We start from the raw sequence: 111,006 nt of genomic DNA, 5'->3' as shown, positions 1-111,006 counted from the left end.
CCTGGGAAAGACAGAAGTGGGGAGAAAAATTGGACAAGAAATGTAAGGAGGGAAGAAAAAGGAAAGAAGGGCAGTATGAAAATACAGCTAAGAGGCCGAGGCGAGGTCCGAGTGCATGTAAGTAGGGCTTGAGCTAAAGCTGTATTGATTCTGTTGGTTTTGGTCCGTCACCGCCTCAGAGGACACAGTTGGCCTATGATGTATGGCTGCTTCATCCTACGCTGCTCCGGCGGGGGGCCATGAGTCAGGGAGTCAGGCACCACAGGGACAGCGTGTTACGCTGCAGGTACGGCAGGGTCAGGGCAACCCCTTTCCAAGCCCCGTACATCACAACTCCACAGAGACTCGGCTGGTGTGAACCAGAGAGAGGCGTTCACCCGGCTTGATGACCTGTGAGAACATGGCTTCCCCGCCGCACTGGATAAATCTCCAGCGCTCGCTGCCAGACAACAGACAGCATGAACTTGTCATCAATAAATGAAATCAATGCACAGATTTGTATTTCCCCTCGCGTAAACACGTATGACGTGTCCTGCCCGCTGCAAGGGATGAAGTGAGGCTATGTACACACACACACACAGAGATGCTCACACTTCAAAGCGGTGATGGCTCTCTCTCTGTGCAAGGTAATTTGCTCTCTGCAAGATCTCTCTCACCGACGGCATATAAATAAGCCTGGCACCAAGCGGACGGAGCGCACAGTAACAGCCTGTCAGGTTTGATGAGGACAATAAAGTTGTCTATCTGTCCTACACACCTGATGAGACGCACAATTAAGAGTATAGTAAAGTACGCATTACACACCCAGATGCCGGTGTTGTCACTAAGGCATGCGCGCACAACATACCAGGGTTATTGGTATTGATTTAATGTACCTCGCTCAACTCCGCTAAGCCACAGTTTGATGAAGCATTAATTCATCAACACACTCTCTTTGTTGAAGGTGTTGGGCACAGATCCAGGGCGAGCATTGTACAAACACGTACTAGTCTGGATCAACGGGAGTACATTTCCAGGATAAAGCCTGACATCTCACGCGCCGGATGTCAGGCTTTGCCTCCCACCTTCCTCTCTCTGTGTGTCGCCGTTTCTCAAATTCCCTTCATTACGAGAAACGACAACAAACTTCGAGCTAGCAAGCCACAACCTGGAAATGGCAACTTTTGAAGAAAATTTGGATCGTGCAACAAGGCGGGCCTGCTTGGTTCTTTCGGGGAATGATTGTAAAGATTTACGAAAAATATGTTAATGGTATTTCCTCTCTAGCTGGGACGTTTTGGGACCAATTGGTGGGGATTGCTGTGGACGAAGTACACATGGCAAGACCCTGGTAAGAGCAAATTACGATTAACCATGTATCCAGCTAGTTTAAATAGCTCACGTTACTGTATTGTGTTTACAATTAACTTCAGTTAATATTGTATGTGGCGTTTTCTTTTGCACACGTTCCACCAAAAAAAGTTCCTTCCCGAGGCCGTAATGCAGAGCCACCTTCGTTGCGCCCGGAGCTTAGCACCTCCCAAGACGAACGTGATTTTTTTATTTTATTTGATTTATTTAATTGTAAGAGAGTGCCTTACACATGATAAAAGGACATCAAATACAATCGAGGATGAAAACAGAATAAAGTCCAAGACTTATTTCCATTGTGGTCCTCAAATGTGATGGGTTTAAGGTAATGCAAAACAACCCAGAGAGTTTTTTTCTCCTATCCTGGGATTTAACCGTGGTATAAACACGTACATATCTGCTCATCAATATACATCTATTGACCCTTTGGCAGAGGTTAATGGTAGGACAGGGATGCCTCTGGTGCTCACTGAATCTCAGTTTGGAGCTTCCAGCCACTGTTCCACCCTCATTTTACCTATTCAGACTAGATTTGCACATAATCCTATTAATCTGTGGAGTTAGAAGAACTGTTTCTGATTTATTAAGTTTTTGATGCAGGGGCATATAGGGCAGGCAAAGTCACCCTGATCCAGCCGCTTTGGCCTCCAGGTGTTACGTGCATAATATAAATTTCACTAATTAAGTCATCCATCTCTCCCCGTGGTTAACATTTCACAGGCTAACATTAGTTAACTGCTTTCAGAAGTCTTAAGCATCTGCTAATAGGGATTATATGGGGTGTAACTAAGCTATAAATTGTAGCAAGGTGCACGGTTAGGTAGCGTGAACAGAATGGCAGAATACACTTAAACACCTCCTCCCTCCAAAATCAGTTTGCTTCATAGAGCACAGTCAGGCTATGTTGGCTCCAGATCTGATTGATTTTTGTAGTTCCTTCTAAAGATTGATGGTGTAATACATGTAAATTGAGATAATGGCTACCTATGGCTGACTTTTGGGCGTCATGCCAGCTCTCAACAAGTGTCTCTATTGAATCATGAAAAAAAGCGGTCTGTAAGCCAATAGTTATTACTTTACAAAGAGGCCAAGCTGGTGAAAAATGGCCTTCACTATCATATAATTAAGGCTCTGTGAACACTAGCACAGCACTATACGAATGTGTTGATACTTGCTACACTAATTAAAACTGGGGCCCCGCTGCACTAATGCACTTATACAAATTCTGCTGTAGACATAATACCAGCTTGTGATTGCACTTTATTCATACTGTTATCTTTTATTCTGTGCCACAAAGTGCTCATGAGCTGGTACCTTAAAATAACCCAACTTCACATAACCCCAGCCTCAGCCATTTTGTCAGTCCTGATCTTTCCTGATCACTTAATCCTTTTTAGCATGGCTAAAGTAACTAAGGTGTGTTGACAGTATGAGGCTGAACCGCACAAATCAGCTTCTTAATGTATGAGAGAAAAGAAAAATGTGGAGTCAAATCTTTAGCTGCACTGGGACTGAATGCAGAGCAGTTGCTTCTCGGCTTCACAAGGGGGCACTGTTGCCATTCACTTCATAAACCAAAGTCCCCTCACACATTTTTCATTTTCTCTTCCTTCTAGATGATATCATACATGAAATGAAATTATGTTATTCCTCATAAGCAAGAGGGGAGTATTAACAACAGCTTTACAGTTTCTCTCCCTGGTTAAAATTAGCTGATACAGGGGGCAGTCTCTCCATTGTGCTTGCAGCACACAGGGTCCTGTTTAATTTCCTAGCTAAGTGGCGAGGTAGTCATTATCTGAGGATGGGCATCTACAATGGATAATTATCCTGGGAAAAGGATTTCAAACTGTGGAGAAAATACTGCTTTCAGCAAAGGGGCCTGAATGCACAAAAACACTGGCTATCAGTTAGTCACAACTGGACGTCTGATAGATAGATGTAATGTCTTCCTATCAGACGCCCAGTTGTGATTTGGACCAACGCCTGACAAAACAATTTTAAAATCACTCCCATTTTCCCTCCCCCTCCCAACATGATTCTATATTTATTTGCTGTTTTAAATCTCATTTCCAAATGAGCTTGGTGGCTGGAGAGACCAGATAATATAGTGTGTAATTTGAGTGGACCACTAGGCAGAAAAGGAGAGTGGACACACACACACACACACACACACACACACACACACACACACACACACACACACACACACACACACATTATAATTATGTGTGCACACAAGTGAACACAGGTGCATACACATAAACACACACACATATACACTGACATAAAATATGATGTGAGGCTGTGCAGGAGTGTGACACAATGTTTCACTCACTGTTGAGTTGATATCAATAATTACTTTTTTTTCAAAGGCAGCTTTTTTTTGGGGGTGGATGGTTGTTTTTTCTTTTTTACTAATTGTGAGAAATGGTGAGAAAGCATACAACATCCAACATCAAACACGCTCTGAGAGAGTCCATTTATCAGCACAGACGCTCGCACTTTCACGCACTGACTTATAATTTTGATGAATGGGAAAGCTACCCGACCCCGATAACAATCCCCTTCTACTGTCAATCATTTTATCGAAAAGTCGAAAGATAAATTACTCAGCATAATGTCTTGTCAATGCTATCTCTACCTTTTACATGCAGATCAATACTGCGGTCATTTCCTTTGTGTTTGAGGGAACTCCATTGCAATGGGGGGGAGGGGGGGGGCGGTCAAAAGTTTAAACAGACCCTGGATCAGAAGCAGTGTGACCCCCGCAGTACTAAGATAAGTTCAGCTCCCTCGTATGCCCTATGAACTTAAAAAGTAGAAAGTACTACTTCATTCCACTGTAGACCTCCTATCTTGTTTGAAAAACCCTGTAGAGACTAAATTGATGCCCAGCTGTTCTGTGCGGTAAACTCAAATAAACTCAATCATATCAGACCTTAAGAACATAATTAATGACTTGGAGAAGCTTCACACACATACACACAGACATACACCCAGCACACTATTCCCTCTTCCCTGTTGCAGTGATGACTGACCCTAGCGGGCAAGTGAAGAAGAAGAAGAAGCCAGGTCTTGAAAAATACATTATATCCTAATAAGGTTATGCTCTGTAAGTAGATAAAGGTTAAATAAAATAACAGGAATTGTCTCCGCATCGGGAATACGCGGATGACCACGCAGTGCTCTGATTTGTTTCTGGTGTACTGGTTTAGCTCAATATAATTGGCCATACGGTCTGCAGAACACAGGTGATTCACAGATAATGACAAATAGGGTCTGCATGAGGCCTGGCTCAAGCTAATGCTCAGCCACTTACGTCGACAGTTGGTCTCCTTTTCGTTTCAACTCATTAGACCTAAGTGCTGCGGGGCGGACGGTGCTGAGAGCGAGTCTAGATCTATGATTTCTGAAAATGCAAACAGTTGAACTCCATGGCGGACTTCAGCTTTTGCTCCCGTGTTGTTGTAACTTGCAGACGTGGATTCTGGGAGAGTGAGAAATGAGATGAGACAGTGAGGGAGAATAAATATAATGAATTCAAGGCTCTGTCACGCTAAACCTGTCACTGTCACTTGAATACTGTAGTTTGTTGTGATCCCCCCAACCCCCCATCATTCAACTCCTCACAGTTTTCAATCCCAAAGACGCATCATTATTCCCGTAGCACTGGATTGAGAGTCCCAGGTGGAGGAAGATTAAAAGAAAAGATACCCACAAGAAAGACACTTCTCAATACTCAAAGCTTAGCCATCTGATTATGCATTGTATAGTTTGTAGCGTAAAATCTTCTTGTCCTCAAAATATCCACGCTGTAGCCTACCCTCAAAATGTAATGTATTCTAATGTATCCACACTTCTAGGGGCTATTTAGTCACTTAAATGAATCATTTAGATCAGAAGGCCAACAAGGAATATGAAAGGTTTTTTGAATGCCATGGCCTTGGATGATGTGTTCTGCAGTGTATTAGCTGTGAAAATATAAATGTTAAACAGAAGGAATCTTAGTGCTGCCGTCGCGCCAAAAATCTCCCTTTAAAATCAGAGCAAAACAGAAGCACAGCAGCACTTCTGTTGACAGGAAGCATTTGGAGGAACCATTTCTACGAGAGCAGATCGTCAGCTTTGTGTTTGTCCATTACTGTCTTATTATCTTCCCCCCCCATTAGCTGCGAGCATCAACAAGCAGCAATCTTCTCTTTCGGCGTACTTGACCACCTCAATTAATCATCCCTCCTCCCTACTTTTTCCATGAAATGTTTGCCGTCTTGCTCTCTGTCCAGCCATACCCTATCAATTCTTTCCATCTCACCAAGTCTCCAGTGATATCTCTGTAAAAGATGGAGCAGTCATCATGTCAGTGATTGAGAGCCAGCATTCATTTATGATGAAGGCATGTAGATTTCATGGAGGTACATGTATACCGCATTAATCCAACTCATTATGAATCTAGCCTCCCAGTTGTGCTGTTTTAACGAAAGGAATAGTTCAATATTTTGGGAAATACGCTTTATCCCTTTAGATAGTAAGATTAATACTTAATATCTCTAATATATGTCCTTTAATCATGAAGCTTAAGCCAACAGCATGTTACCGTAGCTTAGCACAAAACGGGGAAACTGCATCCCTGGCTTTGTCCAACGGTTATATAATCCGTCTACAAGCTCTTCTAATGCTCACTAATTAACATATTACATCTAGTTTGTTTAATCCATACAAATGCCGAAGTATAAAATACACAATTTTCCCATTTTTACATATAGAGTTATGCTTGATTTATCCTCAGTTAGGAGCAGTAACTTCCTGGGTGGGCGGATTATGTTACCCAATGGACGGAGCCAGGCTGGCTCCTGTTGCCAGGTTGTTGTGAAATATAGTGTGGCTCATTAATTGGGCACTGTTAGGAATAGTTTTTGGAAAATATGCGTGTTTGCTTTCTGGTGGAAAATTAGATGAGAAGGTCGATACCACTCATATATGTTTTGGTGAAACATTTGTACCCCGCAAAAGCAAAACGCCACATAAAATATTCCCTTGTACATGGTTAAAAGTACTTCCTCCACAGCAATCCCTGGCTATCGGTCCCAAAATGTGCAAGTTAGATGGTAAATGCCGTAAACGTATTCCTTCATGAAAAGAAGGCAGGCCTGCCATTTTCAGCATGTGTCTTGCTAGCTCAAAATGTTGGTGTTTCCCGTGGCGAAGGGATTTTCAGAACGGCAACACACAGAGAGCGAAAGGTGATGGGTAAAACCTGACATCCGGTGTTTGAGCCACGCGCCGGATGTCAGGCTCTATCCTGGAAATGTACTTCTGTTGATCCAGACTCCTGCTGGCTATATAACAAAGTTTATAAAAGTAACTGTGTGCGCATCCCACCTTCTGGCAGGTGCAGGACAAATGAAAGTACTTAAAACGAAAAGAATATAATGTCCGCAACACTGCTTTAAACTCCCATATTTAATATAAAATGCAATGTAAAAGGCACGTGTATAACAAAGTGCCTCTTCGGGATAATGAAGATAATTGACGAAGATTGATAGTAACTTACCCTAAGCGTAATGTACATCCCAAGGGGTGGGGGGTGGTGCACGTTCATGGAAGGCTTGTATCTTGTGGATGCGCCGACTGTTTTGTGCATTTTGTTGAGCATATACAGATTTATAGAATATAGTGTTTATTAAAGGTATTCTGTTCTTCCATCCGTCCCCCAGCATTGTTCCGAAAAATGGCGTAATTACAAGTTATTATTTAGCACCATCTTCAGAACGTTGTCAGTTGTAGCTACAAAGTGCAGCACTTGGTGAGTGTCTGTGTCAGTATTCAGCAAGAAACTGCTGTAGTGGGAGAAAGAGAGCACAAAAAAATCTCAGGTTTGTGATTTTTCACTTTTTTGCCTCTTTTTTTTCCCTTGGTCTCTGCTCCCCTCTCTATATCCATCCCTCTTTTGCTCCCTCTCTTGAATTCTCCACTTCATACACACATCCACACCACACATCCACACAGTGTATACAGGCCTCCCCCCTTCACATCTATACTATCTGTACTTGATCTATAAGACATAACCGCCCCCCTCCCCCTTTCATTTTCCCCCCATTTCCCCAACTCGCTCGTTATCTCACTGTCTACAGCTCTTCGTCCACCTTCCCTCCCTGCACTCCACCCTCCATTTCTCTCCTTTTTCACCCCCCCCCCTTTCGCTCGCTCTATCTCAGCCCTGCCTGATGTTTGGTTGTATGAGGAAGTGTTTTGACCTGACATTGGGTTTGTTCAGCACGTCGGTCCACAGCTGCTGGAGGCCCTGTGGGGTCCTCTGGGGTCGGGGGTGTGTTGGTTGTGGAGTGCGGTTCTCCAGCCAACACCCGTGTTCAGAATACAAACCTGGAGCTCACGGCTGAAAGGGGGGAGGGGGTGGGAGGGAGGGAGGGAGGGAGACAGGTACAGGGGTGAAGAGTGTGGGGGGGGGGGGGGGGATTCAACCCCACCTCCTCTTCTTCCCTCCATTCATCCCTCACACCTCTCCCTCTCATTCCCTCTCCTCTGTCTCTGTTCCCCACTCTCTTTATGCCTCAATGCATACATAAAGTACACAGACTCCGGGTAGTACATCGGCCCTGGGCAAAGACCTAAAAAATACAAGCATCAACACGCCCTTACGTGAGGCTACACACACACACACACACACACACACACACACACACACACACACACACACACACACTTGCAATTGCACTGAGATTCCCCGAGCTGCTCTCTACCTTTGCACTGAGCTTTGTATGATATTCACCTTCACTCAGACTTTCTCTCCACTGAATAAATCTCTGTCTGCACTTTTTGATCTGAACTTAACTCTACTGTGTTTTTAGCTGGACAACAAATCGTAAGATTAGGGCTGGGCGATAGGGAGAAAATCAGATATCACAATATTCTTGACCGAATACCTTGATATCGATATTGCGGCGATATTCTAGGTTTGATAATTGGTGCCTTAACAAAATATCTATACACTTAGATTTTAGATAAATAATCATCAGTAATGTGGACCTAGGGCCCTATTTTACGATCTGAAACGCAAGTAGCTTTGTGGGCGGATCTCGGGCGCTCCTCATTTATGTCATCAACACATCCATGATTCATGGAAATGTTGTTTAAAACACAACAAGCCACAAAGAATGCGGGGACTTTTTGAGGACTGTACTGTAAAGTGCCTCCTGATCTATCCAAACACCTGAAGCGCATTTTCAGTAATATTTTTTCCTTGTAATTATGTATGATTTGCAAAAATGGGAACTGCTGCGTCCGTGTAGATGAGAGAAGCAAAGTGTATGCGCGTTGCGCACACGCTACATTATGGCCAAGCATGCGCCCCTAAAATACCATCTGAATAACGCACCACTGACTTTAGACTAGCACCACTGACTTTAGACTAGCACCACTGACTTTAGACCAGGTTTTTCCTGGTCAGTGGTGGAATTGTTTTCTGAAACTGCAAAATAGCACCAGGGAATGTTTGCGCCTGAACACGCCTCCTCTTTTCACTGAACCGCCCCGGGAGCGCAAATACATTCCCTAATTTACCGACATGCATCTGTGGAGGGCCCATGATGTCTAAGTGGGGAAAAACCAAATAATAGAACAGCTAGAACAGTCTGGTAAGTTCAGAAAAGTACATCACTTTACTGTAATGCAGCCTTTAAAACCAGGAAAAAAACTTATGTCATATCACAATATTACGATATCCAAAATTGAAGACGATATCTAGTCTCATATCACGATATCGATATAATATCGATATATTGCCCAGCTCTACGTACAATGTCAAAATCTCTCCATCTTCCCCCCTTTTATTTTCTTTAAGTGAATTAGTACAATGTACAAACATTTCATCCTCATTAAGAGCTTATAATGTATCGGCTGCTGATACTGACAAATGTAATATTCATTACGATAATGCACTTTTATCAATACTGTTTGACATGTTGACGCGTCATCTCAGTGGTAAAGAGCAATCTAGGATAACGGCCACTTCATTCCAACAAGTCCAGACCCCTTAAGTTTCCCTCCTGGTATTTGGTTGTGCATCACACTCAAATATTTATAATTCATTAATATTATTTGCATTTGGTTATGATATGACTTTTAACACCAGGAAATAAATAAAAGCACCGCCACAGTTGCGGCAGATTTGCTGGCGCAGCGAAATATTCAGTTTTACGGTAATTGATGAAGCACTACAGTGTACAGTATTTCATATGCTGAGTCATTTTCTAATTGGTCGAGGGGTAGCAAGTTGTTGTGCAGCCCTGCAGCACCCTCATCAGCTAGAAAGAAAAGGGAGAAAGAAATGAATTTCTGAATTTTCAACGAAAATAATTCTTTTTCTGAATACACTGCCGGGCTGCTCGCGTTGGCCTTTTTTTATTGCTTTATAGTGATGTTGGCCCCTCGAAATCCTTCCCCAGTGATTGGGTCTCATACATCACTCCTGCTGGGATATGTACAGTTCATGTAAATATGATTACAAGTCTGGAAGACACTCGCATCAGGTTATATGCAGTGTATGCATGTCCACAGAGAGAATGCAATCCTATATCGCTCCCTTCAACTCAGAAGTATGGATAGAATATATTTGCATAATGGATTTCCACACCTCACAGTGTCTTGTAGGAATGTAGTCTGATGTTTAAGATGGTTGAAGTTGTGGAATTAGGTGGAGAATATGAAGGAAATGTTGGCAGAAGATACATTTCTATCACCAAAGGAGTGTAGACAATGTAATGAGTAGAGCAGAGGTGTCAAAAGTATTCACATTCATTACTCAAGTAAAAGTACAGATACTAGGGTTTGAAAAGACTTCTGTAGAAGTTGAAGTATCAACTCAAGCTTTTTACTCAAGTAAAAGTGTAAAAGCACTGGTTTCAAAACTACTTAAAGTATAAAAGTAAAAGTAATGTAAGTCCTATAGTGCACTACCCCACCTCCACAAAAAAAACATTTGTTCTAAAGGCCATAATGACTATAATAATGTTATATTAAAATCACACGTGCAAACTCAGAAGGGCTGAAAAAGGTGACACATCTCTGAGTCTGTGTTTTTCAGACAACGGCAGCTACAGTCTGGTGTTAGAATCCTCTCCAGTGAAATACAGACACACCTTTACACCGTTTAGCTGTCAGCATTTTAACTGTGGTTACTCCAGCTGCTAGCTAACGGTAGGTTAGGTAGATGTTTCAGTTCCCTCTAACGTCCGTTTTCGGAGCATCAGAGAGAAGCGCAGTCATTTCAGTGGCACCTAAATAAGGCACCGAAATCCGCGTTGCTATTGGGTCTGGTAGATAACGGTCATTAAGGCACCGGAGCCGTATTAGCACCGGGTCTGTGCAGGTTTGATGCATCGCGTACAAACCAATAGGGTGTCGGAATGGTATAGGTTTATACTTCTCATCCAACCACAAATTCACTCTCTCCGGATGGAGTGATTTATCTGGATACATTTTTTTGTGTGTTTTTTTGAACGATGACGAGCTGGAATGAAAACAAGCCGAACTGAAATAGGAGTAACGAGGCTATTTTTTTAAATGTAAGGAGTAGAAAGTACAGATAATTGTGTAAAAATGTAAGGAGTAGAAGTAAAAAGTCTGCTGTAAAATAATTACTCCAGTAAAGTATAAATACCCAAAATGTCTACTTAAGTAAGGTAACGAAGCATTTGTACTTCGTTACTTGACACCTCTGGAGTAGAGTCAGGGTTGCTGTCTAACAATTCCTTCCTTCCCACCTCCTTAAGGAAATACTTATTGTACGTGTCCACATGCCATTTCCACGCTTCCCATTCACTGTCTTTGTGAGCTGCCGGGCAATGCATTATGGTAGCGTCGCGGCGACATTTCGAGAAAAGGGGCGTCGATTTGCCTGTTCCTCATTTCCATAAAGTTGAGGTCCAGGCTACTTTATGCGAATCAGGGGCGTCCAGCTAGACTTGCTGCCTTTCTAGAACCCCACTAAATATTTTTAAACTGACCGTTGAAGACAGATTCAGCAACTGCATAGCTTATTTCTTGCATTTCAGAAACACATTTCAGTTAACTATTTTAGTAAAATAAGAGAAAAGTTTCCAAACGAGCCGCCATGTTGGTCTGTTTTGAGCAGACAGCCCCACGTGAAGCGTTTGTCCAATCAGGTGCAGCCATCGCGGTAGTAGGAGGGTGTAGCCTATTTTCTTTGCTTGTCAGTGGTCATTGAAGAGAAATTGATAACGGCTAGTGGCAAGCCCACCAAGTGCCCATTGTTGACAAGCGAGGCGATCCCTACTGTCAAAAAAACGCCACAATGGACACGTGCCATTGCATCCATCCATCGTTCTTCCATCGTCATCTGCTTATCGGGGGTCGGGTCGTGGGGGCAGTGGGTCCTGCAAGGGACCCCAAACTTCCCTTTCCTGAGCCACATTAGCCAGCTCTGACTGGGGGATCCCGAAGCATTACCAGGCCAGGGTGGAGATATAATCCCCCCGACTTAGTACTGTCTCTACCCCGAGGCCTCCTCCCTCCGTGCCTGAAACACCTCCCTAAGGAGGCACCCAGGGGCCATCCTTACTAGGTGCCCAAACCACCTCAACTAGTTCCTTTTGACGCAAAGGATCAGCGGCTCTACTCCGAGTCCCTCGACCTATGAACTTTTCACCCTCTCTCAAAGTGAGACCCCAGCCACCCTCCTGAGGAAACCCATTTTGGCCACTTGTTCCCTGGATCTCGTTCTTTCGTACTATTACAATGTAAATGTACAAATTCCAAAAAGGTTGATTGCAAAAACCAAGTCATCTGCTCTAAATTCAAATATGCCAGTAGTGAGAAAAACTAATGCTTTTTTTTTTTTTTGAGAGCTCCTAGCTCTTGTAATCCAAGAAAAAATCCACCCATACCATTTTTAAATCACCACATGCAGCAGGAATAATGAATCTTTGGCTTTGTGTACGTCATAAACATGTAAACTCGCTGGGCCGGGAGGTGCAAGAGTAATGAGAGGCAGTCTAAACAGTCTGTCATCATCTATGCCTTTAGAGTGGGTCCTTTACCCGGGCCTCTGCAAAGTATATTGCTAGCATTATAGCATAGTGGTCCTCAATTTATCAATAAAAGAACCAATGTGTCACTCCAGCAAACACACAGCCGGCATTTGCATTCAAGATAACGAGACCTGTCATGTGAATTTTATACTCTGTCTCCTTGCTCTGTTTGTGCTGTCCCTCTTCCTTGCTCTCTAGCCTTTTTTGCTTTTGCTCCCTTTGGAAATCCAGATGCATAAAAGCTCCTTCCGTGGCCATGATGGCTCTACATGGACCACTTTAACATTCAGATTCCATTCTAGTGCGTTACTGATACATTATTCATAAATTTCCTTTGCTTCATACCATGTCTTCTATTCTATTTTGTTCAATTCTATTGTATTTTCCTTAATTTATATTAAGCTACATTCCTCCCCCCCATACCTGCTTCTTGCAGAGCTCTTCCCAACAATCACTGCCGCCTGCAGCCACTGCTGATACCAACTCTTTTTCACTGCTTTTTTCTTCGGGAGCTTATGTCCATTATGTTTGCCTTCTTCCCTCTCCTGTTGCAAGAATATATTTTTAGAAAGTGCAAACAATTTAACTCCTGATTCGATTGCGAACGTTTTACTTTCTAGTACGTACTCCCACCACGGCCGATAACACTTTTTAACTCTTCATCACGGAGTGTTGGGTAAGACTCACGATATACATCACAATACTGCACTAATTGCAACTTGCACTAACAGGTTTTTAACTTACAGCTTTATAAATACTATTTAAGTAGTTGTACATTTTTATTCCCAACTTGTGTATACATTTGTACATTCTTTCCTTTGTATTTTTTTATTTATCTTTTTTGAAATGTTTTTCTTGTATTCTATCTTATTTGGTATTTCTTGTATATTCTGTATTTGTGCTGTGTGTCTGATAGTTTGATGCTGTAGCACTGACATTTCCCAATTTGGGATCAATAAAAGTCTATCTATCTATCTATCTATCTATCTATCTATCTATCTATCTATCTATCTATCTATCTATCTATCTATCTATCTATCTATCTATCTATCTATCAGAGAATGGAAAACAGCAAATAAATACAGTAAAAATGCAGTGCTGACAGACCAATCCAGAGAGCGTAAACAATAGCTACAGTGGTGAGAAGCAACATAATCCCTACGCGCAGGTCTCCACACACTGCTGTATAGCCTTCTGTGTGTGTATGTAGTATGTTCCCTCCAGAGGATGGCTGTGGCTGCAATAAAGGCCAGAGTACAGCTGTGAGAGAGAGACAGAGATCCCATCGCCAAATCCAATAAGACGAGTAGAATTTCATTACAGATGTTCAGCCTGGATATGACGGCTCCATCAATAACCACCCCACATGTGAGAGGCAGAGGGGTGAGCATGACACAGTCAAAGTCACACAGCCATGGCAGAATCTATATCGGATTGTTTCACAGCTCCACTAGCTTGAGTCTTCTTCTCCCTCCGTCCCGCATTCTCTCCAATGGCTCTTTGTTCCCGCTGATGCCTCTCTTTCATTCTCTCTCTGGCCCGCTCTCTTTCTTTCACCTTTCACTTTTTTTCTTTTTTTTTTTGGACTTGAAATGTAATAAATGAATAGAAATGTCCAGTCTTTCTTCATTGGAGCAAGGAATTACATCTCAAGTGGTCTGGTTCAATATTGCTTGTCCACTCTCCTTGGCAGACAACAAAGATGTTTGAAATATATGGCCCTTGCTTTGATTTCCAATTACAGTCTCTCTTTCTGTCTCTGTGTTTCTCTCTTCCCTCGCTGAAACAATTTTCACTTGTCAAACAACGTGCCATAAGTTACATTGTTTCATATGTTGCAAACACAGAGACGGTTTAACAGTTCATTAAAAGAACAACATAATTTAAATGGAAAAATAAAGCCTTTTTTGTTTTTTTCTGCAAAAAAAAAAATCCATATGCATGTGTTCTTCTCGTTAACTGTGTGTCAACATAAAAGGAGGTACAGCCCTTCTTGTCTCTTTCCCAATAATACAAGATTTTGCCAACTATCACTTCTAAAAACCAGTATCTCCTACATATTTTTATAATGGGCTCATTGAGGTGTTCAGGGGCGGACTGGGACAAAAATTCGGCCCTGGAAATTCCATCCCTTACCGGTCCAATTTCAGACGGGACGTTATTTGCTTTATATTTGCAAAAACCAGGCTCACTTGAGATTATGGCAGCAGCAGCATGAGGAGCTTTTACAGGCTTTCATAATTAAATAATACACAAAATTCATTAAACCTTCAAATAAACTATCTTAGAATTGAATGGAAATGCTTGCTTATTTAAAACACATTATTACATACTTAAACACCCAAAACACCAAAGTGTGACTACGTAAGCAATCTTTTATTTTGAAAAGTAGAAGCCCAACGGCACCAGACGGGAGCCTCCAGGCTGCAGCCGTACAGCCTTTCATATTTTAGTCAAACTAGTGTGAAACGCCAGTGTTGCCCCATTTTTAAAATCTTATTTCCAGCTGCTCAAATCGCCAGTCTATGGCCGTGTTGACGAACAACTGAGGCATTTTGTAAAAGCATTTCTCGGAAGCTCACAAATAAAAATGGGGAAAATAACACTTCAGTCCATCCGATACTCGAGCTCATGAGTGCAAATAAAAAGGAAGGCCAAACCAACGTCACTGGACAGTGAATAGACAGAAAGGACAGCCATGTCTGGAAGAGTTGTTTTCCTTCTTGATTTTCTGTATTCGTCTGCAGTCTCTCCTTAAAAGTCCAATGTGTAGGAATTTCTCCCATCTAGCGTTGAGGTCATATATCGCAATCAACTCTCTCGCGCCACGCAGTTCAAAGTACGTATTGCAGCTACGGTAGCCTTCACGCGTCAAAAAGCGAAGGTGTACGAAAGGCCATGTCTTTCTCTATCACTCTGCCGTCAATCAGCCGTGGTTGTTGGAGTGCATGTCGGAGGATAATTAACTAGTTGGGATTTGGTGTGTGCGTCCAAAGCAGCTCCAATGTTCACTCTTTTATTCTGATGACGCCGGTCTCTTTCTCTTTTCAATCTCCTTTTTCTTATTCTGGGCGAAGAAGAAGACTCCTGTTCCTGATATTTGGATTTTGAATACGTGTGGTCCTCCGTGTTTCCTTCTTCAAACTTGCCGTGGCCGGGACGCTACGATACCCATTAGCAGCAGCTGTGAGTCGAAAATGCAAAAGGCGTATTTCAAGATGGCGCATGAATATGGAGTGCCTACCCCAGTTCATGCATGCGCAAATGTCAAATTTCAAGCCAATATGAATGCTTGGAATTGATGGTAGTGGTCAATATTCATAAAAAAGGACAAGTTTGTGAATGGGCAACACAGATTTTGATAATGAACAACTACAAATGTTACACACTGGACCTTTAAAAACAACTGTAGCGTCAGAGTAGCAAAGTTAATCAAAAGAAAGCATCCCACGTTGCCTGTATTTGTTCTTTTTAATGTTTAGTGTCAGGTATTAATCTTCCTTATCCTAGAATAAATAATATGCTAAAAAATATGCAAACTTTTGAGTAAAGAAACCGTTGGCTTCACCGATACCATGTCAGTTTGATGTTTGGTTTAAACGCAACAGAGCCGCTTTCACATCCATCTTTTTTATGTTTCCCATCACTGTCTTCTCTGATTCATCTAAGAAAGGCTGAAAAAGCTGTCCATCCAGAGAAAGCTAGACTCTCTCTCTTCTCTAATCACTTTAATTCCCTACAACTGCCACTAACACCGTATTGCAAATCAATCAACCAGAAAGGATATCTCACATCATAGTAAAATATTAACTCCTTTAGTAGAACAAATGAAGGCAGCAAGAAAATAATTTGGCTTACTGCCTGTGACAAACATTTTTTGCTGGCATTTAAGTAATATTTTACCTCTCAAGGACACACACACACACATATATATATATATATATATATATATATATATATATATATATATATATACTACACACAAAAGTACGAGCACTCCATTGCTTTGAATTTATCTGTCTGCTGCTCTTTCTTTTCTCATTTTTTTACCCTGCGATTTATGTTCATAGTGCATTTGGATACATGCTGTGGCTGGATTTTTCTGCCCAGGCATTGAAATGACTATCATTCTCAGCTCGTATTGCACTGGTTTTGAGAGCCATTAGTGCATGCCATACATATTTATCAAGGATCATCACATCCAGGCTGCGTGTCAAACTTGATAAACAGGAGTTTATATCAAACATCCAGTTCTGTCATGCGTGAAAGTGATATATTTTCAAGCACATCTGTAACTATTACCAAAATATTTTACTGGAGGATCTTTTTCAGCTGTCAGCAGGCTGCCTACTATCCTTTTTTTCTTGCATGATGACATAAGCCACATTAACAACTTATTACGAGCGTTTACATCAGTTTGTGTGGTAATCTCCAAACAAAGACCCGGATACACACTGTGAACTGCACAGTAGCAGATGTATCACTCATTTTTCAGACAAAACTTCTAACACTGGGTAAAGGGTTCAATTGCATCAGCTACAGACTTCTGTGGAGAAGAGAAGAAGAGAGCCCAACAAAAACAGGTGGGTGAGCACAGAAAGGAATGATGGGATGGCAATGGGAGCCGTCTATGATTGGAGCATTCCTAGCCCCAGTAAACCTTTCTTCTCTAGCCGCCATGTGCAGAGTGTTGATAAGAGACATCATCCCACTGACTCATTAATCAACTGTGAAATGTACAGCTACCTGCCGCTTTCGTATTCCCGTGCCCCCAAAACCCCTCCGCTACCTGCTTCTTCCTTTTCTCCACTTCTACCCGCCTGCAAAGAGAAGAAACAAACTGGACTCCGCAAGGATTCCTTTTGAAAAAAAAGAAAAGAAAATTGCTCTCCTAGCAAATTTTCTGTTTCAAGATGTTTCACTCTTTCCCAATCATATCCACATGCACACAGGCTTGTGTACGCATGCATTCACACCCAGAGACAAGCGCTGTTTAAACCATAGACTGTAAAAAAAATAATGGACGTAGGGTCGGTGACGTCTCCCGTTAGTTTGTGGACTGCTGTTTTCAAGCCAGGAGTTTGCATTTGGGCGGTCGCCATCTTGGAATTTTAGAGCCAGAAGTGACCACAAAAGAGCGGAAGTGGCAAGGATGACGAGTCCCTTTTTTTCATTCCCCTAAGGTACCAGCTAACGGTAGTGCTCGCTAGCTAGCTTGGTTGGTTGGTTGGTTAGTTGGCAGAACGCCAAACAAGACATTTTTAGGCGACAAAAAAGTGTCAATTAACTGAAGAAGTGAAACCACACAGTGAGATGGTCAAAGTTGAAAACATTGACAACACCCCAAAACAAGTTCAGGTCTATTTTTAATGACCACAACGTTAGCATCATTAGCATTGCTAAGCCTCTGTCCTAATTGACAGGTTGGCGTGTAGCCACGCTACAAAGCATCCCCTGCTTTATCGTCAATTTTAAAATAAATGGGGCCATAATTTACAAAATGAACATCATGCTGTATTAAAAACAGACTTAAAACTAGTAATTAAGTTGTTATAATATATATATATATATATATATATATATATATATATATATATATATATATATATATATATATATATATAAAAAAGTCAAAAAGACACACAACTCTGCAACTAGTTTGCTCTTTAAAGTTGTACAGCTGAGCACTTTGTTGTATAGACTAACTAGTCGCACATTTCTGTCTCAGTAGCTTAAATTATGATCATGCAGACAGATAACCGTATCATAGGCTTAACATTTAACAGGCAAACCCAGCTGCCACCATTCACTTTTCTCCTCTATAATAGCACTTTATTCTGCCTCTTTTCAAGCTGTCCCATTGCTGCACTCCCGCACCAGTAATATCTGCCAAAAAAAAACAACTCTGATACATTTCTTAATTGTGGTTTGTGTGTTGTGTAGGTCTCCTGCATATACATTCTCTTAAGCTGTGTAGAAACTGCTGATCTGCTGCCTTTTTCACCCCAAACGCCGACCCACTCCAGGGAGGGGGAAATGAAGAGAGGGGAGGTTTGAATTTTGATCAGTTTATTTGCATTTTCTACATGTCAAAACCCCTAATTTATCTGCCAGTTTTGATTGGCTTTTTACAGGAAGCAGACTATATAATCACTCACAGCGAGTCATCAATTTTTCTGAAAAGTAAGCAACAAACTGACCAAATCAAAGTTTGATTAATAGGTAGGGAGGTATAGACAGCATTGTTCTGGTGACAGCTGCGTAAACAGGGAGCCTAGGGAGCTTTTTAGCTGTAAATTCTCTGATAGAGCAGATTGTAAAATATACACAGCAGCAGGGCAGAAGTTCACTTTCATGTTGCATTTATGGAACAGAATATACTGCTAACAGGCAAACGCTGTGATTTACATTTACGGCACGCTGAGGAGGCATGAAGAACTCTATTTGGTTCCACACATCGAGTGAAAGCCAAAAAAAAAAAAACATTTTACGTTGTCAAAAGGATTGAACATGAAGTGTTAGTCAGTGACTTCTCACAGTACACAACCCACAAACATTACCAGATCCTTGTTATCATCCAGCTACAAATGCTGCAGTCTGTCTGCATTTTACCTTTCTCCCAGTAATATAATCCTGCTGTAGGCAAAATGCTAAATACATAGAGGTGTAATTGACTGCAGGTAAGTGTCTACCTGGACTCACACACATTTTGCCAAAATATACTATATTTGTAATTTAATATGAAAATGTAAGCATGTAAAAAATAATGTCTTCCTGCTATAAAGAGGACCTGTGTCTGTGTTGGAGCAAAGAGTCTGTGATGGGTTCTGCACTATATTATGGCTGTATTGCATTATGGACCACTGAGGCAAGGTAATTGGCAACTCTGCTTCATCTTTGATGGATGTCTCCCTCTAAAATTGTTGAATGTTGATGAAGGATAAGAATCCCTTGCTTTTTGATTCTCAAAAACTGTGCCTGACTTTTACTGTTGATGTGGCAGATATGTTTTAGATAGATGATCAGATAGATTAGTTTAAATTGAACACACCCTTACTTAGAAAACGATATCTGTAAACCATGTATTCTCTACCTTAATTAAGAGCAGCTTGTAAGCTTTTACAGTGGTACGTTAGGATTCAAAAGGACTCTGCAGCATTGCCAGGAACAATATTTGATAAAAAAAGAAGAAGAGATGCTTCCTACTTCTGTCTGAAAGCACAAATTACTCATGTATTGTGTATCACTTTATCTTTTAAAACACTTTGGTAGTTTGAAACGCAGACCGTTACAAACGCGTGATTATTTGTTGTGATGAAAAACAATCTGTAAAATGGAACTGTCTGTACTTTGCAACTCATAGAATCACCATATCTTTGGACATGCAAAATAATAACAAGACACGGTGTCACTGTTCAAATGTGTTGAATGTGGAGCTCATGGTGACAAATTATACATATTCAAGTGTTTGACATCTTGTATTCTCAGAAGCCCAGAGCAGTAAACACACCAGTTTAAGAAATCACTGTAATTTCTGCCAGAACTGACCACGCTGTATACGGTGCAACTACAGTTAACAATAACATATTGAGCAGAGTTTAATTTTACATCTGCTACTCCCGTGACAGATTGTTAACATTTGTTCTTCATCAGCTGCTGACATTAAGCTGTTTGGTTCAGTACCATGCACTTATGTGGCACAACACTATACTTGATGTGCCGCCTGAAGACATAAACATTTTGGTGGAAACAGTGATTGTGCGTCGGGACCGGACAAAATTATGTATGTACAAACATACAAAAATACATCTTGCTACAAATGTGCCCGTGCGAAATGATTGAGTCAGAAGTTTAGGTTTTTTGAAGGGATAGGTTAAGATTTTGAATACGACACCTTTCCATATGTACATTGATAAAACTATTGATCTCTGTCGACAGTGGCCATGATAAGTAAATCAATTGGAGTAGTATTTTTGTATTATTTAAAACTGTCTGTTTAGTTTATCTTTTTGGATTGTGCACTTGTCTTTGGTAAAGACCTGCAGTAGGACTTGACAAGCCTAGGCTTCTTCCTATCCCTTTTCAAACGGGTCTAGTGTGTGGTATGTTGCATTTCTTTTCTTTTATTCATTTTTAAATTGTTCGAAATGAACATAAAGATAAGTTATCTTACTAGCATGACATGATAGGGGACAAAATCCACAGTCCTAGTGATGCAAGGACTGTCCTCTCTAGGACGGGATCACATCACGTGTGGACAGGACGAATGATTACAGAAATCTGAACTGGTCCTTTAAAAAGTTAATTTTAGTTAGTTAGTTAGTATAAAACTGCTGCAGAAGATTGATACCACTTTAATGTTTGTGCACTAAATATGAAGCCAGCAGCCAGTTAGCTTAGCACAAAGGTGCTCTGTCAAAAGGTAGTCTATATCCACGACATTCCACTTCCGGGATTGTTGAAGTGCCGCCGAAAATTCCGCCAGGTGTCTTTCATTTTCAGTTTCCTTCCACTTTCTTTGTGTTGGCATTTTAAACTCCGGTGGATTTCTGAGGACTATGGTTAACTGCTCCTCAGATCTCTGCAGGGTAAATCCAGACAGCTAGCTAGACTATCTGTCCAATCTGAGTTTTCTGTTGCACGACTAAAACAACCTTTGAACGTACACGTGTTCCACCAAAACAAGTTCCTTCCGGAGGCTATTTTGCAGAGGCACCGTCATATTGTCCGGGGATCAGCGCAGCCGGTGACGATTGTGATTGGTTTAATGAAATGCCAATAAACCGGAGTACGTTTTTCTTCCATCCTGGAATGTTGTGTGACTTAGCCAGACCCTCCTCTGCAGCGCTGTGGAGGAAGGCCTGGCAATGCGAGACTAGTCCAAAGGTAAATATTCCCGGCACATATAACCCCCTAAAATCACAACGTGTCATTGTCACACAACAAACAAGATATTTGCGTGTCATTTAGTGAGCTTAAGAGGTGGAGCTGGGCAGATCTTTGGAAATAGCCACACTAGCTGTCTCCCTGTTTCCAGTATTTATGCTAAGCTAAGCTAAGCCAAGCTAACCAGCTGCTGGGGGTAGATTCATATTCAGCGTACAGATATGAGAGGGATAACGATCTCCCCATCTAACTCTCGGAAAGAAAGTGAATACGCTTTTTTGTTCTCCAAAATGTCGAATTATTCCTTTAAGTTGACATTGCATTTTCCAAACTACATTGTTTTGAAGGCAGCTTCATAGAAAAAATTGACCTCCTAAAGGACATTTTTTTTAATCTTTTTCAGTAAATAGATATAGTATTCTTTTGAATACCCAATATGTTGGACCTTTAAATATTCTATGAAAAGAAGAACACACAGTTAAAAGGGTCATAAGCTCTTTAAAAAAAAAAAAAAAAAAAAAAAAAAAACCTGGTGGCTGCACTGACTCTCTAAAAACCCTGCAGGTAATTACACTATGCATCATAACCTCGGCTCTCTGAGGGGACAGAACGAACCCCCACGCTGGCAATTGAAACTGCTCCTTATAAGCTACTTTTTCTTCTGTACGGAAACATAGACGCATACACACATAATAATTGCCCACACAAACTCAATGAACACGGGTTAGGGCTTTCCAAGCAGTTTGAGCTTGTAAATTTAATCTTATCCCTGTATACATTCTTTGTGATTAAACCTTAATAGACAGATATAAACGCAGATAATGAAGGCCTTCCATTAGTACCGATACAGAGCCATTGCCGCGTACAGTAATGTCCATTCAAGGTACCGTAGATATCATTTGGTTGAATGAAAGAAAAGTGTTGTTTATATACATAGAGACAGAAATATACACATGTGCAGGTGGACGTATGGCGTGCGCACACCCACAGTCATTAACAACAACATCTCAAATGACCAAAGGACTGTTAGCGGGGTTACGTCGCCATCTTTAGATCTTTTTCGCCGGCTGCTGAAAAATTACTGTACTGTAGCACCCAAATGAAAGAGCTGTTACGGTAGATTGATTATGGTCACAGATACTATACCAACACTTAGAACACTGAGTAGGCTTTACAGTTTAGAGTTTACACTAGTGTTGAAGAGACAGAATGTAATCATCCCCCCTCCACCCCCCACCCCCATCCCCGCCCATTAATTTGTGGTCTGTTCATCCAAGAGAAGATTAAGTCGAGAACCAATTCAAGACAAAAAAAAGTGTGACTCATAACAGAAATATGTCTCTTTCTCTGTCTCGCTCTCTGTCTTTCTCTCTCTCTCATTCTCCTTTCGCTCTCACACTCTACCCCTTTTTCCCTCCGCAACAATTTCTTTTCTGTCAATCCTGTCTTCTTTTAATTATGTTGTTCATTCCCTCTCTCCCTCCTTTGGTGAGAAAAGCGCAGATGTCTTTGAAATAATCAGCTTCAGTCTTTCAGGGATTTTGTGTCACAGTCTGAGGGGGGGGGGGTCGTTCCCAGAGAACGGCCTTCGTGGCCTCTCCTACCAAGGGTCCTTTGTAAAGCGACGTGCTTCATCACAGTCATGTTCTGCCCTAGCAATACATCAAATGAACAACACATTCACAATTGTAAAATTTCAATATTTTCCACCTCTTTTTTTCCCTTTTTTTTCTTTTTTTTTTCTTTCATAAATGCCATCTACTGTTATGTGAACTGCCCAGAGATGCCTCCTTTTCTTAATATCAGTCTCAGAAACAACACCTTCTGCTTTTGGGATCAGCTTGTGGGTGGATGACCTCTTTTTTCTCTTCCTGGCGCTTCTATAAGGCATGCTGGGCCAGGACCAGAGCCAAAGCCAGGCCGGGAAGCAGAGCCCAGACGTTGGCACACAGACAGGCAGAGTGATCCTCTGGCAAGCCCCGGGTTTTGCCCAGGCCACCGTCTCTTGGTTCAGGATGCTGGGCAGATAGAGGGACACACAGAGGGAGAGAGACGTGTAAAGGTTAGACATGACTCAGATACTCGTGCTGCTTCCTTGTTCTGGCATTTGACGAGGAGAGAGGAGCAGAGGGAGACAGATGGGGGTTGGGGGGGGGAGACAGGACAGGGTCAGAGAGCTGAGGGAAGAAGGGAAAACAAAGAGTCAGAAAGTCAGAGTAAGAGTCAGACATTACATGGATCCATGGCACGGACATTAAGAGTTTGATCCACCAAATGTTTTGATATGTGAAGTATATTTCAAGTCCCTGCTGCTTAGTGTGCTCCCTGCTTCTGAAGCAAGTCGGCAACAAAGGAAAGCTTCTTGCGAGGACTTTTTATTTTTTCTTAAACTCTTTTAGGTTGTGCCAGCAAGTCTGTTTTAAGCTGTAACAAGTTTTTAAAGCTCTCAGTACAGACTATTCACAAGAAAAACATGCTACGAAGCCAAACGCTACATTACAGGAGCCAGCAGCAGCTGTGGATTTCTCCCAATCAGGCATAAATTGCAGCAAGCAGAGGCCGGACAAAACACTCGCAAGACCCCTTGTATGGCATTTGACCGTGCACAATCAAAACCCTGCAGTGTTTATTCTTATGCACAAGAGAAAATAAACGCATGCGCAGAGTGCAAAACAGAGAGAATGAAACGCAGTTTGCTACACTGTTCAGTGGGAACACATCAGTCCAGATATTAAACCCCATGGCCTCCAGAGTTCCACTGTTATAGCCACACTGCAATTGCCTTATTATGTGCTTTCTCATAAAATTGTTAGCATTTTGAATACTTTTTCCATTTTCTCGGATTCTTGTAACACAAAGCATAACCATTTGCCTCGAAGTTAAAGTAGTCTCGCTCAATTTGCGGAGGCACCATTTTCAGTCCAGCACAGCAATACAGAGAAAAATCATAAGGAACATGAAACATTTCCTCCTCCTCCTCCTCATCCTCCTCCTTCTCCTCCTCCTCAACTCATCTTCACCAATGTAACCTCTGCAGAGATTGCACTTTAGTCCATTTCCCTGTACACAAGACATCTAACATCTACTCTCATGCTACCAGCACCTCATCTTACAACATAACAAGGCAACACTAGAAAATGAAAAAAAGAATTGGATTCTAATAGTTGGATTATATTAACAAGACAGTAGGGGTGCACGATTCAGAAAATGTAACGATTCGATTCAATATTGATCCGGGCTCCCGGATAGCTCAGTTGGTAGAGCGGGCGCCCATATATAAAGGTTTACGCCCGGGTTCAACTCTGACCTGTGGCCCTTTGCTGCATGTCATTCTCTCTCTCTCTCTCTCTCTCTCTCTCTCCTTTCATGTCTTCTGCTGTCCTTTCAAAATAAAGGCTGAAAATGCCCAAAAACATAATCTTAAAAAAAATAAAAAATGATTCACAGTATGAAAATGACATTACTTTTCCCATGTGATTGCAGTAGACATAAAAAAACAAAAATTGATTTTTGGAATTCTATGAATCAATTTTGAATCGGTAGAGCTTGAATCGCGATACGAATGTGAATCTTTTTTTGCACACCCCTACAGGACAGGCATGTTTTTTTTCCTATTTAGGGAAAGAAGGAAGAAGGGAGATTGAGGTAGGGAAAGGAGGGGCATCAAAAATAGCTGCAGTTATCACAGTACCTGGGCTTGTGCATTCACGCTCTACAAAGAAATGGTTAAATGACAGTTGCCAAAAAAAAAAAAAAAAAAAAAAAAAAGGGAAGCTTTGGGTAGCTTGACAATGCACCAAACACATCCACGACTAAAAGCCAATTAATTAGCAAGGGCAGTGATGTGTGGCAGCAGCCTGTTGACATGAGTCCAGATCTCCGGCTGCAGCCAATATCCACACATACGTACACTCAGGCTTGTGAGAAGGCAAACACATACACACACACACACACACACACACACAGCAAAATGCACAAACATATGAATACAAATGCATGCACCGTGACGGAATACGGACAATGTCAAAACACAAACTCATTTCCTGATGCTTTAACACATGCGCACAGAGAGAGAGAGAGAGAGAGAGAGAGAGAGAGAGAGAGAGAGAGAGAGAGAGAGAGAGAGAGAGAGAGAGAGAGAGAGAGAGAGAGATAATGCAAAAAAAGTCATGAGTATTTATTTAAACAGTTGATAAGAAAGTATCCCACATGGCGGTTAATACACATGTAACAGAGATTGTTTTCATCATCGATCAGCACATTGTCAAATTTACAGTGCAATAGGGCAGCATCACCCGAGGCAAGTAATCGAGTAACCCTGTGGCAAGTAGTTTGTGTCCACAATCAATTCCATTGGATTGAGCTGGAAAACACCACATAACACATGGCAGTGACAGTGTGGGAACACAGAGAACACCAGCTTCCCAGGGTGGAGAGGGTCACACATACAGAGGTTGGTTTGTATTACATTTCATTGCCGTCGGGCAGAAACCTCTCTCTCTATATGTATATATAATTTTTTGTTAATCACAAATAGGTGCTATTGGTCTGTCTGTGTGTTTAACAATTATTTAAACAGTGACGAGGCAATTTTTCGTCTGAGGCAAATAGCTCAATCAAATGTTTTCGAATCGTTTTCATTTCCTGAAAAACTGTTTTGGACACACAAAGTTTCCACCCGACAGCGGAAAATTTAGGATTCAACTTGAGACGCAGTAAGAATAAACAGTTCTACTTAAACGATTCCTTGTTCATGAATCTGTTCAGCGAGGGCATTCAAATTCAAATCAATGTTACAAAAGACACGAAATCTGTGAGCCACCGACCTTGGGAATATAAGAAAGAAATTATTATGGGTTTACAATTTCCCTCATCAAACTCAACAGAAACATGTCAGTATATTGGGGGGGGGGGGGGAATATTGTTGTTCTCCATATAAACAAAGCAGGACTTGTGATGGCTACCCCTCTGACTTACAATGCTCAGAGGACCGAGCTTTAGCCCACATGTTTACTCACTGAGCATGGGATAAAGCCCACAACCACTGGCAGTGACATTTTGAGTAATTATGCATCCGAGTTAGCTGAAAATACTCCATACACCATAAGAGCAGTATGACTGACATGAACAGGCTGTTAGTCACGGGCCGCGGATTCTCCGATGCTCACTATTCTCTAACTCTGCTTCATATAACAGGTTATCCCTTCGTGTGTTGGTCGTTTATCCATCCATCACAAACCTGACGCAATCTGTTACTAGGGCTGGGTATCGTTCAAAAAATACCGATACCCAAAGTGCGATTTTCTATATATCCCTGCCTCTGCTGAATTATTTTTATAATTCAAAATATATCACAAAATGATAAAATGTATTCCCCCCTCAAAGTGATCATCTACTTCACCAATTGTCTTAACATGAATACAACATATTATTAGAATATAAATCCCCACTGATGATAGGCTTACTGGCCTAAAGGGAAGGTATAGTCACTCATGTAGCCATCCACAGATACAGTTAATAAGGATTCACTGTGCCACATGTATGTGTAACATTAAAACATGATTTATAAAATCATGCCGACAATAATTTTTTTAATAGCTTTGTATTATATGCACTAAACATGTATGTATAAAGGTTTTAGGCGGCTCTACACTTTACTGTAGGCCCAGTTTATTATGCAACTTCATTTTATACAATATTAGTAGGGGGTCCCTGCTCCGTCTCTCTTTAAGTTAAGTGGTCCTTGGTTTAAAAAAAACCGTTGAACACCCGTGGCCTGGACCATGTATTAATTATATACCTAAAATAGAAATAGCCTATTTAAAACTAAGTAAAGCGCTGTAACATGAACAGTCTATAGCGCGATTGAACAATAAAATCCGAGCAGCAGTTGCTGGTTGTATTTAGCCGCTACACCGGCTACCAGCGGCGGTTGTTTAGCCGCCAGTAGGTGACTGTGAGCCGGCTACAGGCACCGCCAGATGATGGTCCTATCGGGGGCCGTGGTAGTTGAGTTATGCCAAAAAAAAGGGAGCATCATGTGGCACTGACAGTTACGTTTAGTAACTAAAACGAGGGTAGTTTAGGAAAAAGATCATGGTTTGGATTAAAATGATCATGAGGAACGAGTATTTTGTTTTTGCCAGCAAAGTGAACACCACTCCTCGGCTTGAAAGCGCTGTGTTGACCCTACGTTGTGCTATTTCATTTTGAGATTATTTTCCATTGAATATTGAAGTTGATAAATAGGCCGTAAAGTGCTCATATTATGCTTTTTGGCTTTTTCCCTTTCCTTTATTGTGTTAAATATCTTTTTTGTGCATGTAATAGGCTTACTAAGTGAAAAAGCCCAAAGTCCACCCCAAAGGGACTTAGTGCATTGATCAAATTAATGACTGGATGGAATTTTCTTAAATTAAATGAAGAAATAAATGAGGTGGTTGTTTTTGGAGCAAAAGAGGAACGATTGAAAGTTAGCGCTCAGCTTCAAACGGCAATGTTAAAATCAACAGACAAAGCCAGAAATCTTGGTGTAATAATGGACTCAGACCTGAATTTCAACAGCCATATTAAGTCAATAACAAAGTCATCCCTTGCGGGAGTCATCCCAAAAGGATCAATAAAGAGAAATCTAAGTCTAAGTCTGAGCTTACTATCACCGTCAGAATATATCAAGGGTTAAAGGACTCATGTCTCAGCAGGATTTGGAAAAACTTGTCCATGCTTTTATTTTCAGTAGACTTGACTATTGTAATGGTGTCCTTACAGGCTCCCTAAAAAATCAATCAGACAGTTGCAGCAGATTCAAAACGCTGCTGCTCGAGTCCTCACTAAGACCAAGAAAGTGGATCACGTCACTCCAGTTCTGAAGTCTTTACACTGGCTTCCTGTGCCTCAAAGAATAGATTTCAAAATACTTTTGCTGGTTTATAAATCACTAAATGGTTTAGGGCCAAAATACATTTCTGATCTGTTAATGCACTACAAACCTCCCAGACCTCTAACGTCATCTGGGACAGGTCTGGGTCTGCTCTCTGTCCTGTCTCTTGATGTTGCCTTTCTTTAATTTCTTATACTGCACTATGAATTTTATTCTCGTATTTTATCTGATTTTACTTTGCTTTTATTTTTTATTATTTGTTTTTAATTGCTTTTAATGTTTTATGTAAAGCACTTTGATATATAAATAAAATTGCCTTGCCTTACCATCTCCAACAGAAAACACTGTTCACAAACTGCTCCAAACAGCTCTATTTTAGTCCAGCGACAAACGTGGTCACTTTGTAACACACGTTATAATGCTCGCCTAGCTGCTAGCGTGGCACGCCCTCATACTCTGCTTCTGACTGGCTAGTAGTCCTTACCTAGCTACTGCGCATGTGCGACTCCCAACAAAGATAGGAACAGAAGTGCGATGCCTCACTCTGTAGCTAAAACAGAGAGCTCAACACACAGGGTGAAAAGAGGAGCTGCAGCAATGTGCAGTACAACAAAAACATGGTGTTATCTGAAAATTAAACTATTTAAACCTATTCTGATATAACCTCTAAATAAAATTGTGAACCTGAAAATGAGCATAATATGAGCACTTTAAGTGTTTTGACATGGCTGGTCGAGTGGCCTTATCTATAGTATTGGAAGGGGGATTTCATTCTTGCATGTTTTGTTTTGTTGTGCATATGGGCCGGTTGCCGGTTTCAAGGTATACCGCGGTTTGAAAAAGTAAAAAAAACCCACAAAATTCGTTCCTGGGGTATGAGCTATTGTTTTATGAGTCGTCGAAGACAGAAAGTGCGGTTTAGAAATTCCCCTCCCTGCCAGTGTGTTTAAAAATAAAATACATTGAGTTCAATGGAAAAAAAAAGTTTGTACCCAGACATTTAAAAATAATACATTTTAAAGTTATAATTGCAATACTGTAATATCGTGAAACCGTAATATTTTTGCTGAAGTTTATCATACCGCCAGAATCTCATACCGGCACATGTCTAGTTGTGCATGATCAACGCACCCTACCGATACCAAGACTTTTTTGATACCAATTTTATTAAACAAAAATTAATTACAACATAACAACATCATTGTTGACGTGAACCCCATCTCTTTGCGTAACGTAGAATTTTTCCTGCGTGTCCCTACGACGTGTAACGTTAGCCAGCCAATCACAAGCATTGTTAGATCTTGGTAGAAGCATGCTGCATGCCTATTGGCTCACTGACGCTGATGAGATTTACTGAAATTGGGTACTGAATGACGAGGCATTTTTCGATACTTTAGAGGCAAATCAATCGGTGCCTAAAAAGGGTCAAATTCGGTACCCAGCGCTATCTGTGACACACGCTGTTTTTACACGTGTGCACGCACGTGTGTGCGTACCAGTGTGGGGTCTCGCTGTGAGATTTACAGCCTTAGACAGACAGTCAGTCTTCTGCCAAGAGGACTCATACCATAACAACACTCCCCCAATTTATCTGCCATGGAAGTTTGACAAGTTTTAATTGCCAGGCATAGTTGTCTGAGAGCGCAGGGCAGCCCAAAATGTCCCTACCAGCTCCCTCTCTAATTATAAACTTCCTGCTTGAGTAATCACACGTCTTATTGTTTCCTAATTACCATTTTTACAATAAATTAAACACCACGCTGCAGTGAGACAGGCACAGAGCGCTGCATTAATACTGACACACACACACACACACACACACACACACACACACACACACACACACACACACACACACACACACAGCACCTTTGGAGAAATCCACCATCCATTCCCTCCCCACCATCCAATCTCTCCCTCTCTCTCTCTCTCTCTCTCTCTCTCTCTCTCTCTCTCTCTCTCTCTCTCTCAATACCTTTCCCAAACAGACACACTGTTATTGTTATCAGTGGTGCTTGTTCATTAATTCTCCTCTTTGCAACATTTTTAAGGTTTTAATTTGCTGTCTTCACAACAATGCGGGTTTCTGCGTAAAGGACAATACTGCGGTGTGACCATTGAATGGCTGTGAAAGCCCCTGGAATTGCTCAAAATAGATGTCTTAATGGGAGTCATTCATTCAGCACGCACATTTGCATTCATAAACACTGCGTGTCGCTTGGATTTTGTGTAAATCTGTAATAGTCACTGAAAAAGGACATTTACAATAACATCAACAGCAGCAGCAGCAGAAGAAGGTTTTACAAAGTACAGTTTTAGACTACAGTGTCTAATTCATCCAAGCTTGGTAAGGAAGGGGGTCTCCTGCAAAGGTGAAATACATCATTAGTCTTACACCAGAAGGCTGCACGGCACATCTAAAGTACATGTGTAAAGCTGAATAATATTTCATTTTGAAAACTAATCAACAGCTAGATTAAAAAAAAAAAGAAGAAAAACCTCTCCTTTGCCCATAGTGCAGTGAAATATTTCTGTCCTGTTCAAGAGACAGAGAGAGAGAGAGAGAGAGAGAGAGAGAGGGGTGGGGGGAGGGGGGGGGTGGTCTTTGGTAGACAATATGGTCCTGTCATTTTCACATTTTATTTGAAGAGAAAATGAAATACGGTTCTATTAAAAGACAAACACACGTGCATTCTTGCAGCACAGCAAAGACTGATGTTTTTCTGCTCCGAAAACCCAGTTATAGCCCAGTTGACTGCAGTCTTCAGGGTAGACGCCATTGAGCCGAGAACAGGCCCTGGGCCAGTATTTTAGAACCTCTAATCCAGATTAACCCCCTCCCATTTATTTCACTATTTCATTGTGTGAGAGAGAAATATAATATTTCAACCAAATGTCATCATCTTGGGTGTAGCATAAACTGTCTTATTATAAAGCGTCTGTTCTGATGTGCCAGTTGCTTTAACAAGCACAGAGATCGAATGTGATGTGAATGTGAACGGTGCGAGCTTTATGATTTTTGCCTCTGTACAAAATCCTCCTTTCATGGAAGCAGAGTGGAGGAGTGTTTCTGTGGTCCATTTTAGCAAACGTATGCAAGCTCGGAAGTTACCGGACACCGCTGAAAATGTGTGGCTATATTTGTTGCTGCCGCAAATAAATGGAACATTTGCAATATCCCAAGCAATGAAACAATCAGTGCAAACCTATTACCTTTAGGATGGAGACAAAGGGAGGTTCGGAGGTGCCTGCCGGCCAATCCGTCCCCATCTTGGTCGTCGCAGAGGGACCAGGGACGGACACATTTTTGTTCTGCATGTTGTCTATCCCGTAACCAAAGGCCTGAATGGCGTTTCCTGCAGGGACAGAGATATAAAGTCAGTTGTTTTTCACTGCAGTCCCAGCGAGAAGCCAGCTAGCACACAGACAACTCTAAGTCAACTTCTTGGTCCCCTGCCCAATCTTTGGCAACCGAGGGAGGTCGGAGTGGGATCGAGGAAGGATGAAATAAAAAAGTCAAGGAGAGACAGTTTTTGCTTCGTCAGTAAGCTTGAGAGTTAAAGTAATCAAAAACAGCAATCAGAGATTTATTGGGAAATCTGTCACTAAGGGAGGCCCCTCAGGAGTTTTTTTTACAGTCTTACACTGCTGTAATGTTTAATATTTTAAGCTGTGCCTTCTTTTTGAATGCCTAACATGTTTATAGCATGCTATCAAAGTAGTGAGTAATTAAATACAAACAACTTTGCTTCATGTCCCCGGCTCATTGCAAAAAAACGTTTTTGTGTTGCAACAGCCGGTCTCAAATTGCAACATCCTGACCAAATACTGGCATAATGTCCGCACTTGAGATAATGAACCCCCAATTTGTTTGCCGGCAGTTGTAGACTCGGAAATGGAATCTTTTAAAAGTAGCAAATCAATCAGCTTAAACAGAGGACAGCAGCCTGTGAATGCATATGAGTGCTTGTGTATCCGCCTGCAGATGCACTGTACGCATGTGTATAATTTTGTGTCTAAGTGCATGTGTGAGTCTCTGCAAAAATGTGATAAATCCCTGTTCAGTCAGCTTTTCAGCTAGATATGGTAAAATAGGGGCTGAGCACCTTTTCACTGCTCATCCGTTTTTTAAAACGAAAGGCTTGTTTCTCTTTGTTCAGCCAGAGAGAAGGCAAGGCATGTAATTGCTTGGCAACCACCTCCATTATAAGGTCAGCATGCAGATATGACTTTGAATAGATTCATGTGACTGATCAAATTCAAAACATTCCCAAACAAAAGGAGAAATGGCATTTCCCCACCACCGCACAAAGGACAAACAGGATAGTTTTGGAACACATATGCATAATCGGATGGACACAAACACAGTCCTTAGTGCTCCCGATGCATGGCCACATAGATTTGCCTGTCACATCCTCTGTCCACCTACACAGTGCTGCACACAAGCGAGCATACACCTGCGCACTTAACACATACAAAAGCCCCCTTTCGTGTTTCTCATTCTGTTGACTGTGACTTTGGCTGCTGCTGGGAAATAAAAAGCACAGAGAGGAACACAGCTCGCCAGTGAAGCCTAACAACTTAAATGCTAGCAGTGAAGAGCTAGTGAAGTACTGCTGAGACACGCAATGTTACGCATCTGTTTGTCAGGGTCGTCCATAGCTCGCCTACATCCTACAGATGCCGTACGATGGGGGGAATAAAGTCATAAATCAAACTAGTTTGGCTGGAGGGCCTCCACGCAGGATGTTTTACTGCACCCGAATGTTTCACAGAGTGATTAAGCTCGTTGCCAATAGCACTTCAATGTTTTAATGACTCTGGATAAGTTTTCCTTCAACCCCTGGGCTTAGCATGTATCGCCCTACCTGCAGGGACAGATGGAGCAAGAGAGAAGGGAGGAGAGAACTACAAAAGCGGAGTCAAGAGGGGAGGAGGGGAATCAAGGTTCCGACTGTGTTTGACGTATTGCAATACCCTTTCAGCTGGAATGTTTTATGTCGGCCTCCACACATATTTGACTAAACGTTGAAACTATTCTTCTGTTGGACTTTTCCTTTGCTTGATCTTGTAAGGCGAGAGCAGGGAAGAGAGAGTGGGTAATAAACTATTTGTCTAACACATGGTTTCAATTGCCAGGTGCTTTGGTTTGCAGGGGTGAGAATGTCGGGTTGATGGGGGCCACGGGGAGCTGAAAGATAATTTGTCAGATATATATGTATGTATGTATATATAGCACTGTACAGTGAGTTTTTTTTTCTTCGTATTCTCCTCCCTCCTTTTTTTTTCGCCTGTTCCCCTTCACTGCAGAGAGGAGATGCTGCATTTTGTGTTATTTTTCAAGACGCCTCCTCAGCTCCCAGCCTCATCCCTCATCCTGCACACTCAGCTAAAACGGTACCCCAGCAATCCATTGAAATGGTCTGAAAGCATTATCCCCACAATGGAACATGTTAAAGGCAACGGTGTCTTACAGCGTTGATGACACTGCTCGCTCCACCATAGCAAGCAAGGAGCGCGCTGTATTTGACTTTCCCAGTGCAAGAAGCATAAGGATGTTGGAGGTAACCACTCTGTCATGCTGCACCCTGCGCGTTATGCGTTAGATGTACAGATGATATATATTTTAGCTTCTGCTGTTATTTCATTTGTGCGGGATCTGTTCCTTTTCATGACATTTGTCTGCCGCAAGGGATAAGCCCTTTAACTCTCTCAGATTGAATATGAAAATGACATGCAAATGGGTTCTTTTGTATTAAAGTCAGGGCAGATCTTGCCCAAAGGGGGGATGAGAAGTGATAAGAAATGCCTAGTTTCTGAGAAACTAAGAACATTTAATGCCAACTTAATCAGTGGGAAAGTTGTATCAAACTATGTAGCAGACATTTTCATTGGGAGTACAAGAAGTTTTATCAGTTTTATTTCGTCTTTTGTCATAACCAAATAATAGAAATTGTATTTTTTTTGTTTTCTATTTCATTTAAGTAACATCATTTCATTAAAATTGAAATCAACTGAATTTTCTTTTGACATTTGAATAGCTGGAATGTCTGAAGAGCATCCAACTCGATATGGGGACTCGAGTCGCACTTAAGTCGCCAGTGGTGGAAGAGGTATTCAGATCCTTTACTTAAGTACAAGTACTAATACCACACTGTAAAAATACTCTGTTACAAGTAAAAGTCCTGAATTAAAAATGTTATGTAAGTATCATCAGGAAAATGTACATAAAGTATTAAAAGTAAAAGTACTCAATGCAGAAAAGTCATCACATTTTAGAAACTGTTGTTGGCTTGATGTTATTATCTATAACTAGAGTGCAATTTTCCAGGGTGGATGCGTGGGATTTCCCCCTTTCTGGTCTACATATCCCTGCAAGGGCATAACTTTACATTCAACATTGGGGGGTTTAGATCACCACTTTTGAGCAAAATTGAAATGTTGAACACCAAACACTTAATTTTCTGCATTCCAGTGATATGTCTGGAACAATTTGTGCCTTTTCTGCATCAATTTATAGTGCAAAAGTCTTAATTTATGTAAAGGATATTATCATACGTTTTTTTTTTTTTTTTTGGGGGTTGCACAAACAAATAAAATGTATTTAAATGTTGGAATAGTTTTTTATTTTGTGACATTTTGTCTTTCCAGGAGAGAGGCCAGGGCAGGTGTGGAGATGACTTTTTATTTAAAGCTTGATATTCCCATACCGTCCTGTCCAGTGGTTCCTTTAAACCTACTTTTATTAGCTGTGTCCCATTTTTATATGGTTGTTTGGATAACCAAACCTGGCTTTTTAACGAGGTTTTAAAGTGTGTTCCCACATCAGTCTTGTAGCGCCTATCTCTGGCGCTGCCTTTTAACCCCAAGCTAACCCTAACCTTATGTTATAAGCAGCCTGGATGAAACCCAGCAGGTGATACAACACTCATTATAACCACAAGAGACTTGGGACTTGACTTGAACTCTAGCTCAGAGACTTGTGAGCATCTTGGTATTTAGCCCCACCTCTCATTATCTCCACTCCTCAACAGCATCACACCCACATGTAACTGGAGAGCTCCACAATGTTGTAAAACAGAATCTACCATCAGAGCAATAAAGTTGCATTAGATGGAAGTTCATGGCCTACATCACATGCTTAACTACCGCATCACATGCTTGTGCTCTTATCAATATTATATGACTGTTGGGGCCCCTATCCGTTTCAAAAGCCATTTCAGATTTGTGCAGAGTATCGGGATGGCTCACTTAGGCATGTGTTATCCGTAAAGTAGCGCAGGAAGTTTAGACATTCCTCTTCTTGGTTTCCACTGCCCTTGCAGCTGCACCACGGGGAGATGGTCCAGTTGGAGAAGCTGCTGTCGACGTAGTTGGGAGTCATGTCCGTCCCTGTGAGGGCATCCACACACAAATACATATATACAAATCAGTTATAGGTCACTAATGGACAATAATGGACTACATTATTTTGCAAATAGTATATAAAATGGAAAACAAAATGTTAGTCATAGGAATAGGTTTGCACTTTTTGAGTTTATGGAAAGGTGAAGCATTCTGTAATGCTTTATTTTAGATGCAAAGAGACCATTACGTTGTGATTTTTTTGCAAAGTAGGTGCTTTAGGAAGTGTCTGTCTGTGTGTGTGCGTGTGTGTGTGCTGTTTGAATATAGCACTACTGTACCAAACATTTCACTTTTCAAATGTGTCTCTGTGTCGATGCTTTCAGCTGGAGTCAGCGGTGTTAGATGCACTTTGTGTAGCATTTTCCAGAGCAATCCAGGAAGCGCTATGGCATTTTATCACTTCATACTGCACCACTGGAGGCAGTGAATGATACTGAAATATGGACACTTCAGCAAGCACTATGCAAAAAAAAATGTAAATTTGCATTTGGTGCTCTTCGTGAGCTCTCTGATGCCGACGCAACATTACCAAGGTGCTGTTACGGGGTTGGATGGGGTTGAAATGCATGTACCAGTCCGGGCACATTGTTTAAGCAACATTTACTATGAGCAAACAGCTGGTCATCAAGTGTTTACATTCTCTCTGTGCCTCTCCTGCCTAATTACTTCTAGTAGTGACCTGATGTCCAGTGTGCTGGGGGACATTTTAGGCCAGGAGTCTCACTGCATTGCCTATCATGAGGAGCTCATGATAAACGTTTAAAAAAAAAAAAAAAAAAAAACACGGTCTATAACCATCACTCTTTATCGCACCATGGATCTGAAATTAGAGAAAATGATTGTGGGATTTGGAGGTAAATGTAGGGCTGCAACCAGGGGAGATTCTACAATCAGAGCTTTAGGGGTGCATGGCACCCTTTTAAAGTCATTTTAGAATTAGAATAGAAATAAAACTACTTCTACTGAGCCACAGGGCCATTACTACAAATGTGAGTTGGTATTACAAATGAAATTGGATTTGTATCTATGGAAAAGCAGACATTTCCAAAATGCAGTAACAATTAATGTGGAAATTAGAGATTCATGCAATTTTTTACTAATGGCTGACGAGCACTATTTTCTGAAAATGGCTCAGAATTTTTTTCTGAATGATCTAGGCATCTAGATTCTGGGTTTCGTCTCACGATGCTGTGGTATTCCTAGAGCAGATTGAAGTCCTTAGCTCACAATAGATTAACACAGAATGAAGCGTAAGTTCAGGCAGGTCACAGAGTCAAACTCGGCTATTATCTCAGTTTATAGCTGAGAGTTCCTAAGCCAGCACACCAGCTGATTGCTCAGCTGATTCCCACTTATCGGTGTTTTAAGCCCCCAATGTCTCCTTCCAGGCAGCAGTGCCTGGAAGGCACTAGGATTAGGCAATGGTTATGGTTAGAGTTAGGGTTAGGGCTAGGGTTAAGGTTAGGGTTAGGTGCCTTGAAGTCAACGGTCGCAGCTCTGCCTGGAAGGAGACGTTGGGGGCTTAAAACACCATTGAGCCTGATTCCCTCTTTTGACTGGATTTCCAAATAGCGCGCTCTAATTAAACTGCTTTTCCCAGCCTACCTTGCTGCATCTCTGCTAGCGCTTGCAACCCACCTCCACCCCAGCTCCTCCTTTTAAATTCATGTTGTCTGACTTAATCAATGTCATGTCTCTGTCATTGATGCTGCTCTGTTCTGTACCCTATGGGGATCCTGCACTGCTGCTCTCCCCGCTTAAGGGTTTAAACTTTATTTTGAAATTTATTGTTAGGAGGATAACCCCTTGAGATGAAGCATCTCGTTTTTCGAGGGGGTCCTCGAGACATAAAAAAGACAATACAGCACATGCACATTCACACTTGCTAAAGCTCTGTATGAAGGTAAATATGGTGCAAAAGGTGAGAGCTTGTAGAATACAATGTGAGAACTTGCAGAACAAAAAATCTGAACTTGTACGTTAAAATTTGCACCTGCGGCTGCAGGACCTGGAGCTCACCGCCAGTGTTTCAGTTTGACTGTTAAAACGTGTTAAGATAATTAAAAGGTATTTATTTAGAAGCAGGCTGGTTGGTTAGTTAGCTAACGCTAGCTTGCTATTCCACCAAGCTTCCATGCTACATAAATAAGCTGGACAGAGTTGGCCCTGATCTGGCGATAGAAACCCTGCTTTCCCCGTTCTGTCGGCTCAGAGCTCCACAGCCGTAGTCCACAGGTACAGATTAGTTTTGCACCAAATGTATCGCAAGAATTGTTGCAAAAGTCGAGGCGCAGATTGGCCACTTTGTGCTGCGAGAGAGAACATATGTGAAGTTGCAGTGACAGATTCGAGAGGTTGTAATCACTGAGTTGTGGTTGTGATGGAAAATGAACCTGAGTTCTGGAGGCCCCAGAACAGAGGCATACCGCCAAATACAGTACAAATTGCAGATGAATGAATCTATTTTGACAAAGTGGTCCTGATTGAACTAGCAACTATTTTTTAGGGCTGCTGGGATCAAGTTTTGTGGTTCTTCAGCACCCCTAAATCGCCCCTGGCTGCAACTAACGAATATTTTAATTGTAGATTAATCTGTCTCTGTCGATTATTTTCATTTGTTTGGTCTATAAAATGCAAGCATATGGGGAAAAATATCGATCAGTGTTTCCCAGAGCACAAGATGACGTCCTCAAATGTCTCGCTTTGTCCACAACTCAAAGATATTCAGTTTACTGTCGCAGAGGAGTGAAGAAACTAGAAAAGATTCACTTTTGATTTCCTTAAAAAAATGAAACCGATTAATCGATTATCAAAATAGTTGGCGATTAATTTAATAGTCGACGAACCAATCGATTTATCTTTGCAGCTCTAGGTAAATGTGCATATGTCACTCTCAAACACCCTCTCACTCCATCACAGTGTCCCCCACGGCCCCCGGCTGTACTGACCGATGAGTCTTGCGTAGGAGGCCAAGCAGGCTTGATGATTGTCTTGGTTGGGACAGGTGCTCACTGTCTGCGGAGTCACCCAGCAGTTCACCTTGTAATCAGCCAGCCTCGACCTGCACAGCAAACATGAAGCACGGCACGACAGACAAAAATGGAGAGGCAGGGGCTTAGTCACAAGCAAACGACACATGAACACAAATGAACAAATTCAAAGCACAGGGGCCTAATTCTTTGGCACTGAAGCATCTGCCAATTGGGACCAACATTCAACTGGGAAAGTATATGCAGCATCTGTTTCTGGGCTGCTACAACAGGCGTCCTGAATGGCAAACCAGGTCTCACTCACACCTCAGTACCAACAATCTAACAAGTCCTCCAAACCATATGACAATATGGGTTGTTTATTCCTATCCTCCAACATGACCCAAAGGAGCGTTTTTCGTCCATATGTCTAAACCAGAGAAAGTCGATTGCGGTTTCAAAAACGTCCTTAACATTGTGAAACGGTCACAGTTTGGTTAGGTTTAGGCGCAAAAACGACTTGGTTATGTTTAGAAAACGATCATGGTTTGGGTTAAAAGTCTGACGTTAAGCATGTGGTCCTAAATCAGGGAGAAGATTCCGTGTGCCGAGATGTAAAATAAACAGGCTTAAGTTATCGTTTATCCCAACGTCTATCAAGCTGCTGAACTCCAATAGTAAATCTTAGCACAACAGAGCAACAGTGCAATAAATACACCAGTTATTATTATTACCGTCACTTTTTAAGATGTCGTATTGTCTGTACATTCATGTGTCCTTCCTTTATGTCCTAAGATGCTTCGTTGAACTTATGATCTTATGTACATGTTTTTATGTCGATTTTAGAATGTTTTTTCTGTGAAATGTAAATGTAAATGTAAATGGACTGTTTTTATATAGCGCTTTTTTAGTCTTAACGACTACTCAAAGCGCTTTAACATAGTACAGGAACCATTCACCATTCACACACATTCATATGCTGTGGCCGAGGCTGCCGTACAAGGTGCCACCTGCTCATCAGATAAACATTCACACACATTTACACTCCGATGTTACATTGTGAAGCAACAGATTGTAGCACTATGCCCAAGACAAATTTCCCCTCTGGAAAGTTACTTTTAGTTTTAAACGGGACACAAACCCTTGTTTTTTTAATGCCGTCATAATTACTACGGCCACTAGAAATGTAAAGATGAGTCGTAATTGTTGCTTGAACGAATGACCTATGGGTGCCTTTTTTGGGGAGGACAGTTTTCAACAAGCTATTTACTATCTTCACGCTTGCAACATAAACCCAGCGGTAGTGCATTTGTGTAAGGATGAAAACAAAAGAGATCATATGCCTCTCATTTGGCCGTGGCTTCCAAAGTTTTATCCTGGTCATCTCGACCGTCTCCCAAACTTACTTTCAACCACAAACAAAATGGAAATAGTATGTTCGGTTTCAGTGTGTGTTTGTGATCACAGCTTTAAGTCTGTGGAGAGCCCCAGGGTGGCATTGCTAATCCACTTAAGTAGCTGTATTGGGAGTCTGTACTGTTCACATCACAGCTGCCCACTAAGTGAATCACAATCCATGCACATTTCTCTCTCTCTTTCTCTCTGCCATAACTAATGCTTTCTGACCTGGTCTGACCACTTTTTGCAGCCATAAGTTCAAAGGTACTGTAACATTCCCCAGGCTGTCTTGTCGTCAGTGAACACTAACAAACACACTCCCACCCACCCACGCACACACACACTTTGTGCCTGATAAACAGTTGACTTGGCTCATTTGTGATATCCGCCCTGATAGCTTCCTTTTCTTCTCTAAAGGACGCCATGAGGGAAATTTTCAACACATCATTGGTTGATTATTGTGAGACATTTTAATGTAATTACCATAAAGACATAAATTGCCAGTTTTTATCTGGAGCCAGTGATGTTGCCACTGCTTGTTTCTTACAATTAAATGAATGGTTTGACATTTTGGGTAATGTCCTTATTCGCTTTCCTGAAGAAGTTAATAAAAAGCTTGATACCACTTTCACGTCTGTATGGTATGTAGCTGGATCCAGGAGATGGTTAGCTTAGCTTAGCATAACGACAGGAAACATTAGAAAACTGCTAACTTTGTTCTGACTAACTGTAATGTGTTAGGTGGGGAGGTTTTTTTCTTCCTTTGGACATAGTCACGGAAGCTGTTTACCCTTGTCTTTATGCTAAGCTAAGCTATACTGTAACTATCTCCTAGGAGTATTTTCATATTTAACGGAGAGACATTCTTTGTAACTTTAGGCAACAAAGCCAATAAACGCATTTCCAAAAGAAAATATTTTCCTTTGAGACAACATTTTTGTTAGCAACATTTTTTTCTCCTGGTGGCAAAGTTTCAGTCAGTTTTTCTGTCTTATTCTGACCAACTCTAACAACCTATATACACTGGAGTCAGACATTTTCTAACCCGGTTTTTCCATTCGTCTGACAGAGCAGCTACACTGTTATGCTTTTCAGCAATGCAGCTGTCCATACCAGACATATAACAGCTTGTATCTCTTTCCCTCGCCTCATTTTAGTTCTCATTCCTTTGCTATGCAAGGTGTAGACAAGGTGTACAAATAAAATGCACCTTCATTGGTGTCGCAGAAACAGTATCCTCTTTGCACATTTTGTTCCAATAATCAATCTAGTAGACTTCTGACAAAATGCAAATTCCCATGTCTCAAGCCTTTTCCAGGTGATGTTCTCTTTTAGGTACAGTAAGTAATTATAGCAATGATTAAAAATAGATGTGATAATAATCATGGGATATAGCACCTTTAGATACATATTTTCACACAGAAGAAGGGCGGTACTGACAACATAATGGATGTGAATTGTACATTTGCATGTATTTTCAAATTCACATATTCACATACTGTAGGTATATTAGCAAAACTGTCGGGATACGACTTTTTGACCTATTATCTAGTAATTTAATTGAACCGTAGTTAGGGAGACATTTTGACAGATGCATCCACAGCATTGTATGCACTGAGCAAGAGATTCATATTTAAAAACAAACAGTGCTGATGCTGCACACCACTGCATGCCACAGGCGACAGGAGCCTAAACAGGTGGAATGGTAATGTCACAGACAGACGTACATACTGCCCTGTTTCTAAATGTGCATTGCGGCTGTATTACTTATTATACCTTCTACGGGGGCGCTACTTGATCACTTATTCATCATTTTGTGACTTTTTCTCACGATTCCGAAGTAATTGGCTAGGATGAGATGCATTGTAATAAGAGATACTGAGCCTTTACCTGCATGTTATTTATCTGCTAACACTGAATCTATTGCTTTCGGCAGGAGGGACATTGTCATTCAGGAAACTTAGAGAGGAAGGTGCATGTGGCTGTAATACTGTCTATCGGAGAGAGAGAGAGAGAGAGAGAGAGAGAGAGAGAGAGAGAGAGAGAGAGAGAGAGAGAGATCTTCTGTTGTTGCAGCAAGTTAAAGAACAATGTGCTTACAGTTATGCTGCATCTCAACTCTGCGAATAAAGAGAGCAGAGACAAGCCGATTCAGCTGAGGGGGAATATGGGGTGAAGAGGTTACAATCTTTCTGTCTGTCTGTCTGTCTGTCTGTCTGTCTGTCTTTCTGTCTGTCTGTGTCTCTCTCTCTCTCTCTCTCTCGCTCTGTGTATTTCACTACAGCAGAGATGCAGCCAGTGTGGTGTGATGGACTTGGGCCTCCAGCAGCAAACCCCACTCAGACTCACTTCATTACTCCAACTCCATCTCCATCCACCCTCCTTTCAAATCGCCCGGAGAGCCTCTCGATGTGACATGCTGCTAACATCACATCTAAAGCCACGCTTGAGATAATGCGATGTACAGTATGGTTGCCCTACTGTGGCTGCAAAGACTGATGAAGTTGCACACGCACGCAAACAGTGATACGCCGTACCAGAGATGGAAAGTAACAAATTACAATTGCTCACGTTACTGTCACTGAGTAGTTTTTTTCTGTACTTTTACTTTTTATAGAGAAACCTGGGAGCAAAAAGTGATTATTTATTATTGATATATTTAATACATCGTAGCGGTGTCACATTTTCCCTCTCTTCCTCCTTTTTCTATGTAACCTTTTCTTATTTTACCGTTTTCTATATTTTATTCTTTTTATTGGATGTTATGCTATTTTATTCATGTTGCTTGATGTAAAGCACTTTGGATACCTGCTGGTTGCTACAAAGTGCTATATAAATGAATGTTGATTGATTGATTGATTGATAAGTAACATTTACTCTAAGTACATTTTAAATGAGCTACATTTTACTTTTACTTGAATAGATCTTTATACTAGTAATTTAACTTGTACTTAATTAAAATGTCATCAAAGTAATAGCACTTTCACTTAAACAGAATATTTGTGTACTCTTTCCACCTTTGCACAGTACATAATGTTAATTCACACAAAAAAAGATGACACACAAACAAACATAAACCTATCCCTCTCCACACCTGTCCTTCTCTCTCATCCGTTGCTGCTCTGAGTGAAAGAAGGCACTTATACCCACAATCATGCCACAGATGATAAAAAAAAGATATAACAGACAGAGGGAGCGAGAACAACTCTTTTGTGTCAATACAAAACAGCCTGTGGAACCACATTTTCCATTTTTCTATTTCTTATGGACAAAAGGTCTTTTACTTTCACGCTAGCAAAGAATGTGAACGTCAGATTTTTTTCGCAGGAAAGGCAAAGACCACAGGAGCTTAAAGAAACCGAACAAGCACTGTGTTTCTTTTTAGATGCAGAGCTCTTTCAGACAATGATGGCTTAAAAACAGTAATTTAAAGTTTAGAGAGGTGTCCTGAGTGTTCAGACAATGGTGTTCCAACACCGGGATTCAGCAAATTTCATGGCTTCCACAGGCTTTCCATTATACCTCGGCAAAGCGCCACTCGCTGCTGAAATTACAGGCTGTCTAGCTCAACAGAGTTTTATGGTCATTTCAGCCACTCAGCCCCCAGGGAAGTGGCAGGGGAGCCCCCACAGAGGTAGACTTCTTTCAACCAACCTGACACTTTAAACACAGTAATTCGGCTGAGCACTGAGTGCCTGTCCATCCAGCTTGGCAGTATAGAAAACTAATGGCTTTTTACATGGATTCGTATTCCAATCGCTTGATGCCAGTGACAAACAATGTGACTCAAATCAGATGAGTGTCTGTATTGGAAACCATTTTCCCATAATGGAGGAGGGGCAGGAAGAAAAAACAGTTATCAGGCTCCAAAGTCTTATAATAGCTTCCTTTTTTCATTTTTTTCATTAGAAACAACAGTCTATTGAGAGTCCTATCTGGTTTAGAGCTTCCCCTCAGTGCTCCGTCTACAAATATGAAATCTTCTATGCGTGATAATTTTTGTTAAATATTACGGCTTTTCACTCTTATCACTTCCCTCCGTCTTCAGCCTAGAGAGGCTTTAGAAACCCTATCTCTCACTCGTCTTAAGAAAGCACAACAATAACCATGACACAATAGCTGCCGACATAATGGCAGTTACAGAAAAACAAAAGATCTTTCTCTATGCAATGCTTTTCCCCTCCCAACTGCTCCTCTGTTGCGTTCCTCCGACCTTATCTCTCCTCTCCTCTCCTCTCCTCTCCTCTCTTCTCCTCTCCTCTCCTCGGCACTCCTCATGCTTTGACCGCAGACAGAAAATATGATCATGTAACACAACCGTTCTAGCCTCTCTTCACTGGCTCCCAGAGCAAACTAGAGCTGATTTTAAGGTTCTTCTTTTAACATATAAGGCCCTGGATGGACTCGCACCACCTCATTTATCTGAGCTTTTTACACCCTATACACCGGCACGCTCTCTCTGCTCCCTCATTGCTGGTCTCCTGCAACAAAAATCAGTTGGTAATAGAGTAGGGATTGCATGACTTTGGATTGGTGAGCTAAACAGATGATGTCAGCGCTGCGATGTCAAAGTCATTAGTAAACATTGCAAGATGGCTACGGATGAAGACCAGTTGTTTGAAACGGCTTTGACCACTACAATGAACGAGTTAGACTTGGCTTTTTATCTAAAAGAGGAACAGAAGACGGCGCTCAAATCGTTCCTTTGCAAAAAGGACGGTTTTGCTGTTTTGCCGACCGGAAACGGCAAGACGTTATTCTACCAGTTAGCTCTGCTGGTAGCTAAGAGTTTATTCTACCAGTTAGCTAGCTCCGCTGTTACCTAAGAGTTTAATCTACCAGTTAGCTAGCTCCGCTGGTTGCTAAGAGTTTAATCTACCAGTTAGCTCCGCTGGTAGCTAAGAGTTTAATCTACCAGTTAGCTCTGCTAGTAGCTAAGAGTTTAATCTACCAGTTAGCTAGCTCCGCTGGTAGCTCAGAGTTTAATCTACCAGTTAGCTCCACTGGTAGCTAAGAGTTTAATCTACCAGTTAGCTAGCTCCGCTGGTAGCTAAAAGTTTAATCTACCAGTTAGCTAGCTCCGCTGGTAGCTAAGAGTTTAATCTACCAGTTAGCTCCACTGGTAGCTAAGAGTTTAATCTACCAGTTAGCTCCGCTGGTAGCTAAGAGTTTAATCTACCAGTTAGCTAGCTCCACTGGTAGCTAAGAGTTTAATCTACCAGTTAGCTCCACTGGTAGCTAAGAGTTTAATCTACCAGTTAGCTCCGCTGGTAGCTAAGAGTTTAATCTACCAGTTAGCTAGCTCCGCTGGTAGCTAAGAGTTTAATCTACCAGTTAGCTCCACTGGTAGCTAAGAGTTTAATCTACCAGTTAGCTCCGCTGGTAGCTAAGAGTTTAATCTACCAGTTAGCTCCACTGGTAGCTAAGAGTTTAATCTACCAGTTAGCTAGCTCCGCTGGTAGCTAAGAGTTTAATCTACCAGTTAGCTAGCTCCACTGGTAGCTAAGAGTTTAATCTACCAGTTAGCTCCGCTGGTAGCTAAGAGTTTAATCTACCAGTTAGCTCCACTGGTAGCTAAGAGTTTAATCTACCAGTTAGCTCCGGTGGTAGCTAAGCGTTAGGGGCTCTGGATACATCACCCCGTGTATTGTTGTGATTGGTCGTAGTGTTGTGCAGTGAGATTTTCAAATGCGTGCTTGGTGCCTCCCCTTGAGTTGGGCCACTTTCATTACTCATTGCCAGACCCTTAATCTTTTGGATTTGGGTCTGGATTTCCAGGCTAACCTCTACCCACTATACTACAGCCAACCATAACACAACATCCTTTCTGCTTCCTTCACAAACCAACCTTTATCACTTTTGTTTCACAATTGTTTTGTTGCTGTCTGTTTTTTTTCTGTGTTCCTTTAATTGTAAAGTGCACTGAGACCATGTTTTATGGACACGTTAAATACATTTGATGAATTGATTGACAGAAACTCTCACTGAAACTGAAATCTCTCTCCTTGTTTCCTCTCTTCTCTCTCATCTTTCCTTGTTTCCTCTCATTGTCTCTCCTCTCTTCTCCTCTCCTTGTTTTCTCTTCTCTGCTTGTCTCCTCTCTCTTCTTGTCCCCTTCTCTTTTCTTGTTTTCCTCTCCTTAATAAAATACAATAAAACACAACAAAACCTGTCAAACAAATCAAAATGTGCTTTCTTAATCAAAAATGAACCACTCTCCATCCTCCCCCACAGAGCATTTAGGATTGTCTTTTCTTGACTTTGTTTTGGATTTTTGTGATTGTGATTCTTCTCTGAAAAAAGTCTGATACAGGGACTTTGAAAACCACAATCTCTCCTGTCCTTGTTTCCTCTCTCCTCTCCTCTCCTCTCCTCTCCTCTCCCTTTGTCCTTTTGTCCTTTTGTCCTTTTGTCCTTTTGTCCTTTTGTCCTTTTGTCACTGTTGTTTAAACTGATCGTCATCGCAGTGCACATGTGCAAACTCACGGCGAGGGATATCTGACCCATGTTCAATCAATAGTACTCAACAGCCTTGTGTGTGTCACTTGATGTTACATGCCAAAGCAATCACTGAGTCCTGGCAGAGCTGAGATTTCACTATTACTCTCTTTTGGCAGAATTTTCTGCATTGTGCAGCACGGTTCATTACATCATAACAAGTATTATGAAAAGCCTAACAATACAGCACTGACCTTGTGAGCCGAGTGCTATGAATTTATTTTGATTAAAAGGGCAAATGTCAGTTTTTTTTTTTTTTCTTCCACTAAAAGACGCTCTTATGATCGGCTACAGCGGCATTCTGCTCGGAGGAGGTCGGAGATGATTGTCCATTTTACCGGCAGCTATTTTCTCTTGAATGTGCCTGGACGGAGCCCTGCCTTTTTTGTTAGCACTGTACTCATTGGGATTCCCAGTCAATACTCTAAAAGGGCAATGTGGACAGATGGCATTCAGTCAAAACACAAGGCAGTTTAGCTTAGCTGTCACATAACACACAACCTTTCGCCCCCTTGCTCAGCAGAGACTTGAAACCAACAAAAACTGTCTGGTGACACAACCTCCCCTGCATTCTTAAGCAGCAAATCCAAAGTAGAAAAAAAAACAAGCAACAATCTGAACTTGCATTTTCATCGAATTAACCCCATTTTTCTTCTATTTTGAAACACTTACTTATGCATGATTCCAATGTTCCTTGTTTGGTGACCAGAAAATTGGCTTGCAGGCCTGTGTTTCTTTGACTTTCTCACTTTCTCCCTCGCTTTCTGTCTACATCACCCGCTGCAGATGTCTTACAACCCCCTACTGAATGTTATGTCATTGGGATGAATGCTAAATCAAGCGTGCCACACACAAAACCCAGTCTGTTTGGTAAGGGAGGAGGAGATATTTCAAGGTTATTGAACTCCCCAAATACTCTCCGAACAAGGCAAACAGCCGTCCCCCAAACAAAGTGTACATGTCAAACAAATGGATGAACTCTCCCTGAAAAAGTGTTAGCAGAGTTAGCGGAACGGTTGCAGAACAGTTACGACCGGTAATTAAAGGTCCAATATGTAATATATTTACTGTAATAAATAACAAAAATGACCCCAATGCATCATCAGATATTAAGGAAACATGCAAAGTTGAAATACTATCTTTTCTGACAACAATGCTAATGCCTGTATTTTCTATCTACTGTATTGTGTTTTGGCCTGTGTGTTGTTATCAACTGCCCAGTTTGACAGCCAGGCCGGGTTGCCAGATATACATATACCTTTAAAAAGGTAAACCTAGTGCGCTACAGCTGTAACTTTAGTACAGCCATGAAAGCAGCAAACAAACGAACAGGATTAACGGAGATAGATTCTACCTAACCTAAAAAAAAACGGCATGTTTCTAACAGTAACCCCTGGTCAATATTGGAGATGTATTTGAAAGATGGAGACAGCTTAGAGCCCAAAAGGACGCAGAGTTGGCTAATTTCCTGTAATTATAAGCCGATGAAGTGTATCATATACTGGCAGCAGCTTCGCCAGTAAACTACTTTACTAGTTTATTTACAGTAAGCATACTGTTTTTACATTTTAAGGTATTTTACTGTAAATAGACATACAGTTCTTACTGTATTATTTGTATTTACAGTAACATATTGGCTGCAGTGTAATTCCCGCCTTTTCCTTTATTTTCCCAAGATGCATTGGTATTATATCTGTAACATGCGCAGATAGTGCTGTGATATTATAATAATTTTTTTAAAGATAGTATTTTGGGCATTATAGGCTTTTTATTTTTATAGGACAGTTGAAGACATGAAAGCGGAGAGAGAGGGGGAATAACATGCAGCAAAGGGCCGTATGTCGGAGTTGAACCCGTGGCGGCTGCGTCGAGGAGTAAACCTCTATATATGGGCATGTGCTCTACCAGGTGAGCTACCCAGGTGCCCCGTGTTATTATTTTCTCCCAGAATATACAGTATTGCCATTCACAGCATGATCCTGTATAACATTAAAACAGTAAGCTACTGTGAGATTTTAGCTGTAAATTGACATCAAAGGTTTACAGTGTACATGCTATCAGTGAGACTCCTGACTTTAAGTACAAAGAGAAGTTCAGAGTAAGAATGATGAAGCGTGAAAGAGCAGGCCCTAAGTGATACATTCAAAACCACCCATCGACCATTCTGTAGATAAGGCTGAAGTCCTATTGGTAATGTTTGCTTTAATAATAGATACGGTACCGTTGGTGGAAGACATTGTGAAGGAAAGTAATGACTGCAGTTTTCCGCTATACCCTAACTTATGTATATGTTCCCTAAGAGATTACGGTTAGGAAAGTAAATGGGTATATACTAATCCATGTATTGGAATTAAATGCACAGTTCTTTCTTTCCAACTCCTGCCCCATCCCTCTCACAACTTGTCTTCATCTCTCTCTCTCTTACTTTCCTCTTACCCCGTTTGCCACTCTCATGTGTAGCCAGCGAGCTGAGCACGTCTCCCCTAAGGTCTGATTAGAACCGCGGCACACTGCAGCAAACTGTACTATGTGTGAGGGAAAGGTCACCAATTAACACATGCTTCACTTGTAAAACCAGAGTTTTGCGCTGTCAGAAAAGACACTTCATTTCGACAACTTGTATTGTAACCAATGTGTGTGACCACCGTCGCTGCGTCAAGAGCTTAGCGCCAAGATGATTGTGATTGGTTTAAAGAAATGAGATAGGTCTGCCAATGCGAGACTATATATGCATCAATGTAATCATGTCCTTCACTTTAGTTAACACAAAAACAATGATAACTAAAGATACTGCATAGACTTTTATAGCTTACAATGAGTCCTTACTACAGTTAACTGTTGAGACGTGAACATGGGTTTTAGTCTATATCTGCTGGATGTCCCTCATTTAGGCCGGATGTCCGTAACCTTCCGCTTTCTTTGCGTTGGCGTTCTAAACTCCGGTGGATTTCTGAGGACTATGGTTAACTGCTCCTCAGATCTCTGCAGGGTAAATCCAGACAGCTAGCTAGACTATCTGTCCAATCTGAGTTTTCTCTCGCACAACTAAAACAAAGTACACATGTTCCACCAAAACAGGTTCTTCCCGAGGCAGAGGTACCGTTTTGCAGACGTACCATTGCTCCATCCGGCGCTCAGCGCCGCCCAAGACGATTGTGATTGGTTAAAAGAAATGCCAATAAACCAGAGCATGTTTTTCTCCCCTCCCGGAATGCTGTGTGAACTAGCCAGACCCTCCTCGGCAGCGCTGTGGAGGAAGGTCTGACAATGCGAGACTAATAGGGTACAGGTGAGTATAGGTAGTGATAATCTATTATAAATCCCCATCAATCAACCTATAGTTTATAACTATGGTTATTATAACTAACCTTAACCCCTGACTAAAAGACACTTGAACTTATAAATCATTTTAAGATTCATAATGTTTATGACGGTTGATACTCTGCATCAGTAACATATATGTGAGATTATGAGTGCAATCATGATCTCATTGTGAATGCATTATACTGTAATTCACTTTGAATGCCCTCATAATGCACTAGAGAATCAAAATAATTAGGCATATAGTTGTGATGGTAAATGCCTTGTTCACACATACAGATTCAGAGTAGGCTGTCTGTTTCCTTTCATGAGTCTATAGCTCCAGGCATATTGGGGTTGAGCATGAAATTTACATACTCAGCCCCGATGATGCAGTTATATCTCGATTCATTTCCTGGAAAATCTGTTTCCACACAGTCAAGTCTTGGTTGCTCATTAAAGTTACAGTGCATCATAGAACTGACCGAATGTGCGAACGCGAGGTTCACAGAAGGGTGAGGGGCCAAGCAATACACCGAAGGATCCACACAAAAACAAGAGCACAAAAGTGTATATGTGTGTGAGTGAACGTGTGTGTGAGAGAGAGAAAAAGTGATGATAAAAGTGCAAGAACAATCCTGATTTATTTCAGCTTCGTCTCAGAAGCCACAGAGTAATCTCATCTGGGCCAGTCAGTCTCCCTACACTGTTCCCCCTCAGTGGAGCCTTGAGTTGTCAGAAACAACAGAGCGGACCGTTCATTTAGGGCAGCGCGCGTGTGTGTATGTGTGTGTGAAAGAGAGAAAAGGTGTAGTACGCTGAGAGTTTTCTGTGAGAAAAATGCGGCCTGGTACAGAACATCTCCCAAACTGGGTCAGGATACCTGTACAATGATCGATTGTCTCTCGGCTCTCCACTTTGATAACCAGTGGGCAAAGAACTCAATCAAAGAGCACCCAGTGAGCCTGCAGACCAGGGGATATTAATCAAAGTGTTGCATTGATCCTCCGACAATCAATAGAGTACACATTTACAACTCACTGCTCTTTGGGTTAGGCTTCATTGCGCTTGTGTTGCATGAACTGACATGGAGTGGATAGGGAGTGTTTCTGCTTGCATACATGCTCACACTAACCAAAACAGCACATCCAAATATAGCCTATTGTCACTCTGTGGATGCAGCAGTCCCAAATGAATAGATGTTGGATCCATTGAAAGGATGGTGAGAACACAGAGAGGAGAAGCTGAGAAGAGAGGGAACTAGCAGAACAGTTACCAAACTCAGGTTTATTGTCTGACGTACAGTATGCCTGTTTTTTTTCCCTGTTTGTTCAGGATTATGGAAGGAAATCATGTAATAACTGCAGCAGAAGTACAACCAGGTGCACGAAATAAGAGCTGCTCCCCTTAATGCTTGTTCTCTGTCCATCTACAGTACAGTCCCTAGATCTCCAGAGTGTGTCAGCGATTGCCTCCACAGAGACCAGGGAGAGAATGAAAACTTCCAGTGCAATATGCCACCTAAGCCCAAGCCAAAATTATATATTTGAAATCCTTTCAAATATGTATTTTCTGTTTGATTTAGCTCTGGGCTCCACCTGGAACAATCTGAACAGTCTCCAAAGTTGAAAACCGCAGCCAATCTGGCATACAATGTGCTCCAGGTAAAACTCCCAAAAAAAGAAATTTATTTTATTTATTTTTTTCTGGTGTAAAGCGAGGAACTGCTGGCATTTCAAAGTCTAAAATAAATAATAAAATAGTTGAGTATACATTTTTAAATCGGTTTTGACTCGGCTGTGTTTTGAGCCGTGACCCTTTGATGATCTGAGTACAGTATGTAGTGGGGAGAGAAGATTGTCTTTGGGATGGCCTGCAGAGTCTGCTGCAGAGATCCATAGATATGTGACCAAACCGCTGACCTCCAACCCACTTGCAGTAGCTTTACGGCGCGGATCGATTCTACTAACCTCCACCCTCTTCTTTTCCTTCTCTCTTTCTCTCTCTCTCTTTCTCATTATCACTCCTTCCCTCTCTTGCTCCTGCCTTTCCCTCCTCCTCTCTCTCTCGATCAGTTCCTTGTGTTAAAATGAAATAGGCTTGGGCTAGCTGTGTATCCTGTTTGGAGTCAGACAGGCGTCCCCCAGGGAGACAGGCCTGTCGTTGAATGATCTTCCCCTGCTTTTATCAACACATCTCTGAGGGGGGAGAGAAACAGAGCCAAGGAAAGTTTCCTCTGGTGTTGCACTCAGGTGCGCTCTGACTGACTTCTGTGTTTAAAGAGTTTTGGGAGGACTCTTTCTAGGGTTGTTCAATTGCGTTTATCACCAAGGTTGCACAAAACAAACTCTAATCTGTTGACTTTGTCTCCATTAGCAAGAGAAATATGTTTTAAATTCAATTTGCTTGTACAACATAGTGAAAGTGCAGAACAAATTTAGAACATAACATGTTGGCAGTGGTTCCCAACCTTATTGGTCTGAGCCCTGTGAAATGAACCCACGTACCCCGTCATCGCTTTCCAATGTATGTTCCAAATGTGTAAAAGTGGATATTTTTTTATATTTTCCACACACAACTGTCAATGTTAAGGTTAGTTTGGTCAGCAATCATTCGTACTACTACCAGCCTTCTATGCTGCTACTACCTGGAGTGAAGCTGGATGTATAAACCATTTATCCATTAACGGTACTTTTTGCTAACCCGTTCTTAACCCTCTGAGGTCTAAGGGCATTTTCACACATCTTCTTAAATCTACCTTTTTAAAGTATTTGCATATAACTCATCCCCATGTGTTTCATATCAAAATGTTCAGAACAAACTCAGCTTTCGGTACAGTTCGGTATAGACACCCACATTTTTCCTATAGCAATGTGTAAAGAGATAAAGCTGAAATGTTGATGTTGGCTTTTTGAAAGTCCTCAAATCTCTTAACTTATGCTGTGTTGTAGGAATTGTTTGGGTGCTTGAAATGAGTCTACCAAAGTCTTAGGTTATATTAAAATAGTAAATAAATGTCTGAGATGAAATTTTGTAATATCGCTTTTTGAGTAGGAGTTTTGTTAAACACTGTTTGGACGTGCCGGTGCGTCTTTCATCCTCAGATGGTTAATTACTTTTAGGTAATTACATTTTAAATGGTTTAGCAGTGGTTCCTTTATGTTGATATTGTAATGGCAGCCTGCCATGGCAAAATTTCTGCCATCACGTTATCAGAAATAGGGCAGACGCACAATGTAGTCACGGTTGCCTATTAAATTATCCTGCCAACATAATGCAAACATAATGGTTGTTGTTCGGACAGATCTGCCCCAACTGCTAAACACTGGGTTCAGTCATTACTTTTGGCTACCTGTTTAAATGTCTGTGTTCGCTTGCTGACTAGTTTTCACACACATTTACATCACTGCAACACGTAGTGTTATGGTTTTACAGTTGACTTCATGCTAATATGTGGATATACTCTTTTAATTAAAATCATAATTTCTATTTTTTCAAAATATTTGAGCTACTTTCCAATTTTTCCCCGGCAACAGCAGAATACCACCTGGGGTACAAGTACCTCTGGTTGGGAATTACTGGGTTAGGGAGATATTTGATAAATTATCAAATAAGATGTTTACAAGGTCTTCCAGGACATAGAACTGTCCTGTGAGGATGCCTGACATCATGTAACAGATAGAGGACATGGAGACAGATAGAGGACACTTTAGGAATATCTCACAGGCTGGCTGTCCTTGTGGACACCTCAAGGCAGGATAAAATCACCAACCAGAGAACACTGTCAGCCCAGCACTGACCAATGACATCTCCGTTTAATTGAATCGTAGTGACATTCTCTTGCATGGCAGCACTTATTCACAGCAGGAGAATGCGCCACCCTAATGGCAGATTATTAGAGTCACATTCAAGCTTAAAGTGGTTGTGTTTGAGTGTGTGTGTGTGTGTGTGTGTGTGTGTGTGTGTGTGTGTGTGTGTGTGATTGCCGAATGGTTGTTGGTCTGTTGGCCAGCGTGTGTCCGTACTGTATGAGTGTGTGAGCGCTGATCGAGCTGTTGACCTCAGCGGGGCATTACCCAGCCACAGATAATGAGCTTAAACGTTCTATTTCATCTTTCTCAATAAGCAGGTGAACAGCAGACACCTGAGGGCCTCGAGGTCAAGGATAGCAACTCAGCCTGAAAACAGATTACACAATGCAGGCAAGCAGGTAATTATCAAGACAATCGTAAATCGGAGAGGAGGCCATAGAGTTCCTCTACTTGAGCAGCGTGGTAGTTGGATTTAGTGTTCGGTGGAGAGGAATTGAGTTTTCGCTATTAACGCTGAGCCTCGAAGGCTGCTAAACTCTATAGAAACGTGATAAATGTGACCAACTTTAGATGCTCTTTCCGCAAGGAGTTGTTGTGCATAGGTAGCAAGATTAGTTTGAATTTCATGTGACTTTAAATCATTCCTACTTCTTACATAATCAAATGATTCTGGCCTTGTTATTCAAAAGAGAGCAAAACAACAAGTCATACAAAAGTGACATGAAATGTTTTCACACATAGATGCTAGTGCTTTTTAGGACTATTATGCATATTGTGCAACATATTATTCAGTTTAGCGCTCAAAAAATTTCACTTTTTGCAACGTATTGGTTGTTTTGTGCCGCACAAACCTAAACAAACTAATTCCAAACCTGTCACATTGAATGCAAACATTGACAATAATTTTAAGTACTTTTCTGACGGAAGCGACTGGTTTCTAATTTTCAGGCAATTACTGCAACTAATGAACCAGGGAAGGTGCTATCATCTCCCAAGACTACTGAGGTTGGACAGCTACTTGGAGTATTAAACCCACAAAGTGTGCCACTGATTGTCACTGAACTGTATCAGCTGACTAATCATCTGTCACACTCTTGACATGAAAAAGTATCCAAAAGTTTCCCCTTCTCATAATTCACACATCATGGGTATTATTTTTAGTAGGGAGCGTTCAAGGGTCAAACACTTGGTTGAACTCCATTAGGCTCACAAATGAGCTTTTAAATGCTTAGAATTAGTCAAATGTCCCACATTCTTTATGCTATTAGACTGATGAACGCAGAGCATGGATGTGTAGCCTATTGATGGCCGGACACAGCACATGGTTCTAGGGGGGGTGAAAAGATCTTGACAGCTGATTTGGCTGATAGTACAACCGCTGTGTTTCTCCTGCTCCCAGCAGCACTAACACAAGGAAACATGTCACGGCTGGGTAGGTGTGAATTGAATCCGGCCGCTTGAATCCAATAGAGGCCCCATGGAGCCAACGTGATCCACTAATGTTTTGTTCAGCTTAATTGAGCGTTGTCCCTTCAACTTAGCCTCACATCTTTATTTCGCATCTAATAGCCACAGCTTCCCCCGAAAGTCTAATTACTTCACTGGCAAAGTTACAGCAGAGAAATATACAACTTTAGGATGCCATGGGAGGGAGGAAATTGGCGTCAAACAGGAACTCTCTCTCTCTCTCTCTCTCACACGCACAAATTTAATTTTCTCATTTCCCATAAATATAAGAGGTTGTTAATGAATCTTCAGATGTCTTTGGCTGTAGCTCCTCTCATACGCACAGCACTAAAATCTGTCCATTGATCTAGCAAAACAAAATGCACTTACTAACACACACAGACATGCATTGGCATTAAATGAATGTCTGCCCTGGCAGCTCTCGGACGCCACACATACAGAACTCCCCGCTATTTCCCTTCCTTTCACCTGCAGAGAGAGTCCTGGCGGCAGACCCTCCATAGCTCCAGACAGTTGGGTTTCTCCTTATCTTTATAGGAGCAATCAGGCACGATTGTCTGCCTGCGTCGTTCGGCGCAGCCCACACTCTGGCAGGGGCAGAAGAGCAGCCGGTGGCTGAACTCAGGGGGCACACGGTCCAGGAACAACCTTAGCGCTTTGTGGCAGCGCTTCTTGCTGCACGCTTCACCCTTGTTGGGGTCCTCCTTGCTGCAGGTAGCGATGTAGGCGGAGCGTTGCCTCTTGCAGCTGCTGTTGAGGTTGCAGGCTTTGGCCGCATCAAGACAGGGGTTGCAGTGTTTCTCGGCGTCGAGACACTGGAAACCTTTTGGGGCCACGGTGAGCATCCCTGACAGTGAATACAAAGAAGAGAGAAAATTCAGTGACTTTAGTGAACGAAAAGGGAAAAGCAGATGTACAGAAATGTATTTCCAAAGAGGGATGAATAGTTTGAATTTAAAATGCTATCCTGTTTTTCGGCAAACACAACCTGGCTCAAATACAATAACAACAGAAGGATGAACATCTTTCCATTGATCCTCTGACTCAACATCATCAATCTGATATAGTTTACAGTCGGCTCAGCTGCAAAGTACGATCAACAAATAAAACAATAATCCTCGCGTCTCGAACCCATCGTGGGAGTTTATTGCAAATGTTGGACTTGAACGCTGAAGGAGACTCTTCAATAGCTTCCACCAGTAAGCCACTGGAGGGATGCCTGCAGCTAGCCCACATCCACTCTTACTGAATTATTGATTCAGTGTGTTTCAGACCTTGAGTGAAATATGAATGAATTAAGTGATGATTCCAAATTGGATGTTAATAAATGATTCATTTCCAGGTAATACTATGATGTGTGATAATAATATGAGTACATTTTTGAGTTGTCGTTGCAAATTACCTCAATGTTATACATGACAGAAGTAAGACAAGATGAAAGAAGATATTTTAATTAGTTTCATGGAACTAATGTAAAGCAAACAGGAGTCCTTGGTAAAATATATATATACAAGGACGCTTATTGATTTTGTCACATGGCCAATAGGAAATAACACTAAATACTGTAACGTCTGTCCAAAATATGCTAAGCTCAAGGACTCGGCGAAGACTTGTGACTCCTAGTGCAGATACCGACGCAAAAATCACCCTTTAGCGTCTGTATGGAACGCAACGGGCAGTGCAGCAGCTCGACCGCGGCGCTGTAAGATGACGTAGTATTAGGAGCGACAACAGTAGCGAGTAGTAGGCTATGTAAGACCGAAAATCCATATAAGGAGGAAAACAAAACAGGACCTTCACCCAGGAGATCGGGGTTTGTGTTGTTCTTATCCTGCGTGTCACTGAAACGTACATTTTATAACCCCACCCATGATCTTTTTCTAAACCCGTTTTTCTAAAACGTTCTTGTCAGTTACCCCTATTTTCCACCACGCGCGTCTGCACTGCGTTCCGGAGGAACCACAACCCTCGCGAACTATTCAATTATTGCGGCCATTCAAGTCATTTAAGTCCACCACACGCATTGCGGCGCGTCCCGGAAGCATGCGTGAAGCGGCTCTCTGCTCCGCTAACGATATGCAGCAGGTCTATTTCCGTCAGCCGGGCAGGAAGGGAAACAGCGAGAGTATCCAGTCGATTTACCAACCATGGACGACGAGAGATTCATCTTGGAGGTGGGAAAACATAATAGACATTACCAACTCTTTTTATAAGGACAACGCCAGAAAAGAGAAGAGAGGCATGAAGTCTAATAGACCTTTTTCACGGCAGACATGTTGACATGTCATAGTAGGAAAAGCACAGGTGTATTCAACGGCATTAAGGATGGCTGCATTCCACTTAGGAGAGGCCAGCTGGTATTGTGCACGCTGACTCACTGAAATAGATTACTGGGACACTTGATGGAACTGAGCCGTTGTTAAGGTTATCAATGTCAGCTGTGCTTTTCCTACTATGACAAGTCAAAATGTCTGCTGTGAAAAAGGTCCATTGCAGGAGTGCTTGAAGTGGAAAGAAGATACTAGCTTAATTAACACGTGATTAATCTGTAAAGTACTTAGTAGAGATAATAAAATCTGGGAGTCGGGCAGGCAAGACGCTCCACTTCTGAGAAGCTCCCGGTATGGTATGGCGCGTGGCGGAGGATAGAACACAACCAGAACGCAGCCGGAACGCAGCACAGTCGCACTTAGTGGAAAATCCGGCTTAAATTTTTATCCCCACCCACGATCTTTCCCTAACCCTAACTAAGTGGTGTTCCCCAGCACGTTGAAATACACGCCAAATTGGCCCCTACCCAGAGCGTCAAATAGTGACGCCAAGAGTCCCGACCAAGCGCGTGGAAAAATGACGGCAATGTAAAGTCGACTAATGCCAAAGGCACCTGACAAAGCGTCAATTTCTTTACGGGCTGGGAGTGGGAATGTGTCGCTGTAACAAACGGCGTGCTGTATAAGCCACTTATTGGATGGTTCAAGTACAAGATTAACTTCCCTAATATTTCTTTTCAGTGTAATCACAAACTGAAACATTGCAATTACCCATCAGGCTGCACATCATATTTGTGAAGACACAGTTAAGTCATAAGGTGTGTCTGAGTGGAGATACTGCATATACCACAGTGGCAGTAAAATAAATAAATAAATAAAAAAAACCGTTCCCTGAGGTAATAAAGCAGGATCATGTTCACTTGTGGCACCCCTCTCTTGTATTCAGGCTATATTAGAGAAGTTAACCTCCCTCCCCTGTAGATAATGATATTTCAGAGGTCGTAACGGTATGGTGACTCCCAGAGAGATTCATCTCTTATTCAACAGAACCAATCTCCCTCTGTGTCTATCAGACAGCCCAGAGCAGGAAGAAGGCCATTTGTTTTAGAGGGGGTGTGCCAGAGATGCTGGTGGTGTTTCCAAGTAGTGCATCTCCCGTTATCAATCCTAGAAATAGGGGATACATATAACACATCTCAACACAACGGAGGGTGGGTGGGGATAAAAAATAAGCAAACCTCCAAAATTAATGGTTTTGTGCAGTTTCTGATCACGTCAGATAAAACGGAACTCACTGCCACTTAAGACTAGCTGAAGTAGAATATTGGTACTTGGGAACAGCACACTTAAACTAGCTTCCTGTTAACCAGGGCTTTCATTTAGATTTCATCAAGGTTGAATGTAGGCGCTCTCATAAGCAGGCAGGGTGCTGTGAGACATGTCTGAGTTCAACACACGTAGGTGTTCAAAATAGTGCCTTTTTCAGTTGTTATTCGCAGGCCACCGGGGAGACCCTTTCCATCTTTGTTTGATTAATAAGAGTATTAGCTTTCATGACTCTTATTGGAATAAGACATCATTGTATCCTCTATTTAAAGTTGTTTATCCTTGCACTCTCTGTGGGGAGTGGATAAATGATGTACAGCAGATGTCTGGCAGCATAGCAAACTCAGTCTTGTTTGTGTAAGGGACTAAAGAAGGACGACAGAATTGTGCTTCGAGCACATCTCAGATTCACTTATTCAACAGAATCAAACCTGGTATGGTATCGAGCATGATATAAGAGCTTTTAAAGGTCCCATATCATGCTCATTTTCAGGTTCATAGTTGGGTTTTTGCTAGAACATGTTTACATGCTTTAATGTTTAAAACACTTTATTTTCCACATACTGTCTGTCTGAATATACATGTATTTGCTCTCTGTCTGAAACGCTCCTGTCTCTTTAAGCCCCCCTCCTAAAAAAGCCCAGTCTGCTCTGATTGGTCAGCGTATCCGGGTCTTCCACATCTGAGCTCTCTGCGTCTGCACACCGCCATTGCAGCAGGGGAATGACTGTAACGACACTGTAGCAGCACTTTCTACCTATGTATAGCATAGTTGTGACATCACAACCGTGTCCTGACGGCTTGTTTAAAGGCTCAGTTTCTGAATACAGGCTGTGTGCATTTCTCTGTGGATTAAGCCTTTTGATACTTTCACTTTAACACCTCGACCGGCTTTATAATAAAAAAGACATGGACACATCACGCTTTGCAACATAGGGACTTTTAAAGGCAGGATGTGAGACAATTAGTCGACGTCGCCCAGGGGGAGCAGCTTGGTTCATCTGTGATTACTATGAGAAAAGAGAGCCGACTTTGGCACTGGGCATGAAGAGGCCGCAGCAGGGCCAAAGTTTTACTAAAGTGGGCCAAGTTTTGCTGAAGCGGGCCTGAAGGGGGGCAGTTACGGTCCAGCTGGAGGTGAAGTTAGCGGGGCGGCTGTCCAGTAGTTCAGGCTGCATAACATTGATGGATTGCAGCTCCTAAATCTCCACTGGCCATCTGTAGGCTCTAATGTGGGGCACTGGGGGGTCCAGGATGAAAAGAAAATAGGAGAAAGAAGAACTACTCAGATTTATCCGACCAAGCGGGGCTGAAGCTGCAGCGAACGGGTTTTTACTACCTCTGATTGGGGAGCTGAGACTGAATTGGTTGCTTAACCCAAAAAGATGTCCTGGGGCGAACATAAGACACAAAGCCCACTTGATGGCTGTGACGTGCTTAAACACAAACAGGATGACGGCAAGAGCGGGTGGAGAAGAGGAAGGAAGCAAAGAAATAGAGATGGGAGGGGAAAGGTGCAGTATTGCGTTACAGAGTTATAATTGATTTTCCAAGTGCATTACAATGACGCTTTTCAGCAAACATGTTCTGCTATAATGTGAGGAGAAAGGGTTTGATAAGCTAATGATGAGACGTATAAAAATGGAAAAAGCTTTAAGAGGGGAGAGGAGACTCGAGCAGTTGATTGCAGCAGTTGATCATGACGGATAGAGAGATGAAATGAGAGCACACAGACTAGCAGATTGGACAGCCACTTACAGAGACATGCTGGAGAGCTTTCAATTAATCCCACCTAATTCACCAAAGATGTGCGACTCTTGCTTAGAATAAATAATCCAGCCCATCAGCAGTACAATCAGCATCACAATAGTTTACACATATCTATCGCCATACCTTGCTGGCTGTTGTACCTATACATTAATGAGCAAGCGAGGCACTGACTGAATAAATGAACAGATAGATGGGCGGGCTGCATTGATTGATTAATGGATGTAATAAACACAGCAGCACATCAGTGTCGTTAAGTGCAGGAAATCGTCATAAATGATGTTTTTCCGATTATATCTTGGCACCTGTTGGCAGCAGAATAAACTAATACGAATGTTTGCCAAGATGTTTTACATGGCGTGAAGCACAATGCGACGTATTAATTTGGGGATACAAAACAGGAATTGACAAAAACTATTTTTTTTACACACAACTGCATCGCGTGCCTCGGAAACTGCAATCTCATAACTGTTTAGTCAATGTCAACAACAGTTAAAGCATCGCCACTGCTTTTGGCGATCCTGTCATTTGACTGTAAATAGGCTTTTTAACAGGGCTCTCTACTCTACATGTATCATAAATTAGACCCCACTGATGGCAATATAGTGGAAATAACCATCTATTCTTTCCTCGCATATAACAGACACGGGAGAGCGAGAGAAAGAGAGGGAAAGGAATAAAGAGAAAGAGGCGAAAAAGAATCAGAGAGGTAAAATGTGATATAATAGACACCTATGGGGAGACAGACGGTGAGAAACAGAAGTTTATATACAGTAAGACCTGTGTTCCAGTGAGAAAAGAGAAGGAGAGATAATAACGAGAAAGCGAGGTGGAGCATGTATGAATGAGAGGAAGGTGGATAAAACGTTCACGTACACTGTATCTGGATTTTGATGCTTTTTTTCCCCCAAAGAGTAAGGGATCTTCTTTCCACTGTAATTGCTCTCTGTCAGCCTAATTTGAATTCTGCATTTCATATATCATCCCATACTCAGGGGACGCTGCGCTGCAGAGCGGAGTTCAGCCCAGGTTAGGAAGAGGCTCTTGGCTCTGGGTATGTTCTCAGTAATTAGGAAAGGTGCCAAAGTTTGGATTTAATACGGCCCTGGGTGAGCATACGAGAGCTTGTTAGGGAAGTCTTTAGTCCGGACCCTGAGGAGCATGTCAAGCATTTCCGTGTCAAAGGGCTCATCAGTCATTAGCGCTGCACTGTGTGTCGCTGTGGGGTTTCCAGGAGGGAGGAAGAGGGTGCAGTAGATTTTACAAAATCATCTTCCTAGCCTTGTAAAAGTTAAGACGCATAGACGTCATCAGAGTTTACGGAGTCTTCTGTTCTCAGGGATCAACTGAATTTTACCTCAGAGCGAGAAATTATTGCTGCAAAGTGAACCAGCGTGTAGTTGAGAGAGAGAGAGAGAGAGAGAGTGCAGGGAGATGAAAGAGATGAGAGAATAATAAATATTTGTATGTGAGAATAAGTGTGTGTGTGTGTGTGCGTGTGTGTGTGTCTGCATGCATGCGTGTGTATGTAGGTGGAAGACGGGTGTCCACAGAGAAGAAAAAAATACTTGTATGTGAGAATAAGTGTGTGTGTGTGTGTGTGTGTGTGTGTGTGTGTGTGTGCGTGTGTGTGTGCGTGTGTACGTGCGTTCTTGCCTACATGCGTGCCTGCGTGCCTGCGTCCATGTATGTGTGTAGGTGGAAGAGGGGCGTCCAAAGGAATTTTAAATCATTGTAAACACACTTCTAAATACTAGAGCTGTTTATGAGCATCTGCCTTCAAGTTAAGCTTCCTCTGGTGAAATTCAAAGCCTGAGAGTCCTCAGTGGGCCCCCTCAGTGTTAATATGCAGGCTGTTTAGCTCCTTCAAACGTCACTGGCAATAATCATAACAGGATGTGTGCGTCTGCTGAACCTACACAATGTCAATAATCGGCTTCCTTGTTCATTACCGCCATGCACGTAGAGCATCACTAAAACTACTAACAAACTCAAACAACAAACCTGTTGTTCTGTGGATTATTCACTGTTGTTTAATTCAAACGTGTTAGGAAAACGCTGACTATAGCAAAAGGTCTCTGATTACTACCCCCCCCCCAGAGAGACAAGGGCTGGACTAAGGGTGAACTGATTAACAAATGAAGCATATAAACAAAATAATAGAAATATACACAGGCACAATCACAAGAATACACAAAACCAATCTTGCACAAACAAACGCAGGCACAGACCCCTAATGACCGAGAAGAAGAAAAAACCCGACTGTACGCTTGCACAAAGATCTTAGCGTTTGCCTACGTAATATTAATTGTTATTAGACCTCTGGTCGCACGGGTCCTTTTCCCCCAGCTGTGGAAACAGCTTCCTAGATTTAATTGGATGGTGGGCACACTGAGCTGAGAGGTGAGAGGCTTAGTGCTGAGAGTTAGAAGGTCTTACTAAGGGATGTTAAACTTAATTCCTGGAGGGACCCCGAATGCAGGCTTCCACGCTGCCCTCTAGTTCCTAATAAGTTAATTAGCTCAGCGTTGGGTCAAGAGAACAGAACACATTTCACGTGGAGCATATTGACAATTACAGTTAATGATATCTTTGCATGCTGCACGTAATACGGAATTCATTTAGGCTTTGATAAGGGTCCTGGTGCATTGTGGGGTAAAGGTTCTCCGTCACACATCCTTCATACATGATGTCTTATTGATTTGAGAAGAGGGCTATTGACTCGCACAGCAACTCTGCCTTGAAACCAAGAAAACAACGGCTAGGCCTCGGAACTCTAGTTCAGTGAAACAAGCCAAAGCTCTCTAGAGGGGCTCTGCGTGCAGGCGAAACAATTGATTTTTTCAGATTTTTAAATGTGAAGATTTGCATCTTTTTTTTTTCTTTTTTTTTTTTTCTCATCATGGTCAACTGAATATCTTTGACTTTTGGACAAGTCAGTCAGAAAAAAAAAACTAAACAGTTTAAAGACCTCCCTTGCACTCTTGGAAATTGTGATGAACATTTTTCATTATTTCCTGATATTTTATGGACGAAACAAAATATAGATTAACACAGAAAATAAGTTGCAGACCTACTCTAGAGACCTGTACTACGAATCAAGATCACCATGCCCTGGATTTATTCCAATCTAACAACCGCGGCTTATGGTCCCGCATAGGCTGTGTCACGACGGTGGTTAACAACTAGTTCAACTCAGGGTTTCCCAATCCAGCGACGCGCTCGTTCACATAAAAGAGGCGGTGTTTGCTCTATATGGCCAAACATCTACCAGAGCTGCATATTTTACATCAGAAGAGCAAACTATAATTCTACATAAATATGAAGAACACAGACACGGTTTTACAGGCAAAACACAATAAAATAGCCGCCGCTGCGTAAATCACAACGCTTATCAACATGACTTCCTCATCAGTCATGCACAAGATCTGATCATAATTACACTTGTGCTTTCCATAAACTGTCGTTGCTTTAGTCTATTATATTATCAGTTGCAACCCTGGCAGTGGTAAGCGAATGTGAGAGCAAATAAAAAATATAAAAACATAATTCAAACCGATTTGTGGCATTGGCGACACACAAACCGACAAATAGCCTATACGTAATTCCCTCCGCTGAAAATCTATATCTTACATAAAAATACCCATCAGGGAATGTTAATGGGGTTATCGGTCTCTGTTTGAACTTTTATTAGCGTGCTTCTTTTTCTCTCCGCGCACTGAGCTCTGGATCTTCTAACGGTGACGCCGTTATCAACCGAGTATTGATTGGTCAGTGGGCGGTGCTTTTACACCGGTTGATCTCTAATCTCCAACATAACTTGCTCCCGATCAGGTTAGGTCTTCAGCATGTGTTGCCATGGCGATTTAACCCGGTAACAAGTGATCCACCGTCGTGATACATAAAACCCTGGGCTGAACCTGAAGTTACCTCGTTAGTGCCAAATCTTGCTTCGTAGTACAGGCCTCGGGTCAACAAAAGCATTCTGTATGCATTAAAACAAACTAATACCACATCAGGCACCAAATGTGATTCATTTTCTGAACCAATTTAACTTGGTGGGGCAAAAAAGATGTCTGTCAGTGGCAGGTGGAGTGTTAACAAGACAAATGTGCCTTCCTGTAGCATCTCCATGCTTCATCTTTTCGTTTGATTTTGTTAGATTCCCACTTGAGTTTAGTGCAATTTGATTAGAACAGCGAAAATATGCATTAATATTACTTATTGCACTCAATTCTTACAGCAACTAAAGGGGTTTCGGGTAGAGAACTGATTATCAATAGATTTCCTTTGGGCACTTCCTATCATTTGATGATGGAAATTACCAAAAGTGAAATGTAAAACTAAATGTACCCCTGGTAAATGTGCCTAAAGTTTTGAACTGAAGACAATACAGTTATTGTTAAGTGTCCCTCAATGTCAAGTGAAGAGGTATGGGTGCAAGAGGTCTTTCGAAAATTCATCCATCATATTACTTTTGTGAACTTTTAGGAGCAGGCTAAAATACATTTTTGTGTCTCTCCTTTGACAGGATTACTGCTGTAACTGGAGAAAAAAAAAAATCCAATCTGTGTTACATGATTGGCTGATACAATCATGATGCTCTGGATTTGACCTCTTGCAAGCTTAAATACCCAGAAAAAAAATACCTACTCTAGATAAGTTAATAAAAATGTTACGAAGGGCAACTCTGGGCAGAAGTAAGGCAAAAAAATAACAAATAATACTGCTTATGTTAGAAACAATACTGTTATTGCTCATCCTGGGTTGAGTGGAGCGCATGTGAAGCGTATTTCACATGCATCATTTTATTTGCTACATTACATTCATTGCGATAGTACTACTACGGCTCAGACACTAATAATCTCTCCCTCTCACTTAATCAATCTCTACGATGGCTCAAAGTCATATTTTATACATATGAATCTTTTCTTTTCTGCTGTCTAAGATTACACACAGTGCGGTCTGTGTTTCTGTGGAGCAGAGTTTCAACATTGTTGGTTGTTTTAATATTCATAGTATGAGATAGCTCTGACCAAAATGTTGATGTTAAAGTAATTTTTTGCATGATCTCTTTCTCTGTGTGTGTGTGTGTGTGTGTGTGTGTGTGTGTGTGGGGTGTGGGTGTGTTTCTCCATAGTAAATCTTGAGATAGTAATTTGTGTTTACGGGGTAAATTTCTTGAAATTAGAATGTGATCATTGCAGCTTTATGTTTTAACGAGAGTGACTTGCAACAAAGCCATGACAGCCATAGGTTTGCAATACGTAGTTGTGAGTGGTGAGTATATTCAATTCAATTCAATTCAATTTATTTATAGTATCAAATCATAACAAGAGTTATCTCAAGACACTTTACAGATAGAGTGGGTCTAGAACACACAAAGACACAACAATTTCCCACGAGCAAGCATTTGGTGAGACAGTGGCGAGGAAAAACTTCCTTTTAGGCAGAAACCTCGAGTGGTGATGAACTATATTGTGTGCACTGGAGCTGTCAACAGCGCTCCCAAAGGAGAACACTAGTGTCTATCACAGCATTGCCACTGGCTGGTAACCAGGAGGCACTTCCACTTCCAGCTAGCTTTCAGTATTGTCCTATTCACATGTTTGCTTCCCTGTATAACCTCTGCTCTTTTTCCATCTATCCTCTCCAGCATCTATCAGATAACCATGCCCTGTGCCCTGACACTGACAGTATGACATAGTGACTAACAGTCACAGGTCACGGAGTGAGCAACAGCCGGCAGTAACCAGACTACTTAAGCAGAATATACAGGTGGGCAGATGGGCAGCATCACGCCTCGTGACAGTGGGCCAAAAGGTGGGAAAATCCAACAGATATTGCACTTCTTGGATCAGATGTGGTAGATGTGGAAGTTTTTTTGTCCTGCTGACAGCGAAAGCATAACTGTGCTGTGTGTCCATTTAAAGCAGTATTATGGAAAGGCGTCAGGAAAAAGTGAAGCTACCTTTACATTTCTACATTTTGGTTTAAAAATCAAATATCTTTTGCTACATTTACACCTAGCATTCTCTGCCGTTTCGGAGTCTCTAAACCGGAGAAATTTGAAAACACTTCTGACCCCGCTTTGGTTTGGAATCTCCGGGGTTGCAGTCCCAACGGCCGCAAACGGAGACCTTTGGCAACACTGACATTGACGCCAATGTTTCGCCCAGTCATGACCTCTCGTTTGCCAAGACTAAGCTACTAACATTAACATGGCATCTACCAGCAACAGGCGGAGTATACAGGCTGCCTCGTGTTTACCCCTGAACGCGCATGCCCAATATACGAGAATGTTCATGAGATATGCCGTTTGGGTGTGTTAGTTTAAACGGAGATTAGTTTTTGTACTGCAGCTAAAAACACTTCTGTGCACTAAACATAAAAACATTCTCAAGAGCTATTTTTGAAGGGGACACAAATAATACAGCCAAAATTGTACTTGTATAGGATATGTGTAGTTGTGGAATTCCAGTAACTATAGACTGGCAGCGGTGGAATGTAACTAAGGGCGCTTTCACATCTATAGTTCGGTGTGCGATTCTGGGGTGAAGTTGCAACATTGTTGCATTTTTCATTTGGTTCGGTTTGCTTTCACACTGCACTTTGTTGTGTATGTTGACAAGATCTGGCTCCGCCCCTGCAACCTGGTAACCTCGCCGGCCTCCTGGGACTGGATACCGAATTCAGTACTTTTTAAGCACCGACCAAATTGCCTCTTAAGTATCGAGTATCGAAAAATGCCTCGTCATTCAATACCCAATTTCAATACCTAAGGAGCAAATCTCATCAGCATCATTAAGCCAATAAGCACGCAGCATGCTTCTACCAAGATCTAATAATGCTTTTGATTGGCTGTCTAATGTTACACGTCGTAGAAACGCAGGAAAAACTCTACGTTACGCACAGAGACGGGCCTCACTTAGTAGGAGCGGAAAAATAAATACAAAGATTTGTGCCGAAATGTTGAAATTTCTTCATGTATTATAAAATTGGTATTGAACAAAGTATCGTTTAGGGACCGGTATCAAAGTCACTGTATCGGTATTGAATATTTTTGAACGATACCCAGCCCTACTGGCTTCTTCACCCAGCCACATCCAACAGCTTGGCAATATGCTTTTTTGTTTTACTGAAGGCAAGTCTACCTTGTCACAAAACAAAATACATCTACTACCAGCATCACCCTTTAGTGGTGAGAGGTGTGGCCCGAGAGACTCCCACTGTGTCTCGCTGCCATCAGAGCACAGAGATGAGTGGGAAAAAGGCCAACTGATGTCAGCTCTGGATGCCACTGTGCTGAGCACTGAGGTGATGAAACACTGTTAATGCAGGTGCACAGTGCCAGCGAAGCCAGGACAAGAGAAAGCAGAATTCATCACTGTCTTTCCAGGGTTATTACTATGGAAGTAACAATACACTCAACTACTTTTTCAAACAGAATGAAATATTCCTTTATTTATATAAACTGTGCAAAATAGCAGATGTGTAGTACTAGAAGTACTATTTTAAACAAGAAAAAGAAAAAAAAAAAAAGACAGACTTTCAAGAATGTTAAAATAAGAGACAGCAAGATCACTTAAGGAAATTTAAGTAGATATCATATATTAGTATAGCTTTCTTATTGGATACCAACTTAAGAGACTCAAAGTACATGTCAAATTCAACTTGGAATAGTTTGAAGCACGGTGTTGAGCTGGAAAATTTTGCCTTGTGGATATGAAACTTACCTAATAAAATAAAAAGATTTACAATATTACATAACTTCCAATCTTTACATTCAAAATATGTAATATGTTTCCCTTCAAGTGTGATTGTATATTTTGTTTTAGATACTATATAATCTTCAAAACTTTTCCAGAATGCAGTACAAAATGAGCAACCATAAAAAAGATGGGTTAACGACTCTTGTTCTGTTTTACAAAAACTACAATAGTTATTAACAGGCATGAATTTCGAGATAAATAGGTTTGTAGGATATATATTATGTAATATTTTCAAATGTAATTCCCTAACCTTGTTCGTGATACAATATCTAAAGGGAACAAGCCACGCCTTATGCCAGTTAACATCAGTAAAATGAGAATTCCAGAAAAATTTCCCACGAGGTGATATTTTCTTTAAATTTAAAAAGCATTTTCTAATGTGCTTATTGGTACAGTTAATGCTCATAATATCCATACCGTTAATATAAAGAGTAAAAATAAAATCAGTAACTTCATTTTGTTTTTTATAACTTTTCATTAATTCTAAAATGCCAGTAGGTATAGATTTGAAAACTGAATTATATTCTTTGAACGTTATTGGGAATGCTTTCTCTCTGAGAAAAAATTCATAATTAAGTAAATGACCATTACAATCAAAAAGATCTTTCACGAAGATAATCTCTCTATTGATCCAATTTTGCAAATAGAGTGACTTGTTCCCCCTAGTGATGCATTCATTATTCCATAAGATAGACTTGTGTGGAGAAAAGTTGTGAGAATGACATAACTTCCAGGCCAAAAGAGCTTGTTGATAAAATTGGGATAGTTTTAGTGGCAATCTTGTAATATTGTAGTTACATTTCAATACAAATTTAAGACCTCCTACACTATAAAAAATGTTATTGGGGATAAAGTACCACAAAGACTCAGGTGCTCTCAAAAATTCCTTCAACCATTTCACCTTAAAGGTGTAATTCAAGTCCAAAAAGTCCAGAAGTTCAAATCCACCTTCATCCTTACAACCAGAGAGCACTGCTTTTTTTAAATGATGGTGTCTGTTTTTCCATACAAAATTCGTAAATATGGAATTTATGTCTTTACATGTTGAATCATGGACATTGAGAGAGAGGGCAGGGTAAATAAATCTTGAAATCCCTTCTGCTTTTGTTAAAAGAATCCTACCTAGAATAGAAATGTCTCTTTGAAGCCATAAATTCAGTATTGTTTTAGCCTTCTTCAATTTAGATGAAAAATTAAGTTGTTGACGTTCCTTGTGGTCCTTGCAGATATGAATACCTAAATATTTGACACATTTCTTAACAGGTATATTAAACATTTTTTCCTCTTCAGTCAGATACAAACATAAAATTTCACGTTTAGATTTGTTAAGTGTTAAACCCGAAGCATTGGAAAATTGGTCAATTAGGGATATAGCATATTCAATCTGATGTTTGTCACTCAAAAAGAGAGCCGTATCATCCGCTAGTTGAGTAACTCTAATTTCCTTACCAAAAATAGACAAACCTTTAAGAATATGATTATGTCGAATATGTAATGACAGTAATTCAACCACCAGCAGGAACAAGAACGGTGAAATAGGGCAGCCTTGGCGAACTGATCTCAGTACAGGAAATCTTTTTGTGGTGTTTGGATATAATATCACAGAGCTATTAATATTTTTATAAAACATTTCAACTGTAGATATAAAATTTTGTCCAAAATCAAAAATTTGAAGTGCTTTGAGTAAAAAATAGTGTTCTACCGTAACAAATGCTTTATAAAAATCAAGAAATACTATCAGTGCATCAGTATTGATGTTGTCAGAATAGTCCAGCAGGTCGAGAACAAGTCTTATATTAGAGCTAATGTGACGCTTAGACATAAAACCTGTTTGTGTTTCACTAATTATCTCTTGAAGACCTCTTTTTAATCGTTTAGCAAAAATTAATGATACAATTTTGTAGTCAATATTTAAGAGCGTAATAGGTCTCCAATTTTCTATCAAAAAGTGATCCTTATCAGGTTTAGGGAGAAGACATATTAAACCTTGTTTCATACTTGTGGACATTTCCTTTTTTAAAATGCACTCTTTGAATAAATCAAATAGAGGGTTTTCAATGATTTCCCAAAAATGCAAATAAAATTCAACTGAAAGCCCATCATTACCCGGAGATTTCCCTTTTTTCATTGAGCCAACAGCTTCTGAGATTTCTACTTTAGTAATGGGACGTTCGCATTCCATTTTAAATTGTTCAGATATAGTTGGTGTAAATGCTTTAACTGACTCGATAAATCTATCACATTCATCAAACTGGATATTTGACTTATATATATTGCTGTAAAATGTACCAACATATCTTGAAATGTCTAAAGAATTAGAAGTGACATTATCATTAATTTTAAGAGTGGTTAAATTATTTCTCTTACGATTTCTTTTCTCTAAAGCAAAAAAATAACTCAAATTTCTTTCCCCTTGTTCCAACCATTTTGCTCGAGATCTTACAAATGCCCTTCTAGCCATTTCAATATACATATTATCAATTTCCTCTTTTAATTTTTTCAACGTTATTTCTTCTTCCTCTGAAAGATTATCCTTAGTCATTAAAACATTCAATTTATCCATACTAAGTATTTCTTTAGCTAAGTAAATTTTTTTAACTGCTTTACTACGTTTAATTGCTATTTCTCTAATTTTAAACTTAAAATATTCCCATTTTTGTATAGGATCTTCTTCATTATTACCAAATATGCTTTTGGCTGCTCTTTTGACTGAATCACAAAACTCACCATCTTTTAATAAATTATTATTTAGTTTCCAATAACCGCGTATATTACCATATTGTTGTTTTGTTCCTACTAAGTGGATTGAAATTAATTTATGATCAGAAAGTGGGGCATAGCTATGAGATGATTCTGACACAAATTGCAGACAAGAGGGAGATATAAACCATAAATCAATTCTAGACTGTAAGGACCTACTGACGTTACTCCATGTAAATTCTTTAATGTCAGGGTTTAAGAAATGCCAAATATCTATAACTGCTAGTTGTTCACAAATATATGCAGTACTTTTGAATCTTGAATGTGAAATTAATCTTACAGGTACTCTGTCTACAAGATCATCTGGAGCATCATTATAATTGCCTCCAATAATCAAGTGTGCATCCTTATATTTGTTTTTAAAGGCTTCAAGTTTCATACATAGATGAAAAAACATATTTTTTGCTAAAGCTGTATTGTTATAGTTATATAAATTACAAACTATAAAGAAGGAATTGTCAAATTTGAAAATCAAGATTATCCATCTGCCTTCATTGGAGATCACTGATTCAACTATATCTCCTTTACAATTGTTAAGGAGAATGGCAACACCTGCTGATTGTTGAGAAGCATGACAAAAATAACATGTATCACCCCATTGAACACGCCAAAATTTTACATCACTGTCCACAGAATGAGTCTCTTGTAAAAAAATCAAATCAGCATTATTTCGTCTACAGAACAAAAAGATTGATTTACTTTTGGTGCTGTCATGTATACCCCTGACATTAAGAGATATTATTTTTAAGGAACTAAAAGGGAAGTCTGTCATAAAGAAGGAAAAAAAAAAAAAAATCTGAACTAGATATCTGTTAAGGTTATAGAAACTAGTTAAGTAAAATATGCTCTGAAATAGAGGATATCAGAAATTAACTCACCGTCAAGTGGGAGACTCTTAACATGAGTACCTCAGTTAATTCTTAATAAAATAATCATTTTAACTAGTGGAGTGAACATATTGCCCTTTGAATTATACACAGGGAGAACCGAATAACCCCTTATGATTGGGTGGCATATTTAACTTAAACATTTACCTCACAATAAGGGAATTATAACAAGTTAAGCAGTGTGAACATTTTACCTTATAATAGAAATATAACAAGTTATGCAGTGTGTCTCACACCGTTGATGATGATAGCAGGACCCTGCCATTTAGTTTTCTTTCCATCGGCGCGTGCTTGCTTCACAAGAGGCCAAAGTTTATTTCTGCACTGTCTCTCCTGTTGAGTTAAATCCTCAGTCATCCGAAGGTTCTTTCTCTTCATGACATCAGCGTTGAGGGAAGCTCTCCATAAGTTGAATCTGAAGGTGCGCATGGTGAACTGAATGATGATGGGACGTGTGCTTTTATCCTCTCTTGGGCGTCCAACCCTGTGCACGGTGTCCACCATGAATCCAAGCTTGCTCTTTTCCTCTGGGATGATTTCAGCAATGATCTCCAGCACCTCCTTCCTCACATCCTCATTGCTTCTTTCTGGGAGATTCAGAAGACGGAGATTCCATCTCCTACTGTACCGCTCCGACTCTTCTTGTTTCTCTCTCAAGGTTGTCATCTGGTCACTCAACTTCTTCACTGTGTCATCGGTTCCTTTCCACTGGATTTCCAGCCCTTTGACGTTTTCTTGCACTTTAGCAATCTCGGCTGTATTTTTCATTATCATTTCTTCAAACTTCAAAAAACAATCATTCAAGCCATTAATGGCTTTTAGGATGTCAGCATTCGATACCGATTCATCTTCTTTAGTGCAGACCTTCTTGGGATTTGGGCTTTTCGTGGGAGTATCAGGAAGAGGTGTACATAAACCAGAGAACGAATTATCAAAATCTATATCCACCATCAGGCCTCCCTTTCTCACACTCTTGGCGTCTCTCTTTGACATCTTAGCACACGTATCCTGGCTGTTAGCAAAATTACATCACACTGCGCACGTGTCCTGGAATAGCAAAACTTTGGCTAACAGCTAACAGTTCGTAAGCTAGTTGCTACTTCACAAAGATTGATCCGCAAAAGTCCTTTTGTTCAGGCGAAATAACTTACTAGATTCGAGAGCAACGTCCCACTCCTTGATTTATCGATACTTTATATTAAATGCGTCAATTTAAAGCATTGGTACTCAGTCAGAGTCTCGGAGCTCAGAAAAAGACGTCTGCATAGGTCGCCATCTTGGACCAACCCCCTAAATGATTTTCTTTAAAATGTAATAACAATATCTTATGACAACAACATTTCTCACCGGTCATTTGCTTTTAAACGACAAAAAGAATAAACACTAGATGGCAGAAGGGTAATTTACAAGAACATAACGCAACACAACCTTGTGGAGCCGGACCCAAACGCAACAACAAAGTAGCGCAAAGATTAGTTTATAGCCATAACATTCCTAGCCTGACAAGCCAGACCCACATCAAGATGTTGGGTCTGGGAACTCACCATTGACGGAGTTCAATCCGAGGGGCGGGATAAACGGTTGTCTTTCAAATTCCCTCTGCACGCAATAGGATAGCGCTACAACCAGGCAGAGCAACAAAGAAGGTAGCGAAGCTAGTTGATAAATTAAACTTTTGCCGTATCCGGTCGGCAAAACTCTGAACACATCTTCCTTTTTTTAGAATGATTTCTGTGCCGTTCTTTGTTCTTTTCTCAAAGAAAAGCTGAACTCCAAGTCTTCCAGAAGACCGCTGTTCCCAGCAGCAGCAACCATAAGCCCGCCCACCGACTCTATACACGATGTGATTGGCCTGACTAGAGTTTGGTTTGTCCAGCTCTCAAGCCAACGGAGAGTGCATAAAATTAATTTGCTGCCGCTAGCGTGCATCTAGATTTCTAGGCTATGACATTCCACTTCCGGGATTGGTCCGTTGCCACCAGAAGTTTGGCTGAATGTCACTCTTTACGGCAGGATATCTTCCGCTTTCTTTGTGTTGTAGTTCTAAACTCCGGTGGATTTCTGAGGACTATGGTTAACTGCTCCTCAGATCTCTGCAGGGTAAATCCAGACAGCTAGCTAGACTATCTGTCTAATCTGAGTTTTCTGTTGGACAACTAAAACAACTTTTGAACATACACGTTCCACCAAAAAAAGATCCTTCCTGAGTCTATTTTGCAGTGGCACCGTGGCTCTGTCCGGTGCTTAGCACCGCCCAAGACGATTGTGATTGGTTTAAAGACATACCAATAAACCAGAGCACGTTTTGTCTTCCATCCTGGAATGCTGTGTGAACTAGCCAGACCCTCTTCCGCAGCGCTGTGGAGGAAGGTTGGGCAATGCGAGACCATGCAAAGATTAACCATTAAACATCATGGCTAATCACAAACCATGTGTTCTGTATGTATATGTACAGTAGCTACATACTTCTGAGACGTTATACCTGGCCCTAACAAAAAAAAACTAAAACTACAGTAAAAACTAAACTAAACCTTTCTGAACAAACTGAAACCAAACTAAAATAAAATCGAAGTCAATAATTGAAAATTCTAAACTATTCTAACCTTGTGTCGAAGTCGAACGAAGCCATCCTCCACAAGGCTACCGTATATTGTCGTGACTGAAGTCACTTATTTAGTAGTCTCGCTTTGCCAGACCATCCACACACTGCGGAGCGGAGGAGGGTCTGGCTACTCCACACAGCATTCCGGCATGGGAGAAAAACAAGCTCTGGTTTAATGGCATTTCTTTAAACCAATCACAATCGCCATGGGCTGCGCTAAACTCTGCATGGAGCCGCTGCAAAATAGTCGTGCAACAGAAAACTCAGGTTGGACAGATAGTCTAGCTAGCTGTCTGGATTTACCCTGCAGAGATCTGAGGAGCAGTTAACCATAGTCCTCACAAATCCACCGGAGTTTAGAATTCCAACAAAGCGTAAGGAAACGGACATACATGCATCCGATGGAATTTCCTACGCCACCTGAGCAATCCCGGAAGTGGAACGTCAAGGTTATAGACTACTTATTTAGTGACAGACCGCGCATGTTTAAATGTGCTCATTGCCTTTTTGTCTGTGTGTGTGTGTACAGTGCATGCTAATTCTCATTTGGAGATATGCTCAACTGAGTGGCTAAGACTACACAGTCTCATTAGGAGAAGTCTGTGTGAAATAGTTTTGCAGGTATCACTTGGGGCAATGCAACAACTGAGTCTCCATATGTTCTGTTTAATTTCAACTTCAGAGCGTGAGTGCATAGAGCAGTATATAACTCTTTTTCATTTCTATCACAACTTCTGTCCCTTATCTACCTCCCAGACAAAAACTTTTAAAGTAGCAGAGATTATTTTTCAATTTCCGACCTTTCCTCTAGTAGAGTATACATTCCCCTGTCCTCATCAACCAACCAGATATCATATATTCCCCGGGTCTCTGTGCAGTTTAACATTTACAGCCGGGATTATGAATTCTTTTGTGTGTTTGTTTGTGAGAATTATTTTTATAAAACAAGTGTGTAATTACTTATCCGTTTGCCTGTGGTTTTCTCTCAGTGCCACAATCAATTACTTTGTCCTCTGAAATGATAAATAATGAGGAAAGCTTGCGGCTAAATAGATTTTAGAGAGCCAATCCAATATTTCACCTTTGAGGAATTGAGGAAACAGCGGAAGCAAAATGGATGCAGTAATGAGTCCCCTGTTGTACACTGTACTCCTACGCTGCTAGGCTAAAGTTAGGCGTCTGTACTTTGGTTATTATCTCACTTGATTGTTAGTTAGCAGGGCATCACAAAACTAATAAACATACGTCAATAAAACTTAGGAAATGTTCTGCTCATTTAGAACGTACTCTACATTTTCACATTTTAACTCCTGAACTGGATTCTATCCATGCATATTTCTGCCTACACAGATTTTCCAATACCAAATTTGTTTTTTTTAATATATATTGCTTATATACTTATAGAGTTTTTTATTATGACTGGTTGCCTAATCATTGAAGGTCTATTTGACATATATGGCCATATTTCCTGAGCACATGGTGCAACTGCAGCTACATTTAAAGTCACTATCAGAGATGGGGACTCAAGTCTTTCTTTTATTGGCACATACACCGTGGGGAAATGTATGCCGTGATGCATGTCCCCTGCCTTTGCCATAATGTGCAACATAACGCATGTGCTATGCCTATGTACGCGCACTCACAAAAATGCATTGACGATGGCGACAACAAGCCCATCCGGAGTTGTGCCTTTTGTCATTAGTTTAACATTAGTATAACAGTGGCAGTAAGCAAACAGCTACATGCAAGGTACGTGGCACCAAGATAAATGATGCCGGATCAACAACGTCGAACTTCATCAGGCATCTCAAAACGCACCCAGATAGGACAGCCACTTGCTAATGTCAAAGAAACGTTATATTTAGCATATATCGTCACAGGTAACAAGCTAACCATCGCAAAGTGTTGTGCTAATGCTGGACAAATTGTATCTTTATAGTTGTATCCATATGATGTGACACACTTAGGTTAATATTTCACCAGGTCCGAGGGCTAGAGGGACGTGTTAAGTAGACCCCATAAAGTTATCCTACAACTGATTTTGATACTGTACTGTATGGATGGTAGCTACAGGACATGCTTTGAATTCATAAGATTTAACAATACAGTGTTAGGGACGGATCCGATGGCCAGAGACTTGAGACTTGACTTGGACTCATTGCAAAAGACTTGAGACTTGACTTGAACTTGCCCCTCAAAGACTTGAGACTTGACTCAGTGAAACAGTGAAAAGAACGCTATTTTTATATAGTTTTTAGTAAGGCATCTGCCCGGGCCCGATGTTTCCTGCAAAGTCACAGAATGATTTACAGCAAGTAGCTACAGAGCACACATTCTGATGGGTCACAGATTTCGGTGTAACACCGGAAAAAAAACTGTGTTTTTGTATCCAGCCAGGTAAAAGGAAGCAGGAGATTTTTTTATATAGGCCTGATTGTATTATAATGTTATTTTAGAAGTTATCTGCTGTAGTTATGGCTGATACTGGGGCAGGACCATCACAGGAAAGAAGGAAATTAAACGAAGAACTACTGAAAGCTAAAAGGGAAAGTGAAAGACAACGGGCGAAATCCGAATCAATCTCGGTCAGGCTTTCAACAGATGGAGACAATTACGGGATTGTAAATTATTCAAAAACATCCCCGAATTGGCCCTCAGGTATGTAATGTTTATTCCATTCATAAAATCACTTTACAATGTGCGATGTGGTTGTACATCAGTAGCCAACATTAAATTACGTCCCCCTTCCATTTAGCGCCAACTTTTTTATTCCTTTTAGTCCGTGTTTGTGTTTACTACTTTATTATTATTATGACGTTGGTTACAACAATCTCGACAGCAGGTGTGGTAAAAGCCACTAGAATCAACACAAACTGAAAGTTACATATAGCAACTTTAAATGAATGGCTGAATCAACTTTGAATTATTTTTGCAACATTTGATGGCATTTTACCAATAGGTGGCTCAACAGCAACAGGATACACTGAATTTGCCATAACGCTGTAGTCATGCGTCTTACTCACTTGAAAGTTTGTTGTACAAAGACCTAAAAAATCATAAATCTGCATGATTGTTGCTCAATCAAAATCCAGGTGCAACTGCTGACCATTTTCTATCATTAAAATAACAATTTGTGCAGCCTTGGTGGAAGAATGCGCTTTCTAGATGAATATGCACTTAAATCAGCGAAGGCAGTTTGCCATAATTTCTCCAAACGCCAAAGTAATCAAAGTCTGCATTTTAAAAAAAATATTTATTCTGGTACTCTCTCCTTCTTTTAATATATCAAACAGCGCAGTTTCAAAAACAAGTGATACACTGCTGATTTCTAGCTAAAGGGATTATACAAGAAGCGTGTCTTTCTTGTACCTCCCAGTTAAAAAACAAAGCAAGATACATCAGCCAAAAGAAAGGGAAAATGTGCTGTCTTCAGTGTTTGTAGATTGCTTTTGGCAAAAAAGAAGAAAAAAAAATAGAAGAGAACATCCTCCCGGAAATTCCTGTCAGAACTGGATGAAAGAAAACGATTGATTTCCAAATGACTGTAGCCTGTAACTCTGGCAATGGACAGGATGGTCCCTGTGTCCACTCATACCTATTGTATTTACTTGCATCTCTGCACTGCATTAACCATTGTAGCTGTGTCTTATAATAAGATCTACCATGATTAGTGATACCGTGACCGTAATAACCCGTAAATCAGACAGCAGGCTATAGCACCCCTGCTGAGTGCTGGGCTGTTTAATTAGTAAACCAAGGAGGTAATCAAACTGAAAGCTACGTCAATAGCTGGTGAAAAAATGTGGGGTAATACACTGAGAGTATGTGGTTTACCTCACAAGCCCACAACCAACGTTGCCATATGTTACAAGAGCAGTGTTGGAAGAGGTATTCAGATCCTTTACTTAAGTAAAAGTATTACCACACTGTAAAAATACTCAACTTACTGTTACAAGTAAAAGTCCTGCATTGAAAATGCAGAACAATGATCACATTTTAGAAACTGGAAAGCATCAAAACAGTTCTTTCAATCAACTAAGTGTTTAATAGGCTATTCAATTATTATCAACTTTATTCTTGTCTTTTAATGTTTTTAATTTGTTTATTATTGTTTTTAATTGTTTTCTAACTGCTCTTTAATGTTTTATGTAAAGCACATTGAATTGCCCTGTTGCTGAAATGTGCTATATAAATAAAGCTGCCTTGCCTTGCCTATTCATATCAGCTGTACTTGTAGGCCTGTGTATTGTTGGGTAGTTTAATTTATAATAAAATATCTTGTTTTATAAACTACATGTGTTCTGTGTGCAAACATCTTAATGTGTATAGTAACTAGTAACTAAAGATGTCAGATGAATGTAGTGGAGTAAAAAGTACAATATTTCTCTCTAAAATGTAGCGGAGTAGAAGTAGAAAGTGGCACGAAAAGAAAAGAGTAAAGTAAAGTACAAGTACCTCAAATTTGTACTTGAGCACAGTACTTGAGTAACGTACTTAGTTACATGCCACCACGCCACAAAACCCAATTCATTCGAAGGCCAAGGACAGTTGACCGGTGGGATGCCAGTGAGGAAAGATCGACACAGGCTCTTTAGACCACTACATTGTTATTTATCCCAAAGGAACCTCTGTTTTAACCTCTCGGGAGTAAATATTTCCCCTCATATCGCATCTCACAAACCAACCAAGGGCCCTATCTTGCATCCGGCGCAGCGCGGCGCAAAGCCAGCTGCAAGTGTCTTTGCTAGTTTAAGACCGACGCAGTTGTCAATTTCCCGTCCAGCACCCACGTCGTTTAAATAGCAAATGCACCTGCGCCCATCTGTGCGCATATCTGTGCGCCCACGGGCGTGCTTGTCTTACAGGGAGGTGTGTTCAGGTGAATTCTTGGCATATTGCTATCTTGAGGCAGCGAGAAGTGATCGCGCCATTGACCAAAGATTACAAGTAAAAAATATTACGGTGCAAATCCGCCATCATAATAGTAATGATAGCATGTTACGCCCAAAACACACCTATGAATAAATGAAGACACTAAGTACAACCCTTTTGAACCATGCGCCCAGCACACGGACTCTTTGTTCCGCCGTCAAACTAGCAAAAGTGGATTTGGACACTCTCTAAAAGCGCCTGTGCGCCATGTGCTTCACGCCGTGCGCTTATATCGTTAAAATAGGGCCCTACGTGTTAAAGATCAAAGCCGTGATACCTGAAGAGATGGAGGCCAAGCGGAATGCGTCAGGGTGTCGGTTTGGTGCTACAGGTTCATACGGGGATGAGTCGTCCATGTCACCACCTGGAACAACAGGAAGGATGACAAAGATGTATTATTATCACTCAAGTGGAAGACGTTATCTTCACAGCGGAGCCGAGCATTTCAGCACTTTCCAAAGAATCAAAACAGAAACAGGACACCAACCTGAAAGAACACACAAAAACAGACAGGAAATTCAGTTCATGGTTCTTAAATAATGGAAACGCTGTAACAAATCAGCTTTTTATGAATGTTTTGGATTTAAATGTTACATTATCAGTCAGTTAACAGTATAGTATTAAAGGTCCCATGACATGGTGCTCTTTGGATGCTTTTATATAGACCTTAGTGATCCCCTAATACTGTATCTGAAGTCTCTTTCCCGAAATTCAGCTTTGGTGCAGAATTACAGCCACTAGAGCCAGTCCCACAATGAGCTTTCCTTAGAATGTGCCATATCTGTGTCTGAAGCTATTGAGGAGGAGAGTGGGAGGGGCAAGGTGGAGGGTGGGGGTGTGGCCTTGACCAACTGCCACTTTGCTCGTTTGAAAGCCATGATGTCTCTCTCTCTCTCTCATGGGTTGGCCAAATTCTCTGGGAGGGCAAAGCAGAGAAAGTGGAGGTAACCTTGCTTGTTATGACCTCATAACAAGCAGATTCCAGAACGGCTCGTCTGAGCTTTCATTTTCTCAAAGGCAGAGCAGGATACCCAGGGCTCGGTTTACACCTATCACCATTTCTAGCCACTGGGGGACCATAGACAGGCTGGGGGAACTCATATTAATGTTAAAAAACCTCATAAAGTGAAATTTTCATGCCATGGGACCTTTAGGTGACCAACAACGGAGGCTACACTACTACATTTTCATTTTTTTTTAGACAAAAACGATCTCCATCCACACAAAAGTTGGAGCCCTAGTATAGTAATCTCTGTCTATATTAACACATATCACATGACCATTCGTATACATTGGGCATGTGCTTGCCCGTGTAAACAGGAAACAGATTGTCTGACATTTCTCTGCGGTTGGAAATCAAGGATGTATAAGATGAAAATACTGAAAATACATTGGAGAAAGAAAAACAATGGCCAAAAGTAAGACCAAGGACTTATTTGCTTGGACCGATGACGAGGTGGAACTGTTACTAGCAGGCTACCTAACCGATAAGACTGACTGATGTGCATCAACATTTCCAAAACTCAGGTTGTGCTTATCCAAATTACAAATTATTACATTATTATTATTATAAAGCAACCCCGGAGTTTTGAAACAAAAACAGGGGGCAGCAGTGTTTCCAAATGTCTCCGTTTCAGGGGTTTGGAAACACCGGAGTATTGTGGACGTGAGGCGTAAACATAGCAAAAGCTATTCTTTTTAATACAAAAATGTAGTAGTGTAGATGTAGCCTGAGTTTTTTTTTTTATCATGATCAAACCATGTCCTTTTGGACAGCGTAAGTTCCTGCTGTGGTGTGATTTGGTGGAGCAGCTGCTTAACAATGTGTTGCCGGTGCAGTTTGTGAAAAAAAAAAAAATTAATAAAAGAATAGAAATTTGAAATCAAATTAACACTCAACAGACTGAGTCTCTCCCATGTGCCTGCTTCTCTGTAGGCCCTAATCCCACGTTTAAAATTCATAGCCATTCGGTGTGATTGAGACAAGGCCTCCAGTGTGTAATAGCTTTGCATTTTGATCCCAACAGAAACACAGCGAGGGTGTTGTGAGGAAGGTATGGAGGCCCGCTGCTGCAAATGAGAAAATCTGAAACCTGTTGGTACAAGACTGTGCTGCCTACACAACCAGTCAGTAGATCCAATCAATAGATATAGTACATTTTGTTTATCAAAGTCCTCCTGGGATGCTTTCCAAAATGAATGCCGATAAAATGTTGTTTCGTAGCTGCTTTGATAATAAGGAAGGTGTGTGTGTGTGTGTGTGTGTGTGTGTGTGTGTGTGTGTGTGTGTGTGTGTGTGTGTGTGTGTGTGTGCGTGCATGCATGTGCATGCGTGTGTGTGTGTGTGTGTGTGTGTGTGTGTGTGTGTGTGTGTGTGTGTGTCTGTTTACCAGTACATATACAGTGTTATTTATGTATCCTGTGAACATATTTGATCGTCAAGTAAGCGTCAGAAATTCGTAATTGATCCATTAAAACTAAATCAAAAGCACAGGAAGATCTGTAAACTGGCTCTCGGTAAAAAGGAATGACTAAAGTTAGATAAAAAGGGAATTACTAAAGGGAATTTTCTATCTAAAAGTGCGTGCACGCGTGCATGTGAGAAAAAGAAATAGAGCAGAGGACAGCCAGACCAGAGACACATAGGAGAAAAAGGAAAAGGCAGACTAAGTAAGAAAAATGGCCAAAGGATGACGGAAAATTACCTAAATCCTCCAAGATTTGAATCCACTGTATGTGCCTTTCTTATCTATATTTTTTTGTCAGGCACATGAATTTATTTAAAAGTGTATTTCTGTTTGTTTCTTCTCCCGTCTGCATTGCCCACATCTCTGTCCATGCGTTACATTTCCGCCAAGAGATCGAGACTGGAGATGCTGCCGGACTCGAGATCTCTCTCCGTATGTCTAATTACAACAATTACCTTCTAAAGCTATAGCGCTTCAGAAGCCTTTCAGAAGTTCAAGGCTACCACTTACTCGGCAAACAACCACCTTCCATGTCTGTTCTCAGCAGTAGACACTTATTGTGTATTTCAAAAAAAGAGGCAAATATTCCACAGAAACATGTAAGGCCTCCTCCACGCTGCACCAAGAACACTTTGTGCTGTACAGAGCAACATGGAAATAAAGGATTATGAGGTTGCTTAGCATTATAGCAGCTCCTTACAGAGAAGCTTCGCTGCACAATCCTGCCTGGGATGTAAACAGTACACATTAAATTACACAAGTAGAACTGTACAGTGTGCACTGTGGTGAACCTATAAGACAATAATGTCAAACCACAGCAGCAGCAGCACAGCACGGTACTTGATGAATATTAAAAGCTTATTTACATGGATGTTACAAGCCGTGCTGAATCAAAAAATTGCAAAACACACTGTAATCACACACACCCTTAGGGTGTGAAGAAAAAAAAAACACAACAGGAGGTCTTGTTGTACTTTAAAAAAGAAAAAAGAAAAGTGCTCATCCTGGACCCAATTATGCATTCATAATAGAGAATTCTTCCCAGCTGTTTAGCGATAAGATGTTTTTAGCCACAGGGCAACAACTTATCGCTGTAATTAAGCCCCCGTTTGACTTCATTTGCTCTGACGGTATGGAGCATGACCGGCAAAGCTCAGACAGACATGCAGGTCTTTCAATCGCTACAGCATGAGAGGAATACTGCCTTTAAGTGGATTCACAGTCTCTCTCCTTTGCCATGAGGGGTTTTATGAAGCTGTTAGGCACCTGCCATCACTCATCCCTTTTCATAAGCATTATCAATGAAGCTAAACTCCTGGGGGGGATGCAAACAGTTTATGGCTGGAGGCAACGTCAATTTTAATAACATTCTTTTTTCAAAGTGCCCTATTCTGATTGTGTTCCTGTTTAATGTTGATTACATATTGTTTTGCTGCTGGCAATGTTGGAAAAAAAACAAACAAAGTAAGTAGGTAATATTACATACTACTTTGTATTCAAGTAATACCAATATATTACAACACTACTTCTGTTCTCACACAGAGAAAGCTTAGCACAGCCAGAGAGGCCTGGAGCACAGCCGGAGGTCCTCTGCAGGGACCCTGCTGGTTATTGCACAAACTTGGCTGGTAACAAAAGGTGACAGAGCCATTGCTTTCAGAGTTCCCAAAGTTTGCAAATGAGCTGTCAGTGGAGATCTGGCGAGCCAGAACACTTTCCTCTTTAAAGCACTTCTTAAAGCACACTTGTATTCTATAGAAATGTGTCAGAAGTAACGCTGGAATATGGGCATTCACATTTTTATTACATTAGGATAAATGCATTCATCTTCCGTCTCAGCTTCCTCCCATAATGTGCTCATTTCAACAAAGAAAAGATAAGGTAAAGTGGTACAACAAATGCAACTTTCTTTGAATTGTGCTTAACACAACACGAGTCTGAGCATAAATTCAGTTAACGGCTCAGCGTTTGAAGTAATATTGACATTTTAAACTCAATTCCAAACCACACAAATGGAATATTGGATTAGCTGCGAATAATATTTCAAGTCACAATTCCAATCCAGTGTGGCGTGGTGGGCAAACACAGCTGAGGAAATGAATGCTGAATTTTCGAGCCATACCTTTGGCTATGCGAATGTTAATATGAATAGTTACACACTTGCATACCTAAATCAGCATTTTATAATACCTGGTGTCAGGCACTAAATGTTGAATATGGTGTAAATCCTGCAAAACATCCGTAAAAATGGCTATTATCTTTATGGCATAGCATCATATTGGAGATAACATTAAAAACAGGCAGCAGGAGCAGCAGCCCAATATATCAGCCTCTCCTCACCATTTTACATTTTATATCAATGGAAACCCCATAATGTTGGACGTCGTAAATTGACAACAGCTTAACTAGCCGATATCAAGCATCTTAAATATTTACTATAAACATGATTAGTGCCACTGTATTGATAACTGAGGGATAACGACCCAAAAGATGAATCTAGATATATAAAATGTGTTTGGCTCCTACAGTAGTCATGCTTCGAAAATCTCGGCTGACGTATTTCAACGAGCAGCAGCAGCTATTTCAATTAACGATGCAGAGAGTGAAAGAGAGAAAGAGAGAGAGCGAGAGAGGGAGAAGTAGCCATGCTGTGATGACGGTAGTTGACTTCTGTGATGCGCATTCATTCGGCGCCGCTGTGAACCTTCCTGCCAGGAGTGAGTCTTAATGCCCACATCATGACAGTATTCACTGAGCAGAATGGGCCGTCACTCACTCTCACCTCTGAGAACTCACTTTGCTATAAAAGGCTAATCAGAACCCCCCCCTCCCTGCTGCCTGGCCCACACTGTCTCACCCTTACCAGGGTGGAAAATCATGGGTTTTGTCATCTTATTTCACTGATCCTTTTCACATTTTGGGGATCAAAGATGAAAAGGGGGTGAAAAGGACGAGGACGGGGAAAACTCTGAAAGACCTTATTGATCGCATCCAGAAGCTATCGACAGGTCCCTTCCTCTGATGATGAAATAGCCACCTAGCGAGCGCCGGCTGGGTCTCCAGCGAAGAGGGGGGCGGAGCAGAGAGGACGTATTCAGCATGCAGCCTGCTTCCCATATCCCCTGACATGCGGGGCAGGCTGGAAAAATGTTCTGCTTATGACAGTGGATGGCTAAGGTAATGGCCGTTGACTGGTACCATTGCTCATAGTAATGATGGTTTCACCCAGGAATACTGTGTACCTTTGTAACTTTGTATCTCTCTCTCTCTCTCTCTCTCTCTCTCTCTCTCTCTTTATTCCTCTCTCTCTTTCATTCTTTGGTTTGTCTCTCTCCTACATTTTATTCCCTCCCCCCCACTCATCATTTATATGCTCTCCTCACCTCCCGTCCTCACCTCCTGTCCTCAGTCTCGCTCTCTCCATTTCTCTTCCTCCCTGCCTACGTCTATCATGATGTGCGCAGCATCCTTACACTGTCCGATTCATCCAGCTTTCCATACAGCATCAGGGGCCAACCTGCGGTATTAGCATGATGTGGTCACATATTCACAGGGTAACCTTTGCAACGCTGACATTCGTGAAAATGGGGAAAATAAATCATGCCACATAATTGTCTGGTATTCTCGTCATTGCATGTAAAGTCTTCTCTCACAATGAACTGGAGCAGACTGGTGTGGCGCTCTCCTTTCTCTCTCTCTCTGCAGTAAAAGTTGGCTCAGCTAATTAAACTGCTCTGAAAGGTCCCCACAAAAGATCTTCGATTCCTACTCTGAGACCCAGGCTGCATAGTGGTTTCATGGCTGAGGCTATGAACTAATGTATGTTAGAGGTGTGGAACTTATCGTTTAAATTACTGAAATCCTGCAAGGCTATATCCACATGAGGCTGTGGGCACAATTGCAGGAGAACTGCAGCCGACCAATAAAATATCCTTGTGTGAAGCAGCCAATGTTTCTTTCTTAGTAATTACGTCTTTTATAGATTCAAACTGCTAGACCTCAATGACTCACACACAAACTCAGGCCCTTTCAGAGCAGAAACCACCCATTATCCATCAAGGACGGCTGCATTGGCGCATTGAAATCGCCTGCCATTTTCCGTTAGAAAACACAATTAACAGGTCACCATAAGCCATTACTAATGGCTCAAACACTGGCATTATAACACCCTTCAACTTGGGGTTGTACTGTACTATAGCCTAAAGGTAGGCAACAACAGTTTAGCAAGCAAGAAGGAACTCTAACCACACATCATAGCTGGGGTGTCACAACCAAATATAGCTTCCACTAGGGGTGCACGATATTGAAAAAAATGTGATATTGCGATATCGATAATGAATATTTCGATATCGATATTCATTTCGATATTTTTAAACATTACCAAAGTTATGGGAAAACGCATCGAAAATAGATTTCATATTTCCCAGTGCTAAAACAATACATTTAAAATGTTGCCTGAATTGAAAGAATGATATATATATATATATATATATATATATATATATATATATATATATATATATTTAAAATGTAATGATTTATTAAAAATGTAATAACAATAACTTATAACAATATCTTATTTCACCAGTAAATTCCTGTTAACAACAACAACAAAAAAAACACTGGCTGGGAAAAGGGTATTTTACAGTGACTTTGAATGCAGGACGAGGCTGGCGAGGCCAAAGGGCCAAACCTTATATATATGTCAATGGGCCAAACACTGTATGAGAAAACGTATTTTACAATTTAATTGAATGCAGCACGAGGCTCAGTCTGTGCTGTTTTTCAGACAACAGCAGCTACAGTCTGGTGTTACAGTTATCTCAAGTGAAACACAGACACACTCTTCACCGTTTAGCTGTCAGCATTTTTACCTCATTTTTTACTCGGTTAAAATGCTCGGTTAGCTGCTAGCTAACGGTAGGCTAACGTTACCTGCTGTCAGGTGTAGCGCTAACTAGCTAACGCTAATGCCAAGTGTTTGTTAACTAGCCTCCCGTGCGGCGATGTTTCAGTTCCCTCTAAGGTCCGTTTTCGGATTATCAGAGTGAAGCGCAGGCATTTAAGTGGCACCTAAATAAGGTGCTCCACGCAGCTGATGTTTGTTTATACTTCTCCGCCGGTGTGTGCGTCGATCCAGCCGGTGTGTGTGTGGTAGAGCGAGGAAGAAGTGAGAGAGTGACGGCGTTTTTCTTCGGAGTGAGTAGCGACTGTAACGTTATAGTGAGAGAACCAAAGTGTCTCCCCTGTTCTTTCTGAACATGGTGGGAAATCTGGAGCAGGAGAAGTTAATACTCTCCTTGATTTCGTGTTGTTTATGGAGAAGGAGAACCAGGAGATGAGTCGGGGAATTGCAACGCTACCAAGTGATGTGTATTTTCCAGAGGTGCATCAAAGAGTGTAGACGTAACAAGAGGCTAAACTCAATAGAACGTTGTGCTGCAGCTTGCAATGGAACAGTCTATTGAGTGCAGCTCCGCCATCTTGGACTGAATGTTCTATTGATTTTCTCCTCTTGTTGCTTCTATACTCTTTGGTTACATGTCGGGCGGGATGCAACGTAAACAAAATATCGCGTAATTATCGCAAGACTTCCGGTATAATATCGCGCAACGTGATATCGCGATAACGATATTGAGTCGATATATTGTGCACCCCTAGCTTCCACCACCTGCTGAAATGTGCTGCGGTTTAAAGAAGACACATCAAGCAACGCATTCTCATGAACGGGTTAGTATGATATTGTACGAAAAGTTACGCGCAACAATTCTTATGACATCCTACAAAATTACAGGTCACAAGATGACAGGTAAGTATAGTGACCTTGTGTAATGTGACGACCGGTCACATGACAGTTAAGTTTAGCGGGCTTTACAGTTAAATTTATCTGACAAAAGGTGACTGTGTGCCGGGTACAGGGCACCGCGAGGTGACGGTCCTTTCAGCAGCCGTTGCAGTTGAGTTTAGCCGACAGAAACGACAACAGTTAAGTTTAGGCACCAACAATACAGTTGTGGTTTGGTTTAAAACACCAGTCCCCTTTTTTTCAGACTCAAATTTTATTGAGTTTTAATTTTTACAGCAAACAGAGGCGAAATTAAAATACACAACTGTATTGTGTTGATAATGAAATATCCCAATACCCATTCATTGTCCAATGTGAGGCTGAGGTAGTCCAGTAAACAGAAACCCTGTATTGCACCCAGACCACTTCCACCCTCAACTCCAAGATAGCTCCCCAGGAACAGGCTACAATGATCAGAGTGTATACACATACCTTCTAGCTATCATGTAATGAATACAATCTTAGGAATAAAACACCAGTCCCCTTAAGTAGTACTCCTGGCACACAAACATCTGTTTCCTGGGTGAAAGTCTTGCGTTTTCCCCGGGACAGAAACTCTGCTCCCTTGCTTGAAAGCGTTGTGTTTTATGACCCAAAAATCCACCCGGACCTCCACACTACTTGGACCAAAGCGGTCTTATACGGCAGCAGTCAATGTGGTGCATACAACAATAAATACGTGGCATACATACAAACTACAGTGCATTTTCATTTTCAAAGCTATATGTACAAATGGTTCAGCCTGGTGGAGTCACACCAGGACATAATGTGTTTCGAAATTTAAAACAGAAATATAGCTTCGACCGCCTGCTGAAATGAGCAACCCTCGATGACGATATTGAGTCCCTAGATGTTTCCCTCTCAACTGTAAAATGTTTTCTCGGCAGCAATACATTGTTTCTTCGCACAAATTGTCATCTTTGAAAGATCTTTCCAAGGCGCAGGCCTCTCACTGGACTTGTGTAACTGGAGACGCTCGTGCTGCTCCTACGTGTCTGGACCTTGTTTGCTATTAAAAAATGAACAGTTAGATCTCGCAGACACAAGACGCACTGCAGATGGAGGGCCTTTCCATCAGGGCATTTTATCAGGGTTTCTGCTGGTTTCACCAAGTCAAATTTAAGACTTTTTAAAACCTTTATGAATGAAATGTAAGACTTATATCACAACATAAAAGCACAACGAAATGCCGAGTCACAAAAGTACTTGAAAAGTAAATAAAATAAAATTGAATAAAAGTGACACCGGGTTGGATCATTGGGTAGAGCAGGCGCACATACAGTATACTGAGAGGTTTATGCCTTGACGCAGAGGCCCAGGGTTCGAATCGGACCTTTGACGATTTCCTGTATGTCTTCCCCCTCTCTCTCTCCCCTTTCTCACCTAGCAATTAAAGGCGGTAAAAAAATAATCTTAAAAAATAATATATAAATAATAAATAATGATCCGTACATATACAGCAAATTATATTTGGACGAGCGAAAGAAAGAACTACAACACCAGAGGATAAAAAAAAACCATTTCAATGATCATTAGAGCTAGAACACAATACCTTTGCAAATTTAAGACTTTTTTTAAATTTTGATTTTCAAATCTTTGAATTGTTAAGACTTTTTAAGACCCCGCGGAAACCCTGTTTTTGGTGAGTCTGGTTTGACTTAACTTAGTATTGATTACTTTTCTGTCTCAGGGTAGACCTTTCAGTTTCCTTTCAAATAAGCATGGCATTTTCAGTTGTCACACTGAAGGAGGAGCGAAGAAAGAGACCTAGGAGAGGTGCAGTTTAACAGAATGGTTAGGTTGTACATAAACAATATCTCCGCTCATCCAGGCCAGCCTTTAGAAATTATGGAGGGGTGTGGGGGATTCCAAATCAGGCCCCCTCATCCACACCCGCTCCAGCACCACCACCCAATTTATGCAATCCCAATACTGGTTTGGGACCCCAGTGTATAGGAATATTAAAATACACCATTTAAAAAAAAATCTCAATCTCAGACAGTTTTTCCCTCCCTTTAAAACTTTAAAACGTTATGTAGCCCCTTCCAGAAAAGGTAGCATGAAATGGCTGGTAGCGGCCTCGGGTCGTCTAGTTTCATCTGATGCCAGTCTTTTCATTAGTGTTAAAACTAAGTCCGCTATTGCAGGTTTCTATCGCTAGTCTTCTTAGCTCCTCAACTTTACAACGTTCAGCTTCGCTCGTCTAACCTGGTGTTTCTTCTATAGCGATGCACCGAATCCAGACTTTTGGGGTTCGGCCGAATACCGAATCCACTTGTTAAGATTCTGCTGAATACGAAACAGAATACCGAAATCCTACTCCCATCCTCAGTCCATTAACACAGTAAACACATTAATGAAGTAAACAAACGGTTAACACACATTTTTAGCTGTGACTGTCCTTCCTTTTCCGTACCTGAAGTTGCTACATTTTGGCTGCTGTCTGTAGATTCCTTCATGCACATCTCGTATTCTTTCGCATGTGTCATATGCAAATGTTTTAACAGCGGTGATGTTGTGTATTGTTTAGGGTCCTTGCCACCACGAGACGAATCGGCATTGCAAATTGATGAGTTCCATTTTCACTTTCTCCCAGCCTACTGCATCGAATGGTCGACCTACGTAAACACCTTCCCGTAATCAACGGCGGCGTCATTACGTCAACCAGCATAGTGCAAGCGTAGGGTTCGGTTTTGGTGGAAAAAAATTCCACCATCAAGTTTAACCCCGTCAAAAAGCCCAATATTCGGCCGAATCCGAAGCCGAATCCTGGATTCGGTGCATCCCTAGTTTCTTCATACTTTTTTGGGCCAGAAACTCTGCTCCTTTGATTTTTTGGGTTTGTTCTCGCTGTACCCTGCCTTTTCTTTTTTGAGCCAATGTGGGCACTTTTTTAACTTTGCTAATCAGGCTGCAGTTTGCTTTACATTAACAGAACATCCACGGCACATGTGCGTTCTGCACATTTGACGTTTCGCCTGCACCGTTGTCACAATAACTGTGGGGGGGTGATACGTTGAAATGTGTTTTAATGACAACAATTAATGCATTTATCCTGTAAATACAAATACTGTTTATTGCCAGTGATATAAGTCAGTAAGTAAATTGTTGTCATTTAAAGTGCTCATATTATGCTCATTTTCAGGTTCATAATTGTATACCATATTTGTGTTGTACTGCACATTGCTGCAGCTCCTCTTTTCACCCTGTGTGACGGGCTCTCTTTTTTAGCTACAGAGTGAGACATCTCACTTCTGTTCCATCTTTGTTGGGAGTCGCACATGTGCAGTAGCTAGGTAAGGACTACTAGCCAGTCAGAAGCAGAGTATGAGGGCGTGCCACGCTAGCAGGTAGGCGAGCATTATAACGTGTGTTATAAAGTGATGAGTCACGGGAAGTAAAGGCTGGACTACGATAGAGCTGTTTGGAGCAGTTTGTGAACAGTGTTTTCTGTTGGAGATGGTCCCCTTGGAAAGTCCCTTTGGGGTGGACTTTGGGCTTTTTCACTTATTACATGCACAAAAAGATATATAACATGATAAAGGAAAGGAAAAAAGCAAAAAAGTATAATATGAGCACTTTAAGGGTCAAAATAGACCTTTGCAAGGGCCTAGGCTGGGGCATCTCTACGCTTTGACCCCCTAACCCCCCCCCCCCCCCACGGTGTGGCAGCTTTAATCCGTAATTCATTCTGGTAGCACAGAACTGTACAATCGCTGCAGAAAACAGCAATTACCTTCTGACGTCACACCACCTGAGTGGGGGAAACAAGTGATGCTGACGATTGGCTGAGTGTGTTCTGGTTTAGTAATGATCACATAGGCGTGATTTACAGGGTGGACAGGGGGGTTAAAACCCCACCAATAATCAAAACTGGCCTGTGCAAACTCCTTGCACCATAACTTGATGCAGAAAAGGCACAAATTGTTGCAGAAAAATTCACCAGAATGCAGAAAATGATGTGTATGTTGTTCAAAATTTCAATTTTGTTCCAAGGTGGAAAACTCAACCCCCCCCCATTGAACCCAAAGTTACGCCCTTTTGAACCATTGTTAAATGTCCTTCCATGGCATTCAGGCCATTAATGACCGTAACTACAGTAAAAATGAATATTGAAAAAAAAACACACATAAAACTTTAAAATTTGTGAACTGAACCATTTACTTTTTTTCCAAGTGAATTGGAAAATGATAGTAGTAATTATTGCTTAAACACTACTTGTCTTGTCTCTGACATCAGCAGAGGAGAGAAGAGGACAAATGGCAGACTGTTTTTCACTTTATTATTTTTATATTTTATTTCTAACTAAACTCATTCCTAGTATTTAGCTCTACTTTTTGCAACCATTTTGTAGATGAATGACTTGAACCTCAGTGGAATGACAAAGAGACAAAGTAATGAATTGGAAGAACCAGAACTTTCCAAGGTTTTTTTTTAATTGTTCAATGACTGAAATTCTGTACATGACTTAAAGCACGGCCCCCGAACTGATTCACTCCTATGTGTTATGGTCTTTTAGTCGATAAAATCCTTTTGATATAGAAAATAATGCTCCTCTATCAAGGATGTAAAAATGTGCACATTTCAAATGCAATCATCTGTTTGAGAACAAACCTCCAATGATTCCTTCCTTCATTCACACATGAAAAATGAAAAAAATGGGAGGTCTGACAGAAAGCAAAATTATGTCCTGAGAATGTAAGAAGTGCCGACCAGCACTTTTCCGTGTGATAAGAGAACAAATGGAGCGAGGTAGCACACCAAGCATCGCCTTATAAATAAAGTTGTACCAGTGACAGGCCATTCTACCCGAGGGTACAACTCGCAGTGGTGAGTCCGAGCTTTACAGTTGGTAATGAACCTCAAGGAAGCATGGTAGGATGAGTCAACCGTATGAAGACACTGCGGTAGAGACTCCTCAGCTCTGATTGGTTGTTAATCTTCGGGTGCGGGGGAAATTTGCAAATGTCTAGGAGCACTAGATAAAGGCAGAGGAAAATGATTTGTGTTTACTATCAACGTGCTACTGTCAGGACAATTTCAGCAAATATGACAAAAAGTTATTTTATAAAAGTTAACTACTGAACATTTAACAGTCCTTCCAGAGTTTTTTTGGGATTGTTGCGGGCAAAAATCTTTGATTATGCGTTTTCTCAAAAAATGCGATGGACTATGCAGGATATTTATGCAATTTTTTGCAATGAAATTGCGGGAACTTGCAAAAACTGTGGTTTGATAAAAAAGAGAAAAAATGTGATTTCCCCAACACCCTGCTTTTAGATAATGTTCACGTCACTTCATAACGTCACTTCATAACGTTCCCATGGCAACTGGGGAAAATGGCTGCTCTTGTGTGAAATAAACACAACATTTTTCAACTTTCTGCTAATATACTGTATATTTGACTTTTTTGCGGGGGATTATGAAATCACGCAAGCCGCATAATCGCATTTTTCTGGAGGGACGGATTTAACATGAAGCCTTTTGAGTAATTGAGTAAAAGTACAAGTATCTTACCAGAAAATAACTTTGGTAGAAGTTAAAGTCACATTTTAGAATATTACTTGAGTAAAAGTCTTAAAGTATCTGATATTTACTGTACTAAGTATCAAAAGTAATTTTCTGATATTAAATGTACTTAATTATTAGAAGTAAAAGTAAAAAAAACTTGATTATGACCAAAGGTGTGTAACTTTATCTTCATCACCACTGTCGTTGGGGTGTTCAGCGTCTGTTACCATGGCGGCAGAGCCTGCAGCAGGTGCTTCCATGACGCTATCAGTTATTATGCTTCCTCCCCTTCTTCTTTTGTTTTGGCCTATGTTTATTTTATTTTTTTCTTGGCAACAAACAGGCATTAGGTCACCAACTGGAATGGAGACTGCATTAACTTAAATCTAAGAGCAATGATTCGCCAAACTTTCTTTTTTCCATTGTAACAAATTTCTTCTGATGTTATTGTGTAGTAACGAGTAACTAAGATGCTTAAAGGACAATTACGGCGCAAAATTAACATAATCTATCTTTTTAATAAACTGTCTGTACACTTACAGAGTTCTCAATGCTTCGGTTTTCATGTAGGGACCCTCATTATGCTACCGTTGAAGTGTGGTGCTATTTTGGGCCCTGTTAGTACTGTAGAAATAGCAATTTACCCTCTGCTCCGAAAGGTAGCGTTAGCAGCTAACCACCGGTTTGCGGTAGCTTGTTTAAAGCTAGAGACGCATTCAATTAGCATGAAAACATGTCCCAGAGAACATTCGACTCAGTACACATATGTTATTAACGCCTTAGGAAATGTAGTGGATTGAAACTAAAAGTTTCCAGGGTTATAAATAACAAAGTAAAGTACAGATACGTGAAAATTCCACTTAAGTACATTACAACACTGATAATGGATATGGTCCAAACTCAGCTGTTTTTTACATTCACGAAGCAAAAACGCAAAAATCTTAAATGAATTTGTTCTGACAATAAAAAAGAACATAAAAGCCCTTTATCGTTTACATTTGATTTTTCCTGTTTACTGTGTTTGTCCACTCTGGGCCTTCGTGATTATTCATGTTCACAGGTGCAGGTTTTTTACTACATTCATTTGGTTCTGTATTAGAAATACACAAATATTAGTACACGCCCTGAATAAGGTAGTGAGACACTCTTGCCCGAGGCAGGGCATTGTTTCAAATCCCTGTCCATCCCTGGTCAACATAGCTTTCTCTTCACAGACACCATGGTAGCCCTTAAGCTTGCAGGCCAACTTCCTGCCCCTGGTCAACATGGGTCATAAGCAACAGCCCAACGTATAGCTTGGGCCTGATTTCTAGATGGCTTTCTACACTTTAGAGATTTTTTTTTAAATTTGGGATAGTCAAAAGTGACTGTAGTAGCAGAAACATCCTTTGTTATGGTCTTAGGTTGCAGCAAAGTGGCAGTAAATGTTTGTCTTTAATGCACCAGACATTACTTTTCCTATAGAGATTATCACATGTTACACAGGTCTTTTGCCTTTTTCTGTCTGTCAGCTATCCTTGTCCTTTCACCTTCTCTAGCTCGACTCCTTTTCTTTTAATCTTTAGTTCCTCGCTTTTCTTATCTTTCTCTCTCACATACTCTTGAGCTCTTCATTTCTCCACATTAACATGAGTGAAATAAGACTTTCAAAGCTACATTACGCATTATCTGACCCACCAACGACATTAAAACCTTCCTGATTTGTCCTCAAATGATTTTTAAAGTGGTTTAGCACCATTTCAAGAGGGTGTGTTGGGATTCGGCCCTTTGTGTTTGTTTCCAGAGATGGATGTTGTACATAGATTGTTTCCAGTTAACAAACGCCTGCTTGACTGCACAATGGATCGTGATTAGATTAAAGCTGCACTATGAGAGCTTTTGGTTTGTGTTAAAGCGGGTATTATCTCCGAGGGGCGTCAGGGCCAAAACAGGACAGTGCTGAGAGGCTTTTATTCGTAAAAGAAACACAAGCTCTGTAAAGGGCACGCTGCAGGCACAGGAGGTCTCTCTCCCTGACAGCCAGACAACTTGCATGATGCATTCAAACACAAACACTTTGACTTATGCGGCTGTTTGTTGGGGAAAGGAGAAACGGAACAGAAAGCTCATTAAGAAGGGGAAAGAGTTCGAAAAAGAGAGAAAGACAGGGAGGGAGACAGAAGGCCTGGGGAGCATCCATGTCATTACATTTCCCTTGAACTCATGTCAGGGACCCTCTGCTGCCATCAGTCTGATGAAGTGTAGCTGGTGCTATGAGCAGTCATCCTGGCAAATCACTTTACGGATCGCAACACAAAAGCCCAGGATGCTCAGAGCTCGGAGACTTTGCAACGTTTCCACCATTAGCCCACATGTCAAAACAGCTGAGCACATTATGTCCTCCATGTTTACATGGCGTGACACTTGACATCAGTCACACAGACTTTGGCCGCGTGTACGAGCACGGAGTAATGTCACTGTTGGGTTAAGGCCCCCCTTTAGCCCGGCCCCAAGGGCAAGGCATCTCCAGCCGCTCTGATTCAGTCAGATTTGTCTTCACACAGTATTTAACACGGACTAAGTTTAAATGCACATAATATTAAATATTCAGTTACTTTGAAAAAAGACAACATTCCGACTAAGCTGTTCACACGGCTAATGGAAGTGAATATTCCACTTTTCACTAATGGCCCCTTTTTCATTGCTTCAACCACTTTCTTGAAAATGTCCCCAAAAACATGTTGATACACAAGTCTTTCATAATGTTTATAAGTAGCTGGGTTTTTCCTTTTTTGGGGGGGGGCATGCATCTCTACCACAGCCTTACAAACTGCTGGCTAGTTGGTTTGTGTACAACAACCACAGCAACGCACAGAGCGGACCGTAATCCTTAAACAGGCAAAAGGGCCAAAAACTGGCCATAACAACTGTCACAAACTGCGGTAAAAAAAACAATTGAGACACATTCCGAATGCGCTGTATACATGTCCAAAGAATTCCTCTAAAACCCAAATAATACCGGCATATCACACATGTCTTAGTTGGAAAATTCTAAATTCAGAAAAAGGCCTTAGGAATATCCAAACGGAATAAGCTGTTGACATGACCTGTATCAAATCCGGTGTAAACGTACTCACTGTGTTGTGTGGAACCTGTGACCAAGAGTCCTGTCCATTCAGGAGGCTGTTTTATGCTCTCTAAACACATTGCAATGGTAAAACCAGAAGGTTTCAATGTTACAACAAGAGTGCTATTTTATGTCCTGCATAAGTGGACACATAAGGGCCTGAGCTATACGACTGTAACCTAATTACATGGTAATATGGAACACTTTAGGTGAAAAACAGTGTACCATAACAGTTCTACCTAATGTAATCCCATTATAGCTCCATTACCTTTCGACAGGGTGAGGAAAGTGGGAAAGCATATATATTTTTCATCATGGACTTCTGGGTATCACTATAAAAGGGCATGAGGGAATATAGCATCAACAATGGGTGTGGTGTACATGCCCGGAAAGTACAATTGAGATCGGAACATTAGTTTAAAATAAATGTTATAACGTGAAAGAATGCGCTATGTCATACCCATTGATATCAACAGAGGTGTGTTGCACATCCACAAACAGACTACTTACGGCAGCAATGCGTGCATCTCCGTGTACACATGTATTGTTGTACATGACCAAGAGAGCCCTGCTATACATAGTCAGTAACAAAACTATTGAACATGTTATAAGTAGAGATGTTCCAATACCAATACCAGTATTTGTTTGTTTGTTTACGTTCTTTTTTCTGTTATGACTCGCTGTCAAACTAGATAATAAAAGAAAGTGCCATGGCATTCGTTCTCTGTGTTTGTTCCTGTTTTACAAAGGGTTTAACTTGAACCAGGCCATACAACAATGAAAGTAATCATAGCACATCCATACAGGGACAGTAATTTAGTATAGAGCTGTTAAAACACAATAATATACTAATAATAATAATATACTCGGTATGGGACGATACGCTAGTTCAAGTATCGGAATCGGTATCGGGAAGGAAAAAAATTCTATCAGAACATCTCTAGTTATAAGCTGAGATCACAGCGACAGAGAGAATGCAGAAGTTAACAAATGACACTGAAGATCCAGCTCATTCATAATAAGCTGTAAAGGAAAGAAGCAAGTGCTAATTTCACATTTTCAAATCTTTTTCATTTCGGAATAAATTTGTAGTTTTAACAAGACAGGGCATGACTTAAAGAGGTGTTATGATATCACAGGATCTGAAATTGCCACATGATTAAACATGACGTGATGTGACTTGTGTGAGACAGAGAATTGTAAAAAACCATCTGCCTCCTACCTTCGGTGAGCCCCATGTGGATGGTCCAGTAGTTCTGCAGACACTGCAGCTCCTTCTTCATGCCCCTCCTGCAGCGGCAGTCATACAGAGGACTAACCAGCAGCACTTCCAAGGCAGCCTGGCACTCCCTGTTGTTGTCCAGCATGGCTTCCTTCTCCTTGCCCACAAGGCACTGGCGCATCACCCGGTACCGAGAGCTGCATTGAGGGTTCTGGTTGCACCAGTCACTCGCCTGGATGCAGTCCACCCATTCTGTCTGTGCTCCGGGCCCAGACCCGGTGCCCTGAGATCCTGGAGACCCAGTGGCCAAAGACACGGACACAGCTGAGGGACCATCCCAGGAACTCGCTGCCTCATCTATAGGTTGGGGACCAGGGGACAGAGGTGGGGGTGACAAGAGACAAAGGGGCTCAGAATTTTTGCAAATTAATGTGTGTGATTTTGTATTTGTATAGCTGTGTCAAGGGCTTCAACTAACAATTATTTTCATTGGCGATTATTTTCTTGATGAATCGATTAGTTGTTTGGTCTATACAATGTCAGAAAAATTGTGAAAAATGTCTCCCAAAGCCCAAGGTGACGCCCTTTCTTAAATGTCTTGGTTTTGTCCACAACTCAAAGATATTCAGTTTACTGTCACAGAGGAGAGAAGAAACTAAAAATAATATTCACCTGTGTAAGAAGATGGAATCAGAAATTGTTTATTTTCATACAAAATGACTCAAACCGATTAATCGATTATCAAAGCAGTTAGCGATTAATTGAATAGTTGGCAACAAATCAGTCGAATAATCGGTGCAGCTCTAATGTGTGTGCAAGTGCAAGCACACATCATAAACTTGTTATCATTTTGTTTCGTTGATGTGGGACCTACAAACAGGTTTGGTGGCCTCTGACATGCACATACACGCCAAGGCATCTTTTACCAAGACAGTTACATTCTTCATGGTTCACATGCATCTTATACATCTCTACATGGGGTCTTGTTAAGTTCTTATTTAATGAATATTCAGTGCTTTACCTGTGCTTATCTGGACTCACTTTAGTGCATCTAAAAGGCTTTCAAACGAGTCAGACTGCAGCTTTCAGTTCCCTATTCGAATCTAATTAAAGGAATTCGTTATCACTGAAGTGGAGGCCATCTAATTATCTCGACAAAAAAATAAAAATAAAAGTGAACTGCACTTAACTCACATCTAGGTTACCAGAAACATTACAGCTTACAATGAGTAAACAGGGATCCTTGGAGCAGAGACTCAGGTGCGGCCGTTTGACAGGAGTCAAGATTCAAACGCGCCTTCACACACACACACACACACACACACACACACACACACACACACACACACACACACACACACACACACCAGTAGAGACACTTCTGGTGAAATGACAAGAGAGACCCCGTGTGGTGATATTGAGCATTGGGCTCAGAGAGGAGAGGATACTGCATCAGAATCAGAGAGCAAGGGCTAAGAGAGGAGAAACGTGAAGTTAACTATGAAAATATTTCATCAGTCAGAGGATTTTAACTCAAGAACTGGCCTTTGTGGGCGACACTTGAATTGGCATTGTGCTGCTGATGCTGCTCATGATGCTGATGCTGAGGATCACGCTGATAATGCTTATAATGATGATGATGATGATTGATTTTCTCATATTAAACCAAACACAAATGTGTAACTGAAAAAAAAAAAAAAAAAACAGACATGTTTCCTTTGCAGCCTAAAAGCTGTTCCAGTCGCGAGATTTGTATTCCAACTATGGATGCTGTGGTTTCTTCAATGGATCCAGTATTCAGTGTTACACTTGCATAGAACAACTTGGGTTTGTAGAGGGGTGGGTGACAATTACACATAATCTAACTTAATCTATTTTTTTAAATGAACGCCATGCCCTATCTATCATTATTTGGCTTCACATTTTAAAAAATTAAATAAAATAAAAAAAAAAAACAGAATAAACCTTGTGCCCTCAAACAACTCCTGCATGAGGAAAAAAAATGTGGACACATAGCAGAACATGCTCCTTGGCAATAATTAGGCTACTGATGTCAGAATGTATCTCTATATGACCCAGAACAAAAAAATAACAATGTGCACACAATTGTACACTTCTCACCTAAGAGCAGGAGAAAGCTGTAAACGCACATCCACACAGTGACAGACTTCATATTGTTGGAGAGATGAGTTAGGGTCCAACACGACTGATATTTCCACCTTATTAAAGGTTAATTCCCCTCTTCGGATCCTTGACCCAGGTGTAGGCTAATTGTTAAAAATAATAATAATAATAATAATTAAAAAAAATCAATATCCTCGTTACCCACGCACCTCCGACAAAAACCCTCGACTCCCAACAATAATCCACGATTTTTGTTTTGTTTTTTTGAATAATAGACTAACCACGACACAGACAAATCCTCTGGTATTGGGCAAAAAAATAAAAAATCAAATGCGAATCAATCAGTCAATCCATGAAAGCAGTTTCTCAGGGTCCGTCTGCGCTGCGTTCATACCGACCAACTACTGAGACTTGATCTCTCCGCATTATAAGGGCTCAGACTGCCAGCTCCGATTGCCCCTTGGAGACAATTTGTCCTTAAAACATTCCTTAAACTGGCGCGAAACGGTCAGTCAGCTGTGCCAATATCTCTAACGAGATAGAAGAACTCATTTGAAAAGTGCTCCAAAACGCTGACTGTATAGTATCTTTTTTTTTTCTCGCCCCCAACACCACCACTGACTCTCTCCAAAAAGCTGTGCGCTCCTGTGTGAGGAAGTGAACGCTTCTTTTGCACTGACTGCATGTGTGTCGGTGTCGAGGTGCCACGGCACTTTATAAAGAGGAGTTAGTGTGCGCCAGCAGAGGGCGCTGCCGGACGGGTGCTCTCTTATTGGAAAACGTGGTACTCGGTCACATCGAGGCCCAATAATAAATGCTTCCCTATAGAAATATTACCAAGATGTTCCTGTAATCTTCCTGCAGGGCCAAGGGAGCCCGGGGATAGAGATGCACCTGTGGTCCTCAGCAGTGAAATTATAGTGACCTCACTTGGCCTGTTTTCTCAATCTCCAGGGGTATTGTTGCTGCAGGATACTGTGAACACCTATACATTTTGGGAAACAATTTCTGTGATTCATGTATAATATCCTCCTTACACGATGACTGTCTCTCTCATAAGGGATATATTTACTGCCTTGTAAAGAGAGACGAGGCCACAACTGCAACACATTGAGGAAGAAATTAGGAAGTAATAATAAGTGTGTTGGCTACTTGCACTCCTAGCAAGAATATCCAGTCTTCCAGCACATAGGGAATTTTTTATTCGAGTATTTAGCAAGGCCGATAGACATTATAAGGGCTTCATACCCACAAGTCATAGCAATTCGCAAATGTTTTGTATTTTAAGGGTGGACTCAACAATGTTGATGAAAATGTTAATCGTTTAAGCAATACGCAGACACATCTGAGTTTCCTCTGATTGAAAGAAAGATAAAAAAAAAAAATTTAGCACAATGCCTCGTATTATATTTGAGCTCGGAGGAAATAAGTCCACCACGCACAGAAGAATCTGCCATTTTTCAAAGTGGCTTCACATTAAACAAAATGACTTTGCTGGGCATCACTGCTTAAATAGTGCCCGGAATGTCATAAATCTTTGCAAATCTTGAAAACAAAGTCTCTATTTAGAGGCACTGACAGTGACAAACTGCAAGGCCACTGGCTCATAATGATGTTTGACTGTCAGCCCAGGCTTTCATCCAAGAGGGAAAAGAGCTCGCCGCTATAATGGCAAAATCAGCCTCATTCTGCCTATATTGGCCCGGGCTTATTCTCGTCTCCACCCCCCAAGAGTTTGAAGGCTCTGTCATTATGGGGACACTGAAAAGCATCATCTCCGGCATGAATGTATCCTGCATCTGTCCTGCGTTAGTGCTGCAGTGGCCGATGAAGCCTATTCTTCACTTGATTTTAAGCGGAAATGCATATTTTTTCAAACACAGAATGGCAGCCTTGTGCATTTTGAGCAACTGTTTCCAAGCCAGACAATTTTATTCTTTCATTTTAGCAGATAACAAAGAAGCCATTTAGTTATTCAAGTAATTTTCTCACTGAGCAGCAGTTGCATAAACTGTATTAAGTTTACAGTTGCTTGAGCAGTAGGCTCAGGAGGAGGAAGACATTTCTAATAACACAAAAAAGGCATGAAATCAAGAGAGAAACATTGTGTGTGTGTGTGTGTGTGGGGGGGGGGGGGTGGACAGCTACATTTGCATTGTGGATTCTTATTTCAGCATCACATTATTTCCATCCATGATTGTGCAATATGGATAAATCCTCTCCTCACATTTTCTTTTTCCTGAGCCAGGTCCGTGGTGGGACATTATTCGTGTTGACATTGCATGATTCACCCCCTTCGTGGGAATTTAAGTGCTCCATTCTGACTTCATAAAGCATCTGCAGTTTTTTTTTTCTCCCTGTGTACAATTAGAGAGGGCCCACAGAGAAACACAGACACACGTACACATCTCCTACTGCTACGCTTTTTCATAAATAAGCATATGCTTAATGTACACTTGCAGACACGCACACACGCAGACACAGATAATCGGTACGTAAGATAACCGTGCTCCCACATGGCGGTTCAAGACCTGGAAGATGGGGGAATGACATATCTGGATATAGAAGACATTGTTATCACTATTGAGGGAAATCGGTGCCTGCCTCTGAGAAGTGTGTCTAATATGGTGAATATAGATGATAGCATTATGAATTCATGGGATATGAAATAATGATACAGATAGCAGCCAAAGTTAAGACTCTGTGCAATAACTTGTGCTTAGTGAGACAGCAGGGGAGTTTGAGAGTGAGCTCATACATACTCTCATGGGTCAAATAAGAGCCAGTCTGAAACAGTCACCTTGAAAGCAGGACAAACCAACTTGCATACAAATGTTGTGTATGCAAGTTTATTTGCGCTACAGTGTACAGTATGTATAGATGCCTGCACAAGTGCTTCCAGAATGGCTGTACGTAGATAGTGTGCTTGGTAGTCTGGATCAATGGAAGTACATTTCCAGGATAATTGCCTGACAGCTTTGTCCCTCACCTTCCACTCTCTCTGCGTGTTGCCGCTCTCAAAATCCCTTTTCTACGGGATAAAACAATAACCTCCGAGCTCACAAGCTACACGCTGAAAAAGGCACGTTTTCAAGACAATTTGCATCGTGCCACATGGCAGGCCTGCTTGTTTCTTTCGGGGGAATGATTGGAAAGATTAACGAAGAATATGTTTACAGTGTTTACTCTCTGGGATGTTTTGGGACAGACTGGTGGGATTTACTGTAGTCTGTATAGTTCCAGCACTGCCCTTCCGCTTTCTTTGTGTTTACATTCTAACCTCCGGTCGATTTCAAGGAAACAGCAACCGGAACCTCCGAGCTACCAAGCAAACGTGACTGAAAATGGCAAGTTTTGGAGAAAACTTGGATCGCCCAACAATACGGGCTTGCTTGGTTCTATCGGGGAATGATTGTAAAAGATTTACAAAGAATATGTTTATGGCATTTACTCTCTAACTGGGACGTTTTGGGACTTATTGGTGGGGATTGGACAAAATACACAGTGATACACTGGTGAAGCCAAATGATGTTTAACCATGTATCCAGCTAGTTTAAATAGCTCACGTTACTGTATTGTGTCAACAGTTAACTTCATTTAATATTGTATGTGGCGTTTTCTTTTGCGCGGTGCAAACGTTCCACTAAAACAAGTTCCTATGTTCGACTGTTCTGCAGAGCCACCGTCTCTGAGTCCTGAATTTAGTGCCGCCCAAGACAATTGTGATTGGATAAAAAAAAAAAAAATACAAACAACCCAGATCGTTTTTTTTCTGCTGTCGTGGAATGTATCTGTGGTGTAGCCAGATCTTAGTCCACAGCGCTGTGGAGATAGGTCTGGCAATGCTGACTGTGTGCTTGGCAATCTTTCCCAGGTGAATCCAACGCATTCAGTGTTCAAACTATCTAGAAAAACACATTGATTGAACCATTGATCCTCATGCTTAATGTCTCACCCAATAATATTCAATTAAAGGGGAGCTGATAAGGCTTTGCTGAATTTAGTTTAAGATTCATGTGAGGGCAAAGGTCGCTGTATCTCTCCCTACTGGTCATGCTCGTTGGAGAGATTACTAATGAACCTGAGCATACAGTATGCGCACACACACACACACACACACACACACACACACACACACACACACACACACACACACACACACACACACACACAGAGGTTAAGCATGACTGATTCAATTAGAAATGATGGGCTAATGAATGTGTATCTTGGGAGACCTGTACGGCATGCTTATTAAGTAGAAGACAGCCCTAGTTGAAGCAAGGAACATGTGTTAATTCCCAATATTAAATCAATTACATTAAATGAAATTATGAACAGTATACTGTAGCTCTATTCCATCCTGTTTTATTCAGTTCAGTGTAATAAGAGAAGCTAAAGATGAAACCTCTGCCTGTGTGTACTGTACTGTACGGTCATGAATTATTAACGGTTGGAACTTGCTGTCGCAAAATATCTTTAAAACTTCTCCACTGTAACTCTTGACTGAACTTCTCTTTTGAAATATTAAAAAAAGGCCCAAAAAAATACAGGGGGCATAATATTTTTGAAACCTTTGAGCTTTCACACAGCCATCAGCGCGTGTATCAGGTGCAGAGCCCAGAGTCAGTTCAAATCAGTCTGTTCTGATCAATGCGAGAGGGGAAATAGCCGATGGAATAAGCATCAGTAAACTCAATTGTGGAGACGGTGGAGTGACAAGTGCAGCTGTAGGCTTCTTTAAATGCTGGGTAGGGTCTGTGTGTTTTGCTCTACACTGTTCTGTTCGGCTCACAGTTAAACCAAATAACGGAACTGCTCTAGTTCCGCACACAAGGTCCTGTGTATCAGTTTCTTTGTGTACAGTACGTCGACTTTGTTTTGGGTTGTTTTGAGCGAATACAAACGGCAGCACATTTCTGATGTGACCTCTGCTAGACTCTCTGGAGACGTTCGACCAGTTAGGTCCATTTGTTTCCCTGGCATTTCAGACGTTGTCCATTTCTATCACATTACTTTGACAGAAATTGAATTTACTCTGATGCATTTTTATGTATCCTAAGTGCTGTTCTGTTCTCACTGGGAGTATAGCGTTTCCAGTGGCGTGATGATGCAAAAACACTCTGGGTTTAAACAGAAAAAAGGTGGGGGAATGGGTTTTATTTCAATGTGTGTATTGACTTTCATGCTTTGTTTCGTTTTTTCGAAAATGTTTTCAACGTAAAGTATTAGTCCTTCCAGGCAAGCACCATCCGTATGGGACTCATGCATTATCTAGAGGCTGTTTCAAAATCTTATAAGAGCATATAAGAACACTTAGAGGACAAACATTATCAGTGCGCTGATGCCATGCTGGGCTTTCTGTCTTGTTAGTCTCCAAAAGATTGCCATCTTCCTGACTGTAATGGCAGCACACAGTGGGGACATGCACCTATTCCTATCAAGGAGGCACAGACAAAAAAGTCTGCCGTTTTTCCCCAGCTCTTTATTTCTTTCACAGTTAAAGGAATTTTACAGGCAATGACGTCGACAGAGATATTCTATATTGTGGATAAAGTGGCTGGTTGCTGGTTCAATTTCATCAATTATCTGCAGAGCTGCAAACCGTGGCGCAGCTAGCCCATCTCGTTAAACACGCCGTGGGTCCCGAACGGGATAGTGACAGGGACCTCTGCTCTTCCCAGCTCAGTGAAGGTCTTGGCATCCAGAACAAGTAGGAAAGTACTTTTCTCCTGGAAACAAGAGGGATGCAATATTTTATGTCAAGAACAAGGTCACAGAACACCCTCCTCACTAGAATGGTAGTGAAAGTACCAGACTGTGAGATTTATATGTATGTATCAGGTCACACAAAACAGGCTGTTGTTGTGAACCATTCTACATACATATAGCCAGGGGCAGACTGGGACAAAAATTCGGCCCTGGCAATTCCGTCCCTTACCAGCCCAATTTCAGACCAGGCTCATGTGAGATTATGGCGGCAGTAGCATGCGGTGAATTTACAGGCTCTAAATTAAATAATACACACAATTCATAAAACCTTCAAATAAACTACCATGGCACCATCTTAGAGTATAATGGAAATGCTTGCATATTTAAAACATATTATTGCATACTTAGACACCCAAAACACCAAAGTGCGAAGACATAGCGGACCAGACGCAAGCTTTTATTTTGAAAAGTAGAATCCCGACTGCCCCAGACAGGAGGCTCCAGGCTGCAGCCGTACAGTCTTGCATATTTTTGTCAAACTAGTGTGATACTCCCAAATCGGCCCAACTGGCATTCGCAGAATTTCCAGATTGCCAGTATGTACTGTATATAGTAAGGTTGCACGATATTGACAAAATGTGATATTGCGATATCGATTATGAATATTGCAATATCAATATTAATTTCGAAATTTTTAAACATGTAAAATTACAAAAGTTGTGGGAAAATGCATCAAAATAGATTCATAACAAAGTTTTCTTACAACACAAGGTTTATTTCAACTGACAGTCATATTGGACTGGTCCAACATGAAGAAATAAATAAGGACCATGTCTACAGAACAGGACCACGTTCTACTGGTGGTACAGTATAAAATAAATAAATAAAGAGAACAGGACACAACTTTTCTTTCGCTTCTCTAAATCGTTCTGTTTTGTTGACTCTATCTATTTCTTCACTTACACTGTCACTCTGTCCAAATATGCACACACGTCACGTGGTACGCTCCATAGGGTTTGTCACGTAGTGGACCCGTGCGTTGACGTGCACTAACATGTGCAAGTGGCACGGTCACTGGCCAATGAAATGATCATTATAGCGTTTCAAGTGAGCTCTGAGAGAGAACTATCATTCCTAAAACACAGGACTTTCAAGTGGGGGAGCGGAGTTTGTGTCCCAGGGAAAACACAACACGTTTACCCAGGAACGTGTGTTCGTGTCCCGGGAGTACTACTTAAGGGTGTGACCGGTGTTTTACTCCCAAACCACAATCTTTTTTCTAATCCTAGTCCTTTTGGTACCTTAACTGTCTTTCACTGTCATTGCATCATGACTGTCACCTTTTGTCGGCTAAACTCAACTGCAACTCCCGCTGAAATGGCCGGCACCTCGGAACCTTTGTTTTTTTGTCAGACAAAGTTGCTCAGTTAGTTAGTTAATCTGTTTGTTCATTCATTTAAAGCTTCTTTTGACGCTGTTTTCTATGCTTTGAACACTTTTTTTGGGGGCGCTTTTGACTCTCGCTTATCCGGTTAACAATCTGTGATTATGGCAATGTAAATATACAGTCATACAACTGTTAATGTGTGGAAGTGATTCCGTAGCATATCATACGAACCTGTTCATGAGAATGTGCTGCACGAACTCATATACAAAGTCTGCTTTGAAAACTGTGATTTTTGCATCTTTTTTCTTCGTATCTCTCAATGCAAAGTGCACTGTGTCAAAGTGCACTGTTACAATCTAGTCAAATGGATATTGTCACGATTCAAGTTACCGATGTCTGCTGCTTGCTCTTCTGATTATTTTTGTGTTGTTTTTGTAGTACTTGTTAACTCACTTCTCTGGGTGTGACGATGACTGACAAGACCACTCCATCATCTTCCTCGGTAGCTTTGGGCGACGCAACAAAGACAGGCTCAGACGGGTACAAGCCGGGATAACGCCACACCTAGGCAGGGAAGATTACATAAGCATCCGCTTCACTCGGAGCCGTTTCATGTTATAAAACCAACTCCCAGCCTCGAAGCAGCAGTAGAAATAACTTTGATGTGAACAGTTAAGAATTACTTCCTCCCTAAGAAGTATTTGATTGATAGAAACCTTAAGCTCCTTGGTGTGGACATCCATTTTGAGCAGGGAGTCAGCGAAGACGTGTCCAAAGCCACAGGAGTAGAAGTAGCGGTACGGTCTGCCATTGCACTGGTTATAGTTGATCTGAGGGAACTCAAGGCCGCCATATTGCAGCAACTCGTCATCGTGAAGTTCCTCGTGGGTCATGTAAACCTGCACGGGTCACAGGAGGAAATGAGGATTTTACTTTCAGTGCAATTTTTCCTTTTAAGCCCAAAATGTAGCCAGTTAATGCACACCAACAGACCTGATTTACCGTACACATTTGAAGGCTGGAATCAAAACTGCATTATTCTCTAAAACACATTCAGTAAATGGACACCTGCACAAGATCCCAGGCATTCATCTCTAACTTGAATTAAGATAAATCAATTTCTTTTAATTTTACTTTGAAATATATTTATTGTAACAAAAAAAAACAACCATATTGTGGTAGCCAGCAGCTTTTACATGTACATAACACCACTCTCACCAAGAACTGAGGACAGTGTCACTCAGGTAGTCATGACAACTAAAACATCACATTTTCTTTCAATGTTTCCACTTTATTCTGCCATAAGAAACTGTGTGTGTGTGTGTGTGTGTGTGTGTGTGTGTGTGTGTGTGTGTGTGTGTGTGTGTGTGTGTGTAAGCTATTAAATGACAATTACTCCCATTTCAACATCATGTTATCTGCTCTAAGTCATGAAAGCACTATTTTGAAGTACCTTTAGTGTCTCATCATGCTGGATAATTGTGTGTGGGAGTGAATCGGCTGCATTTATCATGATCATAGGGCCCATTTTTTACTTGATTCTAGGAAAACCAGATTGAGTGTTATGTTAAGTAAAGCATATTACTTTGTATACACAATGACCGTTTAATCCTACCTCTCTCGGTTTGGTCTTCTTTGCTGTGGCTGTATATTTATGCAGAGTGACAAGGTTTTGGTCCAAAGGAGTTTGTTCATCCACAGTCAGGGGCAAGACATATCTCCTTGGGAGGTTTCTGCACAACGAGTTGTAAAACTGCCAAACGAAATCAGACAGACGTGAAAAACTGTGAGCGTGGCTCCTTTGACTGAAAGGTGCAACTCAACCTCAGGGAGAATCAGACCCCAAAACAGAAACAAAACACTGACACAACATAACAAATGTACATGGCAGTTATATTTTTTGAAAGGAATCTTGATATTATTTTTTAGGTAAGTATGTTTTGATTAAAGTAATAGACTTGACCACATTTGAAATGGCAGAGATTTCAAAAGCTTGTTGCACATGCACGCACGCACACGTCTATTTTTTGGTAGTTGAATATTTCTTCAGTTGAAACCGTTTAGTAAAAGCCAGACCTTCAATCTGAGCCGTTCACTGACGACAAACTAATAAAACATTAGTATGCCAGGCACTCTTTGATTATGTGTGCTTTTTCATCATGATTCAGAGTCAAGCTGGATGCATTAACCTTGTCCATTTCCTCTCCCGGGCCTCTGCGGAGATTCTCCAATGTGAAGTCTCCAATGACCTCACCATCGTCCCCGCAGCACATGTCCATGACCAAGAACCCGTCCTCTTCAAAAGCATTGATCTGATGCAGTGTGAACATGGGTGCTGCACGGTACTTCACCTCACTCTGCTGTTGAACCAGTCAGCGCAAGCAATCAGGAACATATTCATAAAATAACACAGATTTATTAAGGCTTTTGTACAAAAAAGAAGGAGTTTCTGTGTTGGTTTGAACATTCGAGAACAAGTGCATTCCCTGGCGCTGCTGTTGCTGTGTTGTACCTTCACATTACAAAGGTTTGCTATTGTATGCTTAATGGGTATGCTGTGTAATGAGATGTGAAAATTGAGAGTAACAATGTATGAGAAAAGGCTACACAATCAGAGTGTGACTTCATCAAAATAAATAAGGAAAAAGCGCCGCCATGCATGAACAGATTAGCTCGCAGCTTTCCTTTTCTGTTGTGACTATTCAGCAAACGGGTTTGTGCGTATCCTACCTCGCACTTTTTATGTGTGTCTGCTGCTGTGCAGTAAACTAACCCACCTTGCCAGTGTGGCGGTCGACCAAGTGGAAGATGGTTTCATACTGTGGCTCCCAGGTCATGACTTTATGAAAGCTCTTTCCCTGGATTCTGTACAGCATGAACTTGAGCAGGTCCAGCTTGATCGGCTGCTCAATGAACACAATGTAGTTCTCCGACATGACTGGAGAGGGGGGCACACACAGGGCGAAATGTATACATTCAAAAAACACACGATTGACAGATCGTATTCATCATATTTTCATCATTTTCATAAATAATTGTAATGCTGTGACATGGTGGGATGACATGTTTAAAGGTTCCATATCATGCTCATTTTCAGGTGCATATTTGTGTTTTGGGTTTCTACTACAACATGTTTACATGTTTTAATGTTCAAAAAACATGTTGTCTCATACTGTCTGTCTGAATATACCTGGATTCACCCACTGTCTTTTAGCACCTGTCTCTTTAAGATCCCCTCCTGAAAAAGCCCAGTCTGCTATGATTGGTCAGCGTATTTGGGTCTTCCACATCTGCGCTCTCGGAGTCTCTGCACCGTCATTGCAGCCGGGGAATGAATGTAAGTCAACTATACTGTAGTATAGTTTTGACATCACAACAGTACACAAGTCCTGACGGCTCGTTTAAAGGTTCAGATTCTGAATAAAAGCTGCGTGCATTTCCAAGTGGATTGAGCGTTTTGAAACTTTAACAGTATTTACATAGCACCTCGCCCTGCTTTATAGTAAAAAGACATGGAAAGCTCACTTTTTACAGTGTAACTCATCAGTGAAAATGCTGATTCTGTAGACTAGTTTCATGTCACAGTTCATGGTTTTTTGTCGCCCCACTGATACGCCCCATGAATATTTTCATAAACACATATGAAATGGGTCATTCATGGGACAATTATTGCAAAGCTATGTGACCTGCCAACACGATTTCAGGTGTGAACCAAATTTGGAAAATAAATGGTAGGGCATTATGTCTGTATGCAAACTGAAAATGAGTTTCCAAGTGGCCCCATGTTGTTTAATTGGACCAGTAATGGAGGGTTTGCAAAAAAAACAATGAATCCCTTTTTTCAGAAGCACACTGCTACTCCACTTGTGCCCCATCACTTTGCAACCTAAATCTTTCTTGCCCCAGCCCCACCAAAATTATTGTGCTAGCAGATAAACACATGACATGGGGGCTAAACATACCCCCCCATCTACTGTAGCTCTACTGCCAGAAGTAATTATGTGTTGCCTTGTATAACCGTATGTTCCATCGTTTGCAAGATTTCTTGGTGCCAGACAGTCTGGCAGAGCAAGGGTGGTCTGCAGGAAATATAGACAGAGATATTATCAGGGAACTGGCGCAGTGCAACAACCACATGGAGCAACATCGCGTAAGATTGGGCTTGCATTAACTGATTTGCATCAGTATAATGCTTCACTATCAGCGGTTTCGTCATCAACTGCTTGAAAAACAGCTGACTAGTACTATCCAATCATGTTCATACAGGTGTGCTATGTGGCCA

General features: G+C 41.2%; 2 protein-coding genes across 2 annotated transcripts in view; both read right to left on the bottom strand.

Moving 5' to 3' along the window:
• Positions 1-22,562: 22,562 nt before the first annotated feature.
• On the bottom strand, positions 22,563-100,297 carry LOC114555883 (GDNF family receptor alpha-2). The gene is made up of 8 exons (XM_028578640.1): positions 99,626-100,297; positions 97,505-97,861; positions 79,630-79,716; positions 55,505-55,883; positions 38,541-38,653; positions 35,437-35,577; positions 31,399-31,541; positions 22,563-23,323 (listed from the first exon to the last, which is right to left on the bottom strand). Exons 1-8 carry the CDS (start codon positions 99,675-99,677, stop codon positions 23,186-23,188), a joined length of 1,410 nt encoding a protein of 469 aa, XP_028434441.1. The 5' UTR covers positions 99,678-100,297; the 3' UTR covers positions 22,563-23,185.
• A 4,793-nt stretch (positions 100,298-105,090) lies between these two features.
• bco2l (beta-carotene 15, 15-dioxygenase 2, like) overlaps positions 105,091-111,006 on the bottom strand; it is a 14,378-nt gene continuing 8,462 nt past the window's right edge. The window contains exons 7-12 of the mRNA XM_028578638.1: positions 109,502-109,662; positions 108,914-109,084; positions 108,340-108,477; positions 107,441-107,623; positions 107,178-107,288; positions 105,091-105,357 (exon numbers count right to left, since the gene is read on the bottom strand). Of these exons, the coding sequence (XP_028434439.1) occupies positions 105,241-105,357; positions 107,178-107,288; positions 107,441-107,623; positions 108,340-108,477; positions 108,914-109,084; positions 109,502-109,662 (881 nt within the window). The 3' untranslated portion in view covers positions 105,091-105,240. The remainder of the gene's footprint in view (positions 105,358-107,177; positions 107,289-107,440; positions 107,624-108,339; positions 108,478-108,913; positions 109,085-109,501; positions 109,663-111,006) is intronic.

The sequence above is a fragment of the Perca flavescens genome, chromosome 5, assembly GCF_004354835.1.
Source record: "Perca flavescens isolate YP-PL-M2 chromosome 5, PFLA_1.0, whole genome shotgun sequence".
NCBI lineage: Eukaryota > Metazoa > Chordata > Actinopteri > Perciformes > Percidae > Perca > Perca flavescens.
Note: the sequence above shows the minus strand (reverse complement) of the source record. Positions and strands in the feature narration are given on the sequence as shown.

What these genes read in the sequence shown, in the direction of transcription:
- LOC114555883 (XM_028578640.1), bottom strand. Translation starts at nt 99,677, where the DNA reads ATGAAGTCTGTCACTGTGTGGATGTGCGTTTACAGCTTTCTCCTGCTC. An exon ending in CAGCTTTCTCCTGCTCTTAG is followed by an intron (nt 97,862 to 99,625) that starts GTGAGAAGTGTA and finishes CCCAACCTATAG; the next exon opens with ATGAGGCAGCGAGTTCCTGG. An exon ending in CTCCTACGCAAGACTCATCG is followed by an intron (nt 35,578 to 38,540) that starts GTCAGTACAGCC and finishes ATGCCCTCACAG; the next exon opens with GGACGGACATGACTCCCAAC.